This window comes from Corythoichthys intestinalis, chromosome 11 (assembly GCF_030265065.1).
Source record: "Corythoichthys intestinalis isolate RoL2023-P3 chromosome 11, ASM3026506v1, whole genome shotgun sequence".
NCBI classification, from domain to species: domain Eukaryota; kingdom Metazoa; phylum Chordata; class Actinopteri; order Syngnathiformes; family Syngnathidae; genus Corythoichthys; species Corythoichthys intestinalis.
The window spans coordinates 56,788,119-56,889,838 of record NC_080405.1 but is presented as its reverse complement, the minus strand read 5'-3'; the positions used below and the strand labels follow the sequence as shown (position 1 = coordinate 56,889,838).

Sequence of the window (101,720 nt, the reverse complement as noted above, 5' to 3'; positions counted from 1 at the left end):
CACATACCCAAAAAATGCCATATGCCAAAATCAATTTTGCTTCAATCCATTTTACCACATACCAAAATCCATTTTATCACATACCCAGACAAATGCTACATACCAAAACAAATGCCATACACCAAAATCTATTTGTCACATACCAAAAAAAAAACCAAATACCAAAATCCATTTTGCCACCGACCCAAAAAATGCCACATACCAAAAGCTATTATGCTACATACCCCAAAAATGCCATATGCCAAAATCAATTTTGCTTAAATACATTTTGCCACATACCAAAATCCATTTTATCACATACCCAGACAAATGCTACATACCAAAACAAATGCCATACACCAAAATCCATTTTGCCACATACCCAAAAAATGTCATATACCAAAATCCATTTTGCCACATACCCCAAAAAATGTCATATGCTTAAATCCATTGTGCCACATAGCCAAAAAAATGCCATATGGCAAAATCCGTTTTGCTTAAACCCATTTTGCCACATAGCCAAAAAAAAGCCATATACCAAAATCCATTTAGCCAAATACCAAAACAAATGCCACATACCAAAAAAAGCCATATACCAAACTCCATTTTGTCACCGACCCAAAAAATGCCATATACCAAAATCTATTTTGCCACATACCCAAATAAATGCCATATGCCAAAATCCATTTTGCTTAAATCCATTTTGCCAGATACCAAAATCCATTTGATCACATACCCAGAAAAATGCTACATACCAAAACAAATGCCATACACCAAAATCTATTTTGCCACCCACCAAAGAAAAAATGCTACACACGAAAATCGATTTTGCCACATACCAAAAAAAAAAAAAAGCCATATACCAAGATCCATTTTGCCACACACCAAAAACAATGCCATATGCCAAAAACCAATTTTCCATATACCAAATACCCCTTTTCGTTGTCGCTGCCTTGCCAATCCAGTCAAAAATTAATTGGATATCTATATTGCCAATGAGTTAACGTAAACAGTAACACTATTACTAATGTAAGATTCTGCTTGGGACCTGTTGGTACTTTTAGTTTTCTGGTGACACCTGTTTAAAAGAACATATCAATTCTTGGCAGGAGCATATCAATAATATTTTGGCATCCAAAGTACATCACCATTTGGATATGCTGTCACACCCCTATTGCGCATGCAGTCATTAAAATCTGCGAGCGGAGTTCCTCCCTGCGGCGTGAATAACATAGCCTATTCTCTTCTCATCTATTTCCCTCCCGTATCATAGCGGGAGGTCATTGTGGAGACGTTGCTGCCAAATGACCCCGTCGTGCTGGCGGACACAAACAGCTGACTCAGGGGTCAGAGGGGTCGCGCCAGAGGATTCAACAGGAATCGGTGTCAGAAAAGGGCTTTGTTCCAGCTGGGCTCGGGGAACGATGGAAATATTTGACGTAGCCAAATCCAAGGATGGAAGGTGTACGGTGATCATGTCGAGGAAGGAATGTCAAATATGTGCGCGAGTGACCCGAGAGCTGCAGAAAATCCCACAGACCCAACGGAAGCACACACGCCCATGCGCGTACGTGGTATACCGAGCACACGTAACCTATTCCCAGAATTTGAAAGAAAATAAACGGAGTAAAAAGCGGCCTCCGAAACAGATCCCGCCCTCTTCGACGTCGAGTACACGACGGACGGAGGTCTGGCTTCAAGCGCACTGTTGTATTTATTCAAACATGCATTCTTCTCTAAGTTATACAAGATGGTCTGTGTGGCCTACTGTAACAGGTTGTTGCTAAAGTCACTGGGAAGATTAAGGGAGGTTATATTGCCATCTAGTGGACATCCTTTCACATACCAAAATGCTCATGACTGCGGCACCAATCGAGAGACAGCGTGAACGAAAAGTGCTATTTGACAGGGCTTTTTTTTTTTTTTTTTTTTTTTTTTTTTTTTGGTGTATGGCAAAATGGCTTTTGGCAAATGGCATTTTTTTACGTATGGCATTTTTGGGGGGGATGGCTGTAAATGTCATCGCCTTACTTGGGTGCCAGTTGGATGTCAATGCACTGTCATGGTAAGTGTATGGTCAAAAATCACTACCACACGTTTTTCTGCCATTTAAAATGAATGGGAAATTTGGACGTGCAAGGACGTGCAAGGCCTGCAAAAAATGCCATATGCCAAATCTGGCATATGCCAAAAGCAATTTTGCCATATACCTAAAAAAAATCCATATGGCAAAAGCCATTTTGCCATATACAAAAAAAAAACTGCCATATGCCAAAATCCATTTTGCCATATGCCCAAAAATGCCTTATGCCAAAAGCCATTTTGCCATGTGCCCCCCAAAAATGGCATACAAAAAAATGCCATATGCCAAAAGCCAGTTTACCATATACCAAAAAATAAAATGCCATATACAATTAGCCATTTTGCCAAGTACCAAAAAAACTGCCATATGCCAAAAGCCATTTTGCCATGTGCCCCAAAAAAATATCATATAAAAAATGCCAAAAGCCATTTTACCATATACAAAAAAACTGCCATATGCCAAATCCATTTTGCCATATGCCCAAAAATGCCTTATGCCAAAAGCCATTTTGCCATGTGCCCCCCAAAAATGGCATACAAAAAAATGCCATATGCCAAAAGCCAGTTCACCATATACCAAAAAATAAAATGCCAAATACAAAAAAACTGCCATATGCCAAAAAAAGCCATATGCCAGAAGCCATTTTGCCATATATAAATATATATAAACTGCCATATTCCAAAAGCCATTTTGCCATATGCCAAAATATGCCCTATGCCAAAAGCCATTTTGTCATGTGCTCAAAAAATGCCATATAAAAATGCCACATGCCAAAAGCAATTTAGTTGTATACAAAAAATGCCATATGCCAAAAGCCATTTTACCATATACCCAAAAATAAAATGGCATATACCAATAGCCATTTTGCCATATGCCACAAAAGGCCTTATACAAAAAGCCATTTTGCCGTATACAAAAAAATACCATATGCCAGAAGCCATTTGCCAAATATATATATATATATGTATATATATATATATATATATATATATGTATATATATAAATACCTGCCATATACCAAAAGCCATTTTGCCATATACCAAATAGCAGCAGACATGATACACCACTCTGTTTAAAATATATATGTAGAGCTACATACTTGGATGTGAAATCTTTGCTATCATAGCTTTGTCAGGCTGTTGCTTACCTTTGTGAAACAGGAAAAAGACTAATATAAAGTGAATCCAGTAGAACATTTTATTGTACAACTGGTATGGGTGACAAATAACAATAATAGTAATTGACCACAGCATCCTATCTCTCTATCAGCCTCCCTCTTTGTGTGCACCAGCAGCAACGTAACTCAACTCCGTCTTTATAGCAACGCACAAATGAGTTTCTCTCATAACCACTTAGCTTAGCTTCTACGGCCCTTTTGAAACAGGTCTCAAATTACTGCAGCTTTTCTCACAGTAAAAGACAATGAAAGTAAGGTAGACTGACGTTACCTTTGACTTCGGGATGCACCAGTTGAGCAGCATCTCTAGGACTTCTGCAATACCTTCGCCGGTGTGTGAGCCCTTGAATTCATTCGCATGAAGTACTACGCTTTCCACCAATTCCATCCAATGGGATGTCATGCTAAGCAGGGAAAGTTGGCTGCTCCAGATGTCGGTTGAAAAGCTTATGGCCCCATCCTTCGCCGGCTTTTCTAAAACATGCTTTGTTACTTTATTTTTTAGTCATCTCGGTAATGTATTTGGGACTTGGGACCTTATACGTAGGTAAAAAGCCAGAATCCCACACTTTCAATGAAGGTAAAGGGCAGGTTACAGACAGCAGTCATTTTGGTGATTGCTGCTTCACTCTTCGCGTCCCACTGCTCCTTCCTAAGAAGTGAACTGACTACTCGACCGAGTTTCTATGCTGAAATCTTCCCAGACTGCTGACATCTCCTGGTTTGTTTTTCCTTCATTTGAAAAAGCTGACCCGGCATCGGTTAAGAGCAGCTATAGGCCCACTCTCATTGGTCTGGAGCAGGCCAATAGCGATAGCTGCTTGGCATGCTATGCAATGCACTTCACATTCCTTGCTATGCAAGTCATGTTTTTTGCCACTGTATCTGCACTTAAAGAAGCACCATGTAACTTTTCAGTTTTGGTCGATTTTTGCAACGCCGGTGGGAAAAAGCAGTCGTGTTTTGCCTTAAGGAAGACTGCGTTTCCCATTATAGCATCACATTTGGGCGTGATAGCATCACGCTTTTCCACAATAGTGTCACATTTTAGCATGATAGCATCACGTTTGTGCACGCCAGCATCACATTTGTGCATGTTAGCATCCTGTTTTTGCAGAATTACCACATTTTTACATGATAGCATCACCTTTTAGCATGATAGCATCATATTTGGGCATGATTGCGTCACGTTTTTCCATGATAGTTTCACATTTTAGCATGATAGTTTCACAGATGTGCATGATAGCATCCCGTTTTTGCATGATAGCATCCCATTTTTTCCATGATAGTATCACATTTTTGCATGATAGCATCCCATTTTTTCCATGATAGTATCACATTTTTGCATGACAGCATCACGTTTCTGCATAATTATCACGTTTTAGCATGATAGCATTACGTTTTAGCATGATAGCATCACGTATGTGCATTACAGCATTACGTTTTTGCAGCATGATCTCGTCTTTACATGATAGCATCAGGTTTTTGCATGAAAGCATCACATTTTTGCATAATTAACATGTTTTTGTAGGATAGCATCATGTTTTAGCATGATAACGTCATGTTTTTGCATGCTAGCATCACATTTTTGCATGATAGTATCAGGTTTTAGCATGATAGCGTCATGTTTTTGCATGCTAGCATCACATTTTTGCATGATAGCATCACGTTTGTGCATAGCATCACATTTGTGCATGATAGCAATCACGTTTCTATATAATTATCACATTTTTACAAGATAGCATCCCATTTTTGCATAATTATCACGTTTTTACATGATAGCATCACATTTTTGCATGAGAGCATGTTTTTGCATGATGGCACCACATTTTAGCATGAAAGCAACATATGTTGCAGGATAGCATCACGTTTGGGCATGATAGCATCAAGTTTTTCCATGATCGTATCACATTTTTGCATTATAGTATCACATGTGTGTATGATAGCATCCTGTTTTTGCAAAATAGCATCACGTTTTTTCCATGATAGTATTATTTTTGCATGATAGCATCACGTTTGTGCAGTTGTTTTTACATGATAGCATTACGTCTTAGAATGTTAGCATCCTGTTTATGCATGATAGCATCAAGTTTGTGCATGCTAGCATCACGTTTTTGCATGATAGCATCACGTTTGTGCATAGCATCACATTTGTGCATGATAGCATCACGTTTCTATATAATTATCACATTTTTACAAGATAGCGCCCCATTTTTGCATAATTATCACGTTTCTACATGATAGCATCACATTTTTGCATGTGAGCCTCATGTTTTTGCATGATGGCACATCATTTTAGCATGAAAGCATCATATGTTGCATGACAGCATCACGTTTGGGCATGATAGCATCACATTTTTGCATTATGGTATCACATATGTGAATGATAGCATCCTGTTTTTGCAAAGTAGCATCAAGTTTTTTCCCATGATAGCATCATTTTTGCATGATAGCATCACGTCTTAGCATGTTAGCATCCTGTTTATGCATGATAGCATCAAGTTTGTGCGTGCTAGCATCACATTTGTGCATGATAGCAGCATGTTTGTGCATGATATCATGTTTGTGCATAATTATCACATTTTTACATGATAGCATCAGGTTTCAGCATGATTGCATCACGTTTTAGAATGATAGCATCAAGGTTTTGCATGATATCAGATTTCGGTATGTTAGCATCACGTATGTGCATGAAACCATCCTATTTTTACGTGATAGCATCACATTTGGTGCACATCCGCAGTGTCATTAAATCGCAATCAAAAATCAATCAGCCCAACCCCATGGGGGGGGGGGGGTCGTCACGCCAATGAAATTAGGGCGAATGTTTACTTTTAAATCCTGGTAGCTGCCCTTTTTCTCGTGAGCATTGACTTCCGTTTTTATAACGAATGGGGAAAGTGATGTATGCCGTAAAGCCGTCAGCACATGTAGTTTTTGAGTGTGGCATGGTTCCTGCCACCCTCCTCGAAGTTAATTAGCGCTGGTGAAAGCTATACAGACCCCCTCAAAAGGTATCATTCAACTAGTTGTCAGTGGACGTATCATCAGATATGTTATGGAAATATTTGATAAAGGTTGAAAAGTTACCACACACTCACCGGCGTTACAGTTGGCTCAACACTCACTGTCAAGTACTTTATTCACAATAAGCTCCTTTTCTTCTTTAAAAAATCATTTTAATATACAACACAATTTTGGACAAGACAAGTCTGTTTACAACTAAATTTGAATGAATTCCAGCTTCTCGTAACCAAAGCAAGCTCAACGATGGAGTGAGGGACGAACAAAGAAGAGAAAGAAGGGAGGAGGACTAGTATGAATTTTTGTACTAAGAACCAAAAACATACTGAAATTAAAGTAGAAAATAATTATACATATAAAAAAAATAAGAACAGTTAAAGAGAGGGGGGTGGGGAGAAAGAAAGAATAGCTGAAGTGTGCCAGGACGCAGCAACCTCACATGCATGTCTGACGCTCTCGCTCCGTTCTGCCGAGTCCCACGTACATAAACGCGACACGCTCACGTCGTGTTTCCGAGCTAGTGTGCATTTCTGGAAAGGGGCGGGGCGGGGCGGGTATAATGCAAGGAAGGGATGTCGTCGAGAGAAACGGCCGAGAGGGGAATATGTGCACTCCCCTCCGTCTTTTCCCTGGAGCCGAGTAATAAGAGTCTGTTTTCTCCCGCGTCAAAGCTCCGGCCATCCTCTGTCCAGCTCTGTGTGCATTCGCATGTATGTATATGGAATATATAAATAGAACTAGAAGCGATTTGTTTTGGCAGGTGGAAATTTGGGAGACTGTTAATACTGTCATTCGTTTACAAAAGATAAATTAGTAGAAGCCCGTCTTCCCGGGAAAGCGGCGTCGCTTCCGTCCTCGGCGCCGGTAGAAAACGGGTCCGTTCGTTCGCGCTGGGGCAGAACGGACGGACGGAAAGAGGTGCGAGCGGGCCAGGAGGTGGACAGAGAGATGGCCGAGAGGAAGGAGAAGACACGGCGGCGCTCCGGTCCGGGATGGACGCGCCCGCCCGACGGGGCGGGGAAATGGAGCCACCTGGTGGACCAAGGGGGAAAATGCAGTTAACGCCCAGTGAAAATGATTGGAGCAGTTTGTGTTGAAGATTTGGGGGCTTTTCAACGGTCACCTCCTGTTGATGTCACTTCCTGTTAAATTGGGGATATTTCAGGGTCACGTCCTGTTAATACCAGGGGACTTCCTGTTGATCTGGGGGCATTTCAGGGCCACTTAGTATTGATATTGGGTCACTTCCTGTTTATCTGGGGGAATTTTGAGGTCACTTCCTGGTGATATTGGGTCACTTCCTGTTGAATTAGGGGGCTGTCAGGGTCACTTCCTGTTGATATTGGACCATTTCCTGTTGAATTGGCGGGTTTCAGGGTCACTTCCTGTTGCTGTCAGGTCACTTCCTGTTGCTGTCCGGTCACTTCCTGTTGATATCGGGCCACTTCCTGTTGAATTGACGGGTTATCAGGGTCACTTCCTGTTGCTGTCAGGCGACTTCCTGTTGATATAGACTAGCTTTCTTTTGATATTGGGGGGTTGTCAGGGTTACCTCCTGTTGATATTGAGTCACTTGCTTTTGAATTGACAGGTTTTCAGGGTCACTTCCTGTTGATATCAAGTGACTTCCTGGTGAATTGGCAGGTTTTCAGGGTCACTTCCTGTTGCTGTCAGGTCACTTCCTGTTCATATCGGGCCACTTCCTGTTCAACTGGCCGGTTTTCAGGGTTACTTCCTGTTGCTGTTAGGTAATTTCCTGATGATATCAGGTCACTTCCTGTTGATATTGGGCTACTTCTTGTTGATATTGGCGGGTTATCAGGGTCACATCCTGTTGCTGTCCGGTCACTTCCTGTTGATATCGGGCCACTTCCTGTTGAATTGATGGGTTATCAGAGTCACTTCCTGTTACTGTCAGGTGACTTCCTGTTGATATTGGGCCACTTCCTGTTGAATTGTGGGGTTATCAGGGTTACCTCCTGTTGATATTGGGTCACTTCCTTTTGAATTGACAGGTTTTCAGGGTCACTTCCTGTTGATATCAAGTGACTTCCTGGTGAATTGGCAGGTTTTAAGGGTCACTTCAAGTTTATATTGGGCCACTTCCTGTTGAAATGGAAGGTTTTCAGGGTCACTTCCTGTTGCTGTCAGGTAACTTCCTGTTAATATCGGGCCACTTCCTGTTGAATTGGCCGATTTTCAGGGTTACTTCCTGTTGCTGTTCAGTAATTTCCTGTTGGAATCAGGTCACTTCCTGTTGAATTTGGGGTTGTCAGGGTCACTTCCTGTTGATATTGGGCTACTTCCTGTTGATATTGGCAAGTTATCAGGGTCACACCCTGTTGCTGTCCGGTCACTTCCTGTTGATATCGGGCCACTTCCTGTTGAATTGAAGGGTTATCAGGGTCACTTCCTGTTGCTGTCAGGTGACTTCCTATTGACATAGGATAACTTCCTGTTGATATTGGGCCACTTACTGTTGAATTAGGGGGTTGTCAGGGTTACCTCCTGTTGTATTGGGTCACTTCCTTTTGAATTGATGGGTTTTCAGGGTCATTTCCTGTTGATATTAAGTCACTTCCTGGTGAATTGGCAGGTTTTCAGGGTCACTTCCTGTTGATATTGGGCCACTTCCTGTTGAAATGGAAGGTTTTCAGGGTCACTTCCTGTTGATATCGGGCCACTTCCTGTTGAATTGGCCGGTTTTCAGGGTTACTTCCTGTTGCTGTCCGGTCACTTCCTGTTGATATCGGGCCACTTCCTGTTGAACTGATGGGTTATCAGGGTCACTTCCTTTTACTGTCAGGTGACTTCCTGTTGATATTGGGCCTTGGGCCACTTCCTGTTGAAATGGAAGGTTTTCAGGGTCACTTCCTATTGCTGTCAGGTCACACTTCCTGTTGCTGTCGGGCCACTTCCTGTTGATATCGGGCCACTTCCTGTTGAATTGGCCGGTTTTCAGGGTTACTTCCTGTTGCTGTTAGGTAATTTCCTGTTGATATCAGGTCACTTCCTGTTGAATTTGGGGTTGTCAGGGTCACTTCCTGTTGATATTGGCGGGTTATCAGGGTCACATCCTGTTGCTGTGGGGTCACCTGTTGATATCGGGCCACTTCCTGTTGAATTGACAGGTTGTCAGAGTCACTTTCTTTTGCTGTCAGTTAACTTCCCGTTGATATAGGGTAACTTCCAGTTGACATTGGGCCACTTCCTGTTGAATTGGGGGGGTCCTTTCGAATTGACAGGTTTTCAGGGTCACTTCCTGTTGATATCAAGTGACTTCCTGGTGAATTGGCAGGTTTGCAGGGTGACTTCCTGTTGCTGTCAGGTAATTTTCTGTTGATATCAGGTCACTTCCTGTTGAATTTGGGGTTGTCAGGGTCACTTCCTCTTGAGATTGGGCTACTTACTATTGATATTGGCAGGTTATCAGGGTCACATCCTGTTGCTGTCCGGTCACTTCCTGTTGATATCGGGCCACTTCCTGTTGAATTGGCCGGTTTTCAGGGTTACTTCCTGTTGCTGTTAGGTAATTTCCTGTTGATATCAGGTCACTTCCTGTTGAATTTGGGGTTGTCAGGGTCACTTCCTGTTGATATTGGCGGGTTATCAGGGTCACATCCTGTTGCTGTGGGGTCACCTGTTGATATCGGGCCACTTCCTGTTGAATTGACAGGTTGTCAGAGTCACTTTCTTTTGCTGTCAGTTAACTTCCCGTTGATATAGGGTAACTTCCAGTTGACATTGGGCCACTTCCTGTTGAATTGGGGGGTCCTTTCGAATTGACAAGTTTTCAGGGTCACTTCCTGTTGATATCAAGTGACTTCCTGGTGAATTGGCAGGTTTTCAGGGTGACTTCCTGTTGCTGTCAGGTAATTTTCTGTTGATATCAGGTCACTTCCTGTTGAATTTGGGGTTGTCAGGGTCACTTCCTCTTGAGATTGGGCTACTTACTATTGATATTGGCAGGTTATCAGGGTCACATCCTGTTGCTGTCCGGTCACTTCCTGTTGATATCGGGCCACTTCCTGTTGAATTGGCCGGTTTTCAGGGTTACTTCCTGTTGCTGTTAGGTAATTTCCTGTTGATATCAGGTCACTTCCTGTTGAATTTGGGGTTGTCAGGGTCACTTCCTGTTGATATTGGCGGGTTATCAGGGTCACATCCTGTTGCTGTGGGGTCACCTGTTGATATCGGGCCACTTCCTGTTGAATTGACAGGTTGTCAGAGTCACTTTCTTTTGCTGTCAGTTAACTTCCCGTTGATATAGGGTAACTTCCAGTTGACATTGGGCCACTTCCTGTTGAATTGGGGGGTCCTTTCGAATTGACAAGTTTTCAGGGTCACTTCCTGTTGATATCAAGTGACTTCCTGGTGAATTGGCAGGTTTTCAGGGTGACTTCCTGTTGCTGTCAGGTAATTTTCTGTTGATATCAGGTCACTTCCTGTTGAATTTGGGGTTGTCAGGGTCACTTCCTCTTGAGATTGGGCTACTTACTATTGATATTGGCAGGTTATCAGGGTCACATCCTGTTGCTGTCCGGTCACTTCCTGTTGATATCGGGCCACTTCCTGTTGAATTGGCCGGTTTTCAGGGTTACTTCCTGTTGCTGTTAGGTAATTTCCTGTTGATATCAGGTCACTTCCTGTTGAATTTGGGGTTGTCAGGGTCACTTCCTGTTGATATTGGCGGGTTATCAGGGTCACATCCTGTTGCTGTGGGGTCACCTGTTGATATCGGGCCACTTCCTGTTGAATTGACAGGTTGTCAGAGTCACTTTCTTTTGCTGTCAGTTAACTTCCCGTTGATATAGGGTAACTTCCAGTTGACATTGGGCCACTTCCTGTTGAATTGGGGGGTCCTTTCGAATTGACAAGTTTTCAGGGTCACTTCCTGTTGATATCAAGTGACTTCCTGGTGAATTGGCAGGTTTTCAGGGTGACTTCCTGTTGCTGTCAGGTAATTTTCTGTTGATATCAGGTCACTTCCTGTTGAATTTGGGGTTGTCAGGGTCACTTCCTCTTGAGATTGGGCTACTTACTATTGATATTGGCAGGTTATCAGGGTCACATCCTGTTGCTGTCCGGTCACTTCCTGTTGATATCGGGCCACTTCCTGTTGAATTGGCCGGTTTTCAGGGTTACTTCCTGTTGCTGTTAGGTAATTTCCTGTTGATATCAGGTCACTTCCTGTTGAATTTGGGGTTGTCAGGGTCACTTCCTGTTGATATTGGCGGGTTATCAGGGTCACATCCTGTTGCTGTGGGGTCACCTGTTGATATCGGGCCACTTCCTGTTGAATTGACAGGTTGTCAGAGTCACTTTCTTTTGCTGTCAGTTAACTTCCCGTTGATATAGGGTAACTTCCAGTTGACATTGGGCCACTTCCTGTTGAATTGGGGGGTCCTTTCGAATTGACAAGTTTTCAGGGTCACTTCCTGTTGATATCAAGTGACTTCCTGGTGAATTGGCAGGTTTTCAGGGTGACTTCCTGTTGCTGTCAGGTAATTTTCTGTTGATATCAGGTCACTTCCTGTTGAATTTGGGGTTGTCAGGGTCACTTCCTCTTGAGATTGGGCTACTTACTATTGATATTGGCAGGTTATCAGGGTCACATCCTGTTGCTGTCCGGTCACTTCCTGTTGATATCGGGCCACTTCCTGTTGAATTGGCCGGTTTTCAGGGTTACTTCCTGTTGCTGTTAGGTAATTTCCTGTTGATATCAGGTCACTTCCTGTTGAATTTGGGGTTGTCAGGGTCACTTCCTGTTGATATTGGCGGGTTATCAGGGTCACATCCTGTTGCTGTGGGGTCACCTGTTGATATCGGGCCACTTCCTGTTGAATTGACAGGTTGTCAGAGTCACTTTCTTTTGCTGTCAGTTAACTTCCCGTTGATATAGGGTAACTTCCAGTTGACATTGGGCCACTTCCTGTTGAATTGGGGGGTCCTTTCGAATTGACAAGTTTTCAGGGTCACTTCCTGTTGATATCAAGTGACTTCCTGGTGAATTGGCAGGTTTTCAGGGTGACTTCCTGTTGCTGTCAGGTAATTTTCTGTTGATATCAGGTCACTTCCTGTTGAATTTGGGGTTGTCAGGGTCACTTCCTCTTGAGATTGGGCTACTTACTATTGATATTGGCAGGTTATCAGGGTCACATCCTGTTGCTGTCCGGTCACTTCCTGTTGATATCGGGCCACTTCCTGTTGAATTGGCCGGTTTTCAGGGTTACTTCCTGTTGCTGTTAGGTAATTTCCTGTTGATATCAGGTCACTTCCTGTTGAATTTGGGGTTGTCAGGGTCACTTCCTGTTGATATTGGCGGGTTATCAGGGTCACATCCTGTTGCTGTGGGGTCACCTGTTGATATCGGGCCACTTCCTGTTGAATTGACAGGTTGTCAGAGTCACTTTCTTTTGCTGTCAGTTAACTTCCCGTTGATATAGGGTAACTTCCAGTTGACATTGGGCCACTTCCTGTTGAATTGGGGGGTCCTTTCGAATTGACAAGTTTTCAGGGTCACTTCCTGTTGATATCAAGTGACTTCCTGGTGAATTGGCAGGTTTTCAGGGTGACTTCCTGTTGCTGTCAGGTAATTTTCTGTTGATATCAGGTCACTTCCTGTTGAATTTGGGGTTGTCAGGGTCACTTCCTCTTGAGATTGGGCTACTTACTATTGATATTGGCAGGTTATCAGGGTCACATCCTGTTGCTGTCCGGTCACTTCCTGTTGATATCGGGCCACTTCCTGTTGAATTGGCCGGTTTTCAGGGTTACTTCCTGTTGCTGTTAGGTAATTTCCTGTTGATATCAGGTCACTTCCTGTTGAATTTGGGGTTGTCAGGGTCACTTCCTGTTGATATTGGCGGGTTATCAGGGTCACATCCTGTTGCTGTGGGGTCACCTGTTGATATCGGGCCACTTCCTGTTGAATTGACAGGTTGTCAGAGTCACTTTCTTTTGCTGTCAGTTAACTTCCCGTTGATATAGGGTAACTTCCAGTTGACATTGGGCCACTTCCTGTTGAATTGGGGGGTCCTTTCGAATTGACAAGTTTTCAGGGTCACTTCCTGTTGATATCAAGTGACTTCCTGGTGAATTGGCAGGTTTTCAGGGTGACTTCCTGTTGCTGTCAGGTAATTTTCTGTTGATATCAGGTCACTTCCTGTTGAATTTGGGGTTGTCAGGGTCACTTCCTCTTGAGATTGGGCTACTTACTATTGATATTGGCAGGTTATCAGGGTCACATCCTGTTGCTGTCCGGTCACTTCCTGTTGATATCGGGCCACTTCCTGTTGAATTGGTAGGTATTCAGGGTCACTTCCCGTTGATATCAGGTCCCTTCCTGTTGATTTGGGGGTATTTCAGGGTCACTTCCTGTTGTTGTCAGGTCACTTCCTGTCGATATTCGGCCACCCTCTGCTGATATTAGGTCACTTCCTGTTAATCCTGGGCATTTTCAAGTGTTCTCAATTGATAACGTGCCATTTCCTGTTTATTTGGGGGGATTTTGGAATAAATTCCTGTCAATACTGGGCCACTTCCTATTGAATTGGCGGGTTTTCAAGGTCACTTCCTGTTGCTGTCACTTCACTTCCTGTTGATATTGGGCCACTTCCTGTTGAATTGGCGGGTTTTCAGGGTCCCTTCCTGTTGCTGTCAGCTCACTTTCTATTAATAATGAGCCTCTTCCGGTTGAATTGGTGGGTTTTCAAGGTCACTTCCTGTTGCTGTCAGGTCACTTCCTGTTGATATTGGGGAATTGTCAGGGTCACTTCCTGTTTATCTGCGGGAATCTTGAGGTCACTTCCTGTTGAACTAGGGGATTGTCAGGGTCACTTCCTGTTGAATTGGCGGGTTCTCAGGGTCACTTGCTGTTGCTGTCAGCTCACTTCCTGTTAATTTGGGGGCATTTCTGGGTCACTTCCTGTTGATTTGGGGGCATTGTGGGGTCACTTCCTATTGCTATCAGGTCATTCCCTGTTATTATTTGGCCACTTCCTTTTGAATTGGGGTGTCTTCAGTTTCACTTCCTGTTGCTATTAAGTCACTTACTGTTGCTATCAGCTGACTTCCTGTTGATATCAGCTCACTTCCCATTGATTTGGGGCATTTCAGGGTCACTTCCTGTTGATATTGGAGCATTTTGCAGTCACTTCCTGTTAACATCAGGTCATTTCCTGTAGAACTGGGGGAATTTCAGAGTCACTGTTGATATTCGGCCACTTCCTGTTGAATTGGGGTGTTTTCAGGGTCACTTCCTGTTGCTGTCAGGGCACTTCCTGTTGATATCAGGTCACTTCCTGTTGATTTGGGGGCATTTTAGGGTCACTCCCTGTAAAATTGGCGGCATTTCAGAGTCACTTCCTGTTGATTCTGGGGCATTTCAGGGGGTTTCACGATAGAAAAGACTCATTTTACTATTGCAGAGAACTATTTGGAGGCCAGAGACTTCAAAGTTTAGCACGTAGCTTGTACATCACGCCAGCAAAACATCAAAAACATCTTTTTAGAAATACAGAACAGAATTCTAAGAGACTTTGTGTGCTTGCATACCTGCTATCTAGAAATGTAAGTGTAGGTGCGGGAGGGAGACCGTCCCTCTGACTGGCCGTTGGTGGAGACGTTGAGAAAGTCCCAGATCAGGATGGTGTCGTCGTGAGAACTGCTGATGATCTGGAACTCGTCAAACTGCAGACGGAACACGCGGCCAGAATGCTCCTACCACAGCAAATGAGGAGGAAAACACATCACATCACAAGCGGTGTGAATTGCTTCATATCCGGCGATGCGATTCACAGGTCACAATTCCGATCAGTGAAGACAATTGACAACCCCGCCGCCGTGTGAAATGACCCGGGGTTGTTTTGTGCGATTTTTCGCTTTGAAAGGCGAGAATAAGACCTAGAAACCCTGTTTAGTTCGGGTTAGCGTGTCGGCTAGCCGTCACGCCTCCTGGTTTGTTTACATTCTCCAAAGCCGGGGCAGGGAAATGACAAAAGATATGAACTAGCTTGGGCACAATGTTTTCGGCATTGCTTTGAGAGATACGGAACAGCTTGACATGGAACTCACCACTAGAGTGCGCAGGCATAGCGTGCTTGCTGGGGCTCGTGGGTCCAAGGCTGCTTGCAAGTCCCACACTTTGATTTTACTGCAAAGAGAAATGTGCCAGAAGATCAGCCTTTTTGTGCATAAGGTCAAATGAATGTGAACTGCTTGATGTTTGTCATCTCCGAAAGCAGAAAGAAACATTTCTAATCGACTCACCCGTCATAAGCGCCGCTGACAATCCTCTTGTTATCAAAACGTATGCAACGCACCAGCTCTTCGTGACCCTCCAACACTCGCAAACATGCCCCGCACTCAATGTCCCATAACCTGTGTCAAAAAGGAAAATTTGGATCTTTTCATTAAAGCGTTCAAGCCGGAGATGGCGTTATGGCTGCCAGTTATATCATTTACCAAGTGTAATACCCGCGTCATTTAAATGGCAAAAATAAAAATGCATACGAAGTCTGATTACTGTATTTTCCGCACTATAAAAGCCTCCAATCTTCTCAAAAGCAGACTGTGTGCCTTATAATTCGCTGTGCCGTATGTATGGATCAATATTGGTGAACTCATTTGCTCCCAAAAACGCCTAAATATGTTCATTTTAATTGTTTCGGTGTCCAAAAAACGTATTTATATACGTTATATATATATATATATATATATATGCATCTCTAGGTTCTGTTGCACCTAAACTGCAATGCAGAATGCTCAAAACTCATTTTAAAGCAGTGCCCACTGGAGGGCAGTAGCGCATTTTGTAAGAACTCATCTCGGTCCAAAAAGGAAGTGAAGAAAAATAGTCAGGAAACGGAAGTTGGAGGGATCTTGTGAAGACGCGTAAGAAAAATGTGGAGAACGATCGGAAAACGATCGGAAAAAAAGGCAAACGACAATGGAGGAGTGTTTTGAAAAGAATACGAAACCATCGTCAAAGAAGGATAAAAAAAAAATCTATCTTGATGAGACAGACGGCGACGGCCACAACAGCGTCAGGTTCCACACGCGTTCTGCAGAGCTCACGTTGCGTTACTTCTGAGCCTGAGGTTGAAACCAACGATGAAGATGATTAAAAAAAAGTGAGACCGATCTTGATCCGGACTCATCAGATCACTGGGAGCCACCTCATTCAACCGGGAGCAGCCGAGAGCCTTCCCCGTTGTTATGTGCGCAAATAGTTCAACAGTTCAATCGTTTAGTTATGTGTAAATAAATTGTTACTTTGCCATCAAAAGCTCTTTTTGTCTTGTTGTTATCTTATTTTGTAGAAGGAAAAACATTATTTGGATGTTTGTTATGTCACAAAAGCGAAAACTATTTGTGTTAAAGTCAAAGTTATGTTTGAAATGTATGCTTTTACAAAAAGCTCAATTTCTCTGTTTTTTCATCAGAAATTTGCTCAAACGAAGCTATTTTCTAATGCTGATTTCTAAAGAATGGAAAAAGGTATGAACTAACTTTTTTTTTCTGCTGAAAGAAGAGAGTCAAATCTTTCTTTTGGCGGGTTCCATGTTTATATAGCAATAGAACAGAATTTTCTGTGGGCCTTGCAAGATCAGTCAAAATCCAGTAAAACGGCCGGGAGCGAAGGGCCTTGCTCTGGTGAAAATGGCTCGGAGTGAATGAGTTAAAGTTCATGTGACACGAAAAAGCATGTTTATTTCATAATAAACGCGGTATTTTATGCTCCTGAATAGGCCTGAACGATATTGGAAAAAACTGTTGCTGCGATTTTTTGAGGGTTTGCGATGTTATATTGCGATATTTAAAAAATAAATAAATAAATAAATAATAATTAAAAAATATATATATATATATAGATTTTTTTTTTTTTTTTAAGAAATTTTCACTAAATGACTTGAATAGCTGTTTGGAAAGACTTTGGATGACTCTCAATGACCAGTGTACAGTGATCCCTTGTTTTTCGCAGTTAATGGGGACCAGAACCCGCCGCGATAAGTGAAAACCGCAAAGTTGCGCACCCTGCCCCCAAATTTTTATTTTTTTGTGGTGTGTGTGTGCTCAATGTATTTATTCAGACTTAGCATTGGAAAGAGATACATTATAAGGCATGTTTTTTTCTCACTTTTTCCCCAAAGTATGATTTAAAAAAAATATATATATATATATACATACATAATGTATATATATATTAATAAATGGTTTTAAGCACTTCAAATGTTATGTTATATTATGATCATTTTGAACAAGAATAAAGTACTGTAGTCGAAAAATCCTTGGCTTTATTAAATACTTCTATTTATCTACCTTAGCTGTGACTCTTGTTGGACATCGTCTCAAAATATGATTCTAATTCACATAATAATGCCATTTAAGACTTTTTCTCTCCCGTCGTATGCTCTTTAATCATACATTTTCTTAAGCGCAGCACCATCTGGTGGATGTATAACGCAACACCAACTCTACACTACATATAAGATGCGATGGGAAAGTCATGAGAGGATCAAAAAAGTACCTAATAGTGTTATCAGACGAGCCGCTGACCACCAGTCGATCCCGGTACTGTAGACAGGCGATGCCCCTTTTGTGACCGTTTAGAGTTCGGACAAATTCACAGGTGCTGGTGCTCCATACCTACAGGGGTCAACAGATAAACAACATCAAATGATTAACAATTGAGTAGATACATTTTCCAAGTAAAGTGGTTACAAAATAGGGTGATGAATGTTTCTGGTTTGACTCTGATTGAAAGCCATCAAGTCAGGCAAGCTTGGACAGAAGAAAGGTAAAAAGCATGTCAGCTGCAATGTTACAATTTCTGAAGAAAATGTGATGTTAGCTTTGCTATTATCACAAAACTTCCTGTGACTTTGGGACATTTCGGGGTTACTTGTTGATAACTTCCTGAAAATTTTCAAGTAGGATTCTATGAAAGACCTGCAACCTTCGTGAGGATATGCGGTTCGGAGGAAAAATTGATGGATGAATAAAATAAATGAATCCTATGAAAGGACTAGATGCAGCAATCCCTCGGACTATGCGTGACAGGGGTGTCCTTCTCCCTCCGCCAAGTTTGGACCTGACCTCATACTTGATGTGGTATCTTTTGCATGCCATGCCAAGCTGCCGTCAATAACTATACAAGTGGAAAAAAGCCATACGTCAACAACATTACCTTGATGGTGCGGTCCCCTGAGGCTGACACGATATATTTATCGTCAAAGTCAACTACGTTGACAGCCGCCCGGTGCCCTACGAGGACGCGCCGTAAGCTGATGTCTGTCGGAGACGCCATGTCCCACACGGCGATCGAGCGGTCCTTGGAACACGTGACCATGAGGCCGTTGGCGAAGCGTAAATGAAGCACGGCCTCGTTGTGGTGGATCAGCGTGTTGAGTACCTCGCCCGTCGTCACCTCCCACACTCTAAACGGTGGCGAGGAAAAGAAATGACATACAATACTTTAATAACTTATGCAGTAATTAACAAGGAAAAGTGCTGTTGCAGTCTAGCTGCAACTTACCCTTATGACATTAGAGCCTATTTAATGGAGAAATTAGAAGTTAAAACCCAGCAGTGGACTCGAACTGCTCAACAAAGCTAATACAGTGGTACCTCTACATACGATCACTTCGACACACGATCTTTTCGACATCCGACGTAAAATTTGAGCCGCCATTTGTTTCTACATCCGACGAGTTGCTCGAAATACGACGACATGACAGCACTGCAAACGAACCCACGGTGGATTTTCTTATGTGAGAAATCAACACAGTTTTCAAAAAAAGTTGATACAGTTGGAGAAACAAGGAAAAAAGTGATGCTTACCTTTGAAATGAAGATGCAAGTTATAGAAAAATATGAGCTTGGGGTGCGCGTCCCTGAACTGGCTCAACAATACAGCTCCATGATCCTCTTATGACCACCGTTCGCCACTATTTATAAGTTAAGGTGACAATTATTATTGTGGTAACATTGCCAAGGAAATCGCCAGCTTTGTCACGTTTTTATCATTTATTTAAGAACTTATCCAACACAAAACGCTCATTGTCTTAAGCAGTTGACTGCTCTCAGGAAAACGAAAGTATTATCTCTACCGCACCGACCTATCTCACTGGAGACGTCACCTTCGCGGTGCGTTCAGGGACAGTAAAAAGTGTCCGCCATATTAGAATCCAATTCGTTACATTATTTTCAGGAATAATTATTAATTCTTCTTCTTCTTCTTATATTATTCTGAATTATTTATTTATAACTTATTTGTTTTTCTATGTTTAATTGCCATTTGTAACAGTGCCAGCAGTATTTATTAAGAATTTAGTGTATGTTTTTAGGCTTTGGAACGAATTAATGGAATTATAATGTATTCCTATGGGAAAATCCTGCTCGACATACGACCATTTCGACTTACAAACAAGGTCCTGGAACGAATTAAATTCGTATGTAGAGGTACCACTGTACCTATCACTAATGCTTAAAAAAATCTATCAAAGTCCACTATTTCCTCATGTATTACCTCCCACCAGCACCCTCTACTGTCGCATTTCCGTCACTGTGACAGATAACATCATGTTTTTGCAGGATAGCGTACCGTTTTTACATGATAGCGTCCCGTTTTTACATGATAGCGTCCCGATTGGACATGATAGCATCGCGATTGCGCATGATAGCATCACGCTTTTTGACTGATAGCATCACGCTTTTTGACTGATAGCATCAAATTTGTGCATGATAGCATGAAATTTGCGCACGATAGCATCACGTTTGCGCACGCTAGCATCACGTTTGCGCACGATAGCATCACGTTTTTGCACGATAGCATCACGTTTGGGCACGCTAGCATCACGTTTTTGCATGATAGCATCACGTTTGGGCACGCTAGCATCACGTTTGGACACGCTAGCATCACGTTTGGACATGCTAGCATCACGTTTGTGCATTTTACATGATAATTATCACATTTTTACATTGTTGTTTATGATAGCATCCCGTTTTGCATGATAGCAATGTCGCGTTTGCTCATGCTAGCATCGCATTTTTACTTGATAACATCGTATTTTTACTTGATGGCGTCCCATTTGCGCACGATAGCCTCCCGTTTGTGCACGATAGCCTCCCGTTTGCGCATGATAGCCTCCCATTTGCGCATGATAGCGGCGCGTTTGTGTATGAGAGCGTCGCGTTTGCGCATGCTAGCGCATTGTAGCACCACGTTTTTATTTGATAGCATCACGTTTGTGCATGGTAGCATCACGTTTGTGCATGACAGAATCGCGTTTGTGCCTGATAGCATCACGGTTGCGCATGATAGCCTTCCGTTTGCACATGATAGCGGCGCATTTGCCCATGATCGCGTCGCGTTTGTGCATGATAGAATCGCGTTTGTGCCTGATAGCATCACATTTCTGCATGATAGCATCACATTTGCGCATAACATCATGTTTTTGCATGATAGCATCACGTTTTTACTTGATAGCATCACGTTTGTTCATGTTGGCAACGCATCACGTTTGGACATGTTAGCATCACGTTTGTGCATTTTACATGATAATTATCACGTGCTTTTGCATGATAGCATCACGTTTGCATATTTGTAAACATTAGCATTATATAGCAGTTAAGCTGGCTGACTTTTGTATGCAAGTTAGCAAATTGTTGTAAACATTAGCATTATATAGCATTTAAGCTAGCGGACTTTTGCGATCCAAGTTAGCCAATTGTTGTAAACATGAGCATTATATCGCATCAAATTTACCCAATTGTTGTAAAGATTAGCATTATATAGCATTTCTGCTAGCTGAATTTTGGTATTCTAGTTAGCCAATTGTTGAAAACATGAGCATTATATCGCATCAAATTTAGCCAATTGTTGTAAATATTAGCATTATATAGCATTTCTGATAGCTGACTTATGCTCTGCAAGTTAGCCAATTGTTGTAAACATTAGCATTATATAGCTTTTAAGCTAACTGACATTTGATATGCTAGTTAGCCAATTGTTGAAAACATGAGCATTATATCGCATTAAAGTTAGCCAATTGTTGTAAATATTAGCATTATACAGCATTTCTGCTAGCTGACTTATGCTCTGCAAGTTAGCAAATTGTTGTAAGGATTAGCATTATATAGCATTTAAGCTAACTGACATTTGCTATGCAAGTTAGCCAATTGTTGTAAATATTAGCATTATATAGCATTTAAGCTAGCGGACCTTTGCTATGCAAGTTAGCCAATTGTTGTCAACATTATAATTATATAGCTTTTAAGCTAGCAGACTTTAGCTATCCAAGTTAGCCAATTGTTGTTAAAATTAGCATAATATAGCATTTAGGCTAGCGGACTTCTGCTATGCAAGTTAGCCAATTGTTGTAAACATTAGGATTATATAGCATTTACGCTTGCACTTTTGCACTTTTGCACTTTTTTTTTTTTTAATAAATTGGATCCTTTATATGGATTTTACTTGCTTATGGTACATAATGCACTGGACAAGTTTGTTACCTAACGGTTGAGTCTGACGACCCGGTGACGATGACCCTTTCATCATACTGGAGGCACAACACTGAACCTGTGTGACCAGTCAGAATCTTCAAACACTCCAGTGACTGTTTATCCCATATCTGCAGGTAGAAAAACAGAAAAGACACAAGGACATATAAGTAGCTGAATACATTAGCCATTCTAGACCGGGCGCAGATTTAGGTCATTGAAAGAAAGGCCGTTTGTCATTGGGACGCTCATATTCTGTTCACGCCCCATTTCCCCACTGCTGAGGCGAGCTGGACGTGTGCGCTCGGAGAATAATTTAGAGTGTTCCTGGGGACGGGCCAGCCTGCAGCAGAACAATAAGATGACAAATCCACTTCGCTTTCACAACTTCACCTTCTCTCCCTTTTTCCCAGGCCGGACCACTAAGTGGGACATACAATTGAGCTCTGTAAGCTTTCTAGAGCTGCAACGATGAATCGATTAACTCAAGTCATTCGATTCGAATCAAATTTTGCTGCTTCTAGTATTCGTTTAATCAGAGTGGCGTTGCAATGGTTTGTTTTGAAAGTGCTTGCATTTACTTTTATTGATTTGGGTGGATACACTGCCCTCTAGTGGTAACAGGGAATATTGCGTAAGTCATTTAACATAGCTGAATCCAGCTGCTCCCTGTTAAAACCAAAATATGGCAAGTTTTTTTGAGCCAATATGTTTTATTTATGCATTCGGAATTTAGTTTATGGCAATATTTAGCTGTTCTTTGTGGGAATATGTGTTTGAACGAGTTATTAAAAGCATGGTAAAAAAAAAAAAACTTTTGAACCTTTGATAGCATTTAAGGTGGCGAACTTTTGCTATGCAAGTTAGCCAATTCTTGTAAACACTGGCATTATATAGCATTTACGCTAGTGGACTTTTGCTATGCAAGTTAGCCAATTGTTGTAAACATTAGCATTATATAGCATTTAAGCTAGCGGACTTTTGTTATGCAAGTTAGCCAATTGTTGTAAACATTAGCATTATACAGCATTTCGGCAAGCGGACTTTCGCTAAGCAAGTTAGCCAATTGTCGTACACTTTAGCATTATATAGCATTTAAGCTAGCGGACTTTTGCTATCCAAGTTAGCCAATTGTTGTGGACACTAGCATTACATAGCATTTAAACTAGCTGACTTTAGCTATCCAAGTTAGCCAACTGTTGTAAACATTAGCATTATATAGCATTTAAGCTAACAGACTTCTGCTATGCAAGTTAGCCAACTGTTGTAAACATTAGCATTATATAGCATTTAAGCTAGCAGACTTTTGCTATGCAAGTTAGCCAATTGTTATAAACATTAGCATTATATAGCATTTATACTAGCGGACTTTTGCTATCCAAGTTAGGTAATTATTGTAAACATGAGCATTATATAGCATTTAAGCAAGCTGACTTTTGATATGCAAGTTAGCCAATTGTTGAAAATATTAGCACTATATAGCATTTAAGCTAACAGACTTCTGCTATGCAAGTTAGCCAACTGTTGTAAACATTAGCATTATATAGCATTTAAGCTAGCAGACTTTTGCTATGCAAGTTAGCCAATTGTTATAAACATTAGCATTATATAGCATTTATACTAGCGGACTTTTGCTATCCAAGTTAGGTAATTATTGTAAACATGAGCATTATATAGCATTTAAGCAAGCTTACTTTTGATATGCAAGTTAGCCAATTGTTGTAAATATTAGCACTATATAGCATTTAAGCTAGCCGACTTTTGGAATGCAAGTTAGCCAATTGTTGTAAACATTAGCATTAAATAGCATTTAAGCTAGCCGACTTTTCCACGCAAGTTAGCCAATTGTTTTAAACATTCGCATTATACAGCATTTAAGCTAGTGGACTTTTGCTATGGAAGTTAGGCAGTTGTTGTAAACATTAGCATTATATCGCATTTAAGCTAGCGGACTTTTGCTATGCAAGTTAGCCAATTGTTGTAAACATTTGCATTACATAGCATTTAAGCTAGCGGACTTTCGCGAGGCAAGTTGGCCAATTGCAACCATTGGCTAACTTGCCTCGCAAAAAGTAGCAAACGATGTGAAAACACACATGAACGGAACACAAACCTTGATGGAATTGTCCCTAAGGCCACTGATGATCTTGTCGTCATCGTACTGGAGACAATACACCCCTTTACTGTTTTCTGAGCGACACTGAATCCTTTGCAAATTGTGTCTGCCGCACCGCCAGTTAGCTTCAATTGTCTGAGGAAAAAAGGGAAAAAAAAGGGCAATGAGAAGCATTTCGGAAGGGTTAAAACTGGGGCCAAACTAACCAAACTCTTTTTGGTTCAGGCACGTCATATGTTATATCGAAAACATCTGTATTTGTACTGTTTATTGTAAATTTTCAATTCTGGTCAAATATTTGAGGCGAGTCTATACGATTATTTTTGATGATGTGCGGACGCTAATTGATACATGCCAATTGTTTGTGTGGCTTGTTAATGCTGTATCAGCAGCTAGTTATAAACCCAGGTTTGAATTGCTGTTAGTGAAGAAGAAGCTGATTTCATTTCATTCGTTTTTGTTTCATTCTGCAAGTTTGATGTCTGAATAAGGTCAGCAAAACACACGGACGTCCGACGTCATTTCAGAGCTTAGCTTGCAGTCTAGCTAGGACAACGTCTTGGCGAGGACAGTACAAGAACATATAATACATGTTTTTGGATAGTTATTTTGAGATTTGGGGGATAATTAGGGGTGCTTAAAGGGTTAATTCCAACTTGCGCGGAAATTCGGGTTACGTTGCCATCGTAGGAACGGAACTCGTTCGTTACCCGGTGACTACGTGTCTCTTTTCGATGTATTGTCACAACCCGACTACCCACCTTATATATAAAATACGGTATGTACATATAAAATACTATATAAATTTAAATTATATAAATAATGAGGGCTGTCAAAATTATCGCGTTAACGGGTGGTAATTAATTTTTTTTTAATTAATCACATTAAAATATTTGACGCAATTAACGCACATGCCCCGCTCAAACAGATTAAAATGAAAGTACAGTGTAATCTCCACTTGTTACTTTTGTTTTTTGGAGTTTTGTCGCCCTCTGCTGGTGCTTGGGTGCGACCCATGAGCATTGTGTAATTATTGACATCAACAATGGCGGGCTACTACTTTATTTTTTTGATTGAAAATTTTACAAATTTTATTAAAACATTAAGAGGGGTTTTAATATAAAATTTCTATAACTTGTACTAACATTTATCTTTTAAGAGCTACAAGTCTTTCTATCGATGGATCACTTTAACAGAATGTTAATAATGTTAATGCCATCTTGATTTATTGTTATAATAAACAAATACAGTACTTTTGGACCATATGTTGAATGTATATATCCGTCTTGTGTCTTATCTTTCCATTCCAACAATAATTTACAGAAAAATATGGCATATTTTATAGATGGTTTGAATTGCGATTAATTACGATGAATTCATTTTTAAGCTGTAATTAACTCGATTAAAAAATGTAATCGTTTGACAGCCCTATAAATAATAAATAATCACTTACCTCTATGTCTTGGATGATTTTGGGATATAGGGAGTGATAATAAGAGTTGGGCGGGACTTCGGATGTGCGATTTTTAAACAGATATTTCTCCCTAAGGGGAAAACAATGATTAGTTTCCTCATTATTATTTGACTCCAAGTACGGTTTAAGAAGGCCCAATCCAATCTCACCACTGATGTCTTTCTGACAGTCCTTTCCATAGTGGGTCAGTACGGACCATGCGCTCTATCAGCTTCTTCCACAGCATGCCTTCCGAGATGACCCTCTGCCATTCCTTACACACCAGTTCTGCCGCGCAAAGCGAACGTGCGTCCAGAAAAGACAGGATGTTTTCTGCTATGTGATCTAAGCCTTGGGCTGAAAAAGAAGACAAAGGTGGAATTAAACATAAGAGAGTAATATTTTGCTATTATTTTCACTTGAAACAGTCACATTTCATAGAATGCTTTTTTTTCCCCTCCAGGGTTTCTGAATACATCTACACTCTCGATCAAAATCAAACGGGTTAAGAGAAAATGTCGGCCAATATATCGGGACGATAAATGGACTTTAGAAGAGAAAGCCTTGATTGTCATTGTACAGCGTTAAACAAGATTTAAAATCGGCAAATATTATCGGCTAATAGTTGAATTGAAAGTTGACTAATATATTGAGCTAATATATCGACTTTTTCAAGATCGGTCATCGCATAGCATATCATAGTATAGCATAGAATAAAAAGCCTTTACTGTCATTGTACAGAGTACAACGACATTTAAAATGAGTAAATATAATCGTATATAATTTGTATTTTGATTTTTGGCAGTGAAATTGTTTTATTTTGCTTAAAAAAAAATTTTTTTTGGGGGGGGGGGTCCAATTATTCAGTGAAAATATTTTTTTTAGTTGAAAAATGTAAGAATTTTTGGACAAAATGTTGGGAGCTTTTTTTGCCATCCCAATTTTATTCTTTTTTTGGTTTGTCAAAAATGGTTTATTTTGTTTACAAAAATTGTGTTTGTCAAAAATTACATATTTTTTAAAACAAAAGTCAACCATATTTGACTAATAAAAATGGTTTATTTTGTTTTAAAAAATTGTATTAGGGTTAAAAAAAAAAAATTATATATATATATATATTTTTTAAACAAAGTAAAGTTTTTGACAAACATTTTTTGCAACAGCAGAAAATATTTTTTTCAGTCAAAAACAGTATATTTTGTTAAAATTATAATTAAAAATAACATATAATTAAATATATATTTTTTTTTAAAATGGATAGCAGAAAGACAAACATATTTGGGTCGAATTATGTTTTTGTCTACTGTCCCAATTTTTTTTCCCAGTCAAAAATGGTTTATTTTGTTTAAAAAAAAAGTATTTGGGTTAAAAATTATATATATATTTTTTAAAACAAAGTAAACCATTTTTGACAAACAAAAATGGTTTATTTTGTTTTAAAAAATTGTATTCGGGTCAAATTTTTTTTTTTTTTTTTTCAAAAACAATGTAAACCGTTTTTGCCTAAAAAAAAAATTGCACCAGCAGAAATATATTCTGTCAAAATCAGTATATTTTGTTTTAAATTAACAGTATATTTTGTTTTAAATTATAATTAAAAATAAAATATAATCGAATATATTTTAAAAATTTGGGTCAAATTATGTTTTTGTCTACTGTCCCATTTTTTTTTTTTTGTCAAAAATGGTTTATTTTGTTTAAACCCCCAAGAATTTTTTTTTGTCACCCAAATGTTTTTAAATTCGTTTGGCTGTCAATTTTTCTTATCAAGATTGACCGATTTGTTGGCTGACTAACATATCAAGACGATATAAGGACTTTTTTCAAGATCGGGCATAGCATAGCATAGCATAGCCTTTATCGTCATTGTACAGAGTACAGAGAGATTTAAAATTGTCAAATAAAATCGTTGACCAAAGTATAGCCGATATACTAGAAGAACTTATGTTAGCCAATCTTTCTTATAAAAGTCAACCGATATGTTGGCCAGCTAACATATCGGGCCGGTATATGGAATTTTTTTCAAATTCGCCCGATATAATATGATATCTTGGTTCACTGTATGGTTGATGATTTTATCAATGTCGGCAGATATATCGGGCCGATACATGGACGTTTTTTTCGAGATCGGCAGATATCAGCTGATATATAGCCAATATAATACAATAACTTATGTTCACTGTTTGGGTGATGATCTTTGTTTACTATGATTTTGCACCACCTAGTGGCCAGTGTTACAAAATGAAATGGCAGGGAAAAAAATATCAACCTGAACACATCTGCTTTTTATTAAAAAAACAAATATGTAGAAAAATCTAAAATATCAGCTTTTAAAATCGGGTTAGACTCCGCTAATTTATTTTTGAAAAACCAGCATCTGCCTTTTAAAATCCCATATCGGTCAACTGTTAGTTAGGAGTGCAGCTCTCTAATGAGGATGTTCATTGTGTTCTTGGAGAACGACGTGTTGCTTCTTGTACCTGGCAGCGCTGTGATGAAGTCTCTTTGTAGCATGGGTTTGAGGTAAGAGTTAATGTGGCCGTGCTGGTAGTGGCACATTCGGGATATCAGACGCTCGACGAACTCCACCTGGTCGGCCTCTGACCACTGGTCAAAAAGGGCAATGCAGTGTTCCTTCTCTTTCTCGTAGTTGCCCTCTGATGGGCGTTTGCGGGAACCCACGACGGGACCGTTACTAAGCTGCGAGGAGAAAAGAGGAGAGGAGAACGGTCAACTCTATTGGACTATTACAAACTAAGGGTAGCAACCTCAAGGTACGATCCGATTTGCGATACAAGGCTCAGGATAACGATCACACAATAATTATCGATACATGGGCGACAAAACAAGTTGTTTTCATTCTTCTGCTGCGAGTTTACGACTAGTACACATCCAATCCATTTTCAGTGGGAGGGTGGCAGCAAATGGTCATTCTGAACAGTTTGAAATTTTCACATTGAGAGTATGACACGCTCCCATTGTGATCATGCAACATACCTCATTTATTATGACAAAGCAGCAAACAGGAAGGGGTTATGGGGGAACAGAAAATAAAGAAACACAAGAAAAGAAAGAAAAGCAACAACAAGAAACACATTGAACGGCTACACTAACTATTAATATGTTGGTGCTATCGTCAGCTAGATGTATTTCTGGTTGACACCATGTGGGGAGGGAAAGACAGGGAAAGAAGGGTGGGGGAAACCATAAGCTAAGTGATTGGGAGTGTTAGAGTGTACACAAATCAGCACTGTGATATAGAACCCATTAATTGTGTGAATCCCTTGCGAGTGTAAGCCCATTGGCAACCGACCCTACGCCGCTCCACCGCCAATCCCGGCACTAGGACCCCTCACCCGAGCGTGCCCAATCACAACCAGCTGCACGCGAGCCCAACCAAACAACAGCCAAGCAGACGAGCGGAAACGCCGCGCGGGCGCCAACCCAGGCAGCTGGGGGCAGTACAGCCCATCGCTCCTCCAGCAGCCCAGCAAAGGAGCCATCGTCAACCCCCCTGGGATCCAGTTAGGTCACCTGGGCCACCCGCGCTTCCATCAACTGGCCTTCAGGGATGAGAAGAGGGGACCCACCACCAACCCCAAACCCCACCCCGTCCGCCCACCCAGCCCACGAGCCGCCGCCGCAGTCCCCTCACCGGCACGGCATGCCACGGGACCGCCAGCTGCCTACCGAGCCTAGGGCAGGGCCGGGTCCCCCGCCGGAGCAGGTGACATCCAGCCGATACACCGGTGTCCAACCAGCGACCCGCGACAGAGCGGATACCCAGGCAGAGAAGAGAGGGGAAGGCGGAGGCAGGAGAGCGCCGAGGAGCCGCCGCGGGGCGACGCGAGATCGGAGCCCCGACCTCCCCCCCACTCCTGCGGCCGGCAGCCCAGGCAATTGGACGTCTATGGCCCTCAGTGGCAGCCAATGTCAGACAACATGTTCGTTTTGGGGGATTCGGTCAATTCCTTTTCCTGTTGAAGCATTTACAGGTCACTTCCTGTTGATTTTGGGGCATTTACAGGTCACTTCCTTTTGATTTTGGGTTACTGAAAAGAAAGTGGCTAAAGAATGTCCCTCAAACTCAACAGGAATTCACATGTAAATGCCCTAAAGTCAATAGGAAGTGGCTGTGAATGCTCTAGTTTCAGTGCCATTGACGGCACTAGAATCCAGTCAAAATGAAATGGATGTCTAGCACCATCAATGGCAGCTAGCGAGCTAACACTATCCTAATGGAAGACTTTGGCAGCAACCCTGGCACTGAATGAATCTTCTGCAAATTTAATACCAGGGTCCCCCCAGGATTGATAAATCTAAATTCAAGACTTTAAAGACCTTTTTTAATGCCATTTCAACTGAAAATTAATACTTTTCTCGCACCCATTATTTAGATAATATTGAATATTTAAAAAAATAAAGCACTGAAAATCAAATTTAACCTCAAATACTAAGTGTGTTTGACAAAAGAATGCACATTTATTGAAGATACAATTAAAACACATTTAAATATAAGGTCTTTCAGAATTTTTTTTCCCAGGATAAAATGGATTTTACACTATTATTGAAAAGCAACTTCAGAAATTACATTTGCAATACAACAGGTTTCCCTTTTAAGAGGACCCAGTCAAGGTGGTAGGTAGGTGATTGTCAAGTTGGCCACCTTTTAACTGTAAAGTGCTTGCAATTAGCAGTGAAAGTTTAAAAAACAGCCATTAAATGGCAGTAGTTTACCATTAATTACCACAAAATAAAAAAGCTACAATTGACCATTTCCCTTGGTAATCGTTTTTTTTTTCTAATCACATTACAAGAAGTATACAAAACACATGTTAATCCTTTGTTAGCTATTGAAGACATTTCTTTTAATCAGATAGAGAAAATCCATACTTTTATTTAATCAAGAAAAACATTTAAATATACCAGGAGGTGTTTTACTATCACCTACATTATAATTTGCCTATCACCATGCTATGTTATTCAGATCAACGTTACCCCGCACTCGTTCCAATAATAGACAGTGTCAACCGTGTTGTGTATGTGAGAGTGATGGTGAATCTACGACTCCGGTTTATCCATGCTAAGGCTAGTGCCAATACCCCATTGAACATGGCTAACTCTTGAGTTAAAACTGCGAAATTCACATTCATTCGAAAGGCAAAACGTGCAGAGATACATTATTGCATCCAACACATTTTAATTGGAGAAATTGGCAACTTACTTTGAAATGTTAAGCAGGTCCACTGCCTTCGCATGACCCATAAACTGCGACCCAAAGTATCTGGATGCGACTTGGTCGCCGATCCAATACCTCACATGCTGGTCCAACTGTTTGAACTTGGTTGTCTTGTTGAGGCTTTCGTCGAACATAACAACTAAGGCGTCTGAGCAGTTCCTTGCGTTAGCACACAGTACTGTGTGATTGCCTGCTGTTGTGATGTTGATGCTAATGATGCTAACGGCGCGCACGCACGAGGTGCAGTGCATCGTAAAAATTCTATGCGTCATCTTCGTTATGGATTTAAAAAAAAAAAAACTCCGTCACGGATATAATTTAGGTTGCACTGAGATGTTCTTGAAAATTAAAAGCACGGTGAAAAAATTCTGGACTTACGACAGCTAATTTAATACTTTTAATACCTTTAATAATGGAAAACTAAATTCAATGCTTTTTTTAATACTTTTAATAACCCGCGGATACCCTGAACACCTACTAGAATTTTCCATTAAATTTAAGACAATTTAAGGTCTTGATTAGCTGGATTTTACATTTAAGACATTTTAAGACTCTATAATGACCTTAGGGGACCCTGAAAACTGTGACAGTGTGCTATTCGGGGACATTTTCACATTTGAACTTTGACATTAGCGGCCACCGTAGCGGACTTGTCTCATTTAGACTATAATGTGCTTTCAAACTATTCTCATGGGAAAAAAAGGCATACCTTGAGAACTGTGTTCTTCTTTGGTGACAGGTCATCCACTAGATTTTGTGACTCCATACCCGACGTGTTCTGTGGACAAAAGACAAGATAAATGTTTCAGTATAAAACGGTATTTCTCAGTATTACTCAAGTCATTGTTTGCGAAAAGCACTGGGTTGAGCCAGGACAGCGGTGGTTAGCGCTGGACCAAGAAGTGCCACGAAAACAGCCAAGAAAGGGTAACTGTCATGAATACTGAGATTTGCGTGCATACACATGACAAGTCGCACACGGAGGGAAGAACCTAATCACCGAACACAACCATTCTTCATTGCAGAGGGGGAAAAAAAAGACAACAGTAAATCAAACAATATCTTGGCTGTTACGGGCCAGCTTGGGCACAATATGAGAGAAAATCAAAGCAGAGACTGGCTTGAGAAATGAAAAACAAATACTCACAACCACAATGTGGTCTTTCATTTCTTTTGAGAATAACTACGACAAAATAGAAAAACAACAAAAGGATTGGCGTTAGTGATGATCATTGTCTTCACCCAAGATCTGTCTACATTACAGTTGTCCAATAATGCCTTTAGCAAATAACCAATATTGTCTGACAGCTAACTGCACTGTGAGGCCACACTGGATGCTTTAATAATGATAAATGTAACAACTTCAAAGTTATCCAAATAAATATGAGAAAAGTGCCCATCTTGCACTACTACATGTAGTCCTCGGGTTACGACATATTCGACGTGCGTGATTTCGACTTTACAATACCAGAGTGTCGTCCGCCATTTTGTCTTCTTTTTTTACTAGCGTAAACAGTACCTTATTGTACCTCACAGTATCATATTTTTTTACTTGACTTTATTAATATGACGCATTCTGTCCTCACTAAATGTGAAGTGTTTCCGCTTGACAGACAGCAAACAAGGCAATTATGCTTTTTGAAGCTTTTGACTTCCTACACTTTTGAATATTTGTAAAGCTGTAACACACATATGTACACTTCCGTTCAAAACGATACACATGTTAACAAAAAAAAAAAAAAAAAAAAAACACCTTACACGAAATAATTGGTGTTCAAACGTCAATCTAGTCTCATCAATATGTAAATTTTGTAGTTTAAATTAGCCTAACAAAAGTCCGCTAACTTAAATGCTATTAACGCTAACGTATTTACAACACAATAAAAATGATAAAAATAAAAATTTACATAACGATGAAACGTTAGCTACACAAATGAAAAATTTTACAGCACAAACGAGTAAAAAGAACATAACATAGGATAAACGAATGGCACCACTTCAGGGCTGGCTGCGTCATCCCTCGAAATGAATATCTCGATACCTCAAAAACGATAGCAGCACAAATGAAGCATGAACGATTAGCACCATTTTTAGCCATTTTGAATCAAAACAGGGATGCTTGACCTCAGATTAACCTAGAAAAGAATTGTAAATATCTTAAAAATTATATCAGTACAAATGATTGACATCATTTTTATACAACAGTGTCTGCTTTTAACTAAAACCATCCCAAACATTTATAGGTTTTCATATTTTAATGCGGATAGTATGCAAAGAATGACAGAAGGGGGTAAATAAGTGAACTCTCTGCCTAAGCAAACTTAAAGAGCAATTTTTATAAAACCAATTTTTATAAAACATTTTAAGTCAGTGTGTGCCCAATCACTGATGAGTGGTTCAAAGCTGCCCTGCCCACTATAAAACACACACCTGGTAAGAAATGTCTTGATGAGAAGCATTGTCTGATGGGCATCATGGCTCGGTCAAAAGAGCTTTCTGAAGACCTGCGATCAAGGATTGTTGATTTGTATAAAGCTGGGAAAGGATACAAAACCATCTCAAAATGTCTGGATGCTCATCAATCGACAGAAAGAGAAGTTGTCTACAAATGGAGAGAGTTTGGCACTGTTGCTTCTCTCCGAAGGCGTGGCAGTCCACCAAAGATAGTGCCGAGAGTTCAGCGCAGAATACTCAGAGAGGTCAAAAAGAACCCTAGAATGTCTGCTAAAGACTTACAGAAATCATTGGCACAGTACAAGATCTCTGTGCACAAATCAACTATTTGTAAAACTATGGCCAAGAATGGTGTCAATGGGAGGACTTCACAGAGGAAGCCACTGCTGTCTAAAAAAATAACATTGTTGCTCCTTTAATGTTTGCAAAAAGGCACTTGGACACCCCACAGAAGTTTTGGCAAAATATTTTGTGGACTGATGAAACCAAAGTTGAAATGTTTGGGAGTAACACACAATGTCATGTGTGGCGGAAAAATGGAACAGCTCACCTACATCAACACCGTGAAGCATGGTGGAGGGAGCATTATGAATTGGCGCTGTTTTGCTACCTCGGGGCCTGGACAACTTGCAATCATTAATGGAAGAATGAATTCAAAAGTTTGGCAGTGAAACCTGACGCTGTCTGTCAGACAGTTGAAGCTTAAACGAGGATGGATGCTGCAACAAGATAATGATCCAAAACACAACTTCAGAATTGTTTCAGAAGAACAAAATACAAGTTCTGGAGTGGCCATGTCAAAGTCCAGATTTGAACCCCATTGAGATGCTGTGGCATCACTTAAAGACAGTGATTCATGCCAGACATCCCAGGAATCTGACTGAACTACAGCAGTTTTGTGGAAAAGAATGGACCAAGATTAGTCCTGATCGATGTGCCAGACTGATCTGCAGCTACAAAAAGTGTCCGGTTGAAGTTTTTGCTGCCAAAATGGGGTGCACAAAATTTTAAATGTGATGACTTATTTTTCCCCCTGCTGTCACTGTTTGCTAGCCTAATTAAAATATAAAAACTAGGGGTGTCGAACGATTCAAATTTTTAATCGAGTTAATTACAGCTTAAAAATTAATTAATCGTAATTAATCGCAATTCAAACCATCTATAAAATATGCCATATTTTTCTGTAAATTATTGCTGGAATGGAAAGATAAGACAAGATTGATATATACATTCAACATACGGTACATAAGTACTGTAATTGTTTATTATAACAATAAATCAACCATTACCATTATTAACATTCTGTTAAAGCGATCCATGGATAGAAAGACTTATAGTTCTTAAAAGATAAATGTTAGTACAATTTATAGAAATTTTATATTAAAACCCCTCTTAATGTTTTCGTTTGAATAAAATCTGTCAAATTTTCAATCAAAAAATAAACTAGTAGCCTGCCATTGTTAATGTCAATAATTACTTACACAATGCTCATGGGTGCTGATTCTGCTGAAGCCTATAAAATCAGTCGCACCCAAGCGCCAGCAGAGGGCGACAAAACTCCGAAAAACAACAAGTACACATTTCACTGTGCTCTCATTTTAATCTGTTTGAGCGGGGCATTTATGCGTTAATTGCGTCAAATATTTCAACGTGATTAATTAAAAAAATTAATTACCACCCGTTAACGCGATAATTTTGACAGCCCTAATAAAAACCTATACATTTTTGGGTGGTTTTAGTTAAAGCAGACACTATTTTTTCATCTGTGTGATTTTGACAAAGATCAAAACACATTAGATGGTGATATGCAGAAATGTGAGAAATTCCAAAAGTTCAAGCCACTTTTTCACGTCAATATCTACAAAACGATAGCAGTACAAACAAATTTTTTTACGGCACAAACGAGTAAAAACCTAGCATGAACGAATGCCACTATTTCGGGTCCATTTTTGCGATAAATAGGGCGGAGCTGCGTGACGTCAACCATCAAAATTATTATCTCGACATTGCAAAAAAAAAAATAGCAGCACAAACGAAGCATGAAAAACTGGCACCATTTTAGCCATTTTGAATCAAAATGGGGGGCTGGCTGACCTCAAATTGACCTATAAAAGAATTGTAAATATCTTAATAACGATAGCAGCACAAACGATTGGCATTTTTGCAAAAATGTACGTCTGATGGGTGGCCCATTTCACAGAGGTGACTTCTAGACTAGTGTGGTTTATTTGATTCTAAGGGTGTTCAAACATGCTTTTAGCAACGCGCCAGGGAGGGACCGAAGAGTAGTGCGCTTCAAATGTGACATTCTGTAAGGAAGGGTTTACGTGGATGCATGTTAAAAGAAAGAAATGATGAAAGTGGGATGGTGGGCTTTAGGTAAAGGAGGAATTAAGAGGAGAGAGGCAGAACCTGGTTGTGAGCCCGGGTGGAGGGGATGCTCTGCAGGCACCTGAGTGCACACAAACTCTCGGCCACCGACGAGCAGCCCAGCCAGAGAGAGCGAGGCACAGAGCACTGTGTGAGAGAGAAGGAGGACACCCAAGTGGACAGGATGAGGGACAGAGAAATAGATGTAAAGTCCAGGAAAGGAGAAGGAAGGATGATGAGGGGGAAATGGAAACCGATGGAATGGACGGAAGCGTGAATGCGAGTGCTCGCGTGTTGTCGGGGTGTCAAAATGCAAGAAAAATAAAGGTGGAAAATCATTTTTCGTCGGGAAGTTCTGAGTGTGTGTCCATCAAATGTGAGGAAAAAGGAGGGGAGTAGTGAAGGGGGGGAAAAAACAGTGTTAGAGCGACACGCACGTTGCACATTAAGCGCAGGGACACACACTCCTTCTGCTAGGGTGTAACACTTCAGGTGGATGTATTGAACTAAAAGGTCAACCGATATATGGACTTTTTTCAAGATCGCCTATAGACCCTACCCACCGACGTCACAAAATCACGTGCTCGCTGTATGGTTCCGCCCCCTTGTCCGTCATTTTGTGTCTGTATTATCAATGGTCGCAATTGCTCGAGCAACTTATAATGCATTTCATGGAAGACCCGGTGCTTTCGGATGCCGTAAACTCACTTGATGCGTTGCATAAAAGGCGTTATGTGGAAAAGCTTCAGTTTATCCATTCGCCAGATCCATATTTGATGCCTAAATCGATGTTTTTCGACCCGCTGTCTCCGCCGTATTTGCCTGACATCTGCTAGCTACCCTGAACTGTACAACTATCTTGTCCACACAAAATCAGCCTATTCTCACGAAAGTTGGAAAAACTTTAAGAGCTTGGAGGCTTATAAATACTTCGTTGCTGGTTGGGTGAAACAGGTCCTCGTCCACGAAAATTCGGCAGGAATCTATCTTGTGCTTGGAAAGGTGAGTTACGAAATGTTCAATTCAAAATCTTTTGTTCTTGCCAACATCCACTGTCAAGTCTAAAGCCTGAGTTATACTCCCGCGTTGCGGTGACGGCGTAGCGACTACGGCGTCATTCGACATTTGATAGTTCTGCGGTGAGGGAACGCGTTGCTCTGTAATTCACCGCCAAGCCACTAGAGGGATGTGGCGTTATGTTTGTACGGTTTTGGGGCATGCTTGTTTACTTCCGCTAGTCGGAGAAAAATAAACAATGCAATATGGAACTCTTGAAAGTAAATATTCTGCTCATCAACACTGAATAAATATTGAACATACAAATGTTGAGGGGCAGGCGACGCAGAAGACTGTTTCGAGGCGGTCTGGCCGACTTTTGATGCCGCACAGAGTTTTAGACTCCGGTGGAGAGAGCTAGCTGTGGCGGCTAACTTCAAACTGGCGTCGAGCACTGCGTTCAAGGTCTGCAAAGCCCTCCAGCCCGATTTGTTTGCCGTGTCCTACAACCAGCCAGTGGGAAGCCATAGCAGATTTCTGGCGTCTAGGGAACTTCCCAAACTGCGTTGGGAGGCTTGATTTTAAGGTTATCATAAAAAGCACCGAGGCACTCTCAATCAGTGACGATGTATCGTGTGTGTGAACTGTCTGTTATTGAAAATTAAAGATCAAAACAACTCTTGACACCAAATCTGTGCTTTATTCTTGATATACTTGAAGTGTGACACGTAAATAAGTCACAGACTCACAGCAAACATATGTACACAGTAAATGATGAAGTGCACCAACCAAAAATACGACATAAAGTGATAAAAAGTTGGCAGTTTTTGGCCGACTGGGTCACCGCTTCGTGTGGCCACTCGATTCCGACCACCCACGTCTCGGTGGTTCTTCCATTTATTTATTTTTTCGATCGCCGACCTTGCCATTTGGCAATCACAATAATAATTTCTTGACGAGACTTGCTCTTCGATGATACTCCCGTCGGCTTGGTCCATTTTTGCGTGTAGAAAACAATGTTTGATTCTATTGTACAATGGCGGTGTTTTCGCGGTAAACCGGAAACAACAGTCTGAGCGGACCAATCACAGTCGGTTTTCGCTACGTCATACGCGTCTACGCGACGCGAAGGTTACAAAAATCGAGAGGTGCGCGTCAGGCTACGGCGTAGGGTCGTAACTCGATTCTTCCTTGACGGCGTAGGTCTGACGCGGAAGTATAACTCAGGCTTAATGTATTTCATGTCATTTGTCAATGGAGCTAGGGCTTTTAATGTTTATATGGTTTAGCGATAGCACTCTCACTACATACATACGTGTATGTTGTCGGCGATTAGCCTAGCAATGATCTAAATTGTGGTTGTCAGCCCAAAACCCTCTAAATATATATTAAATGCATCTTACCAGATATAAAATGACTACTACATAATCTGTGGTAATCGTTTGGAGCCCAGTTTTCTTGCCCATCTCGCTCTCTCCTCTCCGGGTCTCCCGGAATCCGGTAGAACTTCAAGTCTCCCCGTCTATCTTCTCTGTTATTGCAACCGACCGCCACACACGCCTTCACCATTTTGATTATTAATGTTAACGAGCAGAAAAACACGCCGTAAATAGGAGGAATGTACGTAGCCGTAACAGGTAAACACGATGTGTTGACGGACAATTGGGCGGTACCAGTCAGGAGAGCGGAGTTGTGACGTCACGTGGGTAGGGTCTATAGGTAGAGGTGGGAATCTTTGGGCACCTAACGATTCGATTACGATTCAGAGGCTACGATTCGATTATAAATCGATTATTGATGACACCCCCCTCCCACTATTAGCTGCTTTTAATGTTTTGTACATTTGTTACAAACAAATAGCCTCGCAGGCTTCAATAAACGATTATTTCAGTATCAAGTTAACAGTTAAAACCCATAAATAGTATACTCAAATCCTCATTCTGTATCAGCAGCTTTAAAGAGCATACGGCAGGAGAAAAAAAGTCTTAAATGGCATTATTATGTGAATTTGAATCATATTTTGAGACGATTCGACTATATACAAATATTTAGCAAAGCGCAGATGACGAGAAATTAGTCTTTTAATCTGCCGGTTAGCCACGCCTACCATTATAGGGCTTTAGCGTCCCCAACAGGTGGATGAAGTCAGCGGTAGACTGGGCTCATCGCTTTTACTATTCAGCCCATTGAGGGGAATTATTCAGAACGAGGAAAACGCGACAAAGACAGCCGCAAAATGTCGTTATTTCAGTCTCTCTACTCCATTATTTTTACAGGATATTCTTTTTATCCAAGTATTTTCCCCAATTGCTAAATAAATGGCATGGTCATGACAAATAACAGTCTTGTGTTAAATGGAACATGAAATCATAAAAATGCATTTATTCAGGTCGACCTGGCAAAATTACTCCATAATGGTCAAAACTGTCGACTTCACCTTTACTGTCGCACCTCCCAAACGATATTTTATGACACCTAAATCGGACTTATGTCATTTCCCTTCCCCAGCTTCGGAGAATGTAAACAAACCAAAAGGCGTGACAGCTAGCCGACACGCTAACCCGAACCGAGTGATGTTTCAAAGTCTTCGAAGCGGAAAATCACACATAACTAGCCCGTATTATTTGACATGACGACTGGGTTGTCGATTGTCTTCGCGGATCGGCAAACCGCTCGGCGGAGAGCAATTTACAGTTCGTTCCCCAGAGGAGGGCGGCTGCAGTTGTTGTGCAGCTAACGTGCAGCTAATGTGCATGAGGAGAGCTTTTTATAAGCCTATCAATGATCAAACGTAAGTAGTCCTTTATTTAAAGAAAGTTTGTAGTGTTTACTTTGTAATCGCTGTATTCGCATTTGACATAATACTAAACAAGATGTTTACTCACTTCCTCGTAAGTCCAATGGTCCCACAGTAAATATCCACGGTGAATGGGCACCTTTTGAAACTCCAAAAAGGCGCATACGCCTCTCCCTCATACAGAATTTTTCTGCAGCCGTTTGGCTGGCGTGATGCGAAAAATAAATGTATTAATCCGCAAAATCAGCTGAATCCTTCGTCCTCATTCGAGCTGTCCCGACTAGTCGACATAGTCGACGTCATCGATGACGTAAATCCGTCGACGAGCACAACATCCCGTCGACGGTTAATGAAGGGTTAAAAAAATATATGCGTGGAAAGTTAGAATGTCGGATGCTCTGTTTGCAAGCGGGGAAAGCAGCACAAAGCCAAAAAAAGCGCACCAGTGTCCAAAACATTGCCTTATTTCAAAGAAACAAAGGAGAGTACACTCTTCTGTCCTGTCTCTTCAATGCCAAGCTTGGCTGCACGTCAGCCGTGAATAAACACCTCAAGCGCCTTCACACAGTTTGTAATTTTTTTTTTCATTTTTTGTACACCCAAGGGTGCTGTCGCCTTACTAAATAATAATGTTTCATTGACAATGGGCCTATAAGTGCTATTAGTATTGTTCTTAATGCTAATTGAAAGGTTTATTTCATGTTATGGTTTATTTTATGGTATAGAAAATTATATAAGGTTAAAAGGTCATAAATATATACAGTATATACAGTGATTGCACTCAAGGGAGAGATTGTTAATGATAAGGTAATAAATTAAGGTAAAGGCAATTCATATAGGCAATTCATTGATATATAAATAAGGTTTAAAAGGAAAAAGGTGAAAAGTTTTTGTTAATTTCTAACTGTGTTGCTTTATTTGTGTGCACCGTAGCTCTTACGGTGTGTTTACATCAAGGATGGAATAAAAGTTGTAAACCATCAGTTTAAGAGACCATCTTTTCAATCGGGATGCTACACTAGTTAATTCTATCAGCATTTGAACTCATTGTTTATTTGTGATTTATTATTGTTATTTACGTGTTTATTTGTACTTTAATACATAATTTGAGTGTTCCAATATGTTTTTTGTGAATTGATAAGCGTCAACAAAAATTTCATTGCTAACTTAGTTAAAAAAAAATTAAAAAAAATTTTTTTGTAATTATTAGATTAGTCGACTAATCGTAAAAATAGTCGGCTGACTAATCGGAAGAAAATTAGTCGTTTGGGACAGCCCTAGTCCTCATACACAACAGTATGCTGTATAGTGAAGAGGACGCCTTCTACCGTACACGTCACAGCGCCCTCCTCCTCAATGCAAGACCGAAGCCGGAAGTCACTCATTTTCATGGCGCAGGATTAAAAAAACTAAATAAATATAGCAATCGCTTCCACTTTTCGTGTTACATGCACTTTAAACTGCATTCAATTAATGTTGTGAATCAACCGTCTAAATTGTTAAAATTGCCCCCGTTATTCCATAATTTCCCTTTTGTCTACTTTCGACATGTGAAAGTTTCAAAACTACTTTAAAGATAGATTCAAGTCAATATTTTACCAATTTAGGAGTATTTTAGATAAAAAGTTAATTAGGTTCGCTTGGTAGGTTCGCTACAACAGCCTTGCAGGGAAGTCTACTGCTTTAAGATGGCGGCCGTTTACTAACGCCCGCATCTAGCTTTCTCTACATGTGCTGCGATCGCCACCGAGTCTATTCTACATCTAGTCCTACACAAATATGATATCTACCTTAACATTATGTATCGTGGACGTACTTTGTAGCAGCTTTCGGCAGCAGTCAGGTATGTTGCTGTTTTTTTTTTTTTTTATCTCGCGGCATGAGTTGAGCTAGAGCCGTGAGTTGAGCATTGGCATTACCCGAGGGGCCGGGTAACGACAAACATGATGTTTAGCTACTCTCGCTCCATTCCTCATTGCGTCCCGAAGACCGCGCGGCGTGCTGAGTGTGTTTTACTTCCGCTTTACTTGACATATTTCAATAATCGGAATTTGGATATTTGTGAATCGTTCTCGAATCTTCCAAGGCCGAATCGCGAATAATCTAAGAATCGGAAATTTCGCACACCTCTAGTAACAGGTAGAGCTGTCCCGACTAGTCGACGTCATCGATGACACAAATGCATCGACAAGCACAATATTTACGTAAAATAAACGCTAACTGCACGTTTTTTTTGCTTTTAACCGAGAATCGAGACCGTTTTATGTCCATATCTATCAAGAATTCGGGGATTTAAGAATTTATTCACAAGAATTTTCACCGGAAAAGCTCTATTTACATCAGGCGGCCGCTAGCTACATTTACTAACAGTCTAGCATTGTATTTCAACATATTTACGTAACATAAACGCTAACTGCACATTTTTTAAAATGCTTTTAACCAAGAATCGAGAGTTTTACATCCATATCTATAAAAAAATTCGTTTTCGGTAGCATTTTTTCCAGCTCAGCGGTCAGAGAATCGAAACATGGAATGGCGTACCGCACGCAAGCTATTTTTAGACCGTGACGTCGCATCATAAAGCGGAAGTAAAGCCGAAGTGGGACATTACAGGTATAGACCCGCCCTCGCATAGACCCAACGTAAAAAGTGCTACTTTTCTCCAGTAATCTTTCAAAAATGAACATGCCGATCATGCATTGCTTTTTTGGAACTTGTAGAAACGACTCTAGACATTACGACACATGAAGGATGTTTTCTTCATACGTTTCCGGAAACCAAAACCTCGAGAGGAAAAAATGTGAAGACCGAATCAACTTGCGCGGACTTTAACACCAGCTCGGCGAATCAATTCACGTTTCATATGCAGTAAACATTATGTTGGGTTGGCATGGTCTTTCAGAGGACAAAGAGGTAAGCCATTTTTATATTTTTAACTTATTTTTTTAGCGTAACGTTGTGCCGTACTGCTTCTGTCTGACAATGAATGACCTGAAAAGAATTACAATGGTATCTGACTACCACTGTTACCGTTTCTGTTATATATATATATATATATATATATAAAACAACTTTAGCAAGGGAGAAGTGTAAATAAATTATACGATTAAGATGTGTTATCAATGAAAAAATTAAAAGTGTTCGTTGGCTGTCACTGAGTAGCATTTGCGATCGCCACACAAAGCTAACTAAATTACCCCCAAGAACGGTAAGAGACGTAGGACAACCAGAGGATATATAAGAAAGACAGGGCTGATGGTAAAGGATAGCTTGTTGAAACAGGAAAATGTCATTGTCAGTCGCGTCGATAAAAAAGCTAAAGCTATGCTTAGGTCGGCTCGTTTTTTTTCGTCTTTTTCAGCCTTGGATACTAAAGCCATCTCTTTAACTGAACATTTTTATGTTCTTCCACATCTTTGCCAGTGAATTTGGCACGAGGCACATCATTTTCGGAGAGAATTGGTAGGTTTAACTCTGTAAACATCTCCTTCGTACACGATTTCCATTCATTTCCTATTAGGGACAAACGGTGGCTTGTCCTTACTTAGCAACAGTAGCTAATGTCATGAATATTAATGAGCGGAAGTGACGTGTTGCTTGCGGTACGCCATTCTCCCGGAGTGTTAGAACCGGTGTTCTGCCAAAATATTCTACATCGGCGAAACGTCCTACATTAGTCGAATTTGACACCTAAAGTACTACCGTGCGCTCTAAACTTGTTTTGTTTAGATGCATACAGGAATAAGGTACTAAAAAAATGCCTGCAGAAAATACTTAAATGCAGTTATATCAAATAAGGACAGTTTAAACACGCTACGTGACTAATGTGGTCAACTGCTTCAAAGCTAACACAAAAAAACAATGGTTAAAAGTATGAGAGGGTAATACATGCAAAAAGTATCTTTGAGGCTGTGAAAAGGTTCTAAATAACTAAATAAAAACAAAAATAGTGAGTAATCGCCGCCTCTAACCGATGTGCGCATGCGTGTGAATGCATGCGCAAGCGCCCTGAACATTGTGTAGGACGTTTCGCCGCGTAGTAAGGAATGGCCGAACACCGGGTCCTATAGATGCTCAATGCGGAACCCTAGTATTAGGCTCGAGCGTATGACGTGGCACTCGCGAGGTTTCCGCCGCTATCGCCATTGTGGAAGCGAGAAACATAAGCAATGAGGCATTTCAACACAGGTCGCTCTTTAAAAATGGTTGGAAATTATTGTGCGGTAAAGAATTGCAACAACCGATCGAATAGAAAGGAGAATGTACAGCTCGACGGAACACCATTGAGTTTCTTCCGGATCCCTACATGGAGAAAAGGCGAGGGAAAGCTCATATCTGAACTTACCAAACGTCGAAGAATGGCATGGGTGGCCTCGATCAGAAGGAAGGGCATAACGTTTGATTCTCCAGTTACACACTGAGTTTGCTCTATGCACTTCCACTCCGGTAAGTTAATTTCGTTTGTTTACGCAAATTTCAGTAACTTTACGCCCTAAGTCGGCCTGTTGTTAGCTATTGCTAAAGCTAAACAACTAGCATGCATACATGTGCATTGTCTTCATAAGACATAATTCATGTCGTTGCTAAATGAAAAAGCTGTAATATTTTGACGTGAGAGAGTGGCAAAGAATTTGTACACAGGCTACATTTTATGCAGCAAAAGATTTGTACATCCGTGGTCACAGACTAATGTAAACACACATTGCCTACCTTTGCTAGAAAGATGTGTTGCCGTTTGCTATGGTCATAAAGTGAAGATCCTGCACCCATCCGCAGCAAAACTGTTCGTAGCTTTGTAGCGATTTGTAGTTTCGGAATTGCTGATGAGTGTAGTAACATATACCAAACACTAAATACAGCATGATGTCCATTTCGCGTAGTGGTGGAAGCTTGTCGACATCTTTATTCCATTTGTGTTCGGCTTGCTCGTGAGGGTCAACATTGTTCACATCCTTAAAACTGCTCACATATCTGTCCTTCGCCGTGGTAACAAGTTTGTCTCTGTATCGAACTGGCAAGTATTCCTTACTTTTTTCCATCTTTGGTTGCCGCTAAGTTTAAATGTCCCGTGATGCTTCCGCAATGGTTGCGTTGTCGCAAATCTCGCATGATCCCGTGCTGCTGTGACGTAAACGCTCGAGCCTAATACACTGCGCTATTATGGCGGCTTAAAAAAAAAAGGTGCAAATTCACGATAAAATTTTTTAAAATTCTAAATCTAATTTAAACATTCTTAATCTAAGTTTCTATTTACAATTACGACACCACATGAAGGCAGCATCAGTCCGCACACGTTAAATAATGTGTTCCAGGTAAATTTGAGTTTCTAACTATATTTTTTTTGGCAAACAATTGGTTAAAAAATACGATTTTTTTGTTTTGTTTTGTAAATGTGTAAACTCCATTATTATGATGGCTTCAAAAAAAGTGCAAATTTACCATAAACCTTCTTTTAAAAAAATAAGCTTCTAACCAGATTTACGACACCACATGAAAGCAGCACCAATCAGCGCACGTTAAATAATTTGTACCTGGTCATTTTTTTGTCTGTAACTAAACATTTTAGCAAACAATTAGTTCAAAAATACAATTTTTATAAATGTGTAGTCGACATTATTATGTTGGCTTAAAAAAAACGTGCAAATTGACTATAAATCTTTTTAAAAAAATAAGCTTCTTTAAAACATTTACGACACAACATGAAAGCAGCATCAATCTGCGCAGGTTAGATAATTGGCTCAAACTAAAGTTCTGATAAATGAACACGCAAACCCTAATATGACACCAGTGCATCCCATCATTTTTAATCCAAATACTGAACGGATTAAGAAAATTTTGTCCATGTAAAAGTAGCCACCGTTACATTCAGTTAGTATATCTGACTTGGCACCTCTATCAACAGACTATTTTTACCGTCAAACTGTGGTTCAACTTGACGAAGCAACAAAAACAAACCAAAGTAAAACAAAACACACACACAAACATTGGTCGTAAAATTAAAAAAAAAAAAAAAAAAAAAGCTATCCAAACTTGCAAAAATATACAGCCGAAGAAGACAAAAATACTACTACTACTAAATCAGTACTATTGTCAAGCTAACGACAACCTAGCTTTCGGTAAACCGTAGTAAACCGGCTAAATGATTAGCACAAAACCCACACGTTATAAACCGCATTTACAATGGCAGTTTATTGGCTATGTTTAGTTAGGCAAACCGCGACTCCCGTCTCCACTAAATATCTATTTTGATATGGACAGGAATGTCCTGTCCACCTAGCGAGCTAGCAACATAGCAACTAGCTACCTCGCCAAGCGTAATGCTATATGAATGAAAAAGCACTGCACTTCCTTCTACGCACTTCAAAAATATAAACAGCCAAGCTTCACTTTCTATTCATTTTAGTAACATTCCCAGAGGCTTAAGAAACTACTGGACGCGTCCGCGTATCTTTTATCGTGATTACTTCAATCACACAGCAAGTATTGGACACATAAGCGTACATTTTAGTCAGTTCAGCGTTCCCTAGCCAGAGCTAGCTGGATGGCTAGCACCCAGACAGGGCCCAGTTCGAGTGGCGCAGCGTCACCGCAGTGAACGTTACCCCGAGAACCCTCCGCTGTCGTCGGCCGACGGCTACGCCAAAATGTCGTGGACACCGCCAACTCCCAACCGTAGCCGAATCGGTATGTTGTTCACCATCACGAGACGAAACGAGGTAGAAATTCCGTATGTAATAGCGCGAGTTGTCTTTAACGTGACTTAAAAATGTAGCGATAATTTCAGGCCCTCCCTTCGATTCCCGGTTCCCCACTTTTCTCCTCCGGCTCTCCAGATAACCGTTTGGGTTTGTTCTTCCGTTCGAATCGGCAAGCGGCGTATAACCCGCTGGAATCTGAGACGCGATGCCGCAACGGAACGGGTCTTACCATCAGATCCAGCGTTTTGTCCTCCATCTCCGGCTCCATGTTGACGATCCCCCCCGAAACTCGCTCTGAAAATGGAAACCCAGCCCTGCGTCGGCGGCCCGCAAATGCAGAGACGTCATTCGCTTTGCTCGAGCGAACAGCATTGGCTAGGACGGCGCGGGAGGGAGGGAGGGGGACGGGAACGCCCATGCGTCAAACCAAGGCGGGGATTGGACAATTTCTTCCTGGCGGGGCGTGGTTAAGCGCGTTTACCGCTTGATAGTTGGTTGAGCGGGCTACTAAGGCTTTCCCCGGTGACTCCCCCAAACAAAAGGACATTTGCTCAAGATGCTGTTGCTATCCTGAAAAAGAACCAGCGTAGCGAAAGCAATTAATATTGCTTATTGTGAGGAGGCTTGGTCATTTTAATGCCGTGTGCAATTTCTGGAGATATCGCTTTATTGTGATGGTATCTGGTCACTTCCTGTTGATTTTAAAGCATCCCAGTTTGACTTTCTGTATAAATTGCTTCACTTCCTGTTGATTTGGAGACATTTCAGGGTCACTTCCTGTAGACATTGGGTCACTTCCAGTTGATATCGGGGCGTTTCAGGCGTCACTTCCTGTTGAATTTGGGTAAGTTCCGTGTCACTTCCTGTTGATTTGGGGGCATTTCAGGGCGTTTCCAGTAGATGATGGGTCACTTCCTGTCTGTAACAGGTCACTTTGTTGATTTGGGGGCATTTCAGTGTCACTTCCTGTTGACTCGGGGGCATTTCAGGGTCACTTCCTGTTCACATTGGGTCACTTCTGGTTGATTTGGGAGCATTTCGGGTTCGCTTCCTGTTGATATCGGGACAGCTGTTGATTTGGAGGTATTTCAAGGTTACTTGCTTCATAATATGTCACTTCCTGTTGAATTTGGGTAACTTCCGTGTCATTTCCTGTTGATTTGGGGGCATTTCGGGTTCACTTCCGGTTGATATAAGGTTACCTATTGAGGTGGGGGCATTTGAAGGTCACTTCCTTGATAACATGTCGCTTCCTGTTGAATTTGGGTAACTTCCATGTCACTTCCTGTTGATTTGGGAGCATTTCAGGGTGTTTCCGGTAGAGACTGGGTCACTTCCTGTTGATATCGGGTTACTTCCTGTTGATTTGGGGGCATTTCAAGGTCACTTCGTTGAAAACGTCACTTCCTGTTAAATTTGGGTAACTTACGTGTCTCTTCCTGATGATTTGGGGGCATTTCAGGGTGTTTATGGTAGCTAATGGGTCACTTCCTGTTGCTAACAGGTCACTTTGTTGATTTGGGGGCATTTAGGTGTAACTTCCTGTTGAATTGGGGGCTTTTCAAGGTCACTTCCTGTTGATATCAAGACACCTGTTGATTTGGGGAATTTCAAGGTTACTAACTTGATAAGACGTCACTTTCTGGGTTACTTCCGTGTCACTTCCTGTTGATTTAGGGGAATTCAGGGTGTTTCCGGTAGATAGTGGGTCACTTCCTGTAGCTATCAGGTCAATTGCTGTTGATTTTGAGGCATTTCAGGGTGACTTCCTTTTCAGGTTGGGTCACTTCCTGTTGATCTGTGGGCATTTCAGGTTGACTTCCTGTTGATATCGGGTCACCTCTGTTGATTTGGGGGTATGTGAAGGCCACTTCCTTGATAACGTCACTTCCTGTTGAATTTGGGTAACTTTCATGTCACTTCCTGTTAATTTGGGGGCATTTCAGGGTGTTTTCGGTAGATAATGGGTCACTTCCTGTAGCTATTAGGTTGATTTTTGAGGAATTTCAGGGTCACTTCCTGTTCATGTTGGGTCACTTCATGTTGATTTGGGGGCATTTCGGGTTTCTCTTACTGTTGATATCTGGACACCTTTTGATTTGGGGTATTTCAAGGTTACTGACTTAATAACATCACTTCCTGTTGAATTTGGGTAACTTCCGTGTCACTTTCTGTTGATTTCGGGGCATTCAGGGTGTTTCTGGTAGATAATGGGTCACTTCCTGTAGCTATAAGGTAATTGCTGTTGATTTTGAGGCATTTCAGGGTCACTTCCTGTTGATCTGGGGGAATTTTTGGTTCACTTCCTGTTGATTTGGGGGGTATTTGAAGGTCACTTCCTTGATAACATGTCACTTCCTGTTGAATTTGGGTAACTTCCATGTCACTTCCTGTTGATTTGGGGGCATTTCAGGGATGGGTCACTTCCTGTTGCAATTAGGTCGATTTCTGTTGATTTTGAGGCATTTCAGGGTCACTTCCTGTTCATGTTGGGTCACTTAATGTTGATTTGGGGGCATTTCGGGTTTTACTTACTGTTGACATCGGGACACCTTTTGATTTGGGGGTATTTCAAGGTTACTTACTTGATAACGTCACTTCCTGTTGAATTTGGGTAACTTCCGTGTCACTTCCTGTTCATTTAGGGGCATTCAGGGTGTTTCTGGTAGATAGTGGGTCACTTCCTGTAGCTATACGGTCAATTGCTGTTGATTTTGAGGCATTTCAGGGTCACTTCTTGTTGATCTGAGGGAATTTTTGGTTCACTTCCTGTTGATTTGGGGGGTATTTGAAGGTCACTTCCTTGATAACATGTCACTTCCTGTTGAATTTGGGTAACTTCTATGTCACTTCCTATTGATTTCCGGTAGATAATGGGTCACTTCCTGTAGCTATTAGGTCAATTTCTGTTGATTTTGGGGCATTTCAGGGTCATTTCCTGTTCATGTTGGGTCACTTCCTCCTGATTTGGGGGCATTTTTGTTTCACTTCCTGTTTAAATCCAGTAACCTGTAGATTTAGGGGTATTTCTAGGTCACTTCCTTGATAACATGTCACTTCCTGGTAATTTGGGGGAATTTCAGAGTTTTTCAGAGGAAGTGATAATTGGTCACTTCCTGTAGCTATTAGGTCACTTTCTGTTTTTGGGGCATTTCAGGGTCACTTCTTATTTAATTGGGGGCATTTCAGGGTTACTTCCCTTTCATATTGGGTCACTTCCTGTTGATATTGGGTCACCTGTAGATTTGGGTGTATTTCAAGTTCACTTCCTTAATAACATGTCACTTCCTGATAAATTTGGGTAAGTTCCATGTCACTTCCTGTTGATTTTGGGGCATTTCATGGTCACTTCCTGTTGATTTTGGATAATTTCAGGGTCACTTCCTGTTTATGTCACTTCTTGTTTTTGGGGCATTTCCGGATCACTTGATCATTTTGTCACTTTATTTGAGGGCATTTCAGGTTAACTATATCAGGTCACTTTTTGTTGATTTGGGGGCATTTCAGGGTCCCCTTCTGTTGTCTTGGGTGTATTTCGGGGTTACTCCCTTTTGAATTTGGGTAATTTCAGGGTTCCTGTTGATTTGAGAGAATTACAGGGTCACCTCCTGGTCATTTGGGGGTCACTTCCGGATGATTTGCGGTAATTTCAGAGTCACGTTCTGTCAATTTGGAGACATTTCGGGCAGTTTCCGGTAGATAATGGGTCACTTCCTGTAGCTATCGAGTCACATCCTGTTGCTTTTAGGTCATTTCAAGGTCACTCCCTGTTAATTTTGGAGCATTTTCGGGTCATGTGCCGATTTTGACTAATTTCAGAGTCACTTCCTGTTGATATGGCGCATTTCAGGGTTTCTGGTAGCTAATGGGTTACTTCCTGTTGATTTGGGGTCACCTCGAGGTCACTTCCTGATGATTTGGGGCATTTCAGGTGGTTTCCGGTAGATAACGGGTCACTTTCTGTCAACGGAATGGCGAATAGGGCCATTGTTAACGAATGGGAAATTTATTCATCGGGAATGTTTTTTGGCAAATTTTGGCAGAACCGTACGTTTTTCCACATAAAGGCAAAAATTCATCATTACAGGTACATAATGCATCGGAAAAATACAAACACCTCACTCGTGGAATATATGTCGGATTTATAGTCAAAAATAGGAGGGATTTAATCTTGGTAGTAAAGCAAATCAAACAAGGAAGACTTCCAAAACTCGATTTCCGCTGCTGAAAATTTTTGGAAACACGGAATCATTTTCAACAAAGTCGGGATCGTGACGACTCAAACAACCGGCGTTACTGTGCAGTCGTGCGTACGTCACATCGGGCAACCGGGGAACAAGAAATCTTCGGGCAGAAGGCGGGCGGGCTGACGGCAGAGAGCACAGGAGATGAGGAGGTAGCAATGGTTTTCAGCAGTTGAAATTTTAATACGTTGTCCCCCTTTCTCGACAACAACCCAGGTAAAAAAAAAAAAAAAAAAAAATCCCCCCCACGTTGGTAAAACAGCAGCAGCGGTTGCCAGTAAAAATGAAAAGATTTGAGCAAGAGAGAAAAGGAAAATACATTTTTTTATATATATAATTGCTGATTCAAATGTTCATCTTCAAACTGGGTTGAGGGCAGCAAACAATCCGCCAATGTGTTCATTCAAAATGGAGGGGAACAAAAATGAGTCCAGTCCAATTCGATCCAACTAGGGGAAGGAACCAGCACTCTAAGGCAGGGATTGATTCAGGAAAGGCTTTTTCCCCAACCCCGCCAAAACGCAAATTTATATAAAAATGTCCATCGTTTGTGCCGGTTTGAGCTGTAAAAAGTTTCGTTTTTTGAAGTATTTACAAATCAATTAAAGGTCAATCAGAGGTCAACTTTTTTTTTTGGGGGGGGGGGGGGGGGGAGTAAAAATGGTGTCAATCTTTTGTGATGCAACGGTTTTGGAAATATTACGCTTTTAATTTGTAGTAATGATGTCACACAGATATGCATCTACGAGGAACGCAAACAATATGGTGCTGTTTGTTTGTATGGAAGCCCATTCCTGCCAAAAAAACAAAGCAAACAAAAGAACAAGTATGAAAACTTTTCAACATAATAAGCCAAAATCCACAATTTTTTTTCTTGCTTCTGCTGCCCATTTCCTCCACAAAAAACGTTTTTTTTCCCAACAAATTATAAGCCAATTTCCGCTATTTTATTTTTTACTTATTTTTTTTTAAGAGGCGGAAAAAGTCGAAACACAAAAAAATGTTTTAGAAGATTTTACAGTGGAAATATCTTGAGACAGCAAGAACAAAAATTGGTATTTGCCATGTGGCATTTTTTTTGCCACATGGCCAAATTGATTTTGCCATGTGGCATTTTTTTTTTTTGGCCACGTGGCTTTTTTTTTGCCACGTGGCTTTTCATTTTTGCCACGTGGCCAAATGGATTTTGCCATGTGGCATTTTTTTTACCATGTGGCCAAATGGATTTTGCCATTTAAAAAAAAAAAATTTTTTTTTACATGTGGCAATATTGATTTAGCCATGTGGCAAAATGGATTTTGCCATGTGGCTTTCTTTTTTTTTTTACATGTGGCAATATTGATTTTGACGTGGCATTTTTTTGTCATGTGGCAAAATGGATTTTGGTTTGTGGCATTTTTGGGGGGTTTATTGCAGTTTTGCAGGCCATGCACATCCATGCCATAGACGGGTATGCACGTCCGAATTTTCCCTTCATATTAAATAGCAGAAAAACGTGTGGCTGTGATTTTTGACCATACACTTAGCAGTACAGCGCATTGACATTCAATTGGCAACCGAGTCAGGCTATGCCAGTAGTGGCTATGCACGTTCAAATTTTCCATTCATATTAAATGGCAGAAAAACATGAGGGGCTGTAATTTTCTACCCCCAACCCCCAAAATGCCACAAACCAAAATCCATTTTGACACATACCAAAAAAATGCCACATGGCAAAATACATTTTGCCACATGGTTTTAAAAAAAAAAAAAAAAAAAAAAGGCACATGGCAAATACCACTTTTGGTTCTCCGCCCTGCTGATTATCTTGAACCTGAAATGAAACACATTCAGTCACCACTTCCTATTCATATCGGGTCACTTACTGTTGACTTGGGGGTATTTTGAGGATGGCGTTTTTGTGTTTTTTTAAATTCCAAAACAAAACTATACAAGTCCACTTATAAAAATTGAGGCACAAAAAAAAAATGTTGTTTACATCAAAGAAAAAAAAAAGTTCCAGGTCAGTTTAGATTATTTTAGCTTTGAAAGTAGTAAAAAAATATATATTTAGAAACCGAAAATATACTTAAAAAATAACTGACTTAAAACAAAATGTTTTCATATTTTAAAATATTCAAGAACACATCTATGAAAACCCTTTCCCGCCCCCAAAAAAAATATTTTTTTTTTTTTGTTTAGTGGCGGAACAAAGTCAAAGCACAAAAAATTATTTTTGAAACTGACAAAATTAACATTTTAAAGTGGAAATATTTTCATGACTGAAGAAGGATGTATGTTTTTGTGTTTTAAAAGATTCAAAACTATACCAGCCCATTATCACTCAGAACAAAAAGTCAAATTCCTCTTGTGGATTTTGGGTTCCTATTTCAAATTAAAAAAACATTTTTTTTTTGTTTACATCAAGGCAAAAAAAAAAAAAAAAAAGTTTACTTCAAGGGAAAAAAATGTGAGGTAATTGTGCCCAAAAATGTACAACTTCATTGTACCACATAAAAAAAAAATGGATAAAAATTGAAAAAGTTTTTAGACATAAGGGAAAAAAAATCAGCAAGTTAAAAAAAAAAAATCCACTGAGAGAAATAGGCTTGTTTTACAGAAAAAAAATCATAATTTTTACTTTTTTAGTGGCGCGAATGTGCATCCATATTGTGATACGTTGCCACGGTTTTGCGGTTATTTTTTCTTTTTTCACCCAGCACTCTATGGATTGAAATAAAGCATAAACTTACTAAAATAAACTTGTGGTGGTAATGCCATCAGTAAAAAAAAAAAAAAGGAATACCTCAAAAACTGTAGCAGCACAAACAAAAAGCAGTTCTGTAGACTGGAAGCTGCATGGTGTCATCACTATAAACGAAAAGTAGAATATCCAAAAAAAAAAAAAAAAAAAAAGAAAACAGTTGTAGCGTAAGCGATTAACACCATTTTTATCCGATTCAAATCCAAACTGTTAACCTCAGATTGACCCATAAAACAAGTGTGAACATCTTAAAAACTAGCCTTTTTACAGAACAAACGTAGCACAAACAGTGACATCTTCTGATATGAATTTGCGTTTGACGCGGGGTCGACTTCACTGGAGGTCTTGTCGCCTCTCTGGATGAAGAAAAAAAAAAAAAAAAAAACAGAAACACTCCTCTTCAGCCTGTGTTATGTACTCGTCAATCTGTGTACGGATGAAATGTATGTGCAAGGTTGTGTATTCGACAAGTAAATTGGAAGTTGGCTGTCATTTCGTGGTCGACGCAGTTGAGCCCCTCACTTGCTGCAAGAGAGGTGGCGTTTTTATTTTTTTCCTTTCCTAAATTCTTCATTCGTTCCTTTGCTTTTTTTATTTTCTCTCCCAATATATCAGTCCCCGACTACCTAGTAGTCATCCAAATCAAAGAACTCATCGTCCTCTCCTTGGTACTCCATGCCTTGGAAGTCCACTCTGTACCGCAAGATACCTGGAGGGGGAGACAAAATGGACGTATCAATTAGGACTTACATGATTCCGAGTTTACAACAACAAGTCTCATCCGCCATTTTGCCTCCAGTCATTTTTTTTGCTTTTGTCCGCCTCGAGGAATCGTTCAATTTTGCCAGCTCTAAGCATGACCTTTTTGCCTGGACTACTTTTAATGTGGCATAACACGCTGATGTCACGTACGTATAGGAAGAGAGAGGCGGCGGATATATTTCATTTCAACCACGCATTAATATAAAGTGGTACGAAAAAGTATCTGAACCTAGGCGTGTCGCAATAACAAATTTTAGTAGGTGATATACTGCCTCAAATTACTGCCAATATGCGATATTAATGCCAGTCTTTTTTTTTTTTTTTTTTTTTTAAACCAATTCAACCACGAATATAGTAACTATTAGAGCTGGGAATCTTTGGGCACCTAACGATTCGATTACGATTACGATTCAGAGGCTCCGATTCGATTATAAAACGATTATTGATGCACCCCACTCTTTTTTTTTTTTTATAATTTGTTTTGTACATTAGTTCCAAAATTGTTCAAAAATCCTCTCAGGCTAAACCAAACTACTATTTCAGTATCAAGTTAACATATAGCAGTAAACAAACATACAAAAATAACAGTAAATAAAAAACTCCAGTCCCCATTCTATATTAGCAGCTTTAAACTACTTTCAATTAATTTAATTTTGTGAATCAACCGTTAAAGTTGTTAAAATTGCTCCTGTTATTCCATAATTTCTCTTTTGTTTACTTTCAACATGTAAAAGTTTTAAAACTATTTTAAAGATAGATTCAAGTCAATATTTTACCGATTTAGGAGTATTTTAGATAAAAAGTTAATTAGGTTCGCTTGGAAGGTTCGCAACAACAGCCTTGCAGGGAAGTGTACTGCTTTAAGATGGCGGCCGTTACTAACGCCCGCATCTAGTTTTTTAGATGTGCTGGTAACGATACCAAAGGCATAATGCATCTAGTCCTATATAAATGATATCTACCGTAACATAATGTGGCTTGTAGCAGCTTTTCGGCAGCAGTCAGGTATGTTGTTGTTTTTTGTTTTTTTTTTTATCTCGTGGCATGAGTTGAGCTAGAGCCGTGAGTTGAGCATTGGCGTTACCCGAGGGGCCGGGTAATGAGAAACATGATGTTTAGCTACTCTCGCTCCGTCCCTAATTGCGTACCGAAGACCGCGCGGTGCGCTGAGTGTGTCGTACTTCTGCTTTACTTGGCATATTTCAATAATCGGAATTTGGATGTTTGTGAATCGTTCTCGAATCTTCCACGGCCGAATCGTGAATAATCTAAGAATCGGAAATTTTGCACACCTCTAGTAACTATATCCTAATAAATCACCAATTCAAATTTAATAAACTGTTATTCTTAAATCAACACAAACTATATTAAACATTATGAATATGAAAAAAAAAAACTGCATAATAAGTAATTTTAAAGCTAGTTAAGTGCAGAATATGAAATGGGTGAGAAACCCAATGTCATTTTTATTGTCCACCAATTAGAGCCCATTAAAAGTGTTGATTTGATCCAAAATCACTGTCATCCTGTCCTGCAAAGTGTGCATATTAACAAATTTGAAGCCAAATTATGTGTCATTTTAACTCTAGTCTTAGTGTTAAATCTGAAGTATGTGAGATTGCCTACAGAAATTTGAACAGGACGTGGTTTTATTTTGAAATGTTCACCGTAAGTACGTTTGCTAAGCCATTAACCGTAAGCGTTACAATGTGCACTTCGCTATTTGTTATGCATGAGGCGTCAGTAATTGTTTTTTTTCTTGGTTTTTTTTTTTGCATCGTTTGCAAATGCTGTAATCCAGCGATTTTTCATGTTTGATGTGTCACATTTTAACCGCAATTTTGCACTGTGGAGAAAAATGCCAATGTTTTATAGCAGGCTAAATTGGTTAGTACACTGTTTTTTCCATTAGCTTCAATGTGACAATGCTAACGTTTACCAATGTTTAATATTGACGTGTTTCCTTATTTTGTATGTCGAAACTTAATTCTACGGCGTGTTGATGGCCAATAAACATCGGTGAAAGCTACTGGAGTCACATATGCAATCAACACGCATGTGTGCCGAGACAAATGTAATCACGCACGCACGCGGCGATAAATCGCAGCCGGGAAAATTACCGCCTTCATTTATATTTACCGTGCGATAATTTGACTTGTTGCATATCGCAACAAGCTTATCTGAACCTTCTGGAATTTCTCACATTTCTGCATACAATCACCATCAAAAGTAAAGATACACAATAATATCGGTCACCGATAATTATCGGCCGATAATGGCAATTATAACGTCACACAGATAATCCAGATAATAAAAAAATTCAACCGATAATGCAATCCGATAATTATATACTTGATTTTGCCTCCAAATGTGCTCAACCGAAGAATTCAGCACGCTGCCTCCTCAACCCCTCCCCTCTCTGAAGCCCCTGAGGGAGGAGGGGTTGAGGAGGCGGAGTTACAAGACAAGAAGTAGTTGAATATTATGGCGGCTGTTACTAAAAAAACGACGCTCTCGCCATCTGCGAAACATGTACCGTACAAGTTCCACGAGGCAGAAAGAACGCGTCCTCATTCAAAACCACTAACCCAGCAGCCATTTAAAACTGCATCACAAAGAATTTTGGAACATATACGAGGCTGCTGCTAGCAGTAATGCTAAAGCTATTGTAAACACTAAGCTGAACTACAGGGCTTGTGACGATACAGAGTCGGGCTGTTTGGGAATGCAGCCCAAGGCGGGTGGTAAATTCCGACGGAGCCCGCCGCTTTGGCCAGTCCGGCAGGCCGCCGCCGCCTCGCCATAGGCGGGGCGGGCCGAGCCCGGTTCCCCGGCCTCTGGACCTCCGGCGAACACCCCGGTTTCTCGAGCGTTCCACCACGGCGTGCGAGCAGAGCCAGGACCCGAATACGCCGCGGCGAACCGGCCGGGGCGGGCGAATTATCCGGTACGAATGTAGCTGCCGCCGCCGCCGAGACGAGACACGTGTTTTTTTTTTTTTGTACCTTAATGACCCGAGAACCAAAGCCCTGGATAAAAGAAATAATGCAGTTTATACGACCACCATTCTTCATGAAAAAGTGATGTCCGGTAAGCAAGCTTATCATGACGGCACAGTGGTTATAAGATAATTTAAACATGGAGAAAACGAAGTCAGCCAGTCAATAATGCATTCAGAATGTGAAATGACGAGCGGTCAGATGACTCTGTAACGCTGCCTTTATTTTCGGCTTAATAAAACTCAGGCACAAAACAACACGCACGCGGATGCGAGCTCCAACTCCGTCCAAATAGTACTGCCGTGTAGCAGTTTAGCTGCTGTAACGCAAATGTCGTGAAAGCCGCAAATGTAAACAAAGCGCTGCAGAATGGGTACATGACATCTCGCTCTTTTGAGGTAATCATTTTCACAGTGTGCAACAAAGCATATAACATTAGCAATCACTTTTCAAATTATTTAACTTATTTCTTTGCTCAATTACAGTCACAGTAGATAATCAAATTCTTAAATCAATATTCTGTAGCCACAAATATTATTCAAAATCTTTCCTTCTTCAAGTTTTTTTTTTTTTTTTTTTTAGGATTAAGTATAATAATGTATTGCTTAAAACAAGGCTGTTAAGATTATTTTCAGCTAGCTATTTTTCTTCCAAGAAATCTGAGAGAAATACACTTGAAGCGATGGCAGATAATTTCACTTATTGCCAATAGATTTACACTTAAAACTGACTAGTTTTAAGGAGGTGTGTTTTGCAGCGGATTAATGTTATATATGTTAGGAATGGCTTACTTTTAAACACATTTTTGTGCAACTTAGGTATTTACTCCGTAAGTAATTGTTGCCAAAGGTTTACCATTACACAATGTCAGACAATCTGTCATTATTTAGATGTTTGAATTGACGACTTGTTCATACATTGTGTTGAAAAAAAGAGCAATAAATTATATTTTTGCACAGTAATATTTTCTTTTGTGTATACTTTAAAATTTTACATAAATCTTTTAATAGAATTATCGGCTTGACATTATCGGTTATCGGTTGGAATGAGGAGGAAATTATCGGTATCGGTTGAAAAATGCATTATCGTGCATCACTAATCAAAAGTGATCTGATGTTTGTCAAAACCACACAGATGAAAAAACAGTTTCTGCTTGAACTAAAACCACCCAAACATTTATAGGTCCCCCCCTCCCCCCTTGACAGCAATAACCTCAACCAGACGCTTCCTGTAGCCGCAGATCAGTCTGGCACATGGATCAGGACTAATCTTGGCCCATTCTTCCCTACAAAACTGCTGTTGTTCAGTCAGATTCCTGGGATGCCACAGCATATCAACGGGGTTCGAGTCTGGATTTTGACTTGGCCACCCCAGAATAGAGCAGGGCGGTAAACCGAAAATTTACCGTCACCGAAATTCTTAACGATGACCGACGTAATTTTGACCATGTCGGTAAATTCGGTAAATTAATAAAACAAGAAAATAGTCTTTTCATCCCGCTTTGATTCTGTGTTGTTCGTCTATGTTCATTCCCCTTTAAGAAAGCAGTGAATGTGCTTACGTAGGGAGTCACGTGATCATCAGGAAGCCAATCAAACAAAAGCCCGGTAAGCTAACGCTAGCAGCTAACGCTACAAGCAAAACGTGATGGAGTGTGGCTTAAGGGAGGTTCACCAAACTTTCAACCGACATTTAGTAGACTCTTGGTGGCATCCAGACGGGCTTTCACCCGCTGTCCTCCTTTGTTCTCACGATTTCCGGACATGGTGCTTTCTACTGGTAGCCAGGCTAACGCTAGCTAGCGGCTAACGCTACAAATGAACGTTATGGAGTCGGATAGAGGCTCTAACCTTGTCGAAACGGCTGAACTTAATGAGTGGATTGGGCACGGACTGCATCTAGCAATTACTATGTGGCGTTATTTTGTATCTGTCTGTGTGTGTGATTCCTCTGATAGCTTTTGTGATGGTAAAGAATTCTGCATAAAGTACAATCCAACGGCGAAACTAAAATGACCGAGAAATGGCCCCAGCTATTTTTATTGTGCGTGCATTTATGAAAAAAATGCACTGGGGGGGGGGGGGGGGGGGACCCTTAAACCATAAAGTAAACACTTGTATTTAATAATTATATCACAGCAGCCATTAACAATAAGTTGTCTTTTTGAAGTGTACTGTTCAAGCTGCAAGTCATTTGTGTTACAATTACATGTTTGCACAGGCATATTGATTTTGACAATGTACATTGTTCAAGTCATACACGCTGTTATAAATGTTCATACTTGAATTCTTATTGCTTACAATACATTTTTATTAGGGCTGTCGAACGATTAAAATTTTTAATCGAGTTAATTACAGCTTAAAAATTAATTAATCGTAATTAATCACAATTAATCGCAATTCAAACCATCTATATAATATGCCATATTTTTCTCTAAATTATTGTTGGAATGGAAAGATAAGACGCAAGATGGATATATATTTTCAACATGCGGTACATAAGGACTGTATTTGTTTATTATAACAATAAATCAGTTCTAAATCAGTTATAGAAATTTTATATTAAAACCCCTCTTAATGTTTTCGTTTTAATAAAATTTGTTAAATTTTCAATCAAAAAATAAACTAGTAGCCCGCCATTGTTGATGGCAATAATTACTTACACTATAAAATCAGTCGCACCCAAACGCCAGCAGAGGGCAGCAAAACTCCGCAAAACACAATTAACAAGTGGGCCTTTCACTCTAGTGACATTTAAATATGTCTGAGCTGGGCAAGTGCGTTAATTGCGTCAAATATTTTAACGTGATTAATTTAAAAAATTAATTAACGCCAGTTAACGCAATAATTTTGACAGCCCTAATTTTTATAAATTTAATGTTTAGACTGCATGTACAATTGTTAAATACAGTATATCAAATTGAATGCTGGTAAATAAATCAACAAGAAATAGTTAATCTGTATTTCATGCATTGATTCAGATTTTCAAATTATATAACAGTCCGCTTGGGCGAATTTATCGTCATTTATCGTTATCGAGATAAATCTGCTCAATTTATCGCGATACATGTTTAAGGCCATATCGCCCAGCCCTACCCCAGAACTTGTATTTTGTTCCTCTAAAGCAGTACTTCTCAAATAGTGGGGCGCGTGTGACCTCGGGGAACATGCTTTTTTTTTTTTTTTTTTTTTTTTTTTTTTTTTTTGCCGTACTAGAATAAAGTGTACTTGCACATCCACTCAGTGGGTAGCAGTGGCGCTCTCATTTTCAAAGTGCGCGCAGTATTTTTGAAGTGAGCAAGAGCACTCAGCACACGGAAGAGACTCATGAAGAGCTGGAGAGCTTTGCGCCGTTTTCGAATGCAGTTTTCCGGCCGGACTCATGCAGCAACCCAATGTCTTCTCCGGTTCTCACGTGTCCACCCGAGAAGTGCCATTTTCGGCTTGGGACCGTCACGACGACCGCCCTCATCTACGGTTCTCCCTCGGCCGCCGAGAATGCGCTTTTTTTCGGGCAGTTTGACTTTTGGCTTTGACATTTAATACAGTGGTAGACGAGGAAAGACCAATGTTTACTGTGTCTAAAAATGATTATAGCGGACAGCCGGAAGCCAAATCAATTAAGACGCCACTTAAAGACATTAGACCCCGATCTCATTGATAAGCCGCTTGGTTGTTTTTCAGCGAAAACGTGCCGAATATTGCCAACAATCGTCCCGCTTTGTCAGTGTTATATCAGTAAACCAGTGAGCACTGTTAGCATGCTCAGTGCAAAATAACCCCACATCATTGTAAACTGGAGGTGATACTGGGAGCAGCGAAAATGAAAACTGTCCTTCTGTCCAAAGGCACTTTTTTTTTTACTTCTTCTTCTATTCAGTTTTGTTTTTTCGGTCAAAATTTTTTGGCATATTGTCCTCATGAGTTACTGTTTCTAATCAATTTGAATTTGTTATTATTTACTGATTTTATTTTTCAGTATCAAATTGTCAAAAATGTACCTTGAGTGTATTTTTACAGTTTGGATGTGACTTTTTTTTTTTTTAATTCAGGCAAATTGATGCGCGTTAAGTATTTTCTGTTACAAACAAAACAATGTTAATAAAGTTATACTTTATAAGTTCATCTCTGTTATTTTCTCTAACAGAAAAAAAGGATACAATATGAGGCAGAGGCGTACTTATAGTAATATTATAGACAAATGATACTATTTACAGTGGCGGCAGAGTTTGGGGGGGGTGCGAAACATTTACGTCTTCCTTGGGGGGGCGTAACAGAAAATAATTGAGAACCACTGCTCTAAAGCCATTCTGAAGTTGATTTACTTCTGTGTTTTGGATCATTGTCTGGTTGCGGCATCCATCCTCTTTTTAGCTTTTTAGCAGATGGCCTCAGGTTTTCCTGATAAACTTTTGAATTCATTCTTCCATTAATGATTGCAAGTTGTCCAGGCCCTGAGGCAGCAAAACAGCCCCAAATCAATACTCCCTCCACCACGGTTGGGTTGACGTGTTCATGTTGGTGAGCTGTTCCATTTTTCCTCCACACATGACGTTGTGTGTTACTCCCAAACGATTAGAGCTGTCCCGACTAGTCGACATAGTCGACGTCATCGATGACGTAAATCCGTCGACGAGCACAACATCCCGTCGACGGTTAACGAAGGGTTAAAAAATATATGCGTGGAAAGTTCAGAATGTCGGATGCTATGTATGCAAGCGGGGAAAGCGGCACAAAGCCAAAAAAAGCGCACCAGAGTGTCCAAAAAATTGACTTATTTCAAAGAAACAACGGAGGGTACACTCTTCTGTCCTGTCTCTTCAATGCCAAGCTTGGCTGTACGTCGGCCGTGAATAAACACCTCAAGCGCCGTCACCCAGTTAAATTTTTTTTTTTTCATTTTTGTACACCAGAGGGTGCTGTCGCCATACTGAATAATAATGTTTCATTGACAATGGGCCTATAAGTGCTATTAGTATTGTCCTTAATGCTAACTGAAAGGTTTATTTCATGTTATGGTTTATTTTATGGTATAGAAAATTATATAAGGTTAAAAGGTCATAAATATATACAGTATATACAGTGATTGCACTCAAGGGAGAGATTGTCAATGATAAGGTAATAAATTAAGGTAAAGTTGATATATAAATAAGGTTTAAAAGGAAAAAGATGAAAAGTTTTTGCTAACTTCTAATTGTGTTGTTTTATTTGTGTGCACCGCAGCTCTTACAGTGTGATTACATCAAGGATGGAATAAAAGTTGTAAACCATCAGTTTAAGAGACCACCTTTTCAATCGGGATGCTACACTAGTTAATTCTATCAGCATTTGAACTCATTGTTTATTTGTGATTTATTATTGTTATTTACGTGTTTATTTGTACTTTAATAAATAATTTAAGTGTTCCAATATGTTTTTGTGAATTGATAAGCGTCAACAAAAATTTCATTGCTAAATTAGTAAACAAAAACCAAAAAAAAAAATGTTTTTTTTTTAATTATTAGATTAGTCGACTAATCGTAAAAATAGTCGGCTGACTAATCGGGAGAAAATTAGTCGTTTGGGACAGCCCTACAAACGATTTAACTTTGCTTTCATCAGTCCACAAAATATTTTGCCAAAATGTCTGGAGTGACCAAGTGCCTTGTTGCTAACATTAAACGAGCAACAACAGCAGTGGTTTACTCCATGGATTCCTTCCATGAATACCATTCTTGGCCATTGTTTTACATATAGTTGACGTGAGCTGAAGGGAATAGTATTTTTTTTCGTATTTACTGTTCGACTGTTTGCATTACTTTAACGTACCCCACATAAAATAAATAGCATTTTCATTATAGTTTAAGGAAAACAAGCAGAATATATTTGACATAGGGCATAAGAGATAAATGACGCCTTCTGACCACAGATGCCCAACGTGTGCGTCATGTAGCTGACTGAGCAAGATTGACGCTGACCACCAGGTGATAGGCAAGACATCTACAAGCTCACGTCTGCAGCACCAAATCCCGCCATCAGCTCTTCAGGACTGTCCGGAACAAATGGCGGGACGTCCTGTACTACCACAACACCCGATAACAAAAAGAATTCTAAGTTTGATAGCTCGGCCCCTCTCAGACGTCAAGGCGGGCCGAACCTCCCACCTCAGTTGCCTCAGTAACCATGACCCGGCAACGAACGGTGATGCACGAACTTGACCGCCCAAATATGCAACAGAAGAATTATCCTAAACAACACCCAGGCACACGTTTCGTCCGGCCCACCGTACCGCAGACTTCAAAAAGACTGAACGTTTAGCTAACAACTGTCTCTTCTCGGGGACATTCCAATGTGCGCGTTGTTTTGCTGACCATGGATCCAGAATTGCCTATGTGTCGGGGACCTGTTTGCCATTTTGCCTTGCAATTTAATCGCTGTGAACCTGAATAAATTGTCAACTTGTGTTTCGAAGCCTTTTTCCAGCTTTTTGGCCGGGGTTTCGCCGGCCCGGGTCGTCGTCGGAGTTGCGCCAGCGCAGGTCCGGCTGGCGTGATTCCAGTAATCTGGCTAAAAGGTCAGATTCCTTCAGTGCACAGAGATATTGGACTGTGCCACTGATTTCTGTAAGTCTTTAGCAGACACTCTGGGGTTCTTTTTCTACCTCTCTCAGTCATCTGCGCTGAACTCTTGGCTTCATCTTTGGTGGACGGCCACTCCTTGGGAGGGAAGCAACAGTGCTAAACTCTCTCCATTTGTAGAAAACTTCTCTGACTGTCGAGTGATAAACATCCAGACATTGAGAGATGGTTTTATATCCTTTCCCAGCTTTATACAAATCAACAACCCTTGATTGCAGGTCTTAAGACAGCTCTTTGGACCGAGTCATGATGCACATCAGACAATGTTTCTCACGACATTTCCTACCAGGTGTGTATTTTAGGGCAGCTTTACACCACTCATCAGTGATTGGGCACAACACCTGACTTAAAATATTTGGTAAAAATTGGTTTCAATTGCTCTTTAAGTCTCTTTCGGCAGAGTGTTCACCTATTTTTTTCCCCCCTTCTGTCATTGTTTGCATGCTATCCCGATTAAAATATGAACACCTATAAATATTTGGGTGGTTTTAGTTAAAGCACACACCGTTTGTACATCAGTGTGCTTTTGACAAAGATCAAATCACATTTGATAGTGATTTTTTTGCAGAAATGCGGGTAATTCCAAAAGGTTCAGATACTTTTTTCATTCCACTGCATAGAATCCTTTATGTATCCCTAAATAGGTTAGGGTTTAGGGTTAGGGTCTAGAAATTCAGGTGACGTCGCCACTCGCCAGCATAGGAACAGAACTCGTTCACAACCCAGGGACTACTCGTATTATAAATGATAGATTTTGCATTACATGAAAAGCTACTACCATCAATGAAGTCAAATTTAAGCCTTTGTTGGATTGGACTCAAAAGCGCTCACCCCCGATGCCTCCAAAGCCCTTGACAAACTGAGATCCTTCTTGGCTCTTGTCTGTGACGATTTCCAGCGTGGCTCCGAATTTCTTGTAATTGTTGGCAAACCACTCTAACAGCGGCATGCTCTCGATCAGTTCGTGTTCTTGCCCCGTCTGTCGACACAAAGTCAAAAGGAATTAAAACACTTCACGCAGTTTTGTTAAGGATGTGCATTCCTCACCTCCTTGTCTGTGAAATGAGACTTGTCTTTCTCCTGCTCTGGCGTCAAGTACAAAGTCTTCTCATCTAGGAAGCCGAGAAAACACAGAGCGTGAGCGTGTTCTGTTCGCATTCAAGCGACTTAAAGTGCATGTGACACAAAAAAGCATGTTTATTTCATAATACACGCGGTATTTTATGCTCCTGAATGATATGGACGGCTTGGATGTGTGTGGAAGCGATGGCTATATTTATTTAGTTTTTTGAATCCCGCGCCATGAAAATGAGTGACTTCCGCCTTCGGTCTTGCATTGAGGAGGAGGGCGCTGTGACGTGTACGGTGAAGGCGTCCTCTTCACTTTCCAGCCGTACTATTGTTTATGAGGACTATGGATTCATCTGATTTTGCAGATTAATATGTTTATTTTTGCATCACGCCAGCCAAACGGCTGCAGAAAAATCTTGCTTTATGAGGGAGAGGCGTGTGCGCCTTTTTGGAGTTTCAAAAGGTTCCCATTCACCGTGGATATTGGCCAAAACAAGCCCGACTACGGTGGGAACATTGGACTTAGGAGGAAGTGAATAAACATCTTGTTTTGTATTATGTCAAATACGAATACAGCGATTACAAAGTAAACACTACAAACTTTCTTTAAATAAAGGACTACTTATGTTTGATCATTGATAGGCATATAAAAAGCTCTCCTCGTGCACATTAGCTGCACAACAACTGCAGCCGCCCTCCTCCGGGGAACGAGCTGTAAATTGCTCTCCGCCGGGCGGTTTGCCGGTCCGCGAAAACACTCGACAACCCAGTCGTCATGTCAAATAATCCGGGCTAGTTATGTGTGATTTTCCGCTTCGAAGACTTTGAAACATTACTCTGTTCGGGTTAGCATGTCGGCTAGCTGTCAAGCCTCTCGGTTTGTTTACATTCTCCGAAGCCGGGGAAGGGAAATGACATATGTCCGATTTAGGTGTCATTAAATATCGTTCGGGAAGTGCGACAGTAAAGGTGAAGTCGACGGTTTTGACCATTATGGAGTAATTTTGCCATGTTGTCCTGAATAAGTGCATTTTTATGATTTCATATTCCATTTAGCACAAGATTGTTATTTGTCATGACCATGCCATTTATTTAGCAATTGGGGGAAAATAATTGGATAAAAATAATATCCTGTAAAAATATTGAAGAGACAGAAACAATGACATTTTGCAGCTCTCTTCGTCGCGTTTTCCTCGTTCTGAATAATTCCCCCTTGATGGGCTGAATAGTAAAACCGATGAGCCCAGTCTCCCGCTGACGTCATCCACCTGTTGGGGATGCTCGAGCCCTATAACAGTAGGCGTGGCTAACCGGCAGATTAAAAGACTAATTTCTCATCATCTGCGCTTCGCTAAATTGTTGTATAATAGTCGATTCGTCTCAAAATATGATTCTAATTCACATAATAATGCTATTTAAGACTTTTTTTTCCTCCTGTCGTATGCTCTTTAAGCACGTGCATACCGTTCTCAGCTCCGTTGCTCTCAGCCCCGTGTACACGTAAAATGTAACGCATGGTGTCCAAGTTCTCGTAGACTATGAGGATCTCCACCGCTCCCATCTCCAGGGCTTTCAGTGTGTCCTCCACGCCGAAGCAGTATTTTCCTGTATCCTGACTGATCTCGTCAAAGTATCGTCCTGGAAAGCCAGAAGAGAGAAGCTTCGAAACCATTTTTAATTCATAAAACAAGCATGAAGCAAAGCTCGCAGACATTTTAGTCTTCTGTCGACAGTTGTGAAAAATGTTAAGACTACCTACCTATTAGCTTCTTTTCTTGTATGAACTTGACATTGGAGAGAACCTCCGCTGATAGCTCAATGGCCTGGTTGAAACCATTTTCTCCACCATAGGAAATGTCCACTAACTTCAGCACTTTGGCCTGTAACCTCTATGGATCAAAAACAGGTATATGCAATGGTTAATCACAGTAAAAAATTAGGGCTGTCAAAATTAACGCATTAACGGGCGGTAATTAATATTTTAAATTAATCACATTTATATATTTAAAGCAATTAACGCATGCCCGGAACGACCCACTCAAGCATTGCCGCGAACAGACTACAATGGCGCCGTTTGAAGTATATTGAGAGCTAAGGGCAGAGACAAGCAAGTGGAGTGGACACAGGTGTGACCGGCACCAGCCAAGGGGGCCGCTGTTATTTTCAATGTGACCGGCATTGTCAGATTGAGCAGTGAGGAAGAAAGTGGTCGAGCGAGAGAGTAGAGAAAGTGCGCAGTTAGCGCAGGCTCAAGTGCTGCATCCCCCACATGCTTTTGTTTTGTTAATAAAAGTACCCAAAGTACCCACAAAAAGCCATCCAGCGCCTCTCGGTGTTTATATGTAAGCTGCCGTTTTCCTCAGGAGGAAATCGGACGAATCGAGCCAACCGACGACAACGAGCCAACATGAATCGCCGGTCCATAGCACCGCCAATTACCAAGAAGGGCGAATTGGTAACGCAAGCATTTATTGGAGCCGGGCTGTTTAATGGAATAAGCGGTGGCATCGCTTCCACAACTGTTATAACTATTGTGGCAAGCGACATGGGGAAGAATAACTGGAGATGATCTTTTTCTTAACACCATGTACTGTACTTAACGCAAGAAGATATACCATTTGCAGCAAACACTGTGACTCCTGGTTGCTCAAATTCCCATCATGCATTTCGGTGGTTAACATTTAAGTTGCTACAGTATAATTAAGTGAAAGCACAACAAAAATAATATTCCTATCTCTCAAAAATAAAATTATGTTCACAAAAAGAAAAGCGCTCAACGCAAAGAGATCTGGCATTCCCAATCAAAATAGCTATGCAAAATAATACTCTATTCAAACATTAAGTTTAGCTCAACAAATACACTAGATGGCAATATTTAGTCACAATATACAAACTATCAAAATTACTGTAACTTGTACTCACATTTATCTTTTAAGAATTACAAGTATTTCTATCCGTGGATCCCTTTCACAGAAAGAATGTTAATGTTAATGCCGTCTTGTGGATTTATTGTTATAATAAACAAATACAGTACTTATGTACAGTATGTTGAATGTATATATCCGTCTTATATTTCCATTCCAACAATAACTTACACAAAAATATGGCATATTTTAGAGATGGTTTGAATTGCGATTAATTATAATTAATTTTAAGCTGTGATTAACTCGATTAAAAATTTTAATCGTTTGACAGCCCTAGTTTTAATATAAAATTACTATAACTTGTAACTATAACATTTATCTTTTAAGAACTACAAGTCTTTCTATCCATGGATCCCTTTAACAGAAAGAATGTTAATGCCATTTGTGGATTTATTGTTATAAGAAACAAATACAGTACTTATGTACCGTATGTAGCTCGTCCTTACCGGGTCAAACATGTCCGACTGGCTGAGCTCGGTCTTGAAGTCGGCGGAACCGGCCAAAACCATTCCCGCCACGTTGACCTTGTCGTTGGATACAAACAGCTGCACGGCCGTTTCGGCCACTTTCCTCACGTAGTTGTGTCTCTTCTCCATTCTTAGACGAGCAAATCGCAAAGCTGACTGTCCTCCTCTGCCTGAAACAAAGAGGAACGGAAAGAGTCAAACCTAAGTCAGGGAAAAGAATGATCGACTCCTTGCTGGGTTGCTGTAAAATTACTGCCGTGTGAGATATTGTGATGTCGTACCGTGCTTCTTAGGTAGGTCCACAGTGAACTTGTGCAGCACCTCCCTGGTGTTCCCCTGCAGTGTGCCAAACAGCGCCCCGCTACCGTCAATCACGATAAAGCCAAACTTACTGTCGTCAGAGAGCAAGGCTGTCAATGCCTATGTTGAAAAGAATAGGAGCGTGTGAGACAAAATGGAATGAGGACAAAATCAAAAGATGAAGGCAAACTCACCTCAGTGTGGAACTTGTTGTCACAGAGATACAGGGAGGTGTTGATTGGCTTAAAAGGCTCAAAGTCGATATTAACTTTTTTCTCCTTCCCTTCGTCTGTAACAATGGTGCCGCAGTACACAACCAAGCCATTGGGTGGCACTGCACACAAAAATGGAAAAAGTTCAAAACCTTCTGTATTCAGATGGAATACACGCCATAAATCTTGCAGAGGCTCGGCTCATCATTTCACAGACATGTCATCACACTGTGACGTTTACATTTTGAAATTCTGTATTTTTTTTTATGTATATTTATCCCTCCTAATTAAAAACTTAAATCTTTATCATTTTACACAAAACAGTGGCGCCTCCAGAAATTCTTCATAGGGTGGCCAGATGGGGCCACTTAAAATCTTGGGGTGGCACACAAAAACGAAAAGCCATCATTTCAGGTTTTCATTATATTATTGCAGTAAAAAGGTCAGGGGAAAACTATCAGAAAGACTTAAGGACACGGCTACTGATATACTTTGGTGTATTGTGTAATATTTGATGTCACTAATGATTTAATGTGCATAGTCCATAACTGTCCAGTCAACATTTTGAGTTCCACAACAATTCTGTTTTATTGTGTTATGTATATATTAGGCATAAGGTGTACATTTAACTAGGGCTGTCTTACGATTAAAAATTCTAATCGTGTTAATCACAGCCTAAAAATGAATTAATCGTAATTAAACGCAATTCATACTAGGCCTGAACGATATTGGAAAAAACTATTGTTGCGATTTTTTTTAGGTTTGCAATATATTGCGATATTATATTGCGATATTAAAAAAAAAAAAAAGATCTTTTTTAAAGAAATTTTCACTAAATGACTTGAATAGCTGTTTGGAAATACTTTACATAACACACCGTGACCACAGTGTATTCATATAATACCGTTTAATTTGTGAATGATGAAGATTTCTGTATGAAGGTATCCAGGAAGTCATGTCTGCACAAAATAGATCATTTATTGAATACAATATTTTACACTTCAACAGCAGCAAATAAATTAAATGATAAATAAAAGAGCAGGTGCATTAGTCCCCTAAGTTTTTGACAAAATATAACAATAAATAAAAACTTCTGTAAAATAACAACAAAGTTGTCAACATATTTGAACAAAAATATTAAATATGACAAATAAAAAAGCTGTTCACGAACTATAACAATAAATAAAAACCTCAGTAAAACAACAAAGTTGTCAACATATTTGAACAAAAATATTAAATATGACAAAAGAGTTCACAAACTATAACAATACATAAAAACCTCAGTTAAACAACAAAGTTGTCAACATATTTGAACTTAAATATTAAATCTGACTAATAAAAGTGCAAGTGCATTAGTCCCCTGAGTTGTTTACACAAAATATAACAATATAAAACTGCAAAACGGCAACAAAGTTGTAAAAATATTTCAACAAAAATATTAAGTATCAAAACTTTATGTGCAGCTGTACTAGTTATTTGAAAAATACGGTTTACAATAAATTTAAATATAAAAGAAATAAACTCAATTGAACTTGTAAATAATTGAACTGAATAACTGCAAATAACTGTGATGAATAACAGAACCATTTTAACTCCCAAATTTCCTGCCTTCCAGATAGCTGTCACATGAATAGAAAGAAAAGACATTCCTTCAGCTGTGTTATGTATTTGTCTGCATATCGTCCACCTTCCTTGCTCAGCAATTCTCAACTGGGTCTCATAGGTTTTTGGCCAAGACTATTAGTTTATCCACTATAGCAGGCTTGAGACAAGAACGTTGGCATTTAACAATGTTCCCACCTGTGCTAAAAAGCCTCTGATGGGGAGCTCGTAGAAGGAATGCATAGATACCTGCGTTTTAAATGGTCCCACATGTTTGACAGATTACTTCTTGTTGAGGCAACCATGGCGAGGCACTGTCGACAGGGCTGTTTTTTGTCCCTTATAGTCTTGTTCTTGCCAAAATACTTCCAAAACTCCTTTTGGATACAGTCTTCCTTGCTCCTCCAACGTGTTGATTGCTTGCTTTCACTTTGAGAACGGGCCCTCCTCCCTCCGCTCTGCTGTTCGGCCCCTCCTCCCTCCACTCCGCTGTTGCAGGGGGAGGGGGAGGAGCCGATGACTTGCTGGAGAGAAAGAGAAACTGTGCGCTTTTTTCCCCTCTCCTTCCTCAAAACAAACGTTTGTGGATTAAAAAAAATGAAATTAAAAAACTATCGCACGTCCTTGCGATGGGACTATTGCACATGCGCACATCGCGATGGCGATGTTTAAACGATATATCGTTCAGGCCTAATTCATACCATCTCTAAAATAGGCCATATTTTTGTGTAAATTATTGTTGGAATGGAAAAATAAGACAAGATGGATATATACATTCAACATACTGTACATAAGTACTGTATTTGTTTATTATAACAATAAATCCACAAGATGGCATTAACATTATTAACATTCTTTCTGCAAAAGGGACCCACGGATAGAAAGACTTGTAATTCTTAAAGGATAAATGTGAGTTTGTATATTGTGACTAAATATTGCCATCTCGTGTATTTGTTGAGCTGTCAGTAAATGATACAGTAGCGACTTAGCTGTTCTGCCCAAATGCATGATGGGAAGTGGTGCAACCATGACTGTGTGTGGTGGCTGCAAATGCTATATCTTCTCTGCGTTGGGTGTTAAGAAAAAGATCAACTCCTGTCATTCTTCCCCACGTCGCTTCCCACAATATTTATAGTTGCTGTGGGAGAGATGACAAAGCTTTTGCCAATTAAAAGCACGGCCCCAATGAATGTTAAAAATTTTAATTCCCAATTCATTTTGTTGTGTGGTAATCAAAGCTTACTTATGTTGTTTTACTGTAAATAGTTAAAAGCTTATAAATATACACAATCAGAGACTGGAACTTTTTGTTGACCTTGTTTTGAGATGGGTCTGTTTTTGTACTTTATAATTTACTTTTTGTAGCACTCAATGTTGTACTCCATGTTGAATATGTTCAGAAGAATATAAATAATGCCATATAAATAATAAATACTTGATATCCTGTATTTCTTTTACATTAGTAATGCGTTTTCCACATAATTTGACATTATTTTTGGTAGTAAATTAATTTAAGCAACAAAAAAATTGAGGAGCCATTTGGGAGCCGAAAGAGCCGGCTCTTTTTCGAGGGCCGAGCCAAAAGTACCGGCTCTCTAAAAAGAGCCGGAATTCCCATTACTAGCGCCCAATAGTCCAGAAATTAAACTAGATGTTTCTGTCATGTTTGCCCTCCTACAGAAACCATATTAAAACTAAAAATATATATTTCTATCCCTCCATCTTTTTCCATTTTCAAAGCTCCAGGAAGCCACTAGGGCAGCGCCAAAGAGCTGCTTGTGGCTCTAGAGCCGCGGTTTGCTGACCCCTGACCTAAAACAAATGTTTTATCCAATTACTCAATGGAATTTCAGTAAAATAACCCGTAGCTGAAGCCCTAATTACATGCCAAACTACCATCAATTTAAGGCCATCAAACTCATAGCATAGCTCTCACCACTGGCAACATGTCACAGTAACTCTATCCTGCTTGCTCCATTTGCAGAGCACACCAAGTCACTGTAAATCCTATCTCAGACATAAACATAAGCAGAGGGAGGTTTGTTGATGACGACGCCCATATTTTTTCAAGCGATTAGATCTGATAACTGCGAAGGGCAAACCTAAGGAACAACTCCTTAAAACATGAAACCTTACGTTGACACCGAAACAGTCACATAATTCATGGCTTAAGGCATCTACACTGTGCAAAAATATTTTCATTTGCTAAAAAAATATGGTAATTGTTTACAATGAACCTGAATATCATTTAGGTTTTCATTCAGATATGAGAAAAATTCTAATGTTGTGTATATTTAACATGCTCACACAAAAAGTAGCGTCAACGAAAAAATGATAGCAGTGTGCAAATCATTTATTCAAATGAAAGAAAGTATTATGTTTCTATTTGATGAGCGCTACCTACCCTTGTTATACAGCTTTAGTCTTTGCTGTACAGAGGTGATGGCCCCGAGTACCGAGAGTCTGTTGACTCGACTCTTGATGTTGGAAGCTGTGCCAAATTCATCCGCTAACATTTTGGCCACTCTGGAAATCTGGTCCTTAGGTGGGATGATGAGGGAGATCATGCTGGTGCCATTACTGAAGAAAAGAGGACATTACTATTAGGTTACAGTACTTTGCGGACATATACAGTGAGGAAAAGTATTTGAACATCCTGCGATTTTGCAAGTTCTCACAATCTAAAACAAAAATCCAGAAATCACAGTGAAATGGATTTTTTTTTCTTCTTTTTTACAATTTATTTGTCTTTTACTGCTGCAAATAAGTATTTGAACAGCAGAGAAAATTAAAGTTAATATTTGGTACAGTAGCCATTGATTACAACTACAGAGGTAAACCGTTTTCTGTATTTTTTTACCAGGTTTGCACAGACTGCAGCATGGATTGTGCACCACTGCTCCACACAGATCATCCCTAGATCAAACAGGTTTCTGGGCTATCTCTAAGAAACATGGGAGTGTGAGCTTCTTCCAAAGATTTTCCATTGGGTTTAGGTCTGGAAACTGGCTAGGGCCCTGCAGAACTGTTATGCTTTCTGCGAAGCCACTCCTTGGTTATTCCGGCTGTCTGCTTCGGGCCACTGACATGTTGGAAGACCCAGTCACGACCCATTTTCAATGCTCTAACAAAGAAGGTAGGTTATTCCCAAAAATCTCACAATACAACGTCATGGTCACTCTCTCCTTAATACAGTGCAGTCGTCTTGTCCTATATGCAGAAAAATACTCCCAAAGTATAATGCTACCACCCCTACGCTTCACAGTAGAGATGGTGTTCTTGTACTCATCATTCGTCTTCCAAACACTACGAGTGGAATTAAGACCAAAAAGTTCCATTATGATCTCATATGACTATCTCCCATGACTCCTCTGGATCATCCAAATGGTCATTGGCAAACTTAAAACGGGCCTGGACATGCGCTGGTTTAAACAGGGAAACCTTCCGCGGCATGCATTATTTCAAACTGACATCTTAGTGTATTACCAACAAGTAACCTTGGAAATGGTTTCAGGTCATTGACCAGCTCCTCCTGTGTAGTTCTCTGCTGATTCCACACCATTCTTAGGATCATTGAGACCCTACGAGTTAGCTGGAGCACCAGTCCAATGGAGATTGACAGTCATGTTTGACTTCTTTCATTTCCCAATAATTTCTCCAGCGGTGAATCTTATATCACCAAGCTGCTTGGCAATTGCCCCGTAATCCCGTCCAGCCTTGTAGACGTCTACAATTTTGTCTCTGGACAGTTCTTTGAGGTGTATGGGGTGGACAGGTGTTTATTTGCAGCTAACCACCTCAAACAGGCCAAAAAGACTCAAAAACCTCCACTCCACGTATTCATTGGACTTTCTAAAGGCAACTAACATGTCTTTGAGTCTCACAATTCTAGCTAATAGACAGGTGTGCAAATACTTATCTGCAGCAGTATAATACAAATAAATTGTTAAAAACCCATATATATTAGGGGTGTAACGGTACGCAAAAATCTCGGTTCGGTACGTACCTCGGTTTTGAGGTCACGGTTCGGTTCATTTTCGGTACAGTAAGAAAAAAAAAATGCAAAATCTAAATGTGCTAGTTGTTTATTACACACCTTTCAACAATAGGAACATTAGCCTATACAAAGCTAGAATTTTGCTCAAAAAGCAGCGGGTATTTAAAGATAGTAATCCAATTTGCCTTTCAGACCCCCAGTATTGGTCAGCTTTCTTTCTGAAAGAAAGAAGAAAAAAGAAGTCCTGGGCTAAAGAGAAAAGCAATCCCAATGACAACGATTTTAACATGTATTTTACAAATGTAATGCCTCAATGAATCATTTTTTTCTTATGAACGGCTTTCAAAAGCTTTATTGGTGGATTTTCTCAAGTTAAAGCGCCACACAGAAATTAATAAATTTAATTGTGTAAATAGGATCTGTGTATTATTCTTATTATTTAATTACAGGTGTTTTAGCTCGTTTCAATTTATTTAAATGGGCTATTATTTATTTTATTATGCGATAATATATTTTACAAATGTGATGCATTCATTTATATTGTATATTTTATGTTGTATAATTTTAGTTCCTATGTGAATATTAGTTCCTACTTGTTTGGTCGTGGTATGAGGGTTTTGTATTGAACACGGGGCTGTGTTGGTTATTATTATAGTAGAGAAGACAGCAGTAAATCAACAAAGACAAGTCAACTGTGCCCCGATCTACCATTCAAGAGACCTGATGGACTCAAAAAGTGGGTTACGATTTCATATTAGTCTGAAAATTGACCGGATCCACCGTATTTTTACATGAGTGACTTCCGGTGTGCCCGATCCTAGCTACTGGTACCGTCTCGCGTCAAATAATAAAGTCTGCCGTTCTTTTCGCGTGCATCGTTTTGAGCCGCTTCTGGGACGCGTCTAACACCCGGCTGCACTGCGACTGGTGTGCATTGGCGGATTGACTTTAACGCCCGCGTTTCACTGCGTTCTCACGCTGGCCACGTTGTCGCGCCGTTGAAGTTTCTGGGTTATACTGTCCTACCATGTTGGTCCTCAATATAGTAGACGGAGTAAATATAATCTACACAAAGAAACTGTAACCAGATCGACTCACAGCCTCGAAAAGTAAGGGTTACATTACGTCAGAAACTCGTTCGGTACGCCACCGTTCCGAACCGAGCACCACGTACCGAAACTGTTCAATACAAATACATGTACCGTTACTAGGGGTGCACGATATCCATTTTTTGAAACCGATACCGGTATCTTCCTGCTCCTCAAGGCCGATACCGATACGATAACCGATCACATATACATAATTTTTCAATGTATATTCACCTGAGTTTTTGAACACCTGTAGGTCAAAAATACTAGTGGTTGATTCAGCTTAGATTTGCCTTTGACTGAACCAGAATTTTCATGATGAAATGAACATTACTATAATGAACAAAACAAAAAACAGTAACAAAACTTTGCATACATTACGCACAAATCCCAATCCGACACCGTGCCAAAAATATTATTAATAGGGCCGATAATATGTTATCGGATTTATTGGGATGATGTCATAATTCCTATTATCGGACCGATAATTATCGTGCACTTCTAACTGTTACACCAGGGGTGTCCAAACTTTTTGCGAAGGGGGCCAGATTTCGTGTGGTAAAAATGTGGGGGGCCGAACTTGGCTGATGTCCTTTACGTAGAACGGGGGTTGCCAACGTCGGTCCTTGAGGGCCCCTATCCAGCTTGTTTTTGTGAGGAGCAGCATTTAGTGTGTAAGCTACTTCATATGCTGGTAGCAGGTACTGCTGACCAATTAATTAAGTCTGTGTACGGGCCAGACGTTATTTATTTTATGACAGAGGCTGGGGGCCGGATGAAATTTGACCACGGGCCGCTTTTGGCCCCCGGGCCGGACTTTGGACATGTCTGCATTACACCCTTATTATAGTGCGATTTCTGGATTTTTTTTTCTTTAGCTTGTCTCTCACAGTGGACAAGTACCTACCATGAAAATTTCAAACCCGCCCATCATTTCTAAGTGGGAGGACTTCCAAAACCGCAGGGTGTTCAAATACTTATTCTCCTCATTGTACAGTGTGGGCCAAAAGTATTGGCACCCCTGCAATTCTGTCAGATAATGCTCAATTTCTCCCAGAAAATGTCTGCAATTTCAAATGCATTGGTAGTAATATCTTCATTTATTTTGCTTGGAATGGAAAAACACAAAAGAGAATGAAAAAAAATATACTATTATCATTTTACACAAAACTCCAAAAATGGGCCGGACAAAAGTATTGGCACCCTTAGCCTAATACTTGGTAGCACCACCTTCGGACAAAATAACTGCGAACATCCGCTTGTGAGTTTCTTACAATGCTCTTCTGGAATTATTCTTTGGCCAACTGCTCCAGGTCTCTCAGATTTGAAGGGTGCCATTTTCAGATCTCTCCACAGGTGTTCTATGAGATTCAGGTTTGGCCACTTTAGAAGTCTCCAGTGCTATCTCTCAAACCATTTTCTAGTGCTTTTTGAAGTGTGTTTTGTGTCACTGTCCTGCTGGAAGACCCATGACCTCTGAGGGAGATCAAGCTTTCTCACACATTATGCTGCAAAATTTGTTGAGAGTCTCCAGACTTCATAATGCCATGCACACGGTCAAGCAGTCCAGTGCCAGAGGTAGCGAAGCAACCCCAAAACATCAGGGAACCTCTGCCATGTTTGACTGTGGGGACCGGGTTCTTTTCTTGTTTTTTTCCCTTGTAAACTCTATGTTGATGCCTTTTCCCAAAAAGCTCTACTTTGTCCCATCTACCCAGAGAACATTCTTCCAAAACGTTTCTGGCTTTCTCAGGTAAGTTTTGGCAAACTCCAGCCTGGCTTTTTTTATGTCTCTGGGTCAGATGTGTCGTCTTCCTGGGTATCCTACCATAGAGTCCCTTTTCATTCAGATGCCGATGGATAGTATGGATTGACACTGTTGTACCCTCGGACTGCGGGACAGCTTGAACTTGTTTGGATGTTAGTCGAGGTTCTTTATCCACCATCCGCACAATCTTTTTTTAAAATCTCTTGTCATTTTTTCCCCCATCCACATCTTGGGAGGGTTAGCCACAGTGCCACGGGCTTTCCACTTATTGATGACACTGCGCACTTAGACACGGGAACATTCAGGTCTTTGGAGATGAAATTGTAGCCTTGAGATTGCTCATGCTTCCTCACAATTTTGTTTCTCAAGTCCTCAGACAGTTCATGAGCAAGATACTGAACCCCACATTGCTCCTGGTGCTGCGTCACCAGTAGGTAGATGGCAATGTAGTGTAAAGCGCTTTGAGCACCTTGAAAGGTGGAAAAGCGCTATACAAGTATAACACCATTTACAATTCTTTGGTCTTTCTTTTCTTCTTACTCAATGTGGTACACACAAGGACACAGGACAGAGGTGGAGTCAACTTTAATCATTTTAACTGGCTGCAAGTGTGATTTAGTTATTGCCACAGGTAAGTAACAGGTACTGTTAATTACACAAATTAGAGAAGCATCACATGATTTTTCAAAGGGTGCCAATACTTTTGTCGGGCCCATTGTTGGAGTTTTGTATAAAATGATAATGATGTAATTTTTCTTCCCATTCTCTTTTGTGTTTTTTCATTTCAAGCAAAATAAATGAAGATATTACTACCAAAGCATTTGTAACTGCAATCTTTTTCTGGGAGAAATTGAGCATTATCTGACAGAATTGCAGGGGTGCCAATACTTTTGGCCAGCAGTGTACTTCAGTTACGCCTTTCATTATAAAGACTGAAGTCGAGGCTAACGTTTTCGTGCAAATTCTGCAGAGATGGCAGAGCAAAAGAAACAAAAAGTTTTGTCTGAAGGAGGGGGGGCGCTACCGGGATAGTCAAGAATTAACATGGGCCTGGCTTACACTCGCTGGCGTGACGCCCTTCCAACTCCTAACCAAACTCGTCAGCAGCCACACTAAGTCACACGGTTGCTAACCGTCATATGCCATTATTTAGTCACAACTGGATTTATTACCTTATTACTATTCATCCTTCACACAGCCACTGAAAACAGAAATGTCGTATAATCCAGCTGCAGGCGCCAGGGAGATCATGATTTTACGACACTGTGCGGGTGTGCACTGGTCCTCATGAGAAACGCCGTCTTTAAGGCAAAACACTACCGCTTTTGTCCACCGGTGTCACTAAAAATTAACCAAAGCTGAAACGTTAACTAGTTTTGCTTTAAATAGGAGACATTACGAATTTTTAATTTCGAGTATGTGTCATTATTTTTATTTTGGCAAGAAATCGTAATCAAGATCAGAAAATCCAGTTTGAGAGAAAATAATCAGGATTTTTCATGTCAGGCAAAATTGAACAGCCTTATCCTGCAGGCCTAATTAGAAGTCTACAGTTCTCAATGTCAGGCAATAAGTTAATATGATCATTACATTGGTTCAGAAGAAGTACAGTTGGCACGCTAGAGAAAGGGAAGAGAAGAGGGACTTTTCAGTTACACAGGGCTGAGTTGTAGCAGTCCCCTTTGACATCCTCCTCATTCACTGACCACACAAGCTGGCTGACACAGCACTCGACGGCAGTCTGGCAGGTAGCAACAAGCTGGCAACAGTTGGTGGGTGTGGGGCGAGTGCAAACAATCACTTTTAACCAAAAGTATCCTCAATTGCGAAATCATTGACCACCATGAAACAATGACACTGACGTCAATGCTATTTCACGAATTCCATTGAAGTCACTCGGGTGACAAATACCTCGACCGAGCTCCCGTTTTCATAAACGAGCTCTCTTACTGAAGATAACCATGGCGGCCTCCATCCAGAAATGACGTTTATAACGGATGTCTTCAGCGTTCTATTATATTTTTCCCACTCGCGCGTGAAAACGTGGAATTCAACTAAGTCCATTGAGCACAAACTTTCAATTTTTAAACATTATTTACAAATAGGCTAAACGGCGACGACGACCCCTTTCGCACAAGCGGCGACGGAAAAGCTAGCAGTGCTAAGCTAACCACTCCCAAAGTCGGCCCTCGGTAGCTTGATGTCCAGCTGTTGCGAACCGGGACACGGTACGATGATTTCAGCCGCTAAACGGCTCTATTAAGTGAAGTCGCCGCCACGACAAGGGCAAACACGCAACACCGCGTCCTTACCCACGGGCGGCCTCCAAACTTTTGATCAGCTTCTTGATTTTCCATATCTCCACGTTCCTGTCCGCCGCGCTGGGGTCGTCCGCCATCTTTCTGCTGTGGTTGTTCAGCACCTAAAATGCCGGGAAAGGAGCATTAATACGAGAAAGCGGCGGTGGCGGGAACAACAACAAAGCCTGACGGTCGTTCAACTACGCGTACCTCGCTAAATAAATTGTCCGGAGGCCCGTGTTAGGACTGACCGAAGAGGAGAGCTTCTCCTCCGGCTGTCTCTCTCAATAAAGTGCGCGGAGAGCTAACAGGCCTCCGGTCTGCCAGGCCCTAAAGTCCACCCGATTCTTACCTAATTCGACCTACTTTCCTTCGTTCTGCTCGACAACTACTGTGCTAGCGATGACATGAATAGAAACAAAAACGAGAACCGTACCTGCCTCGGACAACGCCGCTCCGCTCGCTGTTTTCTAGTCTACGTCGCGTCGGTGGTCCGAGGGATGACGTTGCCTTTCCTGCCGGTTTCTCTCCTCCGCACGCCTCGCGTGGTGCCGCCGACTGGGCTCACATGTAGGAGGCGGTTCCAAGTGGTGGCGTTCACTTCCTGGAAACCGCATAGAAACCAATGGGAGCCTGTGACCTGTGCGTCAATCATAATATTCAATGCGACCATTGGGTGACTCATGGCATCACGTCGTCATAGAGGAGCAGGCGTCAATCGCAGTCGGTTGTGGGATGTGTAGTATTACAAGGTTCCTTAAAAAGTCTTTAAATTAGGGCTGTCAAACGATTGAAAATTTTAATCGAGTTAATTACAGCTTAAAAATTAATTAAGCGTAATTAATCGCAATTCAAACCATCTATAAAATATGCCATATTTTTCTGTTAATTATTGTTGGAATGGAAAGATAAGACACAAGATGGATATATACATTCAGAGGCGTCGCGTCCCATTAGGCAAACCAGGCAATTACCAAGGGCCCCCAGCCAGCAGGGGCCCCGAGAGGGCCAACAGATTTAGCACACGCAGCTTTACTGCACTGTCGTGGCGACAAATGTAGGGAGTGTTTCAATATCATGGAATCATTTGGCAGATTATCTAATGATTCAGCTATCGATCCCTCTCATAACGAACCATGTCATGTAGATTATACATGTTTAAGAAAGTCCAATCAGATATTAATATCACATGATTGTTTGAAGAGTGTCTCAGTTCTCCCAAGATCTCTCTGGAAAGTCCTTGCCAAGTTATTTTAAGTTGATTTTCACAGGCCACCTCATTATTCATGTGACCACTTAAAGAAATGGTGATTTTTCCCAAAAAGTCTATTAATGGGTCTAGCGTATTCCTCCTCCAATACTCTAGAAGAAAAATATAACATATACTGTATGCATCTAAAATAATCCTAAACGATTTTATTAGCAATTTTAATTCTCCTTTTAGCAAGGTTCCTTGGGTATGCGTACGTTCCCATAGCAACCAGTCCTGTTATTGTCCTACGTCACAAGCACTGCTTATTCTGGGAGCGAGAATAGGCATAAGGTGTGCATTTCGAGCAGAGGACAGCGACCTGTTAAAATGTGTGCGTCCATGAACGAATGTAAGGAATGTAATGTAATGCACTTTTTTTCTTTAATATTTTTGTTATTTGGTTATTTAGCTTTTAGATTGGATTTTATTTTTAATTGCATTATACTGCACTTTTTGTCGACACCTTAGAAAAAAGCTGGGCTCCACTTTTGCACTGAATATAGAGAAAATGTTTTAGTTATTATTCATGTTATTGATCTTTTTGTTTGTTGCTGATACTGGATTTCATTTGTACATTTTCTGATGTGCCTTTTACAATAAAACTTTATATATACATTTTCTTTTGGGAATTTTCTCAGAAGGTGTCAGTCTCCCCCAGGGCAGCTGTGGTTACAATAGAAGCGTACATCCACTGACTGTGGAGTGAATGGGGAGGGGGCACTTTGAGTGTCCTAAACTGCGCTGTATGAGAGCGAGGCGTTATTAGACTTTGATTAAATATGCTATTGCTCTAAATCCAACTGTCCCTCTTACTTGCACACGCTAGAAGGGCCCAATGTTGCTTGGGGCCCCCGGGGACCCTTGCTACGCCTCTGTATACATTCAACATACGGTACATAAGTACTGTATTTGTTTATTATAACAACAGATCAACAAGTTGGCATTAATATTACCCTTTATTGCCAAATGTATCACATTTGATACACCTAAAATTGCATGATTTTGAGACTAATTCAGAATTTTGACATTTCTTTTTGAAAAAAAAAAAGCTGGATGCAAGTCAACACATGCATCTGCAGGTTCCAAGAGAAAAAAAAAGAAAGATTTAGCAAGTGTTATAGATATCAGAGCGCTTATAACACATATTCATTTTGACTTTTCTTTTTACAAATTTGAAAAAAAGGTTTCATTAGGACCTTATTTTTAAAATTTTGGGATTCTCTGATAATTGCTTCATGTTGCAGGTATTTAAGGGTTAATATTCTGTTAAAGCGATCCATGGATAGAAAGATTTGTAGTTCTTAAAAGATAAATGTTAGTACAAGTTATAGAAATGTTATATTAAAACCCCTCTTGATGTTTTCGTTTTAATAAAATTTGTAAAATTTTCAATCAAAAAATAAACTAGTAGCCCGCCATTGTTGATGTCAATAATTACATAATGCTCATGGGTGCTTAAGCCCATAAAATCAGTTGCACCCAAGCGCCAGCAGAGGGCGACAAAACTCCAAAAAAACCACAAGTAACAAGTTGGCATTGCACTGTGCTGTCATTATAATCTGTTTGAGCGGGGCATGTGCAGGGCTGGCCCAGCCTATATGCAGACTATGCAGCTACTTAGGGCCCCTGACCACTAGGGGGCCCCCAATCTGGCAATTGTTTAATTTATATTCTATTTTATGTACTACAGTTTGCTTTATTTGATTTTTGTGAGCTTTGATACTTGAGTACAAGCTTAAAAAAAAATAAAAGTTTTTCCTTCTTTCTTTCCTCTTTTAGAAAAAGGTTTGGCGCTATCTACTGTAAGTACTGACAATCATTTGGGGTGAGAAGTTTGAAGTATGCAGTGCAACAAAATCTGATTAATATACAAAATATGGATGTATGGCTTGGATTGCATGTATGGGTTTCTCAGTACACTGTGACGAAATGGTGGGCCAAAAATATGGGCCCCTTTGCATTATTTTGCTTAGGGCCCCCAAATGGCCTGGGCCGGCCCTGGGCATGTGTGTTAATTGCGTCAAATATTTTAACGTGATTAATTTAAAAAATTAATTACCGCCCGTTAACGCGATCATTTTGACAGCACTACTTTAAACGTCTTCGATTTAAAATCTGGGTAATCAAGTTTGCATTGCTTCATCGTGCATTTTATCTTGAAAAGCAGCAAAAAATAAGGCAGGAAATTCCATCCAGCTTCAGAGACGATGACTGTCGTGACAAAAGTGATGATGAGTGGGTGCCAGATAACAACAGAGATAGACATTTTTGGACTACAGTGCTGGCCAAAAATATTGCCCCCCCCCCCCATGCAATTATGTCAGATAATGCTCAATTTCACCCAGAAAATGATTGCAATTACAAATAATTTGGTAGTAATATCTTCATTTATTTTGCTTGCAATGAAAAAACAGAAAAGAGAATGGGATTTTTTTTTTTTTTTAATCAACATATTTTTACACAAAACTCCAAAAATGGGCCACACAAAAGTATTGGCATCGTTTGAAAAATCATATGATGCTTCTCTAATTGGTGTAATTACAGCACCTGTTACTTACCTGTGGCACATAACAGGCGTTGACAATAACTAAATCACAACTGCAGCCAGTTAAAATGGATTAAAGTTGATTCAACATCTGTCCCGTGTTCTTGTGTGTACCGCATTGAGCATGGAGAAAAGAAAGAAGGCCAAAGAACTGTCTGAGGACTTGAGAAGCAAAATTGTGAGGAAGCATGGGCCATCTCAAGGCTACAAGTCCATCTCCAAAGACCTGAATGTTCCCGTGTCTACAGTGCGCAGTGTCAACAATAAGTGTAAAATCCACGGCACTGTGGCTAACCTCCCTAGATGTGGACGGAAAACAAAAAATGATGGGGGATTTCAACGAAAGATTGTGTGGATGGTGGATAAAGAACCTCGACTAACATCCAAACAAGTTCAAGCTATCCCGCGGTCCGAGGGTACAACAGTGTCCTCCCAGTAGTATCCGTCAGCGTCTATATGAAAAGGGACTCTATGGTAGGATACCCAGGAAAACCCCATTTCTGACCCAGAGACATAAAAAAGCCAGGCTGGATTTGGGCAAAACTTACCTGAGAAAGCCAAAAACTTTTTGGAGGAATGTTCTCTGGTCAGATGAGACAAAAGCAGAGCTTTTGGGGAAAAGGCATTGTTTTCCGAAATTTCCATGTTCGCGGTGAATCAGTAACAGGCACACTTTTGCTCAACAGACGATCTTTATTGATTAGGAAATGCAGAATAAATGACATTTATTGATTACACTCCCACAAAAGCAAGCAAACAGATATCAAAAACAAGCAAACATATGGTAACGTGATGCTAGATTTGAGTTTGTCAATCTCAGAATCCCCGCGTTATGTTACAGCACAACTAGTAGTCCCTTAGAAATTAAAATCGCTTACCGTGACAAACGAGTGGGAAGCCAACAACACTCCAGTAAAGCGTCAAAAGGACAAAAGCTGGGCCATCCGTACTTAATCCACCAGCGGACTTCACTGGTCGCCCGGAAATGTTTGGTTTTTGTAGGGACGTAGGCCAACTTCCGCCCCCGAGCGGCACGGCCCCGTCCAATCACAAACATTTAAGCTACTTTTGGTTCAGCCCCCTTGAAAAAGTGCTTTTCACATGGTTCAAATGATCTGTGCTGCAACAGATGCCAACAAATGGTAAATATTATGGGTGCAAAACAAGTTATCTCGTGAGATTCTCAAGCGTGTCTCCTAACTATGGGAACAAGGTGAAAAACAATAGAAGTTGTTACAATCTATGTCACAGAAGCAATCATACATCACAAAAGCAGAATGTAATATTTTCCCACATCGGGCATCAACATAGAGTTTACAGTCAAAAAAACAAGGCCCTCAAGGAAAACACAGTCCCCACAGTCGAACATGACGGATGTTTTGGGGTTGCTTTGCTGCCTCTGGAACCGTGTGCATGGCATTATGAAGTCTGAAGACTACCAACAAATTTTGCAGCATAATGTAGGGCCCAGTGTGAGACAGCTGGGTCTCCCTCAGAGGTCATGGGTCTTCCAGCAGGACAATGACCCAAAACACACTTCAAAAAGCACTAGAAAATGGTTTAAGAGAAAGCACTGGAGACTTCTAAAGTGGCCAGCAAACATGAATCCCATAGAACACCTGTGGAGAGATCTGAAAATGGCAGCCTTCAAATCTTGACCTGGAGCAGTTGGCCAAAGAAGAATGGTCGAAAATTCCAGCAGAGCATTGTAAGAAACTCATTGATGGATACCGGAAGCGGTTGTTTGCATTTATTTTGTCTAAAGGTTGTGCTACCAAGGATTAGGCTGATTTTTGGAGTTTTGTGTAAAATGATAATTTTTAAAAAATCATTCATTTTTGCGCTTTTTCATTGACAGCAAAATAAATGAAGATATAAAGCATTTGTATTTGCAATCATTTTCTCAGACAAATTGAGCATTAACCGACAGAATTGCAGGGGTGCCAAGACTTTTGGCCAGCAGTGTACAGTGATTTGAAAAAGTATCTGAACCTTTTGGAATTTCTCACATTTCTGCATAAAAACCTTAAGCGGATTTTAAGGGGGGCCCAGCCCCCCCCCCCGGTGGCCTATAAGTGTCATTGCATGTAATTGACTTTCCTATATACAGTGGTACCTCTACATACGAAGTTAATCCGTTCCAGGACCTTGTTTGTAAGTCGAAATGGTCGTATGTCGAGCAGGATTTTCCCATAGGAATACATTATAATTCCATTAATTCGTTCCACAGCCCAAAAACCTGCACTAAATCCTTAAAAAATACTGCTGGTACTATTACAAATGGCAATTACATATAGCAAAACAAATAAATAATAAATAAAAATCGGATTAATAATATAATAATAATAATAATTCCTGTAATAGTGTAACGAAACGGGTTCTAATAAGGCGGACGTTTTTTTCTGTACCTGAAGGCACCGCGGGGCTGACGTGACAAAGAGGGAGGGGAGCGGGTGAGAGTTTACTTTCGCTTTCAATGCTTTCTTGAGAACATAGTCAATTGCGGCAGACAGCAGGCGTTTTGTGTTGAATAAGTTATGAAAGAAATGATGAAAACGTGGCGAAGCTGGCGATTTTTCTGGAGATGTTACCACAATAAGAATTGTCAGCTTAAAGTGCCTGTGACACGAAAAAGCATGTTTATTTCATAATACACGCGGTATTTTATGCTCCTGAATGATTTGGACCGCTTGGATGTGTGTGGAGGCGATCGCTATATTTATTTAGTTTTTTGAATCCCGCGCCAGGAAAATGAGTGACTTCCGGCTTCGGTCTTGCATTGAGGAGGAGGGCGCTGTGACGTGTACGGTACAAGACGTCCTCTTCACTATACAGCGTACTGTTGTGTATGGGGACGAATGATTCAGCTGATTTTGCGGATTAATACGTTTATTTTTCGCATCACGCCAGCCAAACGGCTGCAGAAAAATCATTCTGTATGAGGGAGAGGCGTATGCGCCTTTTTGGAGTTTCAAAAGGTTCCCATTCACCGTGGATATTTACTGTGGGACCATTGGACTTACGAGGAAGTGAGTAAACATCTTGTTTTGTATTATGTCAAATACGAATACAGCGATTACAAAGTAAACACTACAAACTTCCTTTAAATGAAGGACTACTTACGTTTGATCATTGATAGGCATGTAAAAAGCTGTCCTAATGGTCATTAGCAGCAGCCCGTTAGCTGCACAACAACTCCAGCCACCCTCCTCCGGGGAACCAACTGTAAATTGCTCTCCGCCGGGCGGTTTGCCGATCCGTGACGACAATAGACAACCGGGTCGTCATGTCAAATAATCCAGGATAGTTATGTGTGATTTTCCGCTTCGAAGACTTTGAAACATCACTCGGTTCGGGTTAGCATGTCGGCTAGCTGTCAGGCCTTCTGGTTTGTTTACTTTCTCCGAAGCCGGGGAAGGGAAATGACATATGTCCGATTTAGGTGTCATAAAATATAGTTCGGGAGGTGCGACAGTAAAGGTGAAGTCGACAGTTTTGACCATTATGGAGTAATTTTGCCATGTCGTCCTGAATAAATCCATTTTTATTATTTCATATTCCATTCAGCACAAGACTGTTATTTGTCATGACCATGCCATTCATTTAGCAATTGGGGAAAATACTTGGATAAAAAGAATATCCTGTAAAAATATTGAAGTAAAGAGACAGAAACAATGACATTTTGCCGCTCTCTTCGTCGCGTTTTCCTCATTGTGAATAGTTCCCCCTCAACGGGCTGACTGGTCCTTCTCAAGCCATTTATATAGCTATTGGGGGAAAATACTTGGATAAAAAGAATATCCTGTAAAAATATTGAAGTAAAGAGACAGAAACAATGACATTTTGCCGCTCTCTTCGTCACGTTTTCCTCGTTCTGAATAGTTCTCCCTCGACGGGCTGACTGGTCCTTCTCAAGCCATTTATATTGCTATTGGGGAAAAATACTTGGATAAAAGGAATATCCTGTAAAAATATTGGAGTAGAGAGACTGAAACAATGACATTTGGCGGCTTTCTTCGTCGCGTTTTCCTCGTTCTGAATAATTCCCCCTCAATGGGCTGAATAGTCAAATCGATGAGACCAGTCTACCGCTGACGTCATCCACCTGTTGGGGACGCTAAAGCCCTATAATGGTAGGCGTGGCTAACTGGCAGATTAAAAGGTTAATTTCTCGTCATCTGTGCTTTGCTAAATTGTTGTATATAGTCGAATCGTCTCAAAATATGATTCTAATTCACATAATAATGCCATTTAAGACTTTTTTTCTCCTGTTGTATGCTCTTTAACTTATAAAGACTGGCGAACGATGGTCGGAGGAGGACCGTGGAGATGTATTGTTGAGCCATTTCACCCCACGCTCATATTTTTCTGTCATTTGCATCTTCATTTAGAAGGTAAGCGTCAACTTTTTCCTTGTTTCACCACCTGTACCAACCTTTTCTGAAACCAGTGTTGAATTGTCACACAAGAAAATCCGCCGTGCATTCGTCTGCGGTGCTGCCATTGTCGTCGTATTTCGAGCATGTCGTCGGATGTAGAAACAAATGGCGAGTCAAATTTTACGTCGGATGTCGAAAAGTTCGTGTGTCGAAGCGATCGTATGTAGAGGTACCACTGTATCTAAAAGTTGTAAAGCAATAAAACTGCAACAAAAATAAATTAAATTAACACAAAAAAAATAAAAAATTATGATGGGTCAAAATTATTTTTCAAGCACCTTAGACGGTCAATTGCTTTGCATATAATAAAGAAAAAATGCAAATTTTTCAATCGCAAATATTTTTTCGCATTCGCAAACTTTTTCTATGATTGAAATTCTTCTTATTTTGATAGAAGTGACTTTTCTTTTTGAAAATCTATATTTTTTTGAAGAAACTTATTTTTTTGATTGATTAGTAAAGACAAAAATGTCATAGCAAAAATGTGGCCCAAACACAAATTAACATTACTCCAATCAAAAAAGTTCCTTCAATCAAAAAAAAAAAAAAAAAAAAAAAAAAAAAAATTAAATAAAAAAAAATAAAAAAAACTTTCACATGCATTTTTTTGGGGGGGGGGGGGGGGTTGAGTTTCAAATGTATTTTTGCATTCAAACACATTTTTTTTTATTGCAGTGACTTTTTTGGGTTGAAAATATATATTTTGATTGAAGCAACTTTTTTTTGATTGAAAATAAAGGCACAAATCTACCTCCACATGGCTCAGCCCAGGGGATACAATTTTGACTAGGGTAACTACATTGGCTTGACAACGGCGGGTGTACCATATTCAATGAATGACGATCTTGGCGAAAAGTATGGCTGTCCTAAGCAGCCTGATTTAGAATTCCCCTCAAGAATGACGGGGGGGTGAAAAAAAAAAACGCTCATTGTCAACTATTATTATAAATATTCTTTTAAGTTAATTTTATTGCTGACACTACGTTTCGGGCTCATCAACATGTTGTGCCACCCCTGCCCCAAAAATCAAACTCCGCCTATGATAAAAACACCATCAAATGTGAGCTGATATTTGTCAAAATCACACAGATGAAAAAAAAGTGTCTGCTTTTACCAAAACAACCCAAACATTGATAGATTTTCATATTTTAATGGGGATAGTATGCAAACAATAACAAAAGGGGGGGGGGGGGATAACTAAGTGAATTTAATTTAATGTGAAATTAAAATAAGTAAGTGCATTTAATTTAACGTGTGAGGAATGGCAGCGAATGAATCGCTGCTATTCCTCTCACTTCAAATGGATTTGACATCTATGAGTAATCAACTCATTCCAATTCGCAGCAACAGAGTTCAGCCTATAATGATTTCCTGATCCATGTATCGATAATTGCCGTATCCTCATATCGTGAGATCGTTATCGTGAGCCTTGTATCGCAAATCAGCTACCCAGAGGTTCCCACCCCTACTATGCATATAAATTGTTGAAATGTTTAGGAAATCATATTAGGGATCAAATGTTTCTATGTTCACAATAAATTCAATAAATTAATTCATTTTTGATAGTAAATTTACATTGTTTTATGTTGAGTCCACTGGATTGGACATGTCTTTAACTTCATGAAAAAAATAAGAAACTGAACATTATTTTCATGTCCTTAGAAGAATTAAAACTAGGGCTGTCAAAATTATCGCGTTAACGAGCGGTAATTATTTTTTTAAATTAATCACGTTAAGATATTTGTCGCAATTAACGCACATGTCCCACTCAAACAGATTAAAATGACAGCTCAGGGTCATTTGCACTTGTTGCTTGTGTTTTTTTGGAGTTTTGTCGCTCTCTGCTGGCGCTTGGGTGCGACTGATTTTATGGGTTCAGCACCATGAGAATTGTGTAATTATTGACATCAACAATGGCGAGCTACTCGTTTATTTTTTGATTGAAAATTTTACAAATTTTATTAAAACGAAAACATTAAGAGGGGTTTTAATTAGGGTTGTTCCAATCATGTTTTTTTGCTCCCGATCCGATCGTTTTAGTTTGAGTATCTGCCGATCCCGATATTTCCCGATCAGATTGCTTTTTTTTGCTCCCGATTCAATTCCAATCATTCCCGATCATTTTTCCCGATCATACATATTTTGGCAATACATTAAGAAACAAATGAATAAAACTCGGACGTATATATACATTCAACATACAGTACATAAGTACTGTATTTGTTTATTATGACAATAAATCCTCAAGATGGCATTTACATTATTAACATTCTTTCTGTGAGAGGGATCCACGGATAGAAAGACTTGTGACTTTGTATATTGTGACTAAATATTGCCATCTAGTGTATTTGTTGAGCTTTCAATAAATGATACTGCAGCCATGCCCCAAGGCATGATGGGAAGTGGAACCATGACTGTGCGTAGGGCTAGCAATTGATATATCTTCTCTGCGTTGGGAAATAAATTAAGGTGTTAAGAAAAAGATGAAATGCGACCTTGCTTCCCAACATTGCTTCCCATGATATTTCTAATCATAGGGAGAGGGATTGCAAGTTTTAGCCAATTGAAGGAAGGCTCCAAAGGCTGCCAAAATTCACTTTACTTATTTTATGCTGCCTTTTATCTCTCTATATAGGTAAAATGGCGCCATTACAGATTGAGCGCAACAATGCGCGAGTGGGTCATGCAACGCATGCATTAATTGCGCTAAATTTTTTAACGTGATACATTTAAAAAAAAAACGTATTTCCGCCGTTATTGGGATAAATTTGATAACCGTACCTCAAGCATAAACTAAAGACTCTGGATGAGTGTAACATATTATGTCTGTAACGTTAAATACAATTAGAAAACGATTTAATTAAAAAAAAAAAAATATATATATATATATTAAAAAAAGGCATGGCCGATATTTTGAAAATGACGTGATCGGACCCGATCGATCGGGACATCTCTAGTTTTAATATAAAATTTCTATAAGTTGTACTAACATTTATCTTTTAAGAACTACGAGTCTTTCTATCCATGGATCGCTTTAACAGAATGTTAATGTTAATGCCATCTTGTTGATTTATTTTTATAATAAACAAATACAGTACTTATGCACAGTACGTTGTATATATTTTCGTCTTGTGTCTTATCTTTACATTCCAACTATAATTTAAAGAAAAATATGGCATATTTTATAGGTGGTTTGAATTGCGATTAATTACGATTAATTAATTTTTAAGCTGTGACTAACTCGATTAAAATGTTTTATCATTTGACAGCCCTAATTAAAACACATCAGAAAAAAAATGTGACCAAGTACTTCATAATTCATGCATCAGCCAATGTAAGTGATTGTACAGTAATAAGTCTAAAGTAATCATGATACTGGTACAAATATTCACCACTAGATGGAAGCATTATTTAACAAGACAAAAATAAAATTCTCATGCGCCTGTCATTTTTCTTCCTCAATGAATGCGCATCGATACAGATTTCTGTATTCAATTGCATTGTTCTCTTGGGAATTGGGAAAAGTGAGGTACAGATTACTAGACTGTGTGTCCAGATTATCTATGACAAATAAAATTTTATGGGGACGGCGTGGTACAGTGGTATGAAAAAGTATCTGAACCTTTTGAAATTTCTCACATTTCTCCATAAAATCAAATGTGATCTGATCATTTTCAAACTCACACAGATGTAAAAACAGTGTCTGCTTTAACTGAAACCACCCAAACATTTATAGGTTGTCATATTTTAATGACATACCATGCAAACAATGACAGAAGGGGAAAAAATAAGTAAGTGAACCCTCTGCCTAAGGAGACTTAAAGAGCAATTGAAACCAATTTTGAGCCAACAATTTAAGTCAGGTTTGTGCCCAAACACTGACGACTGGTTCAAATCTGCCCTGCCCACTATAAAACACACACCTGGTAACCAATGTCTTGAGAAAGAAGCATTGTCTGATGTGCATCATTGCTCGGTCAAAAGAGCTGTCTGAAGACTTGCGATCAAGCTGGGAACGGATACAAAACCATCTCTAAAAGTCTGAATGCTCATCAATCAACAGTCAGAGAAGTTGTCTACAAATGGAGAGAGTTTGGCAATGTTGCTTCTCTCCCAAAGAGTGGCCGTCCACCAAAGATGACGCCAAGAATTCAGCGCGAAATACTCAGAGAGGTAAAAAAAGAACCGTAGCGTGTTAAAGCCACGCTAGGTAAATTTTCAACCTTCATCAAATATTTTCATAACATTTGTGATGATATGTCGACTGACAACTAGATGGATGACACCTCTCTTATATCTAGAAGGGGGTCTGTGTCACTTTCACCACCACTAATTACAGTTGTATGAAAAAGTATCTGAACCTTTTGTAATTTCTCACATTTCTGCATAAAATCACCATCAAATGTGATCTAATCTTTGTCAAAATCACACAGATGAAAACAAACAAAACAGTGTCTGCTTTAAATAAAACCAACCAAACATTTGTAGGGTTTCATATTTTAACTAGAAACTGCAATTTCTGGAGAAATTACTCTGGGTCTTTGCTATGTGGAGATACAGCTCTTAGCCCCGCCCAGGTTTGTTTGGGGAGATTTTGGGGACAATGTCAGGTCACTTCCTTTGATTTGGAGACATTTGGGGGACACGTCCTGGTCATAACAGGTCACTTCCTTAATATCTTTTGGTGTAAAGATTCCATTCTACATTGAGCACAACTGGGGCGTACAGTCCAGTGTGGCTTATCTATGAACAAATGCCTTTTTCATGTCAAATTTGGTGGGTGGCGGCTTATAGTCAGGTGCGCCTTACAGTCCAGAAATTACAGTAGTTTATTTTTTGATTGAAAATTTTACAAATTTTATTAAAACGAAAACAGGGGTTTTAATATAAAATTTCTATAACTTGTACTAACATTTATCTTTTAAGAACTACAAGTCTTTCTATCCATGGATCGCTTTAACAGAATGTTAACGTTAATGCCATCTTGCTGATTTATTGTTATAGTAAACAAATACAGTACTTATGTAGAGTATGTTGAATGTATATATCCGTTTTGTGTCTTATCTTTCCATTCCAACAATAATTTACAGAAAAATATGGCATATTTTATAGATGGTTTGAATTGCGATGAATCACGATTAATTAATTTTTAAGCCGTAATTAACTCGATTAAAAATTTTAATCGTTTGACAGCCTCAGTAAAAATTGGTTTCAATTGCAAGGGTTCACTTACTTATTTTTCCCCCTTCTGCCATTGTTTGCATGCTATCCTCATAAAATATGAAAACCTATAAATGTTTGGGTGGTTTTAATTAAAGCAGACACAGTTTTTTCATCTGTGTGATTTTGACAAAAATCAGACCACACTGATAGTGAGTTTATGCAGAAATGTGAGAAATTCCAAAAGCTTCAGATACTTTTTCATACCACTGTACCATCAATGATTTGATCAATGAGAAGAAAGTTTCCTGGATGAGTACTTCCTCATTTGGAATAGTGGAAGTTTTCCACTACCTGTCATTCTGCAGGGAAATAAAGATTTTACACTGATTAGTCCGGTAATCCACGCCATCACTCCGACAGCACGGCTTCAAGATAGATTAGATGAGAGCCAACACCGTGACAATCTTGCGGATAGATAGATGGATAGGCCGGGCGAGATGGGAAAAGAGATGAAACAGGGGAGAAAGATGGTGGAAAATTGATTTTCTTGCAGTTGCATTAATCAAATTTACTACTGAAAGGGCATTATCAGTTCAGTGGATTTAATACAGCGTGTTAAAGGAAGACAGAGGCGTAGCCGGTGAGGCGAGTACAGTTTGAAGGATGATGGGAGCTCCACGGTGCTTAAATGGCCTTTCGCTGGAATGGCTCAAAAAATGACTGAGATTTAAAAACAAAACAAAAAACAAAAAATAACAATTAACGATAACATGCAATTTCTAAAGAAATTGCGATGCGAGCTTTGCTATTATGGTTGGTATATCATTTCATGTTGGTTTGGAGGCATTTCCTGGTCACTTCTTGTTGATGTTACATCACTTCCTGTTGGCATCGAGTCACTTCCTGTTGATTTGGGGGCATTTCATAGTCACTTGCTGTTGTCTTTTTACCACATAAACCCAGCGCGTGAGTCATACAACTGACTGAGCAAGATTGACACACCAACTCTCGCTATCAGTTCTACCGGACAGTCCAGAACAAATGGCAGGACGCTCTGTCCCAACACAAGGAAAACCAATGCCCCATATCAAACTGATATCTGCATTTCATTGTCATGTTTTGTCCATATTGGGTCACTTCCTGTTGATTTGGGGGCATTCTAGTGTATTTCCAGTTGATAATGGGTAACTTCCTGTTGATTTTGGGGTATTTCAGGGTCACTTTCTGTTGATTTGGGGACATTTTGGCGTCCTGTTGCTATCGGTTCACTTCCTGTTGATTTTGGGGCATTTTAGGTCACTTCCTGTTGATTTAGGGGCGGTTGAGAGCCATTTTCTGTTGAGTTGGGGACATTTCGGGGTTTTTCTGGTTAGTAACTGGTCACTTCCTGTTGATTTGGGGGCATTTTTGGGTCACTTCCTGTTGATATCAGTTCACTTCCTGTTGATTTGGGGGCATTTTAGGTCACTTCTTGTTGATTTAGGGACATTTCAGGGTGTTGCCGGTTGATAACGGGTCACTTCCTGTTGATGTGGGGGCATTTTAGGTCACTTCCTGTTGATTTCGGGGCGTTTCAGAGCCACTTTCTGTTGGTTTTGGGACATATTTGGGTCACTTCCGGTTGATAACGGTTTACTTCCTGTTGATTTTGGAGCATTTTGGGGTCACTTCATGTTGATATCGGTTCACTTTCTGTTGATTTAGGGGCATTTAAGGTCACTTCTTGTTGATTTAGGGGTATTTCAGGGTCACTTTCTGTTGATTTGGGGACATTTCGTGGTCATTTTCTGTTGATTTGGGGACATTTGGGTGTACTGTTGCTATCGGTTCACTTCCTGTTGGTTTTGGGACATTTCCGGGTAACTTCCTGTTTATATCAGGTCACTTCCTGTTGATTTGGGGGTATTTCAGGGTCACTTTCTGTTGATTTGGGGACATTTTGGCGTCATGTTACTATTGGTTCACTTTCTGTTGGTTTCGGGACATTTCCGGGTCACTTCCTGTTAATATCAGGTCACTTCCTGTTGATTTGGGGGTATGTCAGGTTCACTTTCTATTAAGTTAGGGAAATTTCGGGGTCACTTCATGTTGATTTCAGTGCATATCAGGATCACTTTCTGTTGAAATGGGAACATTTCTTGGTCACTTCCTGATGATATCGGTTCACTTCCTGTTGTTTTCAGGGTCACTTCCTGTTGATTTGGGGGCAGTTCGGGGTCACGTTTCGTCCATAACGGGCAACTTCCTGTTGATTTGGGGGTATTTCGGAGTCACTTTCTGACGAGTTTGGGAGATTTTGGGGTCACTTCCTATTGATATTGGTTCATTTCCTGTTGATTTCGGGGCAATTTGCGGTCACCTCATGTGGATATTGGTTCAATTCCTGTTAATTAACGGGCATTTTAGAGGGTTTCCGGTTGATAATGGGTCACTTGCTGTGGATTTATGGGCATTTCAGGGCCACTTTCTGTTAATTTGGGGAAATTTCATGGTGCTTCCTGTTGATAATGGGAAACTTCCTGTTGATTTGGGGGTATTTCAGGGTCAATTTCCGTTGACTGGGGACATTTTGTCATCCTGTTGATATCGGTTCACTTCCTGTTGATTTGGGGACATATCAGTGTGTATCTGGTTGCTAACGGGTCATTTCCTGTTGATTTAGGGGCATTTCAGGGCCACCTTCTGTTGATTTGGGGGTATTTTGGGGTCACTTCCTGTTGATATCAGTTCAGTCCCTGTTGATATCATCACATGCTATTGAATTCGGGGAATTTTAGGTCCCTTCCTATATTGCAATAAGGAATATTAAAAGATTAAAATCTACTTCCTGATGATATTAGATCACTTCCTGTTGATATCGGGTCACTTCCTGTTGATCAGGGGCATTTGAGATCACTTTCTGTTGATATCAGGTCACTTCCCGTTGATTTGAGGGCATTTCAGGGTCACTTCCTGTTGATATGTACTCACTTCCTGTTGATTTGGGGTCATGTCTTGTTGACCTCGACTCACTTCCTGTGGAACAGGTGGCATTTCAGGGGGTTCCTTTCGTGTGTCGATAATGGGTTACTTCCTGTAGAACGCAGGTCACTTCCTGTAAATGGAACGGCGCTTAGGACCACTGGAAACGAATGGGAAATTTTGGCTGAACAGTATATTTTTGCTGCAAGAAAAATAAGTCTTGTGCGCCTCAATATCTTCATTTTTTTCACATGTAAATGAAGTGATTTGGATAAAAACTGTCATTTTTGGAGTTGTCAAACCAAGGAAAATTCCAGTGATTTGGGTGTATGAACGGACTCGTTAGGTCAAACAGTTTTACATCATTGAAAAAAAAAAAAGTCATACTGTATTATAGATTGTAGCTTTTTCACGACACGCAAAGCTACCATCAAAGACTGAAGCGCTGACGATTATGATCCTCTTACTCACTTTGAGAGACAAACACACTCACAGATTAGCAAGTCAGCAGAGAGTAAATGCCGCCTAATTCCCTCTGCAAAGCTGAAAGCTTTCCTCATCCTTGTTGAGAGCTGCATCGCTCAAAGTGAAGAGGTTGTCTTTAGCCGGCGCAAATTCAAGAAAAAAACTCAAGTGGCGATGAGTCAAATACTGGAAGTGTTGAGACGTATGCTCATGTCATTGGTGTCATGAACCTCCACGAAGCGAACGATCACTGTGGAGAATTGTGAAAATCCACAAATGAACCACTGACATCCTCCTCTTGCGTAATTTCTTATAGATGTCACAAGATGGCGGCAAAGCACTTACAACAGATGACCATAAGGCACTAACACCATGAATTTCACATTGAAGGGAACACACCCAATATAAAATAAATAGCATTTATATCTTAGTTTAAGGAAAACAAGCAGAATGTATTTGACATAGGGGATAAGAGATATATGACACCTTCTTATCATGGAAGCCCAACGTGTGCGTCATGCAACTGACTGAGTAAAATTGACGCTGACGAGGCAAGCCCACGTCTGCACCACCAACTCCCGCGATCAGTTCTTCCGGACAGTCCAGAACAAATGGCGGGACGTCCTGTCCCAACACAAGGAACACTGGAGAACACCCGATATCCAGCTGATAACACGACTGATAAGACTCCAAGAGCCCCTTTGACACTTAGTTGGCAAAATCCACAACCCTCGTTGCCCTGTAACTCCCAAATCCTCCTGTCCAATCCACAAACAGAAAATAATCCTAAGCAACGCCAAAGCACAACCTTCTTTTGCCCAAAGCCCGCCACGCCACAGCCTTCAAAAAGACCGAATATTTAACTTATCGTTGTAATTTTTCTCAGAAACCTTTTGTTGACTTGTGATATGGTGATCTTGGAACAAGTCTGCCTCCTCGCTTGAGTCTGTTTCTGTTTCGCCTTGCCGTTTGATAGCTGTCGACCTGAATAAATTATCAACTTGTGCTTCGAAGCCTTTTTCCAGCTTTCAAAATGGAGTCAGTACAAGGGGTTAACACAGGGGTCTCCAAACCAGTCCTCAAGGGCCGCTGTGGGTCCTGGTTTTTGTTCCAACCGATCGAGCACAGACAGGTTAACCAATGTGGTTTCTGCTAAATCAAGCAGCACCTGGCTGCAATCAACTGATTACACTTGTAAAACACCAGATTGGTGCAAAGGGGTCATCTTGTTTTGTTGGAACAAAACTCTGCACCCACTGCGGCCCTATGTGGAATAGTTTGGAGACCACTGGATTAACACTAAGGTGAATGCGCGCAGTTGGGCCTTTTGGCCAGGTTGTCGGGGTTTCGGCCGAAAAGTGTCATTGCATGAAATTGACTTCCCTATATATATATATATATATATATATATATATATATATATATATATATATATATATATATATATATATATATATATATATATTTATACACTCACCGGCCACTTTATTAGGTACACCATGCAAGTAACGGGTTGGACCCCCTTTTTCCTTCAGAACTGCCTCAATTCTTCGTGGCATAGATTCAACAAGGTGCTGGAAGCATTCCTCAGAGATTTTGGTCCATATTGACATGATGGCATCACACAGTTGGTGCAGATTTGTCGGCTGCACATTCATGATGCGAATCTCCCGTTCCACCACATCCCAAAGATGCTCTATTGGATTGAGATCTGGTGACTGTGGAGGCCTTTTGAGTACAGTGAACTCATTGTCATGTTCAAGAAACCAGTCTGAGATGATTCCAGCTTAATGACATGGTGCATTATCCTGCTGAACGTGGCCATCAGAAGTTGGGTACATTGTGGTCATAAAGGGATGGACATGGTCAGCAACAATACTCAGGTAGGCTGTGGCGTTCCAACGATGCTCAATTGGGTACCAAGGGGCCCAAAGAGTGCCAAGAAAATATTCCCCACACCATTACACCACCACCACCAAGCTGAACCGTTGATACAAAGCAGGATGGATCCATGCTTTCATGTTGTTGACGTAAATTTCTGACCCTACCATCCAAATGTCGTAGCAGATATCGAGACTCATCAGACCAGGCAACGTTTTTCCAATCTCCTATTGTCCAATTTCGATGAGCTTGTGCAAATTGTAGCCTCAGTTTCCTGTTCTTAGCTGAAAGGAGTGGCACCCGGCGTGGTCTTCTGCCGCTGTAGCCCATCTGCCTCAAAGTTCGACGTACTGTGTGTTCAGAGATGCTCTTCTGCCTACCTTGGTTGTAACGGGTGGTTATATAAGTCACTGTTGCCTTTCTATCAGCTCGAACCAGTCTGGCCATTCTCCTCTGACCTCTGGCAGCAACAAGGCATTTCCACCCACAGAACTGCCGCTCACTGGATATTTTTCTTTTTCGGACCATTCTCTGTAAATCCTAGAGATGGTTGTGCGTGAAAATCCCAGTAGATCAGCAGTTTCTGAAATACACAGACCAGCCCTTCTGGCACTAACAACCACGCCACGTTGAAAGTCACTCAAATCACCTTTCTTCCCCATACTGATGCTCGGTTTGAACTGCAGGAGATTGTCTTAAACCATGTCTACATGCCTAAACGCACTGAGTTGCCGCCATGTGATTGGCTGATTAGAAATTAGGTGTTAACGTGCAGTTGGACAGTTGGAAAGCAATAAAACTGCACCAAAAATGAATGAAATAAATACAAACTTGGCGACCACCACAAGGTCTAAAGGTTGTGCTACCAAGTATGAGGCTGAGGGTGCCAATACTTTTGTCCAGTGGCGCCTCCAGAAATTTTTCATAGGGGTGGCCAGATGGGGCCACTTAAAATCTTGGGGTGGCCAAAACTAAAAGCCATAATTTTAGGTTTTCATTATATTATTGCAGTAAAAAGGTCAGGGGAAAACTATCAAAAACACTTAAGGACATGGCTACTGATAAACTTTGGTGTATTCTGTAATATTTGATGTTACTAACGATTTAATGTGCATAGTCCGTAACTGTCCAGTCAACATTTTGAGTTCCACAACAATTCTGTTTTATTGTGTTATGTATATATTAGGCATAAGGTGTACATTTAACCAGCACTGTCAAACGAAAAATTTTAATCGAGTTAATCACAGCTCAAAAATTAATCGCAATTAAAACCATCTCTAAAATATGCCATATTTTTCTGTAAATTATTGTTGGAATGGAAAGATAAGACAGATATATACAGTACATTCAACATAAGTACTGTATTTGTTTATTATAACAAAAAATCCACAAGATGGCATTAACATTATTAACATTCTTTCTGTGAAAGTGATCCACGGATAGAAAGACTTAATTCTTAAATTCTTCTTCTTAAATAATTCTTAAAGGATAAATGTGAGTTTGTATATTGTGACTAAATATTTCCATCTAGTGTATTTGTTGAGCTTTCAGTAAATGATACTGTAGCAACTTAACTGTTCTGCCCAAATGCATGATGGGAAGTGGTGCAACCATGACTGTGTGTGGTGGCTGCAAATGCTATATCTTCTCTGCGTTGGGTACACTACAGGGTGTTTAGAAAAAGATCAACTCCTGTCATTCTTCCCCACGTCGCTTCCCACAATATTTATAGTTGCTGTGGGAGAGATGACAAAGCTTTTGCCAATTAAAAGTACGGCACCAATGAATGCTTGCATCTATTCCACTCACTTGACACTGCCCCTTATCTCTGTATATAAGTAACACAGCGCCATTGTAGGCTGTTTGCGGCAATGCGCGAGTGAGTCGTACCGCGACTACGTGATTAATTTAAAAATTTAATTACAGCCCGTTAACGCAATAAATTTGACAGCCCTACATTTAACAAAACAAAATAAATGCATTCATTTGGGATGAAATGCATAACTGATGCTACAACAATCTAACGATATACTGGCAAGCGGGGTGGCCAGTGGGGTGGCCAACCAATTTTAGGGGTGGCCGTGGCCACCCCTGGCCACCCCCTGGGGGCGCCACTGCTTTTGTCTGGCCCATTTTTAGACTTTGGTGTAGAATAATGTTTTTTTTTTTTTTTTTTTTTCATTCTATTTTGTGTTTTTTCATTACAAGTAAAATCAATGAAGATATTACTACCAAAGCATTTGTAACTGCAATCATTTTCTGGGAGAAATTGAGCATCATCTGACAGAATTGCAGAGGTGCCAGTACGTTTGGTCAGCACTGTATCTACAGGTTCCCACCTCAATTTGTTATAGCTACAATGTTTGCTAATGAGTGAAAGTGTTCAAGTTGTACTTTATGTGTTTCATAACTTGTAATTCATGAGTGTGTCCTTGAATACCCCCGAGTTCCACCTTCTCTTGCTTCTCTCTCTGCTCAGCACTACTTAAGCAGATGGCCAGAGGTGGAAAAAAATAGAACTGGATGAACCTGGAGGCAGCTGTCTTCAGTCACGTGTTCCACAACGCTTCCATATGTATAGCCGCACACGCACATACAATTGCACACACGGCTCCCTGCTCTTTGACACAATAGCATGCAAATTATACAGACGGTTTGTTAAATATTACAGCGGAACACATATTTTTTGAAAACATACATACATACCCTGTATGTACTAGACTAAACAAAAACCTCGTCTTTACAACCATGTGACTCGGCTCGACTCGACATGACCTCAAGACTCGACATAACCTAATGACTCGACTCGACAACCTCGTGACTCAAGGGGACTTGACTTACCCACAACAGGTAAGACTCGGGTCTTACTTGTGACTCGGATCATAATGACTCGTCTTTGCAACCATGTGACTCGGCTCGACTCGACATGACCTCGAGACTCGACATAACCTAATGACTCGACTGGACTTGACTTACCCACAACAGGTAAGACTCGGGAGTTACTTGTGACTCGGATCATAATGACTCGTCTTTACAAGCTTTGACTTGATGCGACTCATCTTTACAACCATATGACTCAGCTCGACTCGACATAACCCTATGACTCGATTTGACTCGATGTAACCTCGTGACTCGACTGGACTTGACTTGCCCACAACAGGTAAGACTCTGGACTTACTTGTGACACGGATCATGATGACTTGTCTTTACAAGCTTTGACTTGAAACACCTCATCTTTACAACCATGTGACTCGGCTCGACTCAACATGACCTTGAGACTCGACTCGAGGTAACTTCGTGACTTGACTGGACTTAGTTTGCCCACAACAGGTAAGACTTGGATCATAATGACTCGTCTTTACAAGCTTTGAGTTGATACGACTCGTCTTTACAACCATATGACTCAGCTCGACTCGACATGACCTCGAGACTCGACTCGACATAACCTTATGACTCCGCTCAATGTAACCTCGTGACTCGACTGGACTTGGCTTGCCCACAAAAGGTAAGACTCGGGACTTACTTGTGAGTCACATGACTTGATACGACTCATCTTTACAACCATATGACTCGGCTCGACTCAACATGACCTCGAGACTCGACTCGACTTTCATAACCTTGTGACTCAAGTGGACTTGAACTTGACTGGACTTGGCTTGCCCACAAAAGGTAAGACTCGGGACTTACTTGTGAGTCACATGACTTGACACGACTCATCTTTACAACCATCTGACTCGGCTCGACTCGACATGACCTCGAGACTCGACTCGACTTTCATCACCTTGTGACTCAAGTTGACTTACCCACAACAGGTTAGACTTGGGACTTACTTGTGACTCGGATCATAATGACTCGTCTTTACAACCATGTGACTCAGCTCATATCGACATGACCTCGAGACTCAACATTACCTTATGACTCAACTTGGCTCGACATAACCTCGTGACTAGACTGGACTTACCTTGCCCACAACAGGTAAGACTCAGGACTTACTTGTGACTGGGATCATAATGACAACCTTTGACTTGAC

General features: G+C 40.3%; 2 protein-coding genes across 5 annotated transcripts; both read right to left on the bottom strand.

The window, feature by feature from the left end:
• Positions 1 to 6,394: 6,394 nt before the first annotated feature.
• Positions 6,395 to 46,286, bottom strand: fbxw11a (F-box and WD repeat domain containing 11a). Of its 2 annotated transcripts, XM_057849672.1 has the most exons (14): positions 46,121 to 46,220; positions 31,724 to 31,759; positions 31,286 to 31,354; positions 27,818 to 28,037; positions 25,508 to 25,694; positions 25,338 to 25,428; positions 23,882 to 24,019; positions 21,781 to 21,899; positions 18,455 to 18,704; positions 17,795 to 17,913; positions 15,535 to 15,645; positions 15,340 to 15,418; positions 14,821 to 14,985; positions 6,395 to 7,296 (listed from the first exon to the last, which is right to left on the bottom strand). In XM_057849672.1, the coding sequence occupies exons 1-13, from the start codon at positions 46,157 to 46,159 to the stop codon at positions 14,824 to 14,826; spliced, it is 1,620 nt and encodes a 539-aa protein (XP_057705655.1). In that variant the 5' UTR covers positions 46,160 to 46,220; the 3' UTR covers positions 6,395 to 7,296; positions 14,821 to 14,823. The 2 variants fall into 2 exon arrangements, with proteins under 2 accessions (XP_057705655.1, XP_057705656.1); XM_057849673.1 differs by lacking the exon at positions 31,724 to 31,759 and having other exon boundaries at positions 46,121 to 46,286.
• A 4,491-nt stretch (positions 46,287 to 50,777) lies between these two features.
• On the bottom strand, positions 50,778 to 79,572 carry etf1a (eukaryotic translation termination factor 1a). 3 transcript variants are annotated; one of them, XM_057849675.1, is made up of 11 exons: positions 79,425 to 79,572; positions 78,997 to 79,106; positions 72,236 to 72,411; positions 68,212 to 68,351; positions 67,999 to 68,137; positions 67,697 to 67,887; positions 66,086 to 66,215; positions 65,791 to 65,964; positions 64,303 to 64,367; positions 64,087 to 64,234; positions 50,778 to 53,587 (listed from the first exon to the last, which is right to left on the bottom strand). In XM_057849675.1, exons 2-11 carry the CDS (start codon positions 79,080 to 79,082, stop codon positions 53,505 to 53,507), a joined length of 1,332 nt encoding a protein of 443 aa, XP_057705658.1. In that variant the 5' UTR covers positions 79,083 to 79,106; positions 79,425 to 79,572; the 3' UTR covers positions 50,778 to 53,504. The 3 variants fall into 3 exon arrangements, with proteins under 3 accessions (XP_057705658.1, XP_057705657.1, XP_057705659.1); XM_057849674.1 differs by having other exon boundaries at positions 79,421 to 79,566; XM_057849676.1 differs by lacking the exon at positions 79,425 to 79,572 and adding an exon at positions 79,195 to 79,354.
• Positions 79,573 to 101,720: the final 22,148 nt, after the last annotated feature.

Excerpts from the sequence above, each read along its gene's own strand:
- fbxw11a (XM_057849672.1), bottom strand. The coding sequence starts at position 46,159 with ATGGAGCCGGAGATGGAGGACAAAACGCTGGATCTGATG. Across the intron at positions 25,429-25,507 it reads CTGTCAGAAAGACATCAGTG|GGAGAAATATCTGTTTAAAA; the intron begins GTGAGATTGGAT and ends TTTTCCCCTTAG. Across the intron at positions 24,020-25,337 it reads AAATCATCCAAGACATAGAG|ACAATTGAAGCTAACTGGCG; the intron begins GTAAGTGATTAT and ends TTTTTTCCTCAG.
- etf1a (XM_057849675.1), bottom strand. The coding sequence starts at position 79,082 with ATGGCGGACGACCCCAGCGCGGCGGACAGGAACGTGGAGATATGGAAA. Across the intron at positions 72,412-78,996 it reads AGTTTGGAGGCCGCCCGTGG|TAATGGCACCAGCATGATCT; the intron begins GTAAGGACGCGG and ends TCTTTTCTTCAG. Across the intron at positions 67,888-67,998 it reads GGACCTACCTAAGAAGCACG|GCAGAGGAGGACAGTCAGCT; the intron begins GTACGACATCAC and ends TCTTTGTTTCAG.